Here is a 140,783-nt window from a genome sequence, read left to right as displayed (position 1 = left end):
CCTTTCCCCCCCAACATGAAGTTATAACTGAGGCTCGTCTTATGCTCTTGGATTTTGAGAAGGTAAAACCTCCACTGGGACCAACTGGTCCGTGTACCTGACCCAGACTCCATTACAGTTGGCCTGAATTTGGGACTTCGACCCAATCCAGCACGGTCAGATTATTGCAAATGGTAATTTGTGCTTCCAGGTGCTATTTTTACCTGAAACAAAAAATTCATAACTTCAGTTGAACAAAAAATTCATAACTTCAGTTTAGCCACTTTAGTGTCATTTTATATGAAAATTAATCTATTTTTCTAAATTGGTCTGGGATTTTTCTTCTGTTGTGTTTTCATTTAATTATTGTTTGAATGCTGCATACATACTTTACACATTGCTGCTAAATTAAGCCTGACTGCTTTTGTGCCTGGGTACCGGAGGGTTAAGCACACGTTTATTTAGTGACTCTTGTGGTTCACTGTGACAAGGATTGTGTTTATTACTTGAGTTGTGCTCTCTTCACTCTTAACTAATAACCCAATTTCTAACATCAAGCCAACCTGGCTGATTGATCACATTGAGTTTACTCAAACTCATTGAACCAGCCTTGGACACTGCCAAGACATGCTCCCATTTGAGTGAAAAGAGCTGCCAATCTTTTCAAAGTGCTAAAATAGCAAATGCTTTTGGGCCAAAAGTCAAAATACTTGTGAACTGATCTGACATTTGAACCTAGACTCATGAAAACCGACTAATCAATAAAATAAAAATGTTCACCTTTTCAATTGACTAATATATTTCAATGGTTCCTTTTAATAGTCCTTAATATACCGTTTCATAAATCAATTCTATAACAAGCTTACAATAATTTCTCACATGTTCACACTCAAATCATTCCATTTATTTTCTCTTGACTTTAGTTCATTGCTCGTTGTCAGGTTCTCTGAGGAGGTTGCTCCCTGACAGCATCTAAATTACCTGAATGATAGATCAAATGCATCCATTGGAACATTGAGGCACCTGGGACATAAACAGCTGAATTTATATTGTTGTGGAAGCTCTGAAGAGCTCCTTAGCTTCATAGATTATTCACCACCTCTACTCTTTCACTGAGGAACCTACTGTGGTGAGTTTGCAAGTAACGCTGTTGCAGGATGTCTGCTGCAGCACGGCTTAGCAATAAAAAAACATAAAGCTATGGTGGATTTTATTTTTTAGATTGTCAATTTATCAAACCTTCATACTCAAACCACAATGTTAAACTCTCAGAGAGATGTACAATGAGATAAGTAACACCAAAAACTCAAAGCAGAACAAAATCAGAGCAGAGGAAATGCTCACTAGTGTGTGAGAAAGCTTGAAGTAGAGTTTTGTTTCAGAACAATCTGGATAAAGCCTAGTCTTTGCCTTCCTTCACATCCCATTCTGGAGTCAAGGGGCAGCCTCTTACCAGAGCCATATCAGCCGTGAGGAGCTAATGCTGAGGGAAATTCAGACAGGAGAAATGAGGCTGACCATAAAATGGAAGATAGTGCTGATCTTAAAGTCCAATGAGACTTTGAGTTAAGGGTTTCCAAGAAGGAGGTGACCAAATGACATATACTGAATAAACAGCTAGTTGTGCTAGGGTAGTGACACTGGCCCATGATGAGACTACAGACCACAGGGCCTATGGGTACACCAGCAGTGGTACCAGTACCTCGGTAATCCCCAAAACTCATGTATGACGTTTTATGTATCTACCTGATTTTGAATAATGGCATTGAACGGCTAACTGTTCCAGATCTTTTTTTGCTCACTGTGTAGACAAAGACACAAGGCGCTCTAGTGATGTGGAGTGAACTCGCGCCATTTCTGAGTCTGAGAAAAGAACGGTGTATGCGCACATGAATTGGGCCATATCAGGAGGTTTAGGGAACACCCACTGCGGTGCTTGAGAGGTCTTATGCTGAAATATGTGTTTAGGCAACTTTGTGCTTGGCTTGAAGGCAATAAGATGGAAACATGCAGAGGTGTTTAATTTGAGTTCAGCAACTATTCTTATTAAATGTACCCGCACTTGGCGATTCTCAGATTGTCGGACTCTGAAGAGCTTGAGGTCGCAGATGACATTTGTGACAGCAGCAGAGTACAGTTAGCAGAAGGCCTCCGACAAGAATTCTGAAGAGAATCCTTAAAACGGTTCTTAATTTGAGCCAGTGGCAGCAGCTGGCGGTCTGATTTTTGGGGACCAGCACTTATTACTCAGCAGAAACTTCCTGAGCAAGAGGGAGAAAATACAAAAAGGAAAAAGACAGAGGAAAAGAAATAAGGAAAACGGTGACAAAGGGCGAAAGCAGGGATGAAAAAGAACCTGCATGTGGGAGGTAAAGCTGCAGGGACTGTCTAAAGATGGACGAAAGAGGCATGAGATGGAATCAAGACAAGGTAACCTTGATTCTCTGAACCCTTACCTTTCATAGCACCAGCCGCGGGCTTCTGGCAAAAACTGTGAACCCCGGCATCCATTCTTTTACAAAATAAGCACTGCTTAGGTGCCGACGTTTCGAAGGTTTTCACCCCCTTGCAAAGCCAACGCTGCACAATGTGGCAACATCTGCAGGGGGGGGGCCATCAATGCGTTACATAAGAATGACATTGTTGCTCACAAATGCATCTACGTTATGATTCCTTGTTAGTCACAATAAAAAGCAACAGTTTTCCCCTTCCATGAGTTTTTTTTTTTTAAGTGTATCAATGGACTCAGAACGTTCCGGATGCTTTTTTGTCAAAGCGCCGCATGCCCCAGTTTCACTTTAATGTCAGTCACGCCCCTTTGTTAGACGCGGCTAGTCAAAGGAAAGGGGCTAGGCCTCCATGAACGTGAAAGCCCTGCATGGGTGCTAGTAAACAAACACATATTTGCAATGCAACGGGTCTCCCATTTACAAGAGTTTTAAACTATTGCGTAAATGCGAGACCTATTGCATTGCAAATGCTTGTTTAAGCTAAGATTTGGAATTTTGAATGGCATATGTTAAAGGATGACGAAAGCTAATTGCCCTTGCATTATATCTAGCGAGATTTCAAGGACGTAATCACCTGGCGAGTAATCCTGCAAGCTTAATCGAGAAGGTAACAAGGGCAGTATCTTCTAGTCTGACAAATTGTATTCTCTCTCTAATCCCAAATCATCTTCTTTCCACTTTTCTTAAGACATCAAGCATGCACAATGTATTTGTAAAAGACACCGTCAGAGAGGAGAGGGCGAGGAGGAATCACATCATTTGGACTTGTGTCGTTTCCTCAGGCACTTGGAAGAAAGAAAACAAAAGGTTAGTGATTTTGACCCTTTGCATCTGCTACCTGCAGTTCTTTTGGCAACCAAACTAATTTCAGATATAGCCTAAGGCTCATTAGCCTTTCAGTAATAATGTTTCATTCCCCTGAAAAGACTGTATTAGCAAATTTAAGATGAAATCTTAAGAGTGTTATGAAAATGAGTCAGAAGATAAAGTTTGTGTTGGGGGTTGTTTGGTTTGTGAGTGATGAATATAAAAGGCATGCACAGCAAACTATTTCAAAGTAGGGACAGAGAAAGGAAATTCAGTAAATAGCAACAGGACCTAATGACAGCTTAAGGCATCCAAACGCACACTCTTCATAAACAAAAAATCATAAACCAGCAATTAAATGGTGTACTGTCAGCAAAGTAAATACATCGATGAACACACACTGGTTCTCAAATGCAAGCTACACTTCTGCAGTCTAACATAAGGACTATTTGAATAGTCATCAACAAAAGCAAGTAAAATACAATTGAGAAAAATGTGTCACTTTCAGAATGCCATGGCCTTGTTGGATAGCTCATTCGAGCAATTGCACACAATAAAAACCATATGAAAGCCAATAGATGCAGGGGCCAGATGTGCTTCCTCATGACATGTTATGTTATCTGCATTTATAGAGCGCATGGCTGCCCCAGCAATGGGGCGTCCCAGCGCTAGATCAAATAGAAGTGGACAGAGAGGTAGTTTGGCTAAAGGTTGGAGAAAAGCCACGTCTTAATCATTTTTCTGAAAGCCCAATGGTCTTGCATGCCATGGGCAGCAAGGGAAATGGAATTCCAGAGGGCAGGTGCCAATGCCCTGAATGAGCACCCCCCTACTCTTGTCCTGCGCACTCACTGTACACAGGCCAGATGGAGGTCCACGGAGCGCAAGAAACAGGCCGGAGCATATGCCGAGCACAGTTCGCTCAAAATTTGCGGGCCTAGGCCATGCAAGATCTTGAGTGTGGTGCAATGAGTCTTAAAGTGGACTCTGTTCTATAGGCAGCCAGTGAAACCGCTGTAGGAGGTCAGAGGCATGCCAATGTTTAGGTAGTGCAAAAAGCGTGCGGGCAGCCGCATTCTGTGCCCGTTGTAGTCTTTTAGTCACGGCTTTGTTGGCGCCAAGCGGTATCCCATTACAATAGTCTAGTCATGACAACACAGTGGCTTGGACAATCATAGGTCCGATGGGTGTGTCAAAGAATCCCAAAACGGGTTTCAGGCCACGTAAAAGACCAAAACAAGTGCATGCCACAGCCATAGCCTGTGCCTCGAATGAAAGGGTGCTGTCCATCAGTACTCCCAGATTCTTAACCACGCTTTTCGGCTGGGGAAGGGTACCAAGGGCCATAGGCCACTCTTGATTGCCACATAGATGGGTATCTCTGCCCATCAAAAGTACTTGGTGGAATTCAATTGCAAGTAGTTGTCGGCCATCCATTCAGAGATGACCGTGAGGTTGCCTTGGAATTTCGCCTGGTCTTGCTTAGAGTTGTTGGAGAATGTAAACACCAATTGGGTATCATCGACGTAAGATACCATTGCCGTATTCCGGGCTTTGACCAGAAGGGCCAGGGGGCGAACATAAATATTAAATAGAGTGGGGCTTAGGGCAGATCCCTGGGGAACACCACACCCAAGAGGATAGACATTGGAGGGGAAAGGAGGAGCAGAATCCTAAAAAGACCGATTGGTCAAAAAAGACGCGATTCAGGCCAGGGCCTTGCTGTTGACCCCGATCTCCTCTAGCTGATGTAGCAAAATCCTGTGTGAGCTACATGGACATAACAACCTCCATAGACCCTGAGCCCTGCATTTAGCCTTTGGTGGAGTGAGTCCTGACCCCCCCCCCCCCAACTGGTGCCCCTTCAGTCCTAGTCCTTGGTGGTGGTGCTGAAGGTGCTGCTTTTGACTAAACCTAAAAATTGGGACTTAGAGAAATTTTCCACCAAAAAAGTGACTGAGAACCAACAGAAGACCAGTACTTATCTGCTCACTGATCCTCCCAGGGTGCATCGCCGGTCGGTCTGACTCCCCGGTAGCTTCTGGTACATTCTTGTCCACAGCAGCAAATCCTGTATGGCAGAACATCTCTCCGAAGGTCTTCAGGCACGTAGAGCCCTCGTCTGCAACAGCCTGCAGTTTCATCACACTGGAGATTTTAGACTTCCTAAATAGTATTAAAGTCCGAATTTAGAAATCTTCCCCGCAACTCAGTTCAGCAGCTCCCAGATAACAACGCCAGCTCCTCAGACTTGCCCCGCTGAACTTTACCTTCTCAGAAACCTTTCTTGGAAATTTCTTTTAAGCCCGAAGGTAAGCCAACACAGGGACAAATCCACCTCGTAGCTGAACTGCGCTCCGTTGTGGTTTGCCATAACTTTTCAATGTGCCCCGTTCTTACGTGCCCAGAAACTCTAGGTTGGCACTATTTTTCACTTAAAACTTAAAAAATTCAAAACTCAGGTTCTACTGATTGGATTTAATTTGTTTTGGTGCAATTTTATTTATTACACTTTTCTCTGTTTGTCAATATTGGTGTGTTTTTTTTCTTGTGTTGTGTTTTCAATTTATTGCTGTTCTGGTGCTGCATACATACTTAACACCGTGCCTCTAAGTTAAGCCTGACTGCTTTTGTGCAAAGCTACCTAGAGGGTTCAGCACAGATTAATTTAGTGACTTTTGTGGTTCACCCTGACAGGGACTACGGTTGTTGCTTGTGAAGGGTCTTCAGCCCCCTCAATCAAAAAAAACAATTTCCTACTTACAGTTATGATGCATTTTCTTTTTTATCACACATTTGCAATCTGATGTGCAGCCCTTTTATGACAGTCAGGCAGGTGCCTTCCTTAAGTTAATTGTGGAGTTTTCCCTCTGCATCAAGGGAGCAGTTTGTGACTTTGGTTAGGTAATGTTATAAAGTGCATAATCATAGCGTGCAAAATTCACCCTAGAGGGGAGTCTTGGTGCTAGCACAAAAAAACACAAGTAACACACATTTAAATAGAGAATTTAGTGTAACTGCTTCAAAGCCTTTCTCAATTTGCCGATATCAGACTCTTGTAGAAGATGGCAGAGCATTCAGTTGTGGCCTGCTCTTTCTACAGTCATGGGATCATTTGAGTCCATCTATAATGTGGAGGGAGAGTGGGAGCTGGGGGCAGTTGGAATAAGCAGCTGTTCTGCCTGGAAAAAACATCTGACTACCAACATACCCTACTCATTGTCCTCTCCATGTTAGTAAATGTTGTAATGAACAAATTTGACACTTGACACATTGTGCAGGTATAATTTGCATTGACAGAGTACAGGTATCTGAGTCCCATGATAGTAGCGATGTACCAGTCTTACTCTGAATATTCCCAGAATATGGCTGCCACATAGGCATGACATTGTGATGCAGGCTTACACCACGCATATCCTACATGTTATAGCGGCCCATAATCGAACGCGTGATAGTGAAGATAGGCATGCTAGGGATGTTCGTCACAAATTCTGACCTCTGCAGTTCACGCACACAGAGAGCAAGTACAGTTTATATTCTTTAATCCACAGTGGCTTTGGCCATTGAACCTGTTTCTTCAATTGTCTTCCAAGGTACGGGGCACAAAGGAAATTTGTAATTGCGAATTCTCAGAAAGGTTACACAAAATATGTTCTTGCCAAAAATGAACACCATTCTCTCTACTTTACAATGAACTCTGTAGCTCACAACTGTTGAGTCTACAGTGAGTGTGCAGTGTATCTATATTTGCAATACACATTTGTTAGAAATTGGGTTTTCTGGGGGGCTTTGGTATGCACCTAAGCCAGGCAGAACCCACCAATCTAGTCAGAGTAAGGGAGTGACACACACAAGATAACCCCTGCAGTCAGGCTTATCCTAGAGACAATGTGTAAAGTGTTGACGTAAAACACACACGTACCAATGACACCACAAGAGAGACTCCACGCCAGGTTATATAAAAATATCTCATCTATTGTATATAACACACATAGACCGCAATCACATAAACCATAAATCACTTTGCCACTAGGCAATGCTCATAACATCATAGGTATTGCAATAAAGAAAAAACTTATAAGTTGCACACGTCATACAGACATCATGAAAACAACACCCTACACCATCACTGTACATACTATACAGTTCTTAACAGGATACTCGTTATCCTGGGCTGTATAAGGCATGAAAACATCATACATCACTGTCAGAGCATGAAATGCAGCATGTTATGAATACAACACATAATCATTCCCCTGTGATCCTCACACCTATGCAGCATGTAGTAAATAAAGCACATCACCACCAAATATGATTAAAACCACATATGTAGCATGTCTCGCTGGGGAGGGCTCCATTGAGGCTCCCCACACTGGAGTCTCACCGATCAACTGTCACCTGCAGCTGACCGTGAGCCTGAGATGCAGCTGCCGTCAATCTTGGGCAACTTGACCCTTGGTGAAGAGGGCGTTCCCTTGTCCGAGCCCTCACAGGACTCCTCGTATTACTTCAATGCTGGTGGGCCTCCATCAGCGCGGGACGACGTTCCATACACCCAGCCAATGCTTCCAAGCGAGGCAACTCGGGTCAGGACTGACTGCCCCAACACAGTAAGCCAATGAACAGCTAAGAGAGCTGTGCTCTCTCTCAGCTCTTTTCCCGGGGTGGGAGAAGGGGGCCAAATGCAGTTTTTCTCCTGATGCAGTGTGCAGCAGCAACGATTCCTGGAATGGCCTTGTTCTCTTTGCGGTCTCCACTCACTACGTCCTTCGTGGTGATGGGGCCCTGCTAGGGGTGTTTCTGACAGGTAGCTACCTGGCCCTAAGCGGGAATGCAGCCTCAGTTGACAGGGCAAGAGCGAGGTGCTCTGCCCGTGCTTTCAGACACAAGCGCTCTTCACAGTGTCTGGCGGCCCAAGGAAGGTGCTCCACACTCGCTTATGTTAGAGATCTCCGTCTCGCAAAGGGGGAGCACTCTCCACACTGGAGCCACAAATGAAGCACTCAACACGTGCTAGCTGTGGTTTGTTTTTTAGTACTTCCTCAGCTTGGAATGAAAAGCAAAGCGCTCCACACACACTTTGAGAGGAAGATGTTACCGTCCCATTTCTCTGATAGATGTATCAGCTAAAATATTGGGTAGAGTTATTCTGAATCGACTGACTGACTGGGCCGAGGACAATAATATTATCTCCGACGTGCAGTATGGCTTTCGGTCCGGCAGGTCCACTAGCGATCAATGCTTGAACCTATATATGTTGGTCACCAAATACACGAAAACCAGTAAAGAAGCTATTTACTTGGGATTCATGGATTTGGCTGAGGCATTTGACCACGTAAATAGGAACAAGCTTTGGGCAATGCTGAGTCACCTTGGAATTGACCCAGGTATAATTTGCACTCTGAGGGAATTGCATAGAGATACCTCCGCCAGAGTGCGTTATAACATGGAGGGGGGGCTTACTGATTCCTTTAAATGTACCAGCGGTGTCAGGCAGGGTTGCATACTGGCCCTTTTTTTATTCTCGCTATATATTAATAGCTTGGAGCAGTTTTTAATCAACCTAAAACAGATTGCCCGAAGGTAGGAACACGCAATATCCCGGTTCTGCTGTACGCCGATGACGCGGTTCTCTTGGCTCGCACCCCTAAAAGCCTACAGATTTTAATTGACGGATTTGTAAAATTTATGGGTGCGCTAGACCTGTCTGTCAACTTAAAAAAGTCATATGTGATGACAGTAGGTCACAAATCACGGAACAGCTTCGCTTACAGAATCGGGAATTACACGTTAGATAGGGTCCAATCCTTTTCATACTTAGGTGTGTTGTTTGACGAGTCCCTGAAATTTGCTCCACTGGTACAGGAAAGGTGTGGCAAATTGGTGGCATCAACTGGGGCAATAGCAGGCTATGGGAGGAGAGTTGGGCGTTGGTCCCCGGAACAATCAATGAACCTTTATGGCTCTATGTGTTGCCCTAAAGCAATGTATGGTTCAGAAGTATGGGGTTTTATAAATCTCGATTTACTGCAAAGGGAAGAAAATAAAATCCTCCGCTCAATCCTGAAAGTTCCCAACTGCACACCTGCACTCATAGCACATAGAGAATTAGGACGACCCTATATAGAGGATCTGATAAAATTTAGACCAATCCTGGCGTGGCTGAAAATTTGGCTTAACCCGGAAGCTGCACTAAGCAGGCAGATCCTAACAGATTGTTTAGGGAGGGATAAATGCCTGAATATACCATGGCTGAATTATGTTAAATCCAGTCTCGATAGCATGGGTCGTAAGGATCTGTATCTAAACCCTGCAGGGATCACTCCACAGGATAAGCAGACCCTCAAGAGGAATTTTTGGGACCAAAGATCTCTTGCTAGAGCCACAGTGGAAGGGGCCAAACCGTCAGTGAGTACCTATAGTAGACTTGAAACCAACGATGGGATTGAACCTTACCTTTGTGTTCTGTATAATGCCCAAGAAAGGTTTTTAATGTCACGTTTTAGGCTCAATTTTTTACCATTTCTGTTAGCTGAACCAGCGGGTTTTAACCACTCAATTGAGCAGAAGGGTGCCTGCGGCTGCGACAATAAGTCTCCGCAGGACACCCTTCATTTTGTACTTCTATGTCCTCTGTACGCTACCCCGAGACGTAGATTTTTAAAGGATATTTTTAAAAAAGCCAAGTTCACTCACGCTAAAGATGCATTGATCTTTTTACAGAGGGCCAGCGATCCGTTAACTTTGTGCTCTGTCATCAGTTTCCTGAAGTTTGCACTAAGACTTAGGGTAACCAGAGGCTAGTTTTATGCATGAACCTCATAGGCTCCCCACCTGTTATTATGATTACGTTTTTTTGTACAGCGAACAAGGAATTACCTCATGTATATACTCACAGTCATTGTTCTTGTATAATGATTTAATATTTTTTTAACCTGTATATATTTGTACTCTTTTATGATGGTTTTTAACCACCGAATAAAGAACTATTGATTGATTGATTGAGAGGAAGAAAACAATAAAGTGCTCTTGAAGGCTCTTTTTCTGAAAAGGACGAAGAATAGTCAAGTCATTCTCCTCCTTCAAGCAGGAGCAGCCACTGCAGGCCATCCTACATCACACACATATGGGGCAGCGCTCCTCATACAGGTTCTCCAGCTCTCCCCCCTGAGCCAGGATCTTATTAAATGCAGCATGGATCTTTCTATGAAGTATTTTATCTCCCTGAGACTTTCAACAGGAGGCAAGCACACCAGCCCCTGGAGACGCTTCACAAGCAGGAGGCCACAGCAGAGCAAAAAGTGTCAGTCCTTTTCCCCACCACAGACAGAAGCAGCAACTGCATGCCAACCCACTCCTCACACAGCTCTTCAGCTATTCTTCTTGCCAGGGTCCTCTTGTTTCCAGAAGTAATCTATAGTTCTGGTATTTTAGGTCTAATATTTATACCACATGCTAGCTTTGTAGTCTTTGTTTCAAGATACTCTGAGCTCAGTACACCCAGTTATGTCCTCCCTGGTCCAACTTGACCACAGGGGGTGGAGGCAGCATTGTGCAGAGGAGACACAGCTTATTCAGGTACTACTGAAAGCTCCTCCCACCTCTATAAATGCAAAACGGTCTATTCAGCCTGGCTATGAGTCACTCAGGAAAGGCAGGACACACCTCAACCTCCCTTGTGACTGTCTAGAGTCAATGCACATTGCCAGCTCTTGTCACTCCAAAGCCAGACGGTGAGTGCACAAACAGGCAGAGGCATACAGAACGGTAAGGCAAAAAAATGCACACTTTCTAAAAGTGGATTTTTCAAACACACAATTTAACAAGCATTTTTAATGCAATAGGTCTCACATTCACGTCAGTTTGAGCTAATGGCATTGTAAATGACAATGCCTTTTATTTTTTGTTTTGGGTTTTAAAACATAAATAAAAGGCATTGTCATTTACAATACTAATAGCTTAAACTCTCGCAAATGCGAGACCGATTGCATTGCAATAAAGGGCCTTCTCGACCATTTGTTAGATTGTAAATTTCAGAGGAAGAGACCGGCCTGCGATGTCATCAAAGTAGTGATAAATAGTGCAGTGAAGAAGATGTTTAAGGGTTATAAAAACACAGACACAAAGTGTGAAGTGAGAGTTACATATGATACAAGCTATAACCACTAACAAAGCACTCCAACACCTTTTGCTCTGTGATTACACTGTTGCGGCTCAGGAGGAAGAGCGAGAGGGGGGCTATCTCCTGCACTCTCTGTGATTTGAGTGTGCTGTGTGGCATTGTGTAATGTCATTGCTATCTTTGGCCTAATAAAAAACACTCCAACTGTAGCAGGCCCTTATTTCACCTCCTGGTGCAGGGCAGGCTGTGCTTTATGGCAGGCATGGAGGGGAGGAGGGATGGTGTCAGCTGCAGCTCCGGCCTGGTACAGTGCCCCTGATATTACTGGTGAGCGAGAGGCGCTGAGCTGGTATTGGTATTAGTGTTGGTGGTAGTGGTGTTATTGGTGGTGGTGGCATTGGTGGTGCTGGTTTTTGGTGGTGGTGGTATTGGTGGTGGTATTGGTATGTGGGGTGGTGGTACTGGTATTGTTAGTGGTGGTATTGGAGGTGGCAGTATTGGTGGTGGTGGTACTGGTATTGGTGGTGGCTGTGTTAATCGTGGTGGTAGTATTGGTATTGTGGTGGTGGTATTGGTATTAGTGGTGGTGGTGTTGGTGGCATTGGTGATGGTGGTGGTATTGGTATTGGTGTTGGTATTGGTGGGGGTGGTATTGGTATTGGTGGTGGTGGGATTGGTAGTGGGATTGGTGGTATTGGTGGTGGTGTTGGTGGTATTGGTGATGGTGGTGGTATTGGTATTGGTGGTATTGGTTGTGGTGGTATTGGTGATTGTATTGGTGGTAGTGGTGGCATTGGTGGTGGTGGTATTGATGGTGGTGGCCTTGGTGGTGGTGATATTGGTGGTGGTGGTGCCATTGGTGGTGGTATTGGTGGTAGTGGTGGTGGTGGTATTGGTAGGGGAGGTATTATTGGTGGTGGTGATATTGGTGGTGGTATTGGTGGTGGTGGTATTAGTGGTGGTATTGGTGGTGGTGGTATTAGTGGTGGCAATAGTGGTGGCATTGGTGGTGGTATTGGTGGTGTTGTTGGTATTGGTGATATTGGTGGTATTGGTATTGGTGGTGGTGGTATTGGTGGTGGTATTGGTGGTGGTGGTATTGGTGGTGGCATTGGTATTGGCAGTGGCATTGGTATTGGTGGTGGTGGTATTGGATTGGTGGTGTTGATATAGGTGGTGGTGGTGGTGGTGGTATTGGTGGTGGTGGTAGTGGTATTGGTGGTGGTGGTATTGGTGTGGGTATTGGTGGTGGTGGTATTGTTGGTGGTATTGGTGGTAGTGGAGGTGGTGGTATTGATGGTGGTATTGGTGGTGGTATTAGTGGTAGTGTTGGTGGTTGTATTGGTGGTGGTATTAGTGCTGTGGTGGTATTGATTGTGGTGGTGGTAATGGTAGTGGTATTCACTGGTGGTGGTATTGGTGGCAGTGGTATTGGTGGTGTGGTGGTGGTGGTGGTAGTGGTATTCAGTGGTGGTGGTATTGGTGGTGATGGTATTGGTGGTGGTGGTATTGGTATTAGTGGTGGTTTTGGTGGTGGTGGGGGTATTGGTGGTGGTGGGGGCATTGGTGGTAGTGGTATTGCTGGTTGTGGTGGTATTGTTGGTGGTGGTATTGGTGGTGGTGGTATTGGTGGTTGTGGTATTGGTGGTGGTATTCGTATTGGTGGTGGTAGTGGTGGTATTGTTGGTGGTAGTCAGCCACAGTCGGTAGTAGGAGTAACTGCAGGGCGGTGACGTGGGGAGGGGGAGGAGCAGGGTGGGGGGTAGTAAACTGTGGATTACGGAGGTTCACAGATAAGTTAACATATAAATTAATAAAATGAATTTCGTTGCGTGCACTGCATCCCCAAATGCGATGCAGTGCACGCAACGAAATTCGTTTTATTAATTTTTATGTTAACTTACCTGTAAACCTCCGTAATCCGTAGTTTACTACCCCCCACCCTGCCCCTCCCCCTCCCCACATCAATGCCCTGCAGTTACTCCTACTACCGACCACAGCTGGTGGTAGTATTGGTGGTGGTATTGGTGGTGGTGGTGTATTGGTGGTTTTGTGGTGGTATTGGTAGTGGTATTGGTGGTAGTGGTATTGGTAGTGGTGGTATTAGTGGTGCTGGTATTAGGGGTGGTATTGGTCGCTTTGGTGGTGGTGGTATTGTTGGTGGTGTTATTGGTGGTATTGGTGGTGGTGGTATTGGTGGTGGCAGTATTGGTTGTGGTGCTATTGGTGGTGGTATTAGTAGTGGTGGTCCTGGTGGTGGTGGTATTGATGGTGGTCTTGGTGGTATTGGTGGTAGTGGTACTGGTGGTAGTATTATTGGTGGTGGTGGTATTGGTGGTGGTGGTAGTGGTATTGGTGGTGTTGATGGTGGTAGTATTGGTGGTAGTGGTATTGGTGGTGGTGATAGTTTGGTGGTGGTGGTATTGGCAGTGGTGGTATTGGTGATGGTTTTGGTGTTGGTGGTATTGGTGGTGGTGGTATTGCTGGTATTGGTGCCAGTGATATTGGTGGTGTAAAACAGGCTTTTGAAAAAAAAAACATCAGCTGGCTTTTTAGTACAGATGACATGTAACACAGATGTGCTATTGTCAGCTTCAGCCCATTAGTACAGGATTATCTACTACCTGGAATTCACATGACTTAGTTTGCTAATCATTTCTAAATCCATTTTACTTGGGGGGTTGAAATAGACACAACATAATGCCGGATAAGGTGATTGAAAGCAGGCGACCGTGTTACGGGGGCAGCCGTGCTGCTTAAAAAAACACAAGCGGTTTCAATTGAAGAAGTGCATGTCTGAGCTGCAGTAAGAGAAACTCAATAAAGTAAATAGTGCTTACAAACTTAATAACAGGTCATGTGAAACATCTGAAGTAAAAGGGCCAGTCACCATGGGTGAGTACAATGGAATACAAGGCCGTACTAACGAGGGACTCATAAGCCTTTTAACGAATCCGAAGGCAGCATTTACGAAATACAATGACATAAGTCAATGAAAAATATGGGAGGCTTCTCTCCCATACTCTACTACAGCAGTCTCGTAGAACGTAGAACGAGCAGCGCATGCGTGCTGCCACTAGGTTTGACCTAAAAACCACCTTCACTAGATGGTGTGTTATTAAATTCTGAGTTCAGAGAGCCTAAACTCAATTTTTCTAAGTGGTCCCTTTAGGAGGTTACACTTGTAAGTTGTTACAAGGCAGCCCCATGTTAACTTATGGGACAGACAGCCTTGCTATAATGAAATACGAAATGCACAGTATTTCACTATCAGGATATGTAACACACACAGCACATGTCCTCATTTTCACATACACTGCACCCTGCCCATGGGGTACCCTGGGACTACCTGAAGGGTGCCTTAAATGTAAGAATAGGGAAGGTTAGGGTCTGGCGAGTGGGTGCACTTGCCACGTTGACATGGCAGGTAAAACTGCACGTGCAGACACTGCGGTGGCAGGTCTGAGATACATTTGAAGGGCTACTTGTGTGGGTGGCACAAGCAATGCTGTAGGCCCACAGGTAGCATTCGAGGCTCTGGGCAGTCAGTGCACTTTACTAGGGTTTTACCAGTAAATCAAATAGGCCAATCATGGATAACCAATCATAATCACAATTTACACATAGAGCACATGCACTTTAGCACTGATTAGCAGTGGTAAAAGTGCCCAGAGTCCTAAAGCCAACAAAAACAGGGTCGGGAAAATAGGAGGCAAAAGGCGCTAGCAAAAACAGGGTCGGAAAAATAGGAGGCAAAAGGCAAATGTTTGGGGATAAACCTGCAAAAAGGGTAAGGTCTACCAACATTGAATTTTTATATCTTCCTTCCACCTTAAGTACGCTTCAGACATAACCACATCCAGATATACTGTGGAATTTTAGTAACTTAGAACAAATGTCAATTCTTGCACACTCGTAGCCATGTATTTCAACATTGCATTGTGAAATCACCACCTTCAGCCAAAAATATTTATAGCTTAAAACATCACAAAAGATTGCCTGCCTAGTAGTAATCCTCATGGGTTTTATTGGGCTGTAAGCTTGTCCTCTACCAATGGGAGCTACTCATCGCCACTTGTTAAGTGTGTGCATGTCCCCTGGAAACAGACACTAAAACAACAGTGGTTAGAAATAAGTACATCTTTATTGGTACCAAGAAAAAACATCAAGGTTAAGGCAGAACAGCTGCTTCTTCCTCAGCTCCCAGCCTGCCCATATATTCTAGAAGACCTCATATGGTTCCATCAGTATGGAAAGCACAAGCCACAACAAATGTAATTTAGTCACTGCAGCCACAAAGACCGCACAGCAACACAACATTTACAGGTGAAACTTTAGAATCTAAGGAAGAAAGTTGCTTCTAGATATTAACAGGTGCTGAGTTATACCAGTTGAAATGCTTTTGCAGTGGAGGAAGACTGGAAGTTAACTACTTTACACACTAAGTGCAGAAATGTAAACATGATATATTCTTTCAGTTGGAATCAGGGCAAATATGATCCCTAAACTTCAGACCTAGGGCCAGTCTAGTGGCAAAATTCTGGGTAAACTGCAGCTTATGACTCAGAAAATCAGGCAGATCAAAGAAAACAATGCTACAGCAGTCCAAATATGATCAAATAAAACCATTCAAAGTTTGAGTCTTATGAAGAAATGGAAAGAGATTAGGGGTGGGTGGCACACTCTGCTCGGCTGGTGGAGTTCTCTGAGTTTTTGCCACGCCGCTCTCCTCTTGGAGCACTGAATTTGGCAAAAAAAATCCTGCCTACTGCCGGCGAACCAGAGTTTACCAGCACATAAGCACTAAGGCACATTGTCTTTTATTTATTTTGGAAAAAAAAATAAGTTGACATCATCGTTCAACAGCATCATCAAATTCATCTTTAACAGAAACGTAATTCATAATTCTGATTCATACTATATAAACCACATTTTCTTAATTAGCAAAACTACTCTCAAGTATCAAGAACATCACCTCGCTTAAAAATTCATTTTAATGTTTCTTCTAAATAAATAATAATATATTACTGTAGTTCATTCTAAAACATTCCCATCGAGAGATAATAAAAAAAAGAATAAAACAGCATTCATGTGAAAGTCCCAATACATCCCATTGGCCCAATAATATAACCTAAAATATTCGATTTCTGAAATCTTATCTACAACAAAACTTGATTACTAACTACTTCCATTGCCCTCTGCCAGCTTGACCAAATTGTGTTAAAACACCTGGTAGCCCCTATTCTCTTTGCATAGAGTAGCTCATGGCGATACACTTTATCCATCTTATTGCGCCAATGATTGATGGTAGGTATTTAGCTTGACTTCCGGTTTGCTAATACTAATGATTTCGCTACCAAGGATGCGATAAAATAAAGCTGCTTCAATTCAGTGGTCAAATTATGAGCAGCTAGGGAAACACCAAGGAGAGCTCCCATCACATCTGGTAAGATTGTTCAGCCTACCCAATTACTTCTTTCGGCAAAAATTCCTGTCCAAAATGAACTCAATACAATTGATTCAGAAAACTAACCGGGAACACTACCTCCTTGTAAGATTTGATTAAATAACTACATGAAAAAGGTGATAATTGTTGAGAAAATGTTTTATAAAATTCTGCCGGCAAACCGTCTCTACCGCAAGCCTTGCCATTAGGAAGGGATGTAATAATTGTTAGTTGTACCTCTGCTAGCGTAATGGCTGCATTAATTGATTCCGCCTGGGCTTCTGAAAGAGTCGGGACTTCTATACCTGCCAGCCACTGTTCTATCGCCTCCGGTGGACTCCCAATCCCTCCCTCCAGTATGAATTTTAAGATATTGCTGATAAAAGATCTGGGCTACTTCTGAAGGAAGAAATTTAGTATTCTGCATAGGATAATTTATTCCTTTAATAATATTCGAGTTATTTCTGGATTTTGCAGACCAAGCCAGAAACCTACCCACAACTTTCTTCGCATCTTTGCTGTAAATAATAAGCATGCCAGCTCTCTCTCCCCAACCCCCGGAGCCCAACCTGCCATAAACTCCTTTCTTCCCCACTCCCGCTCCCCATCTTTCATCCCCCCTCCCATCTTTCACCCTAATATGGCGCCTTGACATGGCACCTGGAAAACGACTGGGGCAACTCTAGGCATCGAGAGTATTAAATAAATTTGAACAAAACACACACAGATTTTAGCACTGTCCAGATCCGGCTCTTTGCTGTGCAAAAAAATCACGTGCCTGTTCAACTGAATGGAAGATATTAACTCAACCCTTAAAAAGAACCTTGAGTTTTGATTGTTGTATAATGCCAGCAGGAGCCCCGGCCTGCTGAAAATTGCTGATCAAACTCTTAAGCTCCCTTCTACAGCGAGCTGACATTGCTGAAATGTCGGAAAAGACTCTGAAAGTAAAGTCTCTAGGGACCTGGAAAGCTTTATTCTTAATGGCATTTGTGAGCAGTAGCAGCTCCTGGAGGGAGTGCTGCGGGGCGGTGGGACGTGGCTGGGCGGGGGAGGGGCACGGTGGTGATCCAGCGGTTCAACAACAACAGATACTCTACTACCATATACTCACCTGGGCCCATAAACACACACAATTGAGTAAACCGCTGGTTGTCAAGTTTATGAGTCTCTTTCAATGTTTAGGATCAGTCTAACTACTATTATTCTCCTTAAACTAACCTTTCACAGATCAAAAAGTTATTTCCTCTGGTCAATGGACCATTAGTTGAACTAGTTGATGGTGATATGACATAAATCTAACTTACTTATACATTAAAATGAAATAACCACAGACTCCTTTAGAGTTTTAAAACTTTATCTAAATTTTAAAGCATGTGAAACACTTCAAAAATACAGTACAGTCGTTTTCATGCATTCGAGAGGAAATTCAATTAATTAGACACCATTCATATACTGCGTACTTAATCAATGAAAAAACGCTCAACGATCATATTTCTCAAGAAAAAAAGTAGAGTACACACAGGATTGTCAGAAGTGGGATTTGAACCCACGCCTCCAGAGGAGACTGCGACCTGAACGCAGCGCCTTAGACCACACGGCCATCCTGACTTGCTTCCCCAGCGTCTTCCAGATGCCAGACAGCCATGCAGGTGAGGTACTGAAAAGGAATGCCCTCAATTTATTTATCCTATCATATGCACTTCCAACAGATCTTTGAACAATCTGTACAGAGCAGGACCTATGGAGAACTCTTTAGAACTTTGAGGCGAACAAAGAGAAAGTGCTATTCACCAGCCACTTGAACGGCTCAAAGTTACTTTGAAATTGAGACAATAGCCACCTCTTGGCTGGCTAAAGCAATTTCAACAAGGGATCTCAAAGTCACAACATAGGGTGGAGTATGCAAATTTAAGCAGCCCCTGATCAAAGCCCTGAGGAAATTGCTGTAAGTGTGCTGGAGTCCAGTTGTCTACCAGATGCATGGCATTCTTCCAAATTTGCAGGGCCCGTCTGGCCAGGGCATGCAAGAGCATGACTCTTCCAGATGACCTCTTACATGGGTCCTATGCTCATTTGGTAAGGATTGCGCTTTGTCAGCAAGACGTTATAGAACCTAAATATATGAGAAACCCCATCTCTCTTGACAAGAGGAGAACGGAATAACGTGCCAAGTGAAGACCAACAGATGCAACTTCCATCAGATGTTAACCTGATAAAGGAGATTAAATCTCCAAACGGCATGTCAGAAGTGGGATTCGAACCCACGCCTCCAAAGGAGACTGTGGCCTAAACACAGCGCCTTAGACCTCTCGGCCATAATGACAGTTTAGGCTTTTAAGAAATGAATAAAAGTTACTCAGAAATGTCTACCTCCATGCAAGCCTGAAATAATTTAATCCTTCAAACACAAGGTGCAACTTTATGCACAGGACAATAAACACAGAAGAACACATACGAAGGCACTTTTTTTCACAGGTATACAGTTTTCATGCTTTTAGAACACCACATACCTCTCACCAGCTATTTAGGGTCCTGTATCCGACTCACAACATTTCCTTGCCTGCGACCTCTCTCTCTACACAAACAACTACAGCACAGGAAGTAGGAAGTCAATAGGTGGGGCAGTGTATGCAAATTTATGCTGCCAATGTGCCTTGCAGATTCATGCAGGATTTCTAGATCCTTGCTGGATACAAGAGAGTAGGCCTTGTTCCAGATAAATTATCCCTAGCAGGGAAAGTCTGAGCACAGGCACTCTTTTGCTCTTTAGCCCCTGGCCTGGGACTCACCCTCACTTGCTGAGGCGTGAAATTCTGCATACCAACTTTGCACAGAAGGTATGTTTGTGGTTGTTTGGGGATGGGTGGGAGGTCAAGAGCAGGGAAAAGCAGGTCTTCTTCACTACTAGACTCCTCTTCTATGCCTCCCTGCCATTCACTCACTCTGTCTTTGTTTCATTCTCTCCTTCCACAACACTCCTTCTCACTCACTTGCTCTATCACTTGTATTTTTGCCCTTGCTCTGCATTCTGTAGTGAAAACATCTCTTGAATGAAGCATCTGAAAATGACGTGACATAAAATTTAAAACCTCCTTATTGGAAACCTAAAACATCACAAGACTTAATGTAACCCATTTCGTTCGTAAAAAAGATTTTTAAAGTACCCCACAAAACAAATATAAAACACCACGAGTGCTAGAAGAATATTACACTAACGTTAAAGATAGAATAGGGCAAATGCATTTGCAGTTGAAACTGAAGTTTGGTACTTATTCAGATATTATTTACATTGCCAATTTTTAGCTGAGATTCTAAAGGAACCGAGAGAGAAAATGGAATTCAAGTTTTGTCAGAAGTTGGATTCGAACCCATGCTTCCAGAAGAGACTGCAGCCTCAAGGCAGCGCCTTAGACCACTCGGCCATCCTGACCCCATGCTGTTTTTCATCTAAAGGGTGAGAAAGATATTAGGAACCAGAAAATGCACAGAGCTTAGGCCAATAGTGGCTAGAGCAAGAAAAAAACTCACTGCACTCTTCCAAGAAGACAATCCTGTAAGCCACTGCGAGGGAAATGATCATATTTCTCAAGAAAAAAAGTAGAGTAAACACAGGACTGTCAGAAGTGGGATTTGAACCCACGCCTCCAGAGGAGACTGCGACCTGAACGCAGCGCCTTAGACCACTCGGCCATCCTGACTTGCTTTCCCAGCATCTTCCAGAGGCCAGACAGCCATGCAGGTGAGGTACTGAAAAGGAATGCCCTCACTTTATTTATCCTATTATATGCACTTCCAACAGATCTTTGAACAATCTGTACAGAGCAGGACCTATGGAGAACTCTTTAGAACTTTGAGGCGAACAAAGAGAAAGTGCTATTCACCAGCCACTTGAACGGCTCAAAGCTGCTTTGAAATTGAGACAATAGCCACCTCTTGGCTGGCTAAAGCAATTTCAACAAGGGATCTCAAAGTCACAACATAGGGTGGAGTATGCAAATTTAAGCAGCCCCCGATCAAAGCCCTAAGGAAATTGCTGTAAGTGTGCTGGAGTCCAGTAGTCTACCAGATGCATGGCATTCTTCCAAATTTGCAGGGCCCGTCTGGCCAGGGCATACAAGAGCATGACTCTTCCAGATGACCTCTTACATGGGTCCTATGCTCATTTGGTAAGGATTGCGCTTTGTCAGCAAGACGTTATAGAACCTAAATATATGAGAAACCCCATCTCTCTTGACAAGAGGAGAACGGAATAACGTGCCAAGTGAAGACCAACAGATGCAACTTCCATCAGATGTTAACCTGATAAAGGAGATTAAATCTCCAAAAGGCATGTCAGAAGTGGGATTCGAACCCACGCCTCCAAAGGAGACTGTGGCCTAAACACAGCGCCTTAGACCTCTCGGCCATAATGACAGTTTAGGCTTTTAAGAAATGAATAAAAGTTACTCAGAAATGTCTACCTCCATGCAAGCCTGAAATAATGTAATCCTTCAAACACAAGGTGCAACTTTATGCACAGGACAATAAACACAGAAGAACACATACGAAGGCACTTTTTTTCACAGGTATACAGTTTTCATGCTTTTAGAACACCACATACCTCTCACCAGCTATTTAGGGTCCTGTATCCGACTCACAACATTTCCTTGCCTGCGACCTCTCTCTCTACACAAACAACTACAGCACAGGAAGTAGGAAGGCAATAGGTGGGGCAGTGTATGCAAATTTATGCTGCCAATGTGCCTTGCAGATTCATGCAGGATTTCTAGATCCTTGCTGGATGCAAGAGAGTAGGCCTTGTTCCAGATAAATTATCCCTAGCAGGGAAAGTCTGAGCACAGGCACTCTTTTGCTCTTTAGCCCCTGGCCTGGGACTCACCCTCACTTGCTGAGGCGTGAAATTCTGCATACCAACTTTGCACAGAAGGTATGTTTGTGGTTGTTTGGGGATGGGTGGGAGGTCAAGAGCAGGGAAAAGCAGGTCTTCTTCACTACTAGACTCCTCTTCTATGCCTCCCTGCCATTCACTCACTCTGTCTTTGTTTCATTCTCTCCTTCCACAACACTCCTTCTCACTCACTTGCTCTATCACTTGTATTTTTGCCCTTGCTCTGCATTCTGTAGTGAAAACATCTCTTGAATGAAGCATCTGAAAATGACGTGACATAAAATTTAAAACCTCCTTATTGGAAACCTAAAACATCACAAGACTTAATGTAACCCATTTCGTTCGTAAAAAAGATTTTTAAAGTACCCCACAAAACAAATATAAAACACCACGAGTGCTAGAAGAATATTACACTAACGTTAAAGATAGAATAGGGAAAATGCATTTGCAGTTGAAACTGAAGTTTGGTACTTATTCAGATATTATTTACATTGCCAATTTTTAGCTGAGATTCTAAAGGAACCGAGAGAGAAAATGGAATTCAAGTTTTGTCAGAAGTTGGATTCGAACCCATGCTTCCAGAAGGGACTGCAGCCTCAAGGCAGCGCCTTAGACCACTCGGCCATCCTGACCCCATGCTGTTTTTCATCTAAAGGGTGAGAAAGATATTAGGAACCAGAAAATGCACAGAGCTTAGGCCAATAGTGGCTAGAGCAAGAAAAAAACTCACTGCACTCTTCCAAGAAGACAATCCTATAAGCCACTGCGAGGGAAATGATCTTATTTCTCAAGAAAAAAAGTAGAGTAAACACAGGACTGTCAGAAGTGGGATTTGAACCCACGCCTCCAGAGGAGACTGCGACCTGAACGCAGCGCCTTAGACCACTCGGCCATCCTGACTTGCTTTCCCAGCATCTTCCAGAGGCCAGACAGCCATGCAGGTGAGGTACTGAAAAGGAATGCCCTCACTTTATTTATCCTATTATATGCACTTCCAACAGATCTTTGAACAATCTGTACAGAGCAGGACCTATGGAGAACTCTTTAGAACTTTGAGGCGAACAAAGAGAAAGTGCTATTCACCAGCCACTTGAACGGCTCAAAGCTGCTTTGAAATTGAGACAATAGCCACCTCTTGGCTGGCTAAAGCAATTTCAACAAGGGATCTCAAAGTCACAACATAGGGTGGAGTATGCAAATTTAAGCAGCCCCCGATCAAAGCCCTAAGGAAATTGCTGTAAGTGTGCTGGAGTCCAGTAGTCTACCAGATGCATGGCATTCTTCCAAATTTGCAGGGCCCGTCTGGCCAGGGCATACAAGAGCATGACTCTTCCAGATGACCTCTTACATGGGTCCTATGCTCATTTGGTAAGGATTGCGCTTTGTCAGCAAGACGTTATAGAACCTAAATATATGAGAAACCCCATCTCTCTTGACAAGAGGAGAACGGAATAACGTGTCAGGTGAAGACCAATAGATGCAACTTCCATCAGATGTTAACCTGATAAAGGAGATTAAATCTCCAAAAGGCATGTCAGAAGTGGGATTCGAACCCACAGCTCCGAAGGAGACTGTGGCCTAAACACAGCGTCTTAGAACTCTCGGCCATCCTGACAGTATAGGCTTTTAAGAAATGAATAAAAGTTACTCAGAAATGTCTACCTCCATGCAAGCCTGAAATAATTTAAACCTTCAAACACAAGGTGCAACTTTATGCACAGGACAATAAACACAGAAGAACACATACGAAGGCACTTTATTTCACAGGTATACAGTTTTCATGCTTTTAGAACACCACATACCTCTCACCAGCTATTTAGGGTCCTGTATCCGACTCACAACATTTCCTTGCCTGCGACCTCTCTCTCTACACAAACAACTACAGCACAGTAAATAGGAAGGCAATAGGTGGGGCAGTTTATGCAAATTTATGCTGCCAATGTGCCTTGCAGATTCATGCAGGATTTCTAGATCCTTGCTGGATACAAGAGAGTAGGCCTTGTTCCAGATAAACTATCCCTAGCAGGGAAAGTCTGAGCACAGGCACTCATTTGCTCTTTAGCCCCTGGCCTGGGACTCACCCTCACTTGCTGAGGCGTGAAATTCTGCATACCAACTTTGCACAGAAGGTATGTTTGTGGTTGTTTGGGGATGGGTGGGAGGTCAAGAGCAGGGAAAAGCAGGTCTCCTTCACTACTAGACTCCTCTTCTATGCCTCCCTGCCATTCACTCACTCTGTCTTTGTTTCATTCTCTCCTTCCACAACACTCCTTCTCACTCACTCGCTCTATCACTTGTATTTTTGCCCTTCCTCTGCATTCTATAGTGGAAACATCTCTTGAATGAAGCATCTGAAAATGACGTGACATAAAATTTAAAACCTCCTTATTGGAAACCTAAAACATCACAAGACTTAATGTAACCCATTTCGTTCGTAAAAAAGATTTTTAAAGTACCCCACAAAACAAATATAAAACACCACGAGTGCTAGAAGAATATTACACTAAAGTTAAAGATAGAATAGGGCAAATGCATTTGCAGTTGAAACTGAAGTTTGGTACTTATTCAGATATTATTTACATTGCCAATTTTTAGCTGAGATTCTAAAGGAACCGAGAGAGAAAATGGAATTCAAGTTTTGTCAGAAGTGGGATTCATACCCACGCCTCCAGAAGAGACTGTGATCTTAAGGCAGCGCCTTAGACCACTCGGCCATCCTGACCCCATGCTGTTTTTCATCTAAAGGGTGAGACAGATATTAGGAACCAAAAAATGCACAGAGCTTAGGCCAATAGTGGCTAGAGCAAGAAAAAAACTCACTGCACTCTTCCAAGAAGACAATCCTATAAGCCACTGCGAGGGAAATGATCATATTTCTCAAGAAAAAAAGTAGAGTAAACACTGGACTGTCAGAAGCGGGATTTGAACCCACGCCTCCAGAGGAGACTGCGACCTGAACGCAGCGCCTTAGACCACTCGGCCATCCTGACTTGCTTTCCCAGCATCTTCCAGAGGCCAGACAGCCATGCAGGTGAGGTACTGCAAAGGAATGCCCTCAATTTATTTATCCTATTATATGCACTTCCAACAGATCTTTGAACAATCTGTACAGAGCAGGACCTATGGAGAACTCTTTAGAACTTTGAGGCGAACAAAGAGAAAGTGCTATTCACCAGCCACTTGAACGGCTCAAAGCTGCTTTGAAATTGAGACAATAGCCACCTCTTGGCTGGCTAAAGCAATTTCAACAAGGGATCTCAAAGTCACAACATAGGGTGGAGTATGCAAATTTAAGCAGCCCCTGATCAAAGCCCTAAGGAAATTGCTGTAAGTGTGCTGGAGTCCAGTTGTCTACCAGATGCATGGCATTCTTCCAAATTTGCAGGGCCCGTCTGGCCAGGGCATACAAGAGCATGACTCTTCCAGATGACCTCTTACATGGGTCCTATGCTCATTTGGTAAGGATTGCGCTTTGTCAGCAAGACGTTATAGAACCTAAATATATGAGAAACCCCATCTCTCTTGACAAGAGGAGAACGGAATAACGTGCCAGGTGAAGACCAAGAGATGCAACTTCCATCAGATGTTAACCTGATAAAGGAGATTACATCTCCAAAAGGCATGTCAGAAGTGGGATTCGAACCCACGCCTCCAAAGGAGACTGTGGCCTAAACACAGCGCCTTAGACCTCTCGGCCATAATGACAGTTAAGGCTTTTAAGAAATGAATAAAAGTTACTCAGAAATGTCTACCTCCATGCAAGCCTGAAATAATTTAAACCTTCAAACACAAGGTGCAACTTTATGCACAGGACAATAAACACAGAAGAACACATACGAAGGCACTTTATTTCACAGGTATACAGTTTTCATGCTTTTAGAACACCACATACCTCTCACCAGCTATTTAGGGTCCTGTATCCGACTCACAACATTTCCTTGCCTGCGACCTCTCTCTCTACACAAACAACTACAGCACAGGAAGTAGGAAGGCAATAGGAGGGGCAGTTTATGCAAATTTATGCTGCCAATGTGCCTTGCAGATTCATGCAGGATTTCTAGATCCTTGCTGGATACAAGAGAGTAGGCCTTGTTCCAGATAAACTATCCCTAGCAGGGAAAGTCTGAGCACAGGCACTCTTTTGCTCTTTAGCCCCTGGCCTGGGACTCACCCTCACTTGCTGAGGCGTGAAATTCTGCATACCAACTTTGCACAGAAGGTATGTTTGTGGTTGTTTGGGGATGGGTGGGAGGGCAAGAGCAGGGAAAAGCAGGTCTTCTTCACTACTAGACTCCTCTTCTATGCCTGCCTGCCATTCACTCACTCTGTCTTTGTTTCATTCTCTCCTTCCACAACACTCCTTCTCACTCACTCGCTCTATCACTTGTATTTTTGCCCTTGCTCTGCATTCTATAGTGGAAACATCTCTTGAATGAAGCATCTGAAAATGACGTGACATAAAATTTAAAACCTCCTTATTGGAAACCTAAAACATCACAAGACTTAATGTAACCCATTTCGTTCGTAAAAAAGATTTTTAAAGTACCCCACAAAACAAATATAAAACACCACGAGTGCTAGAAGAATATTACACTAACGTTACAGATAGAATAGGGCAAATGCATTTGCAGTTGAAACTGAAGTTTGGTACTTATTCAGATATTATTTACATTGCCAATTTTTAGCTGATATTCTAAAGGAACTGAGAGAGAAAATGGAATTCAAGTTTTGTCAGAAGTGGGATTCAAACCCACGCCTCCAGGAGAGACTGTGGCCTTAACGCAGCGCCTTAGACCACTCGGCCATCCTGACCCCATGCTGCTTTTTCTTCTAAAGGGTGAGAAAGATATTAGGAACCATAAAATGCACAGAGCTTAGGCCAATAGTGGCTAGAGCAAGAAAAAAACTCACTGTACTCTTCCAAGAAGACAATCCTATAAGCCACTGCGAGGGAAATGATCATATTTCTCAAGAAAAAAAGTAGAGTAAACACAGGACTGTCAGAAGTGGGATTTGAACCCACGCCTCCAGAGGAGACTGCGACCTGAACGCAGCGCCTTAGACCACTCGGCCATCCTGAATTGCTTTCCCAGCATCTTCCAGAGGCCAGACAGCCATGCAGGTGAGGTACTGAAAAGGAATGCCCTCAATTTATTTATCCTATTATATGCACTTCCAACAGATCTTTGAACAATCTGTACAGAGCAGGACCTATGGAGAACTCTTTAGAACTTTGAGGCGAACAAAGAGAAAGTGCTATTCACCAGCCACTTGAACGGCTCAAAGCTGCTTTGAAATTGAGACAATAGCCACCTCTTGGCTGGCTAAAGCAATTTCAACAAGGGATCTCAAAGTCACAACATAGGGTGGAGTATGCAAATTTAAGCAGCCCCTGATCAAAGCCCTGAAGAAATTGCTGTAAGTGTGCTGGAGTCCAGTTGTCTACCAGATGCATGGCATTCTTCCAAATTTGCAGGGCCCGTCTGGCCAGGGCATACAAGAGCATGACTCTTCCAGATGACCTCTTACATGGGTCCTATGCTCATTTGGTAAGGATTGCGCTTTGTCAGCAAGACATTATAGAACCTAAATATATGAGAAACCCCATCTCTCTTGACAAGAGGAGAACGGAATAACGTGCCAGGTGAAGACCAATAGATGCAACTTCCATCAGATGTTAACCTGATAAAGGAGATTAAATCTCCAAAAAGCAATGTCAGAAGTTGGATTCGAACCCACGCCTCCAAAGGAGACTGTGGCCTAAACACAGCGCCTTAGACCTCTCGGCCATCCTGACAGTATAGGCTTTTAAGAAATGAATAAAAGTTACTCAGAAATGTCTACCTTCATGCAAGCCTGAAATAATTTAAACCTTCAAACACAAGGTGCAACGTTATGCACAGGACAATAAACACAGAAGAACACATACGAAAGCACTTTATTTCACAGGTATACAGTTTTCATGCTTTTAGAACACCACATACCTCTCACCAGCTATTTAGGGTCCTGTATCCGACTCACAACATTTCCTTGCCTGCGACCTCTCTCTCTACACAAACAACTACAGCACAGGAAATAGGAAGGCAATAGGTGGGGCAGTTTATGCAAATTTATGCTGCCAATGTGCCTTGCAGATTCATGCAGGATTTCTAGATCCTTGCTGGATACAAGAGAGTAGGCCTTGTTCCAGATAAACTATCCCTAGCAGGGAAAGTCTGAGCACAGGCACTCTTTTGCTCTTTAGCCCCTGGCCTGGGACTCATCCTCACTTGCTGAGGCGTGAAATTCTGCATACCAACTTTGCACAGAAGGTATGTTTGTGGTTGTTTGGGGATGGGTGGGAGGTCAAGAGCAGGGAAAAGCAGGTCTCCTTCACTACTAGACTCCTCTTCTATGCCTCCCTGCCATTCACTCACTCTGTCTTTGTTTCATTCTCTCCTTCCACAACACTCCTTCTCACTCACTCGCTCTATCACTTGTATTTTTGCCCTTGCTCTGCATTCTATAGTGGAAACATCTCTTGAATGAAGCATCTGAAAATGACGTGACATAAAATTTAAAACCTCCTTATTGGAAACCTAAAACATCACAAGACTTAATGTAACCCATTTCGTTCGTAAAAAAGATTTTTAAAGTACCCCACAAAACAAATATAAAACACCACGAGTGCTAGAAGAATATTACACTAACGTTAAAGATAGAATAGGGCAAATGCATTTGCAGTTGAAACTGAAGTTTGGTACTTATTCAGATATTATTTACATTGCCAATTTTTAGCTGAGATTCTAAAGGAACTGAGAGAGAAAATGGAATTCAAGTTTTGTCAGAAGTGGGATTCAAACCCACGACTCCTGGAGAGACTGTGGCCTTAACGCAGCGCCTTAGACCACTCGGCCATCCTGACCCCATGCTGCTTTTTCTTCTAAAGGGTGAGAAAGATATTAGGAACCATAAAATGCACAGAGCTTAGGCCAATAGTGGCTAGAGCAAGAAAAAAACTCACTGCACTCTTCCAAGAAGACAATCCTATAAGCCACTGCGAGGGAAATGATCATATTTCTCAAGAAAAAAAGTAGAGTAAACACAGGACTGTCAGAAGTGGGATTTGAACCCACGCCTCCAGAGGAGACTGCGACCTGAACGCAGCGCCTTAGACCACTCGGCCATCCTGAATTGCTTTCCCAGCATCTTCCAGAGGCCAGACAGCCATGCAGGTGAGGTACTGAAAAGGAATGCCCTCAATTTATTTATCCTATTATATGCACTTCCAACAGATCTTTGAACAATCTGTACAGAGCAGGACCTATGGAGAACTCTTTAGAACTTTGAGGCGAACAAAGAGAAAGTGCTATTCACCAGCCACTTGAACGGCTCAAAGCTGCTTTGAAATTGAGACAATAGCCACCTCTTGGCTGGCTAAAGCAATTTCAACAAGGGATCTCAAAGTCACAACATAGGGTGGAGTATGCAAATTTAAGCAGCCCCTGATCAAAGCCCTGAGGAAATTGCTGTAAGTGTGCTGGAGTCCAGTTGTCTACCAGATGCATGGCATTCTTCCAAATTTGCAGGGCCCGTCTGGCCAGGGCATACAAGAGCATGACTCTTCCAGATGACCTCTTACATGGGTCCTATGCTCATTTGGTAAGGATTGCGCTTTGTCAGCAAGACATTATAGAACCTAAATATATGAGAAACCCCATCTCTCTTGACAAGAGGAGAACGGAATAACGTGCCAGGTGAAGACCAATAGATGCAACTTCCATCAGATGTTAACCTGATAAAGGAGATTAAATCTCCAAAAAGCAATGTCAGAATTGGGATTCGAACCCACGCCTCCAAAGGAGACTGTGGCCTAAACACAGCGCCTTAGACCTCTCGGCCATCCTGACAGTATAGGCTTTTAAGAAATGAATAAAAGTTACTCAGAAATGTCTACCTTCATGCAAGCCTGAAATAATTTAAACCTTCAAACACAAGGTGCAACGTTATGCACAGGACAATAAACACAGAAGAACACATACGAAAGCACTTTATTTCACAGGTATACAGTTTTCATGCTTTTAGAACACCACATACCTCTCACCAGCTATTTAGGGTCCTGTATCCGACTCACAACATTTCCTTGCCTGCGACCTCTCTCTCTACACAAACAACTACAGCACAGGAAATAGGAAGGCAATAGGTGGGGCAGTTTATGCAAATTTATGCTGCCAATGTGCCTTGCAGATTCATGCAGGATTTCTAGATCCTTGCTGGATACAAGAGAGTAGGCCTTGTTCCAGATAAACTATCCCTAGCAGGGAAAGTCTGAGCACAGGCACTCTTTTGCTCTTTAGCCCCTGGCCTGGGACTCATCCTCACTTGCTGAGGCGTGAAATTCTGCATACCAACTTTGCACAGAAGGTATGTTTGTGGTTGTTTGGGGATGGGTGGGAGGTCAAGAGCAGGGAAAAGCAGGTCTCCTTCACTACTAGACTCCTCTTCTATGCCTCCCTGCCATTCACTCACTCTGTCTTTGTTTCATTCTCTCCTTCCACAACACTCCTTCTCACTCACTTGCTCTATCACTTGTATTTTGCCCTTGCTCTGCATTCTATAGTGGAAACATCTCTTGAATGAAGCATCTGAAAATGACGTGACATAAAATTTAAAACCTCCTTATTGGAAACCTAAAACATCACAAGACTTAATGTAACCCATTTCGTTCGTAAAAAAGATTTTTAAAGTACCCCACAAAACAAATATAAAACACCACGAGTGCTAGAAGAATATTGCATTAACGTTAAAGATAGAATAGGGCAAATGCATTTGCAGTTGAAACTGAAGTTTGGTACTTCTTCAGATATTATTTACATTGCCAATTTTTAGCTGAGATTCTAAAGGAACCGAGAGAGAAAATGGAATTCAAGTTTTGTCAGAAGTGGGATTCGAACCCACACCTCCAGAAGAGACTGTGACCTTAAGGCAGCGCCTTAGACCACTCGGCCATCCTGACCCCATGCTGTTTTTCATCTAAAGGGTGAGACAGATATTAGGAACCAAAAAATGCACAGAGCTTAGGCCAATAGTGGCTAGAGCAAGAAAAAAACTCACTGCACTCTTCCAAGAAGACAATCCTATAAGTCACTGCGAGGGAAATGATCATATTTCTCAAGAAAAAAAGTAGAGTAAACACAGGACTGTCAGAAGTGGGATTTGAACCCCACCTCCAGAGGAGACTGCGACCTGAACGCAGCGCCTTAGACCACTCGGCCATCCTGACTTGTTTTCCCAGCATCTTCCAGAGGCCAGACAGCCATGCAGTTGAGGTACTGAAAAGGAATGCCCTCAATTTATTTATCCTATTATATGCACTTCCAACAGATCTTTGAACAATCTGTACAGAGCAGGACCTATGGAGAACTCTTTAGAACTTTGAGGCGAACAAAGAGAAAGTGCTATTCACCAGCCACTTGAACGGCTCAAAGCTGCTTTGAAATTGAGACAATAGCCACCTCTTGGCTGCCTAAAGCAATTTCAACAAGGGATCTCAAAGTCACAACATAGGGTGGAGTATGCAAATTTAAGCAGCCCCTGATCAAAGCCCTAAGGAAATTGCTGTAAGTGTGCTGGAGTCCAGTTGTCTACCAGATGCATGGCATTCTTCCAAATTTGCAGGGCCCGTCTGGCCAGGGCATACAAGAGCATGACTCTTCCAGATGACCTCTTACATGGGTCCTATGCTCATTTGGTAAGGATTGCGCTTTGTCAGCAAGACGTTATAGAACCTAAATATATGAGAAACCCCATCTCTCTTGACAAGAGGAGAACGGAATAACGTGCCAGGTAAAGACCAAGAGATGCAACTTCCATCAGATGTTAACCTGATAAAGGAGACTAAATCTCCAAAAGGCATGTTAGAAGTGGGATTCGAACCCACGCCTCCAAAGGAGACTGTGGCCTAAACACAGCGCCTTAGACCTCTCGGCCATAATGACAGTTTAGGCTTTTAAGAAATGAATAAAAGTTACTCAGAAATGTCTACCTCCATGCAAGCCTGAAATAATTTAAACCTTCAAACACAAGGTGCAACTTTATGCACAGGACAATAAACACAGAAGAACACATACGAAAGCACTTTATTTCACAGGTATACAGTTTTCATGCTTTTAGAACACCACATACCTCTCACCAGCCAATTAGGGTCCTGTATCCGACTCACAACATTTCCTTGCCTGCGACCTCTCTCTCTACACAAACAACTACAGCACAGGAAGTAGGAAGGCAATAGGAGGGGCAGTTTATGCAAATTTATGCTGCCAATGTGCCTTGCAGATTCATGCAGGATTTCTAGATCCTTGCTGGATACAAGAGAGTAGGCCTTGTTCCAGATAAACTATCCCTAGCAGGGAAAGTCTGAGCACAGGCACTGTTTTGCTCTTTAGCCCCTGGCCTGGGACTCACCCTCACTTGCTGAGGCGTGAAATTCTGCATACCACCTTTGCACAGAAGGTATGTTTGTGGTTGTTTGGGGATGGGTGGGAGGGCAAGAGCAGGGAAAAGCAGGTCTTCTTCACTACTAGACTCCTCTTCTATGCCTCCCTGCCATTCACTCACTCTGTCTTTGTTTCATTCTCTCCTTCCACAACACTCCTTCTCACTCACTCGCTCTATCACTTGTATTTTTGCTCTTGCTCTGCATTCTATAGTGGAAACATCTCTTGAATGAAGCATCTGAAAATGACGTGACATAAAATTTAAAACCTCCTTATTGGAAACCTAAAACATCACAAGACTTAATGTAACCCATTTCGTTCGTAAAAAAGATTTTTAAAGTACCCCACAAAACAAATATAAAACACCACGAGTGCTAGAAGAATATTACACTAACGTTAAAGATAGAATAGGGAAAATGCATTTGCAGTTGAAACTGAAGTTTGGTACTTATTCAGATATTATTTACATTGCCAATTTTTAGCTGATATTCTAAAGGAACTGAGAGAGAAAATGGAATTCAAGTTTTGTCAAAAGTGTGATTCAAACCCACGCCTCCAGGAGAAACTGCGGCCTTACACAGCGCCTTAGACCACTCGGCCATCATGACCCCATGCTGCTTTTTCATCTAAAGGGTGAGAAAGATATTAGGAACCAAAAAATGCACAGAGCTTAGGCCAATAGTGGCTAGAGCAAGAAAAAAACTCACTGCACTCTTCCAAGAAGACAATCCTATAAGCCACTGCGAGGGAAATGATCATATTTCTCAAGAAAAAAAGTAGAGTAAACACAGGACTGTCTGAAGTGGGATATGAAGCCACGCCTCCAGAGGAGACTGCGACCTGAACGCAGCGTCTTAGACCCCTCGGCCATCCTGACTTGCTTTCCCAGCATCTTCCAGAGGCCAGACAGCCATGCAGGTGAGGTACTGAAAAGGAATGCCCTCAATTTATTTATCCTATTATATGCACTTCCAACAGATCTTTGAACAATCTGTACAGAGCAGGACCTATGGAGAACTCTTTAGAACTTTGAGGCGAACAAAGAGAAAGTGCTATTCACCAGCCACTTGAACGGCTCAAAGCTGCTTTGAAATTGAGACAATAGCCACCTCTTGGCTGGCTAAAGCAATTTCAACAAGGGATCTCAAAGTCACAACATAGGGTGGAGTATGCAAATTTAAGCAGCCCCTGATCAAAGCCCTGAGGAAATTGCTGTAAGTGTGCTGGAGTCCAGTTGTCTACCAGATGCATGGCATTCTTCCAAATTTGCAGGGCCCGTCTGGCCAGGGCATACAAGAGCATGACTCTTCCAGATGACCTCTTACATGGGTCCTATGCTCATTTGGTAAGGATTGCGCTTTGTCAGCAAGACGTTATAGAACCTAAATATATGAGAAACCCCATCTCTCTTGACAAGAGGAGAACGGAATAACGTGTCAGGTGAAGACCAATAGAAGCAACTTCCATCAGATGTTAACCTGATAAAGGAGATTAAATCTCCAAAAGGCATGTCAGAAGTGGGATTCGAACCCACAGCTCCAAAGGAGACTGTGGTCTAAACACAGCGCCTTAGACCTCTCGGCCATCCTGACAGTATAGGCTTTTAAGAAATTAATAAAAGTTACTCAGAAAGGTCTACCTCCATGCAAGCCTGAAATAATTTAAACCTTCAAACACAAGGTGCAACTTTATGCACAGGACAATAAACACAGAAGAACACATATGAAGGCACTTTATTTCACAGGTATACAGTTTTCATGCTTTTAGAACACCACATACCTCTCACCAGCTATTTAGGGTCCTGTATCCGGCTCACAACATTTCCTTGTACACAAACAACTACAGCACAGGAAGTAGGAAGGCAATAGGAGGGGCAGTTTATGCAAATTTATGCTGCCAATGTGCCTTGCAGATTCATGCAGGATTTCTAGATCCTTGCTGGATACAAGAGAGTAGGCCTTGTTCCAGATAAACTATCCCTAGCAGGGAAAGTCTGAGCACAGGCACTCTTTTGCTCTTTAGCCCCTGGCCTGGGACTCACCCTCACTTGCTGAGGCGTGAAATTCTGCATACCAACTTTGCACAGAAGGTATGTTTGTGGTTGTTTGGGGATGGGTGGGAGGTCAAGAGCAGGGAAAAGCAGGTCTCCTTCACTACTAGACTCCTCTTCTATGCCTCCCTGCCATTCACTCACTCTGTCTTTGTTTCATTCTCTCCTTCCACAACACTCCTTCTCACTCACTCGCTCTATCACTTGTATTTTTGCCCTTGCTCTGCATTCTATAGTGGAAACATCTCTTGAATGAAGCATCTGAAAATGACGTGACATAAAATTTAAAACCACCTTATTGGAAACCTAAAACATCACAAGACTTAATGTAACCCATTTCTTTCATAAAAAAGATTTTTAAAGTACCCCACAAAAGAAATATAAAACACCACGAGTGCTAGAAGAATATTACATTAACGTTAAAGATAGAATAGGGCAAATGCATTTGCAGTTGAAACTGAAGTTTGGTACTTATTCAGATATTATTTACATTGCCAATTTTTAGCTGAGATTCTAAAGGAACTGAGAGAGAAAATGGAATTCAAGTTTTGTCAGAAGTGGGATTCGATCCCACGCCTCCAGGAGAGACTGCGGCCTTAACGCAGCGCCTTAGACCACTCGGCCATCCTGACCCCATGCTGTTTTATCATCTAAAGGGTGAGAAAGATATTAGGAACCAAAAAATGCACAGAGCTTAGGCCAATAGTGGCTAGAGCAAGAAAAAAACTCACTGCACACTTCCAAGAAGACAATCCTATAAGCCACTGCGAGGGAAATGATCATATTTCTCAAGAAAAAAAGTAGAGTAAACACAGGACTGTCAGAAGTGGGATTTGAACCCACGCCTCCAGAGGAGACTGCGACCTGAACGCAGCGCCTTAGACCACTCGGCCATCCTGACTTGCTTTCCCAGCATCTGCCAGAGACCAAACAGCCATGCAGGTGAGGTACTGAAAAGGTATGCCCTCAATTTATTTATCCTATTATATGCACTTCCAACAGATCTTTGAACAATCTGTACAGAGCAGGACCTATGGAGAACTCTTGAGAACTTTGAGGCGAACAAAGAGAAAGTGCTATTCACCAGCCACTTGAACGGCTCAAAGCTGCTTTGAAATTGAGACAATAGCCACCTCTTGGCTGGCTAAAGCAATTTCAACAAAGGATCTCAAAGTCACAACATAGGGTGGAGTATGCAAATTTAAGCAGCCCCTGATCAAAGCCCTAAGGAAATTGCTGTAAGTGTGCTGGAGTCCAGTTGTCTACCAGATGCATGGCATTCTTCCAAATTTGCAGGGCCCGTCTGGCCAGGGCATACAAGAGCATGACTCTTCCAGATGACCTCTTACATGGGTCCTATGCTCATTTGGTAAGGATTGCGCTTTGTCAGCAAGACGTTATAGAACCTAAATATATGAGAAACCCCATCTCTCTTGACAAGAGGAGAACGGAATACCGTGCCAAGTGAAGACCAACAGATGCAACTTCCATCAGATGTTAACCTGATAAAGGAGATTAAATCTCCAAAAGGCATGTCAGAAGTGGGATTCAAACCCACACCTCCAAAGGAGACTGTGGCCTAAACACAGCGCCTTAGACCTCTCGGCCATCCTGACAGTATAGGCTTTTAAGAAATGAATAAAAGTTACTCAGAAACGTCTACCTCCATGCAAGCCTGAAATAATTTAAACCTTCAAACACAAGGTGCAACTTTATGCACAGGACAATAAACACAGAAGAACACATACGAAAGCACTTTATTTCACAGGTATACAGTTTTCATGCTTTTAGAGCACCACATACCTCTCACCAGCTATTTAGGGTCCTGTATCCGACTCACAACATTTCCTTGCCTGCGACCTCTCTCTCTACACAAACAACTACAGCACATGAAGTAGGAAGGCAATACGTGGGGCAGTTTATGCAAATTTATGCTGCCAATGTGCCTTGCAGATTCATGCAGGATTTTTAGATCCTTGCTGGATACAAGAGAGTAGGCCTTGTTCCAGATAAACTATCCCTAGCAGGGAAAGTCTGAGCACAGGCACTCTTTTGCTCTTTAGCCCCTGGCCTGGGACTCACCCTCACTTGCTGAGGCGTGAAATTCTGCATACCAACTTTGCACAGAAGGTATGTTTGTGGTTGTTTGGGGATGGGTGGGAGGTCAAGAGCAGGGAAAAGCAGGTCTCCTTCACTACTAGACTCCTCTTCTATGCCTCCCTGCCATTCACTCACTCTGTCTTTGTTTCATTCTCTCCTTCCACAACACTCCTTCTCACTCACTCGCTCTATCACTTGTATTTTTGCCCTTCCTCTGCATTCTATAGTGGAAACATCTCTTGAATGAAGCATCTGAAAATGACGTGACATAAAATTTAAAACCTCCTTATTGGAAACCTAAAACATCACAAGACTTAATGTAACCCATTTCGTTCGTAAAAAAGATTTTTAAAGTACCCCACAAAACAAATATAAAACACCACGAGTGCTAGAAGAATATTACACTAACGTTAAAGATAGAATAGGGCAAATGCATTTGCAGTTGAAACTGAAGTTTGGTACTTATTCAGATATTATTTACATTGCCAATTTTTAGCTGAGATTCTAAAGGAACCGAGAGAGAAAATGGAATTCAAGTTTTGTCAGAAGTGGGATTCATACCCACGCCTCCAGAAGAGACTGTGATCTTAAGGCAGCGCCTTAGACCACTCGGCCATCCTGACCCCATGCTGTTTTTCATCTAAAGGGTGAGACAGATATTAGGAACCAAAAAATGCACAGAGCTTAGGCCAATAGTGGCTAGAGCAAGAAAAAAACTCACTGCACTCTTCCAAGAAGACAATCCTATAAGCCACTGCGAGGGAAATGATCATATTTCTCAAGAAAAAAAGTAGAGTAAACACTGGACTGTCAGAAGCGGGATTTGAACCCACGCCTCCAGAGGAGACTGCGACCTGAACGCAGCGCCTTAGACCACTCGGCCATCCTGACTTGCTTTCCCAGCATCTTCCAGAGGCCAGACAGCCATGCAGGTGAGGTACTGCAAAGGAATGCCCTCAATTTATTTATCCTATTATATGCACTTCCAACAGATCTTTGAACAATCTGTACAGAGCAGGACCTATGGAGAACTCTTTAGAACTTTGAGGCGAACAAAGAGAAAGTGCTATTCACCAGCCACTTGAACGGCTCAAAGCTGCTTTGAAATTGAGACAATAGCCACCTCTTGGCTGGCTAAAGCAATTTCAACAAGGGATCTCAAAGTCACAACATAGGGTGGAGTATGCAAATTTAAGCAGCCCCTGATCAAAGCCCTAAGGAAATTGCTGTAAGTGTGCTGGAGTCCAGTTGTCTACCAGATGCATGGCATTCTTCCAAATTTGCAGGGCCCGTCTGGCCAGGGCATACAAGAGCATGACTCTTCCAGATGACCTCTTACATGGGTCCTATGCTCATTTGGTAAGGATTGCGCTTTGTCAGCAAGACGTTATAGAACCTAAATATATGAGAAACCCCATCTCTCTTGACAAGAGGAGAACGGAATAACGTGCCAGGTGAAGACCAAGAGATGCAACTTCCATCAGATGTTAACCTGATAAAGGAGATTACATCTCCAAAAGGCATGTCAGAAGTGGGATTCGAACCCACGCCTCCAAAGGAGACTGTGGCCTAAACACAGCGCCTTAGACCTCTCGGCCATAATGACAGTTAAGGCTTTTAAGAAATGAATAAAAGTTACTCAGAAATGTCTACCTCCATGCAAGCCTGAAATAATTTAAACCTTCAAACACAAGGTGCAACTTTATGCACAGGACAATAAACACAGAAGAACACATACGAAGGCACTTTATTTCACAGGTATACAGTTTTCATGCTTTTAGAACACCACATACCTCTCACCAGCTATTTAGGGTCCTGTATCCGACTCACAACATTTCCTTGCCTGCGACCTCTCTCTCTACACAAACAACTACAGCACAGGAAGTAGGAAGGCAATAGGAGGGGCAGTTTATGCAAATTTATGCTGCCAATGTGCCTTGCAGATTCATGCAGGATTTCTAGATCCTTGCTGGATACAAGAGAGTAGGCCTTGTTCCAGATAAACTATCCCTAGCAGGGAAAGTCTGAGCACAGGCACTCTTTTGCTCTTTAGCCCCTGGCCTGGGACTCACCCTCACTTGCTGAGGCGTGAAATTCTGCATACCAACTTTGCACAGAAGGTATGTTTGTGGTTGTTTGGGGATGGGTGGGAGGGCAAGAGCAGGGAAAAGCAGGTCTTCTTCACTACTAGACTCCTCTTCTATGCCTCCCTGCCATTCACTCACTCTGTCTTTGTTTCATTCTCTCCTTCCACAACACTCCTTCTCACTCACTCGCTCTATCACTTGTATTTTTGCCCTTGCTCTGCATTCTATAGTGGAAACATCTCTTGAATGAAGCATCTGAAAATGACGTGACATAAAATTTAAAACCTCCTTATTGGAAACCTAAAACATCACAAGACTTAATGTAACCCATTTCGTTCGTAAAAAAGATTTTTAAAGTACCCCACAAAACAAATATAAAACACCACGAGTGCTAGAAGAATATTACACTAACGTTACAGATAGAATAGGGCAAATGCATTTGCAGTTGAAACTGAAGTTTGGTACTTATTCAGATATTATTTACATTGCCAATTTTTAGCTGATATTCTAAAGGAACTGAGAGAGAAAATGGAATTCAAGTTTTGTCAGAAGTGGGATTCAAACCCACGCCTCCAGGAGAGACTGTGGCCTTAACGCAGCGCCTTAGACCACTCGGCCATCCTGACCCCATGCTGCTTTTTCTTCTAAAGGGTGAGAAAGATATTAGGAACCATAAAATGCACAGAGCTTAGGCCAATAGTGGCTAGAGCAAGAAAAAAACTCACTGCACTCTTCCAAGAAGACAATCCTATAAGCCACTGCGAGGGAAATGATCATATTTCTCAAGAAAAAAAGTAGAGTAAACACAGGACTGTCAGAAGTGGGATTTGAACCCACGCCTCCAGAGGAGACTGCGACCTGAACGCAGCGCCTTAGACCACTCGGCCATCCTGAATTGCTTTCCCAGCATCTTCCAGAGGCCAGACAGCCATGCAGGTGAGGTACTGAAAAGGAATGCCCTCAATTTATTTATCCTATTATATGCACTTCCAACAGATCTTTGAACAATCTGTACAGAGCAGGACCTATGGAGAACTCTTTAGAACTTTGAGGCGAACAAAGAGAAAGTGCTATTCACCAGCCACTTGAACGGCTCAAAGCTGCTTTGAAATTGAGACAATAGCCACCTCTTGGCTGGCTAAAGCAATTTCAACAAGGGATCTCAAAGTCACAACATAGGGTGGAGTATGCAAATTTAAGCAGCCCCTGATCAAAGCCCTGAAGAAATTGCTGTAAGTGTGCTGGAGTCCAGTTGTCTACCAGATGCATGGCATTCTTCCAAATTTGCAGGGCCCGTCTGGCCAGGGCATACAAGAGCATGACTCTTCCAGATGACCTCTTACATGGGTCCTATGCTCATTTGGTAAGGATTGCGCTTTGTCAGCAAGACATTATAGAACCTAAATATATGAGAAACCCCATCTCTCTTGACAAGAGGAGAACGGAATAACGTGCCAGGTGAAGACCAATAGATGCAACTTCCATCAGATGTTAACCTGATAAAGGAGATTAAATCTCCAAAAAGCAATGTCAGAAGTGGGATTCGAACCCACGCCTCCAAAGGAGACTGTGGCCTAAACACAGCGCCTTAGACCTCTCTGCCATCCTGACAGTATAGGCTTTTAAGAAATGAATAAAAGTTACTCAGAAATGTCTACCTTCATGCAAGCCTGAAATAATTTAAACCTTCAAACACAAGGTGCAACGTTATGCACAGGACAATAAACACAGAAGAACACATACGAAAGCACTTTATTTCACAGGTATACAGTTTTCATGCTTTTAGAACACCACATACCTCTCACCAGCTATTTAGGGTCCTGTATCCGACTCACAACATTTCCTTGCCTGCGACCTCTCTCTCTACACAAACAACTACAGCACAGGAAATAGGAAGGCAATAGGTGGGGCAGTTTATGCAAATTTATGCTGCCAATGTGCCTTGCAGATTCATGCAGGATTTCTAGATCCTTGCTGGATACAAGAGAGTAGGCCTTGTTCCAGATAAACTATCCCTAGCAGGGAAAGTCTGAGCACAGGCACTCTTTTGCTCTTTAGCCCCTGGCCTGGGACTCATCCTCACTTGCTGAGGCGTGAAATTCTGCATACCAACTTTGCACAGAAGGTATGTTTGTGGTTGTTTGGGGATGGGTGGGAGGTCAAGAGCAGGGAAAAGCAGGTCTCCTTCACTACTAGACTCCTCTTCTATGCCTCCCTGCCATTCACTCACTCTGTCTTTGTTTCATTCTCTCCTTCCACAACACTCCTTCTCACTCACTCGCTCTATCACTTGTATTTTTGCCCTTGCTCTGCATTCTATAGTGGAAACATCTCTTGAATGAAGCATCTGAAAATGACGTGACATAAAATTTAAAACCTCCTTATTGGAAACCTAAAACATCACAAGACTTAATGTAACCCATTTCGTTCGTAAAAAAGATTTTTAAAGTACCCCACAAAACAAATATAAAACACCACGAGTGCTAGAAGAATATTACACTAACGTTAAAGATAGAATAGGGCAAATGCATTTGCAGTTGAAACTGAAGTTTGGTACTTCTTCAGATATTATTTACATTGCCAATTTTTAGCTGAGATTCTAAAGGAACCGAGAGAGAAAATGGAATTCAAGTTTTGTCAGAAGTGGGATTCGAACCCACACCTCCAGAAGAGACTGTGACCTTAATGCACAGAGCTTAGGCCAATAGTGGCTAGAGCAAGAAAAAAACTCACTGCACTCTTCCAAGAAGACAATCCTATAAGCCACTGCGAGGGAAATGATCATATTTCTCAAGAAAAAAATTAGAGTAAACACAGGACTGTCAGAAGTGGGATTTGAACCCCACCTCCAGAGGAGACTGCGACCTGAACGCAGCGCCTTAGACCACTCGGCCATCCTGACTTGTTTTCCCAGCATCTTCCAGAGGCCAGACAGCCATGCAGTTGAGGTACTGAAAAGGAATGCCCTCAATTTATTTATCCTATTATATGCACTTCCAACAGATCTTTGAACAATCTGTACAGAGCAGGACCTATGGAGAACTCTTTAGAACTTTGAGGCGAACAAAGAGAAAGTGCTATTCACCAGCCACTTGAACGGCTCAAAGCTGCTTTGAAATTGAGAAAATAGCCACCTCTTGGCTGCCTAAAGCAATTTCAACAAGGGATCTCAAAGTCACAACATAGGGTGGAGTATGCAAATTTAAGCAGCCCCTGATCAAAGCCCTAAGGAAATTGCTGTAAGTGTGCTGGAGTCCAGTTGTCTACCAGATGCATGGCATTCTTCCAAATTTGCAGGGCCCGTCTGGCCAGGGCATACAAGAGCATGACTCTTCCAGATGACCTCTTACATGGGTCCTATGCTCATTTGGTAAGGATTGCGCTTTGTCAGCAAGACGTTATAGAACCTAAATATATGAGAAACCCCATCTCTCTTGACAAGAGGAGAACGGAATAACGTGCCAGGTAAAGACCAAGAGATGCAACTTCCATCAGATGTTAACCTGATAAAGGAGACTAAATCTCCAAAAGGCATGTCAGAAGTGGGATTCGAACCCACGCCTCCAAAGGAGACTGTGGCCTAAACACAGCGCCTTAGACCTCTCGGCCATAATGACAGTTTAGGCTTTTAAGAAATGAATAAAAGTTACTCAGAAATGTCTACCTCCATGCAAGCCTGAAATAATTTAAACCTTCAAACACAAGGTGCAACTTTATGCACAGGACAATAACCACAGAAGAACACATACGAAGGCACTTTATTTCACAGGTATACAGTTTTCATGCTTTTAGAACACCACATACCTCTCACCAGCCAATTAGGGTCCGGTATCCGACTCACAACATTTCCTTGCCTGCGACCTCTCTCTCTACACAAACAACTACAGCACAGGAAGTAGGAAGGCAATAGGAGGGGCAGTTTATGCAAATTTATGCTGCCAATGTGCCTTGCAGATTCATGCAGGATTTCTAGATCCTTGCTGGATACAAGAGAGTAGGCCTTGTTCCAGATAAACTATCCCTAGCAGGGAAAGTCTGAGCACAGGCACTCTTTTACTCTTTAGCCCCTGGCCTGGGACTCACCCTCACTTGCTGAGGCGTGAAATTCTGCATACCAACTTTGCACAGAAGGTATGTTTGTGGTTGTTTGGGGATGGGTGGGAGGGCAAGAGCAGGGAAAAGCAGGTCTTCTTCACTACTAGACTCCTCTTCTATGCCTCCCTGCCATTCACTCACTCTGTCTTTGTTTCATTCTCTCCTTCCACAACACTCCTTCTCACTCACTCGCTCTATCACTTGTATTTTTGCTCTTGCTCTGCATTCTATAGTGGAAACATCTCTTGAATGAAGCATCTGAAAATGACGTGACATAAAATTTAAAACCTCCTTATTGGAAACCTAAAACATCACAAGACTTAATGTAACCCATTTCGTTCGTAAAAAAGATTTTTAAAGTACCCCACAAAACAAATATAAAACACCACGAGTGCTAGAAGAATATTACACTAACGTTAAAGATAGAATAGGGCAAATGCATTTGCAGTTGAAACTGAAGTTTGGTACTTATTCAGATATTATTTACATTGCCAATTTTTAGCTGATATTCTAAAGGAACTGAGAGAGAAAATGGAATTCAAGTTTTGTCAGAAGTGGGATTCAAACCCACGCCTTCAGGAGAAACTGCGGCCTTACACAGCGCCTTAGACCACTCGGCCATCATGACCCCATGCTGCTTTTTCATCTAAAGGGTGAGAAAGATATTAGGAACCAAAAAATGCACAGAGCTTAGGCCAATAGTGGCTAGAGCAAGAAAAAAACTGACTGCACTCTTCCAAGAAGACAATCCTATAAGCCACTGCGAGGGAAATGATCATATTTCTCAAGAAAAAAAGTAGAGTAAACACAGGACTGTCTGAAGTGGGATATGAAGCCACGCCTCCAGAGGAGACTGCGACCTGAACGCAGCGTCTTAGACCCCTCGGCCATCCTGACTTGCTTTCCCAGCATCTTCCAGAGGCCAGACAGCCATGCAGGTGAGGTACTGAAAAGGAATGCCCTCAATTTATTTATCCTATTATATGCACTTCCAACAGATCTTTGAACAATCTGTACAGAGCAGGACCTATGGAGAACTCTTTAGAACTTTGAGGCGAACAAAGAGAAAGTGCTATTCACCAGCCACTTGAACGGCTCAAAGCTGCTTTGAAATTGAGACAATAGCCACCTCTTGGCTGGCTAAAGCAATTTCAACAAGGGATCTCAAAGTCACAACATAGGGTGGAGTATGCAAATTTAAGCAGCCCCTGATCAAAGCCCTGAGGAAATTGCTGTAAGTGTGCTGGAGTCCAGTTGTCTACCAGATGCATGGCATTCTTCCAAATTTGCAGGGCCCGTCTGGCCAGGGCATACAAGAGCATGACTCTTCCAGATGACCTCTTACATGGGTCCTATGCTCATTTGGTAAGGATTGCGCTTTGTCAGCAAGACGTTATAGAACCTAAATATATGAGAAACCCCATCTCTCTTGACAAGAGGAGAACGGAATAACGTGTCAGGTGAAGACCAATAGAAGCAACTTCCATCAGATGTTAACCTGATAAAGGAGATTAAATCTCCAAAAGGCATGTCAGAAGTGGGATTCGAACCCACAGCTCCAAAGGAGACTGTGGTCTAAACACAGCGCCTTAGACCTCTCGGCCATCCTGACAGTATAGGCTTTTAAGAAATTAATAAAAGTTACTCAGAAAGGTCTACCTCCATGCAAGCCTGAAATAATTTAAACCTTCAAACACAAGGTGCAACTTTATGCACAGGACAATAAACACAGAAGAACACATATGAAGGCACTTTATTTCACAGGTATACAGTTTTCATGCTTTTAGAACACCACATACCTCTCACCAGCTATTTAGGGTCCTGTATCCGGCTCACAACATTTCCTTGTACACAAACAACTACAGCACAGGAAGTAGGAAGGCAATAGGAGGGGCAGTTTATGCAAATGTATGCTGCCAATGTGCCTTGCAGATTCATGCAGGATTTCTAGATCCTTGCTGGATACAAGAGAGTAGGCCTTGTTCCAGATAAACTATCCCTAGCAGGGAAAGTCTGAGCACAGGCACTCTTTTGCTCTTTAGCCCCTGGCCTGGGACTCACCCTCACTTGCTGAGGCGTGAAATTCTGCATACCAACTTTGCACAGAAGGTATGTTTGTGGTTGTTTGGGGATGGGTGGGAGGTCAAGAGCAGGGAAAAGCAGGTCTCCTTCACTACTAGACTCCTCTTCTATGCCTCCCTGCCATTCACTCACTCTGTCTTTGTTTCATTCTCTCCTTCCACAACACTCCTTCTCACTCACTCGCTCTATCACTTGTATTTTTGCCCTTGCTCTGCATTCTATAGTGGAAACATCTCTTGAATGAAGCATCTGAAAATGACGTGACATAAAATTTAAAACCACCTTATTGGAAACCTAAAACATCACAAGACTTAATGTAACCCATCTCTTTCATAAAAAAGATTTTTAAAGTACCCCACAAAAGAAATATAAAACACCACGAGTGCTAGAAGAATATTACATTAACGTTAAAGATAGAATAGGGCAAATGCATTTGCAGTTGAAACTGAAGTTTGGTACTTATTCAGATATTATTTACATTGCCAATTTTTAGCTGAGATTCTAAAGGAACTGAGAGAGAAAATGGAATTTAAGTTTTGTCAGAAGTGGGATTCGATCCCACGCCTCCAGGAGAGACTGCGGCCTTAACGCAGCGCCTTAGACCACTCGGCCATCCTGACCCCATGCTGTTTTATCATCTAAAGGGTGAGAAAGATATTAGGAACCAAAAAATGCACAGAGCTTAGGCCAATAGTGGCTAGAGCAAGAAAAAAACTCACTGCACACTTCCAAGAAGACAATCCTATAAGCCACTGCGAGGGAAATGATCATATTTCTCAAGAAAAAAAGTAGAGTAAACACAGGACTGTCAGAAGTGGGATTTGAACCCACGCCTCCAGAGGAGACTGCGACCTGAACGCAGCGCCTTAGACCACTCGGCCATCCTGACTTGCTTTCCCAGCATCTGCCAGAGACCAAACAGCCATGCAGGTGAGGTACTGAAAAGGTATGCCCTCAATTTATTTATCCTATTATATGCACTTCCAACAGATCTTTGAACAATCTGTACAGAGCAGGACCTATGGAGAACTCTTGAGAACTTTGAGGCGAACAAAGAGAAAGTGCTATTCACCAGCCACTTGAACGGCTCAAAGCTGCTTTGAAATTGAGACAATAGCCACCTCTTGGCTGGCTAAAGCAATTTCAACAAAGGATCTCAAAGTCACAACATAGGGTGGAGTATACAAATTTAAGCAGCCCCTGATCAAAGCCCTAAGGAAATTGCTGTAAGTGTGCTGGAGTCCAGTTGTCTACCAGATGCATGGCATTCTTCCAAATTTGCAGGGCCCGTCTGGCCAGGGCATACAAGAGCATGACTCTTCCAGATGACCTCTTACATGGGTCCTATGCTCATTTGGTAAGGATTGCGCTTTGTCAGCAAGACGTTATAGAACCTAAATATATGAGAAACCCCATCTCTCTTGACAAGAGGAGAACGGAATACCGTGCCAAGTGAAGACCAACAGATGCAACTTCCATCAGATGTTAACCTGATAAAGGAGATTAAATCTCCAAAAGGCATGTCAGAAGTGGGATTCAAACCCACACCTCCAAAGGAGACTGTGGCCTAAACACAGCGCCTTAGACCTCTCGGCCATCCTGACAGTATAGGCTTTTAAGAAATGAATAAAAGTTACTCAGAAACGTCTACCTCCATGCAAGCCTGAAATAATTTAAACCTTCAAACACAAGGTGCAACTTTATGCACAGGACAATAAACACAGAAGAACACATACGAAAGCACTTTATTTCACAGGTATACAGTTTTCATGCTTTTAGAGCACCACATACCTCTCACCAGCTATTTAGGGTCCTGTATCCGACTCACAACATTTCCTTGCCTGCGACCTCTCTCTCTACACAAACAACTACAGCACATGAAGTAGGAAGGCAATACGTGGGGCAGTTTATGCAAATTTATGCTGCCAATGTGCCTTGCAGATTCATGCAGGATTTTTAGATCCTTGCTGGATACAAGAGAGTAGGCCTTGTTCCAGATAAACTATCCCTAGCAGGGAAAGTCTGAGCACAGGCACTCTTTTGCTCTTTAGCCCCTGGCCTGGGACTCACCCTCACTTGCTGAGGCGTGAAATTCTGCATACCAACTTTGCACAGAAGGTATGTTTGTGGTTGTTTGGGGATGGGTGGGAGGTCAAGAGCAGGGAAAAGCAGGTCTCCTTCACTACTAGACTCCTCTTCTATGCCTCCCTGCCGTTCACTCACTCTGTCTTTGTTTCATTCTCTCCTTCCACTCCACTCCTTCTCACTCACTCGCTCTATCACTTGTATTTTTGCCCTTGCTCTGCATTCTATAGTGGAAACATCTCTTGAATGAAGCATCTGAAAATGACGTGACATACAATTTAAAACCTCCTTATTGGAAACCTAAAACATCACAAGACTTAATGTAACCCATTTCTTTCATAAAAAAGATTTTTAAAGTACCCCACAAGAGAAATATAAAACACCACGAGTGCTAGAAGAATATTACATTAACGTTAAAGATAGAATAGGGCAAATGCATTTGCAGTTGAAACTGAAGTTTGGTACTTATTCAGATATTATTTACATTGCCAATTTTAAGCTGAGATTCTAAAGGAACTGAGAGAGAAAATGGAATTCAAGTTTTGTCAGAAGTGGGATTCGAACCCACGCCTCCAGGAGAGACTGCGGCCTTAACGCAGTGCCTTAGACCATTTGGCCATCCTGACCCCATGCTGCTTTTTCATTTAAAGGGTGAGAAAGATATTAGGAACCAAAAAATGCACAGAGCTTAGGCCAATAGTGGCTAGAGCAAGAAAAAATCTCACTGCACTCTTCCAAGAAGACAATCCTATAAGCCACTGCGAGGGAAATGATCATATTTCTCAAGAAAAAAATTAGAGTAAACACCGGACTGTCAGAAGTGGGATTTGAACCCACGCCTCCAGAGGAGACTGCGACCTGAACGAAGCGCCTTAGACCACTCCGCCATCCTGACTTGCTTTCCCAGCATCTTCCAGAGGCCAGACAGCCATGCAGGTGAGGTACTGAAAAGGAATGCCCTCAATTTATTTATCCTATTATATGCACTTCCAACAGATCTTTGAACAATCTGTACAGAGCAGGACCTATGGAGAACTCTTTAGAACTTTGAGGCGAACAAAGAGAAAGTGCTTTTCACCAGCCACTTGAACGGCTCAAAGCTGCTTTGAAATTGAGACAATAGCCACCTCTTGGCTGGCTAAAGCAATTTCAACAAGGGATCTCAAAGTCACAACATAGAGTGGAGTATGCAAATTTAAGCAGCCCCTGATCAAAGCCCTAAGGAAATTGCTGTAAGTGTGCTGGAGTCCAATTGTCTACCAGGTGCATGGCATTCTTCCAAATTTGCAGGGCCCGTCTGGCCAGGGCATACAAGAGCATGACTCTTCCAGATGACCTCTTACATGGGTCCTATGCTCATTTGGTAAGGATTGCGCTTTGTCAGCAAGACGTTATAGAACCTAAATATATGAGAAACCCCATCTCTCTTGACAAGAGGAGAACGGAATAACGTGCCAGGTGAAGACCAACAGATGCAACTTCCATCAGATGTTAACCTGATAAAGGAGATTAAATCTCCAAAAGGCATGTCAGAAGTGGGATTCGAACCCACACCTCCAAAGGAGACTGTGGCCTAAACACAGCACCTTAGACCTCTCGGCCATCCTGACAGTATAGGCTTTTAAGAAATGAATAAAAGTTACTCAGAAACGTCTACCTCCATGCAAGCCTGAAATAATTTAAACCTTCAAACACAAGGTGCAACTTTATGCACAGGACAATAAACACAGAAGAACACATACAAAAGCACTTTATTTCACAGGTATACAGTTTTCATGCTTTTAGAACACCACATACCTCTCACCAGCTATTTAGGGTCCTGTATCCGACTCACAACATTTCCTTGCCTGCGACCTCTCTCTCTACACAAACAACTACAGCACATGAAGTAGGAAGGCAATAGGTGGGGCAGTTTAAGCAAATTTATGCTGCCAATGTGCCTTGCAGATTCATGCAGGATTTTTAGATCCTTGCTGGATACAAGAGAGTAGGCCTTGTTCCAGATAAACTATCCCTAGCAGGGAAAGTCTGAGCACAGGCACTCTTTTGCTCTTTAGCCCCTGGCCTGGGACTCACCCTCACTTGCTGAGGCGTGAAATTCTGCATACCAACTTTGCACAGAAGGTATGTTTGTGGTTGTTTGGGGATGGGTGGGAGGTCAAGAGCAGGGAAAAGCAGGTCTCCTTCACTACTAGACTCCTCTTCTATGCCTCCCTGCCGTTCACTCACTCTGTCTTTGTTTCATTCTCTCCTTCCACAACACTCCTTCTCACTCACTCGCTCTATCACTTGTATTTTTGCCCTTGCTCTGCATTCTATAGTGGAAACATCTCTTGAATGAAGCATCTGAAAATGACGTGACATAAAATTTAAAACCTCCTTATTGGAAACCTAAAACATCACAAGACTTAATGTAACCCATTTCTTTCATAAAAAAGATTTTTAAAGTACCCCACAAAAGAAATATAAAACACCACGAGTGCTAGAAGAATATTACATTAACGTTAAAGATAGAATAGGGCAAATGCATTTGCAGTTGAAACTGAAGTTTGGTACTTATTCAGATATTATTTACATTGCCAATTTTTAGCTGAGATTCTAAAGGAACTGAGAGAGAAAATGGAATTCAAGTTTTGTCAGAAGTGGGATTCGAACCCACGCCTCCAGGAGAGACTGTGGCCTTAACGCAGTGCCTTAGACCACTCGGCCATCCTGACCCCATGCTGCTTTTTCATCTAAAGGGTGAGAAAGATATTAGGAACCAAAAAATGCACAGAGCTTAGGCCAATAGTGGCTAGAGCAAGAAAAAATCTCACTGCACTCTTCCAAGAAGACAATCCTATAAGCCACTGCGAGGGAAATGATCATATTTCTCAAGAAAAAAATTAGAGTAAACACCGGACTGTCAGAAGTGGGATTTGAACCCACGCCTCCAGAGGAGACTGCGACCTGAACAAAGCGCCTGAGACCACTCGGCCATCCTGACTTGCTTTCCCAGCATCTTCCAGAGGCCAGACAGCCATGCAGGTGAGGTACTGAAAAGGAATGCCATCAATTTATTTATCCTATTATATGCACTTCCAACAGATCTTTGAACAATCTGTACAGAGCAGGACCTATGGAGAACTCTTTAGAACTTTGAGGCGAACAAAGAGAAAGTGCTATTCACCAGCCACTTGAACGGCTCAAAGCTGCTTTGAAATTGAGACAATAGCCACCTCTTGGCTGGCTAAAGCAATTTCAACAAGGGATCTCAAAGTCACAACATAGGGTGGAGTATGCAAATTTAAGCAGCCCCTGATCAAAGCCCTGAGGAAATTGCTGTAAGTGTGCTGGAGTCCAGTTGTCTACCAGATGCATGGCATTCTTCCAAATTTGCAGGGCCCGTCTGGCCAGGGCATACAAGAGCATGACTCTTCCAGATGACCTCTTACATGGGTCCTATGCTCATTTGGTGAGGATTGCGCTTTGTCAGCAAGACGTTATAGAACCTAAATATATGAGAAACCCCATCTCTCTTGACAAGAGGAGAACGGAATAACGTGCCAGGTGAAGACCAATAGATGAAACTTCCATCAGATGTTAACCTGATAAAGGAGATTAAATCTCCAAAAGGCATGTCAGAAGTGGGATTCAAACCCACGCCTCCAAAGGAGACTGTGGCCTAAACACAGCGCCTTAGACCTCTCGGCCATCCTGACAGTATAGGCTTTTAAGAAATGAATAAAAGTTACTCAGAAACGTCTACCTCCATGCAAGCCTGAAAAAATTTAAACCTTCAAACACAAGGTGCAACTTTATGCACAGGACAATAAACACAGAAGAACACATACGAAAGCACTTTATTTCACAGGTATACAATTTTCATGCTTTTAGAACACCACATACCTCTCACCAGCTATTTAGGGTCCTGTATCCGACTCACAACATTTCCTTGCCTGCGACCTCTCTCTCTACACAAACAACTACAGCACAGGAAGCAGGAAGGCAATAGGAGGGGCAGTTTATGCAAATTTATGCTGCCAATGTGCCTTGCAGATTCATGCAGGATTTCTAGATCCTTGCTGGATGCAAGAGAGTAGGCCTTGTTCCAGATAAACTATCCCTAGTAGGGAAAGTCTGAGCACAGGCACTCTTTTGCTCTTTAGCCCCTGGCCTGGGACTCACCCTCACTTGCTGAGGCGTGAAATTCTGCATACCAACTTTGCACAGAAGGTATGTTTGTGGTTGTTTGGGGATGGGTGGGAGGTCAAGAGCAGGGAAAAGCAGGTCTCCTTCACTACTAGACTCCTCTTCTATGCCTCCCTGCCGTTCACTCACTCTGTCTTTGTTTCATTCTCTCCTTCCACAACATTCCTTCTCACTCACTCGCTCTATCACTTGTATTTTTGCCCTTGCTCTGCATTTTATAGTGGAAACATCTCTTGAATGAAGCATCTGAAAATGACGTGACATAAAATTTAAAACCTCCTTATTGGAAACCTAAAACATCACAAGACTTAATGTAACCCATTTCTTTCATAAAAAAGATTTTTAAAGTACCCCACAAAACAAATATAAAACACCACGAGTGCTAGAAGAATATTACATTAACGTTAAAGATAGAATAGGGCAAATGCATTTGCAGTTGAAACTGAAGTTTGGTACTTATTCAGATATTATTTACATTGCCAATTTTTAGCTGAGATTCTAAAGGAACTGAGAGAGAAAATGGAATTCAAGTTTTGTCAAAAGTGGGATTTGAACCCACGCCTCCAGGAGAGACTGCTGCCTTAACGCAGCGCCTTAGACCACTCGGCCATCCTGACCCCATGCTGCTTTTTCATCTAAAGGGTGAGAAAGATATTAGGAACCAAAAAATGCACAGAGCTTAGGCCAATAGTGGCTAGAGCAAGAAAAAAACTCACTGCACTCTTCCAAGAAGACAATCCTATAAGCCACTGCGAGGGAAATGATCATATTTCTCAAGAAAAAAATTAGAGTAAACACAGGACTGTCAGAAGTGGGATTTGAACCCACGCCTCCAGAGGAGACTGCGACCTGAACGCAGCGCCTTAGACCACTCGGCCATCCTGACTTGCTTTCCCAGCATCTTCCAGAGGCCAGACAGCCATGCAGGTGAGGTACTGAAAAGGAATGCCCTCAATTTATTTATCCTATTATATGCACTTCCAACAGATCTTTGAACAATCTGTACAGAGCAGGACCTATGGAGAACTCTTTAGAACTTTGAGGCGAACAAAGAGAAAGTGCTATTCACCAGCCACTTGAACGGCTCAAAGCTGCTTTGAAATTGAGACAATAGCCACCTCTTGGCTGGCTAAAGCAATTTCAACAAGGGATCTCAAAGTCACAACATAGGGTGGAGTATGCAAATTTAAGCAGCCCCTGATCAAAGCCCTAAGGAAATTGCTGTAAGTGTGCTGGAGTCCAGTTGTCTACCAGATGCATGGCATTCTTCCAAATTTGCAGGGCCCGTCTGGCCAGGTCATACAAGAGCATGACCCTTCCAGATGACCTCTTACATGGGTCCTATGCTCATTTGGTAAGGATTGCGCTTTGTCAGCAAGACGTTATAGAACCTAAATATATGAGAAACCCCATCTCTCTTGACAAGAGGAGAACGGAATAACGTGCCAGGTGAAGACCAACAGATGCAACTTCCATCAGATGTTAACCTGAAAAGGGGATTAAATCTCCAAAAGGCATGTCAGAAGTGGGATTCGAACCCACGCCTCCAAAGGAGACTGTGGCCTAAACACAGCGCCTTAGACCTCTCGGCCATCCTGACAGTATAGGCTTTTAAGAAATGAATAAAAGTTACTCAGAAACGTCTACCTCCATGCAAGCCTGAAATAATTTAAACCTTCAAACACAAGGTGCAACTTTATGCACAGGACAATAAACACAGAAGAACACATACGAAAGCACTTTATTTCACAGGTATACAGTTTTCATGCTTTTAGAACACCACATACCTCTCACCAGCTATTTAGGGTCCTGTATCCGACTCACAACATTTCCTTGCCTGCGACCTCTCTCTCTACACAAACAACTACAGCACATGAAGTAGGAAGGCAATAGGTGGGGCAGTTTATGCAAATTTATGCTGCCAATGTGCCTTGCAGATTCATGCAGGATTTCTAGATCCTTGCTGGATACAAGAGAGTAGGCCTTGTTCCAGATAAACTATCCCTAGCAGGGAAAGTCTGAGCACAGGCACTCTTTTGCTCTTTAGCCCCTGGCCTGGGACTCACCCTCACTTGCTGAGGCGTGAAATTCTGCATACCAACTTTGCACAGAAGGTATGTTTGTGGTTGTTTGGGGATGGGTGGGAGGTCAAGAGCAGGGAAAAGCAGGTCTCCTTCACTACTAGACTCCTCTTCTATGCCTCCCTGCCGTTCACTCACTCTGTCTTTGTTTCATTCTCTCCTTCCACAACACTCCTTCTCACTCACTCGCTCTATCACTTGTATTTTTGCCCTTGCTCTGCATTCTATAGTGGAAACATCTCTTGAATGAAGCATCTGAAAATGACGTGACATAAAATTTAAAACCTCCTTATTGGAAACCTAAAACATCACAAGACTTAATGTAACCCATTTCTTTCATAAAAAAGATTTTTAAAGTACCCCACAAAAGAAATATAAAACACCACGAGTGCTAGAAGAATATTACATTAACGTTAAAGATAGAATAGGGCAAATGCATTTGCAGTTGAAACTGAAGTTTGGTACTTATTCAGATATTATTTACATTGCCAATTTTTAGCTGAGATTCTAAAGGAACTGAGAGAGAAAATGGAATTCAAGTTTTGTCAGAAGTGGGATTTGAACCCACGCCTCCAGGAGAGACTGCGGCCTTAACGCAGCGCCTTAGACCACTCGGCCATCCTGACCCCATACAGCATTTTCATCTAAAGGGTGAGAAAGATATTAGGAACCAAAAAATGCACAGAGCTTAGGCCAATAGTGGCTAGAGCAAGAAAAAAACTCACTGCACTCTTCCAAGAAGACAATCCTATAAGCCACTGCGAGGGAAATGATCATATTTCTCAAGAAAAAAAGTAGAGTAAACACAGGACTGTCAGAAGTGGGATTTGAACCCACACCTCCAGAGGAGACTGCGACCTGAACGCAGCGCCTTAGACCACTCGGCCATCCTGACTTGCTTTCCCAGCATCTTCCAGAGGCCAGACAGCCATGCAGGTGAGGTACTGAAAAGGAATGCCCTCAATTTATTTATCCTATTATATGCACTTCCAACAGATCTTTGAACAATCTGTACAGAGCAGGACCTATGGAGAACTCTTTAGAACTTTGAGGCGAACAAAGAGAAAGTGCTATTCACCAGCCACTTGAACGGCTCAAAGCTGCTTTGAAATTGAGACAATAGCCACCTCTTGGCTGGCTAAAGCAATTTCCACAAGGGATCTCAAAGTCACAACATAGGGTGGAGTATGCAAATTTAAGCAGCCCCTGATCAAAGCCCTGAGGAAATTGCTGTAAGTGTGCTGGAGTCCAGTTGTCTACCAGATGAATGGCATTCTTCCAAATTTGCAGGGCCCGTCTGGCCAGGGCATACAAGAGCATGACTCTTCCAGATGACCTCTTACATGGGTCCTATACTCATTTGGTGAGGATTGCGCTTTGTCAGCAAGACGTTATAGAACCTAAATATATGAGAAACACCATCTCTCTTGACAAGAGGAGAATGGAATAACGTGCCAGGTGAAGACCAATAGATGCAACTTCCATCAGATGTTAACCTGATAAAGGACATTAAATCTCCAAAAGGCATGTGAGAAGTGGGATTCGAACCCACGCCTCCAAAGGAGACTGTGGCCTAAACACAGCGCCTTAGACCTCTCGGCCATCCTGACAGTATAGGCTTTTAAGAAATGAATAAAAGTTACTCAGAAACGACTACCTCCATGCAAGCCTGAAATAATTTAAACCTTCAAACACAAGGTGCAACTTTATGCACAGGACAATAAACACAGAAGAACACATACGAAAGCACTTTATTTCACAGGTATACAGTTTTCATGCTTTTAGAACACCACATACCTCTCACCAGCTATTTAGGGTCCTGTATCCGACTCACAACATGTCCTTGCCTGCGACCTCTCTCTCTACACAAACAACTACAGCACAGGAAGTAGGAAGGCAATAGGTGGGGCAGTTTATGCAAAATTATGCTGCCAATGTGCCTTGCAGATTCATGCAGGATTTCTAGATCCTTGCTGGATACAAGAGAGTAGGCCTTGTTCCGGATAAACTATCCCTAGCAGGGAAAGTCTGAGCACAGGCACTCTTTTACTCTTTAGCCCCTGGCCTGGGACTCACCCTCACTTGCTGAGGCGTGAAATTCTGCATACCAACTTTGCACAGAAGGTATGTTTGTGGTTGTTTGGGGATGGGTGGGAGGTCAAGAGCAGGGAAAAGCAGGTCTCCTTCACTACTAGACTCCTCTTCTATGCCTCCCTGCCATTCACTCACTCTGTCTTTGTTTCATTCTCTCCTTCCACAACACTCCTTCTCACTCACTCGCTCTATCCCTTGTATTTTTGCCCTTGCTCTGCATTCTATAGTGGAAACATCTCGTGAATGAAGCATCTGAAAATGACGTGACATAAAATTTAAAACCTCCTTATTGGAAACCTAAAACATCACAAGACTTAATGTAACCCATTTCTTTCATAAAAAAGATTTTTAAAGTACCCCACAAAAGAAATATAAAACACCACGAGTGCTAGAAGAATATTACATTAACGTTAAAGATAGAATAGGGCAAATGCATTTGCAGTTGAAACTGAAGTTTGGTACTTATTCAGATATTATGTACATTGCCAATTTTTAGCTGAGATTCTAAAGGAACTGAGAGAGAAAATTGAATTCAAGTTTTGTCAGAAGTGGGATTCGAACCCACGCCTCCAGGAGAGACTGCGGCCTTACACAGCGCCTTAGACCACTCGGCCATCCTGACCCCATACTACATTTTCATCTAAAGGGTGAGAAATATATTAGGAACCAAAAAATGCACAGAGCTTAGGACAATAGTGGCTAGAGCAAGAAAAAAACTCACTGCACTCTTCCAAGAAGACAATCCTATAAGCCACTGCGAGGGAAATGATCATATTTCTCAAGAAAAAAAGTAGAGTAAACACAGGACTGTCAGAAGTGGGATTTGAACCCACACCTCCAGAGGAGACTGCGACCTGAACGCAGCGCCTTAGACCACTCGGCCATCCTGACTTGCTTTCCCAGCATATTCCAGAGGCCAGACAGCCATGCAGGTGAGGTACTGAAAAGGAATGCCCTCAATTTATTTATCCTATTATATGCACTTCCAACAGATCTTTGAACAATCTGTACAGAGCAGGACCTATGGAGAACTCTTTAGAACTTTGAGGCGAACAAAGAGAAAGTGCTTTTCACCAGCCACTTGAACGGCTCAAAGCTGCTTTGAAATTGAGACAATAGCCACCTCTTGGCTGGCTAAAGCAATTTCAACAAGGGATCTCAAAGTCACAACATAGAGTGGAGTATGCAAATTTAAGCAGCCCCTGATCAAAGCCCTAAGGAAATTGCTGTAAGTGTGCTGGAGTCCAATTGTCTACCAGGTGCATGGCATTCTTCCAAATTTGCAGGGCCCGTCTGGCCAGGGCATACAAGAGCATGACTCTTCCAGATGACCTCTTACATGGGTCCTATGCTCATTTGGTAAGGATTGCGCTTTGTCAGCAAGACGTTATAGAACCTAAATATATGAGAAACCCCATCTCTCTTGACAAGAGGAGAACGGAATAACGTGCCAGGTGAAGACCAACAGATGCAACTTCCATCAGATGTTAACCTGATAAAGGAGATTAAATCTCCAAAAGGCATGTCAGAAGTGGGATTCGAACCCACGCCTCCAAAGGAGACTGTGGCCTAAACACAGCGCCTTAGACCTCTCGGCCATCCTGACAGTATAGGCTTTTAAGAAATGAATAAAAGTTACTCAGAAACGTCTACCTCCATGCAAGCCTGAAATAATTTAAACCTTCAAACACAAGGTGCAACTTTATGCACAGGACAATAAACACAGAAGAACACATACGAAAGCACTTTATTTCACAGGTATACAGTTTTCATGCTTTTAGAACACGACATACCTCTCACCAGCTATTTAGGGTCCTGTATCCGACTCACAACATTTCCTTGCCTGCGACCTCTCTCTCTACACAAACAACTACAGCACAGGAAGTAGGAAGGCAATAGGTGGGGCAGTTTATGCAAATTTATGCTGCCAATGTGCCTTGCAGATTCATGCAGGATTTCTAGATCCTTGCTGGATACAAGAGAGTAGGCCTTGTTCCAGATAAACTATCCCTAGCAGGGAAAGTCTGAGCACAGGCACTCTTTTGCTCTTTAGCCCCTGGCCTGGGACTCACCCTCACTTGCTGAGGCGTGAAATTCTGCATACCAACTTTGCACAGAAGGTATGTTTGTGGTTGTTTGGGGATGGGTGGGAGGTCAAGAGCAGGGAAAAGCAGGTCTCCTTCACTACTAGACTCCTCTTCTATGCCTCCCTGCCATTCACTCACTCTGTCTTTGTTTCATTCTCTCCTTCCACAACACTCCTTCTCACTCACTCGCTCTATCACTTGTATTTTTGCCCTTGCTCTGCATTCTATTGTGGTAAATATTTCGTTACCGGTACTATTTTTTATGCGGTAAAGTCTATTAAGAATAACTCAGTAAATATAAGAGGCAGAATCCGTGGTATTAGAGGTTTTAAAAGGCTTTATTCCTATACAAAGGAATACAATTCGAATTGTAGGCATTCTATTCCATCACCACGAAAGTTCAGGAAGGAAGAGCATATATTATTGACAGATAGGCAGTTTTATAGAAAATACATTACAGTGAAACAGATGCAAGAGGCGTAACAGCTGATAATACGGATAAACTGTGCATACGTAGCTAATAGAGGCGTATACATGGGCGTAATTTAATAAACATCATCATACATGATGTCGCAAGTGGGTGGATCCATAAGAGAATCCTGCAATGTCAGCAGAAATAGTTGGCAGAGATGCGCGCGCAGCCGCATGACGTGTGATTGACGTGCAACTAGAGGGTGAAGGGGACTTGACATTTAGCTCTACATGTGGAGACAGAAGTCTGGGGGTCGTGTCAACCTAATCCCAAATCATATCTAATATCCTATGTTTAAAGAACTGTGTTATCCAAAAGGAGAGGCCTCTAGGATAGAATCTATTCTATACTGACTGTTAGTGCGTGTACAAGCGTCTAAGTGTCTACACTAGATGCGAGGGGGTAGGAATATTCCATGGTAACGGGGCTATGAATTACTTGCATGAGGGCAGCGAGGCCTGGCCATGTGCACGGTAGCTGGAGGAATGTTTACCTAAACTACTAGACAGGAATGCATCGGATGAGGAGCGGAGGAGATAATCTTGAAGGTGAAATACAGTTTTTGGCAGGCGACTGGCTGGATCAGGCACCGTTAGCCGCGCAGGGAGTAGGACAAAGTTCATGGATACAGATGCAGGCTCAGACTGGAGCTTTCAGAGGCAGAAGGCAGGAAAAGGCTTGATGACAGAATTCGGGCCTACTCGCCTGAATCTGTAAAATGTGGAAAGTGAACCACATAAAGTCGGTGGCCTTTCATACTTAGGAATGGAATATCTGACCCATTCATGGCGGATCTGAAAGAGGACATGTTGACGGTGGACGCACATATATTTGTGTCTTCAAAACTGGAGCAGGAGGGAACATACATGTACTTATAGCATGCACATGGAGCCGTTGGGGTCTACGATAGGGGACATAACTGATCACAAAATTCATATTTCCTCATTCCCTCCTTGTCCCCTTCGGACCCTTAGGAGATATCGATCTTCATCAATCCATCAATCATCAATCCATCGATCTGTTCATATAGCATCATTTGTTCTTCTTTCTTCTTCCGGGATCTCGAACGAAAACTTGGATGTGGGATACACGAGGTGGCACACAGACCACAAATCGCTGGCCCACATTGTAGACATAAGCAGCAACTGAATAGTATGAGAAAGCCAATACCTAGGAAGGATAGGATTCTCCATCCCCAGGCTGACAACACGCTCCAGAACCAACCGGACCAAGTCCAGGTGCCTGGACTCTGGTGTATCTGGCTTACAATCTTATGAAGGCGAGTTATGGCTTTATATACTGACGGTGAATTTTCTGGTATGAAAATGCAGCAACTTGATCCGATGACCCTACAAGCTCCGCCCCTATCGGCCAGGATGACGTCAAGGACAAGACGATTTTGAAGCACAACAATCCGCATAGCAGACTGCTCTTCTGTTAAATTGCCTAAGGCGGAAATAGTTTCGTTCACTACTGCTTCAAGGGTTCTGGTTAATCTACGTATCAGCTTACTATTGGTAACTGTACCTATATAGGGAAAGAAACCTTTATTGAAATCTGTGTATTTTTCCCATGCTGTTTCAGTGTAATCGACAATTGGGAGATCTCTCTGCTGTCTATTGTGTACTAAATGGGTATTTCTATGATAATCAGGAGGAGCTAGGAAAACAGGTGGCAGAAGGAATGCTATGTAACAGGTACCATCCCAATCTAGAGGTAGACGTATATATGCGGTCTGGCCACATATAAAGTAGGAATGGCGAGAAGCTCTAAATGTAGACTTGCCTTGATCACTGAATTTTATTACAGTGGTGCATTTACTATGGCCCATGTGTATGGAACCATTCTTTCTTACACATAATTCCCCTTTTACTGGGAATACTGACATGGCAGGCAAGATTGGTGTAGCTTCAGATTCAACGTTCAGGATCATGAGGTTAAGTGTAAAATTACCTAATCCATATACTTCATTTTCTAGATCAGTTCCTGTTCTTTTGGGAAGTCCCTTCTTGTTAGGGTAGCAGACTTTAAGCAAAACTAAGTTCAGGTTTCCCCATACCCAGTTGTCTTGATAAACTGCGGAATTTGAATCTAGGGAATTAATCAAACTAAACCATGCTCCACAGGAGCCATTGTGTGTGAACGGATAGGGAAAGAGGGGCAAAACTCCCTTATAGTTCTGATAGGGAGGGAGTCGGCCACATATCCAACAATTTGTGGCATTGCTGGTTTGATGGGAATGATGTAACATGCTAATGAATGTGTTGTTGCGCAGCGCAAATCTATAGGACAGCTCATGCGGAGGTAATTCACTAAAAGAATGTTCTGCAGTTACATTGTAAGCACGTTTAGGAATAGGACAATACATGTGTAATAGCATGCTGACAATGATGATCAGAAGACTTAGAAAAAACAAAATTAATAATGTTACTGTGCAGTGACTACGAAATGATTTACAATACGCATGCTTCTTGAGCTGCATCTGATGATTTCTTTCTCTATTCCGGTCTAGAGGATACATGTCAGAGACAAATTCAACCGATTCACCTTGGAGAGGACTTAAACAATCAAATTGTCTGACTTACTAGACCTCAATTTTAGTTTGTAAAGTTCTGGTTTTGTTAATTCAGCCAAGGGGAGCTTTGAGTCTATCTGTGAGGGAATACAGGGTTGAGTATCTACACTGGATGGTAGTCCATAAAATTTCTTGATATGACTCGAGTGCAACCACCCTTTCCGTCCCTCGATTTTCACGGCTGTCCTTGTGGTGAGTAGAACCAACTTCGGTGACTTCCACCTAGGATCCAGTTGGGTCTTCCGGACCAGCACCAGGTCCCCAGGAACCACGTCATGGGGCTTCACCTCAGTATTGTCGGGAAAAGCTGCGGATACCTGTGAACGACAAGATTGTAGTGCAGACATCAAGGAAGCCAGGTAATCTGTCAGCATATTACAGTCAACATCAGTGATTTTGCGAGGTATAGGCGTCCCCCACATATTTGGTGGTCTACCGAAGATCACCTCGTACGGGGATAGCCCTGTTCGAGAATGTGCTACCATTCTCATGTAAAAGAGCGCAACTGGTAAGGCTACTATCCAATCGACTCCTTTTTCTCTACATATTTTGGACAATCTAATTTTCAGAGTTTGATTATGACGTTCCACGAGACCTGCCGCCTCGGGATGTCGGACACAGTGGAATTTCCATTGGTAGCCTAATAAAAGGGAAACGTGTTTCATTAGTTCGGATGAGAACGGCTGGCCGTTATCTGAGTAGACAACACGTGGTAAACCGTACCGTGGGAAGAATTCTCGAACTAACTGTTTGGCAGTAGTCGGGGCAGTGTAATCTGAAACCGGGTATGCTTCTGTCCAACGGGAAAGAGCACAGACAACTACGAGAACATATTTGAATCCTCGACATCGTTCCATCTGGATATAATCCATCTGGAGGACTTCAAAAGCATGATCGGGAGTTTGAAATCCACCCTGTTCTACGGGGATGCTTTTACCTGGATTAAACTGACAACATATCATACAGGTACGAACTTTTTGTTTAGCTGCGGCTCGTAAATGTTTGTTGAACCAAATGTGTTGAATGCTGTCTAGCATAGCTTTTTCTCCTAGGTGTGCTGGACTATGTATAGTGTTAATGATGACTTGGACCATTGAGTCGGGAAGAAACCATATAGATTTTTCCTTCGTCATCCATCCTTGATCTGTTTGGATCCCTCCTAATTCAGTCCATTTCTTTATTTCTTCTGGTGTAGCATGTGTCTGTATGTCAATTACATCAAGGGCGGGATCCTTAACTGTCATGCAATGTGTTGGTGTCGGAACTATTGTCTTTGTCGCGTCAGTTGTGTGAGTCTGATTCTGAGCAGTCTGTTTAGCTGTTCTGTCAGCTAGGTCATTACCCTGAGAAATGATATCGGTAACTTTTGTGTGGGCTTTGCATTTCATAATCGATATTGCAGTAGGTAGATGAATCGCGTCTAATAGGGCTTGAATGAGGGGTCCGTGTTGAATGTGGGCACCGTGAGAAGTTAAATAACCTCTCTCTCGCCACAGTACGCCGAAGTCATGGACGACTCCGAATGCATAACGTGAATCTGTGTATATGTTGACTTTTTTATTTGTGGCTTGAATACAGGCTTGTGTCAGAGCGGTGAGCTCTGCTGCTTGAGCTGACAAAGTGTTAATACAATTTGTTTCAATGACTTCAGTGTCTGTTGTGACTGCGTAAGCGGCCACTAACTCTCCTGTACTTGTTCTCATACATGACCCATCTACATACAATGTCAAGTCTGGATCTGACAAAGGGATATCTGTCAAGTCTTGTCTGGGTTTCGTCGTGATAGTAATGACTTCGACACAATCATGTGCCAATGGATCTGTTCCGCCTACTGGTAACAGTGTGGCAGGATTTAACGTATTACAACGTCTGATTTCTACGTGTGGCTGAAACAATGTCAATTCGTAACCGGTGAGTCTCGCTATAGTCAAGTGTTGTGTTTGTGTGCGGTTCAAGAGAACCTCTACTACGTGTGGTACTTGTACTGTCAATTGATGTCCTAGCACTATGGCATCGCTTTGTCTGATTGCTAAAGCTGTTGCTGCCACCGATTTCAGGCACGCTGGAAGTGCCTGAGCTACTGGATCTAATGTACTAGAGAAATAAGCACATGGTTTGTGTGATCCTGCTTGTTCCTGAGTGAGTACTGACAAGGCAGTACCTTCGCGTTCTGTAACAAAGAGTGTAAACTGTTTACTGTAACATGGTGTTGCTAAGACAGGTGCTTGGCATAAAGCTTTCTTTAAGCTTTCAAAAGCGTGTGTATGTTCTGGAGTCCAAGGGAGGACAGTCGATGTGGCTGCCTCCTGTGTTGTCAACTGGATGAGTGGTTTTGCTAGAAATGCATATTGAGGGATCCACTGCCTACAGTATGAAGTGAGGCCTATAAAAGCCCGCACCTCCTTTTGTGTCTTGGGTGCTGGCATGTTAGCAATTAACTGGATGCGGTCGGATGTAAGCTGTCTTCCCTCCTTGGACAGCGAGTGCCCAAGGTAAACAACTCGCTGGACACAGAATTGCAGCTTAGAAGGGGACACCTTGTGCCCCTTGTCAGCCAGAAATTTCAAAACCGTCAGTGACGCTGTCTCACATTCAGGTTCGCTTCGGGCGGTGATCAGCAGATCATCGACATATTGAAGCAAGGCAGTGTTAACTGGCATGTGGATACTGTCAAGTTCTCGTTTCAGTGCTTGGCTATAGATGCTGGGGCTTTCTGTAAATCCTTGAGGTGCGCGTGTGAATTTAAAGCTTCGTCCATTTAAACTAAAACCGAACAGATATTGACTTTCCGGATCGATTGGGACACTAAAGAAAGCATTCTTGAGATCAATTACAGTGAAGAACGTTGCTTCTGAGTCAATAGCTGTGAGTAATGAAGAGATATCTGGGACCACAGGGTATTGTGGTACAATACATTTATTTAATTCGCGCAGATCAATAACTAATCGATATACTGGTGGTGCTTTTGGATCCGTTCTTTTAAGAATCGGAATTATCGGGGAATTACATACATTGGAGTCGGTTTCGACAACCACTCCTTGTGTAATGAGCTCGTCAATGATTTGCAGTAAAGCCACTACAGCATCTGGTGGTAACTTGTATTGTCGCATTCGTGGTAGTACTATTCCTGTTTTCAATGTAACTCGGTATGGTGTAATGTTCATGCAACCAACATCAGTGGGGCCTTGTGCCCATAAATGTGTAGGTAAATTCTGCAGTCGGTGATCCATGTCTCTGGACACGTAGTGACCTTTAAAGTCACGTAAAAATAGTCGTACTCCTTCCGGAGAACAACATATTATGGCTCCTAGAGCTTTCAATGTTTTTATACCTAACAAGTTTTCTGGACATGATTTAGTAAGCAATAAATCTGTAGTACGTGTCAATGGACCGACTGTAAGTGGAAGAGGTTGTGTTACGTCATTGATTATAGGTTTTCCTGAGAATCCAAGGGAAATATTCTGTGAGCCTGAGAGGGGTGCCCCTGGAACTTCACTGCGTCTTATAGTTGTTCTGCTTGCCCCTGTATCAAGTAAAAACTTTCTGTCTTCCCCTAATAGTTCACTATGTACATAAGGTCCCTCTTGGTCTACAGGAACCTCAATAAGGGGTAAGCCAACTTCCCTCTCTAGGCTATCTCATGAGTATCGCTGATAATCGGGATAATCTGTTTGTGCATACTGATACATCTGTTGTGTTGTTGCTTGTGTTGCAGCAATAGGCTGCGCTTGTGGTGGTGCTACGATCTGTTGTGGAGCTGCCTGTTGCGGAGCTAGTTGTTGCGGAGCTAACCTAGGTTGTGCATTCTGAGGGATTTGTTGTTGATTCTGATCCTGTCTAGGTGGACGTGGTCTCTCATGCGTTCTACCTGTGGCAATATTATGTTTCAGGACTGGACAATCGTGTATATAATGACCTGGTTGTTTACAATAGTTGCATGTCCCTTTCGCAGGACCTGCGGAATCACCCTTTTGATGACTATCGGCTGGAACTGACTGTGCAACAAGCATTTTCATTTTTGTATCTTTCATACGTCTTTGTTCGTGTTCTTGTTCTTCTCTAATTCTATTGTGGTGATATTGTAACATCTGTAACATCTGTGATGGGGTATTACCTTGCCAGGTACTTTCACTACTAGACTCCTCTTCTATGCCTCCCTGCCATTCACTCACTCTGTCTTTGTTTCATTCTCTCCTTCCACAACACTCCTTCTCACTCGCTCGCTCTATCACTTGTATTTTTGCCCTTGCTCTGCATTCTATAGTGGAAACATCTCTTGAATGAAGCATCTGTAAATGACGTGACATAAAATTTAAAACCTCCTTATTGGAAACCTAAAACATCACAAGACTTAATGTAACCCATTTCTTTCATAAAAAAGATTTTTAAAGTACCCCACAAAAGAAATATAAAACACCACGAGTGCTAGAAGAATATTACATTAACGTTAAAGATAGAATAGGGCAAATGCATTTGCAGTTGAAACTGAAGTTTGGTACTTATTCAGATATTATTTACATTGCCAATTTTTAGCTGAGATTCTAAAGGAACTGAGAGAGAAAATGGAATTCAAGTTTTGTCAGAAGTGGGATTCGAACCCACGCCTCCAGAAGAGACTGCGGCCTTAACGCAGCGCCTTAGACCACTCGGCTATCCTGACCCAATGCTGCTTTTTCATCTAAAGGGTGAGAAAGATATGAGGAACCAAAAAATGCACATAGCTTAGGCCAATAGTGGCTAGAGCAAGAAAAAAACTCACTGCACTCTTCCAAGAAGACAATCCTATAAGGCACTGCGAGGGAAATGATCATATTTCTCAAGAAAAAAAGTAGAGTAAACACAGGACTATCAGAAGTGGGATTTGAACCCACGCCTCCAGAGGAGACTGCGAGCTGAACTCAGCGCCTTAGACCACTCAGCCATCCTGACTTGCTTTCCCAACATCTTCCAGAGGCCAGACAGCCATGCAGGTGAGGTAGTGAAAAGGAATGCCCTCAATTTATTTATCCTATTATATGCACTTCCAACAGATCTTTGAACAATCTGTACAGAGCAGGACCTATGGAGAATTCTTTAGAACTTTGAGGCGAACAAAGAGAAAGTGCTATTCACCAGCCACTTGAACGGCTCAAAGCTGCTTTGAAATTGAGACAATAGCCACCTCTTGGCTGGCTAAACCAATTTCAACAAGGGATCTCAAAGTCACAACATAGGGTGGAGTATGCAAATTTAAGCAGCCCCTGATCAAAGCCCTGAGGAAATTGCTGTAAGTGTGCTGGAGTCCAGTTGTCTACCAGATGAATGGCATTCTTCCAAATTTGCAGGACCCGTCTGGCCAGGGCATACAAGAGCATGACTCTTCCAGATGACCTCTTACATGGGTCCTATGCTCATTTGGTAAGGATTGCGCTTTGTCAGCAAGACGTTATAGAACCTAAATATATGAGAAACCCCATCTCTCTTGACAAGAGGAGAACGGAATAACGTGCCAGGTGAAGACCAACAGATGCAACTTCCATCAGATGTTAACCTGATAAAGGAGATTAAATCTCCAAAAGGCATGTCAGAAGTGGGATTCGAACCCACACCTCCAAAGGAGACTGTGGCCTAAACACAGCACCTTAGACCTCTCGGCCATCCTGACAGTATAGACTTTTAAGAAATTAATAAAAGTTACTCAGAAACGTCTACCTCCATGCAAGCCTGAAATAATTTAAACCTTCAAACACAAGGTGCAACTTTATGCACAGGACAATAAACACAGAAGAACACATACGAAAGCACTTTATTTCACAGGTATACAGTTTTCATGCTTTTAGAACACCACATACCTCTCACCAGCAATTTAGGGTCCTGTATCCGACTCACAACATTTCCTTGCCTGCGACCTCTCTCTCTACACAAACAACTACAGCACAGGAAGTAGGAAGGCAATAGGTGGGGCAGTTTATGCAAATTTATGCTGCCAATGTGCCTTGCAGATTCATGCAGGATTTCTAGATCCTTGCTGGATACAAGAGAGTAGGCCTTGTTCCAGATAAACTATCCCTAGCAGGGAAAGTCTGAGCACAGGCACTCTTTTGCTCTTTAGCCCCTGGCCTGGGACTCACCCTCACTTGCTGAGGCGTGAAATTCTGCATACCAACTTTACACAGAAGGTATGTTTGTGGTTGTTTGGGGATGGGTGGGAGGTCAAGAGCAGGGAAAAGCAGGTCTTCTTCACTACTAAACTCCTCTTCTATGCCTCCCTGCCATTCACTCACTCTGTCTTTGTTTCATTCTCTCCTTCCACAACACTCCTTCTCACTCACTCGCTCTATCACTTGTATTTTTCCCTTGCTCTGCATTCTATAGTGGAAACATCTCTTGAATGAAGCATCTGAAAATGACGTGACATAAAATTTAAAACCTCCTTATTGGAAACCTAAAACATCACAAGACTTAATGTAACCCATTTCTTTCATAAAAAAGATTTTTAAAGTACCCCACAAAAGAAATATAAAACACCACGAGTGCTAGAAGAATATTACATTAACGTTAAAGATAGAATAGGGCAAATGCATTTGCAGTTGAAACTGAAGTTTGGTACTTATTCAGATATTATTTACATTGCCAATTTTTAGCTGAGATTCTAAAGGAACTGAGAGAGAAAATGGAATTCAAGTTTTGTCAGAAGTGGGATTCGAACCCACGCCTCCAGGAGAGACTGCGGCCTTAACGCAGCGCCTTAGACCACTCGGCCATCCTGACCCCATGCTGCTTTTTCATCTAAAGGGTGAGAAAGATATTAGGAACCAAAAAATGCACACAGCTTAGGCCAATAGTGGCTAGAGCAAGAAAAAAACTCACTGCACTCTTCCAAGAAGACAATCCTATAAGCCACTGCGAGGGAAATGATCATATTTCTCAAGAAAAAAAGTAGAGTAAACACAGGACTGTCAGAAGTGGGATTTGAACCCATGCCTCCAGAGGAGACTGCGACCTGAAGGCAGCGCCTTAGACCACTCGGCCATCCTGACTTGCTTTCCGAGCATCTTCCAGAGGCCAGACAGCCATGCAGGTGAGGTACTGAAAAGGAATGCCCTCACTTTATTTATCCTATTATATGCACTTCCAACAGATCTTTGAACAATCTGTACAGAGCAGGACCTATGGAGAACTCTTTAGAACTTTGAGGCGAACAAAGAGAAAGTGCTATTCACCAGCCACTTGAACGGCTCAAAGCTGCTTTGAAATTGAGACAATAGCCACCTCTTGGCTGGCTAAAGCAATTTCAACAAGGGATCTCAAAGTCACAACATGGGGTGGAGTATGCAAATTTAAGCAGCCCCTGATCAAAGCCCTAAGGAAATTGCTGTAAGTGTGCTGGAGTCCAGTTGTCTACCAGATGCATGGCATTCTTCCAAATTTGCAGGGCCCGTCTGGCCAGGGCATACAAGAGCATGACTCTTCCAGATGACCTCTTACATGGGTCCTATGCTCATTTGGTGAGGATTGCGCTTTGTCAGCAAGACGTTATAGAACCTAAATATATGAGAAACCCCATCTCTCTTGACAAGAGGAGAACGGAATAACGTGCCAGGTGAAGACCAACAGATGCCACTTCCATCAGATGTTAACCTGATAAAGGAGATTAAATATCCAAAAGGCATGTCAGAAGTGGGATTCGAACCCACGCCTCCAAAGGAGACTGCGGCCTAAACACAGCGCCTTAGACCTCTCGGCCATAATGACAGTTTAGGCTTTTAAGAAATGAATAAAAGTTACTCAGAAATGTCTACCTCCATGCAAGCCTGAAATAATTTAAACCTTCAAACACAAGGTGCAACTTTATGCACAGGACAATAAACACAGAAGAACACATACGAAGGCACTTTATTTCACAGGTATACAGTTTTCATGCTTTTAGAACACCACATACCTCTCACCAGCTATTTAGGGTCCTGTATCCGACTCACAACATTTCCTTGCCTGCGACCTCTCTCTCTACACAAACAACTACAGCACAGGAAGTAGGAAGGCAATAGGTGGGGCAGTTTATGCAAATTTATGCTGCCAATGTGCCTTGCAGATTCATGCAGGATTTCTAGATCCTTGCTGGATACAAGAGAGTAGGCCTTGTTCCAGATAAACTATCCCTAGCAGGGAAAGTCTGAGCACAGGCACTCTTTTGCTCTTTAGCCCCTGGCCTGGGACTCACCCTCACTTGCTGAGGCGTGAAATTCTGCATACCAACTTTGCACAGAAGGTATGTTTGTGGTTGTTTGGGGATGGGTGGGAGGTCAAAAGCAGGGAAAAGCAGGTCTTCTTCACTACTAGACTCCTCTTCTATGCCTCCCTGCCATTCACTCACTCTGTCTTTGTTTCATTCTCTCCTTCCACAACACTCCTTCTCACTCACTCGCTCTATCACTTGTATTTTTGCACTTGCTCTGCATTCTATAGTGGAAATATCTCTTGAATGAAGCATCTGAAAATGACGTGACATAAAATTTAAAACCTCCTTATTGGAAACCTAAAACATCACAAGACTTAATGTAACCCATTTCGTTCGTAAAAAAGATTTTTAAAGTACCCCACAAAACAAATATAAAACACCACGAGTGCTAGAAGAATATTACACTAACGTTAAAGATAGAATAGGGCAAATGCATTTGCAGTTGAAACTGAAGTTTGGTACTTATTCAGATATTATTTACATTGCCAATTTTTAGCTGAGATTCTAAAGGAACTGAGAGAGAAAATGGAATTCAAGTTTTGTCAGAAGTGGGATTCGAACCCACGCCTCCAGAGGAGACTGTGGCCTTAAGGCAGCGCCTTAGACCATTCGGCCATCCTGACCCCATGCTGTTTTTCATCTAAAGGGTGAGAAAGATATTAGGAACCAAAAAATGCACAGAGCTTAGGCCAATAGTGGCTAGAGCAAGAAAAAAACTCACTGCACTCTTCCAAGAAGACAATCCTATAAGCCACTGCGAGGGAAATGATCATATTTCTCAAGAAAAAAAGTAGAGTAAACACAGGACTGTCAGAAGTGGGATTTGAACCCACGTCTCCAGAGGAGACTGCAACCTGAACGCAGCGCCTTAGACCACTCGGCCATCCTGACTTGCTTTCCCAGCATCTTCCAGAGGCCAGACAGCCATGCAGGTGAGGTACTGAAAAGGAATGCCCTCAATTTATTTATCCTATTATATGCACTTCCAACAGATCTTTGAACAATCTGTACAGAGCAGGACCTATGGAGAACTCTTTAGAACTTTGAGGCGAACAAAGAGAAAGTGCTATTCACCAGCCACTTGAACGGCTCAAAGCTGCTTTGAAATTGAGACAATAGCCACCTCTTGGCTGGCTAAAGCAATTTCAACAAGGGATCTCAAAGTCACAACATAGGGTGGAGTATGCAAATTTAAGCAGCCCCTGATCAAAGCCCTAAGGAAATTGCTGTAAGTGTGCTGGAGTCCAGTTGTCTACCAGATGCATGGCATTCTTCCAAATTTGCAGGGCCCGTCTGGCCAGGGCATACAAGAGCATGACTCTTCCAGATGACCTCTTACATGGGTCCTATGCTCATTTGGTAAGGATTGCGCTTTGTCAGCAAGACGTTATAGAACCTAAATATATGAGAAACCCCATCTCTCTTGACAAGAGGAGAACGGAATAACGTGCCAGGTGAAGACCAACAGATGCAACTTCCATCAGATGTTAACCTGATAAAGGAGATTAAATCTCCAAAAGGCATGTCAGAAGTGGGATTCGAACCCACACCTCCAAAGGAGACTGTGGCCTAAACACAGCACCTTAGACCTCTCGGCCATCCTGACAGTATAGACTTTTAAGAAATTAATAAAAGTTACTCAGAAACGTCTACCTCCATGCAAGCCTGAAATAATTTAAACCTTCAAACACAAGGTGCAACTTTATGCACAGGACAATAAACACAGAAGAACACATACGAAAGCACTTTATTTCACAGGTATACAGTTTTCATGCTTTTAGAACACCACATACCTCTCACCAGCAATTTAGGGTCCTGTATCCGACTCACAACATTTCCTTGCCTGCGACCTCTCTCTCTACACAAACAACTACAGCACAGGAAGTAGGAAGGCAATAGGTGGGGCAGTTCATGCAAATTTATGCTGCCAATGTGCCTTGCAGATTCATGCAGGATTTCTAGATCCTTGCTGGATACAAGAGAGTAGGCCTTGTTCCAGATAAACTATCCCTAGCAGGGAAAGTCTGAGCACAGGCACTCTTTTGCTCTTTAGCCCCTGGCCTGGGACTCACCCTCACTTGCTGAGGCGTGAAATTCTGCATACCAACTTTGCACAGAAGGTGTGTTTGTGGTTGTTTGGGGATGGGTGGGAGGTCAAGAGCAGGGAAAAGCAGGTCTTCTTCACTACTAAACTCCTCTTCTATGCCTCCCTGCCATTCACTCACTCTGTCTTTGTTTCATTCTCTCCTTCCACAACACTCCTTCTCACTCACTCGCTCTATCACTTGTATTTTTGCCCTTGCTCTGCATTCTATAGTGGAAACATCTCTTGAATGAAGCATCTGAAAATGACGTGACATAAAATTTAAAACCTCCTTATTGGAAACCTAAAACATCACAAGACTTAATGTAACCCATTTCTTTCATAAAAAAGATTTTTAAAGTACCCCACAAAAGAAATATAAAACACCACGAGTGCTAGAAGAATATTACATTAACGTTAAAGATAGAATAGGGCAAATGCATTTGCAGTTGAAACTGAAGTTTGGTACTTATTCAGATATTATTTACATTGCCAATTTTTAGCTGAGATTCTAAAGGAACTGAGAGAGAAAATGGAATTCAAGTTTTGTCAGAAGTGGGATTCGAACCCACGCCTCCAGGAGAGACTGCGGCCTTAACGCAGCGCCTTAGACCACTCGGCTATCCTGACCCCATGCTGCTTTTTTATCTAAAGGGTGAGAAAGATATGAGGAACCAAAAAATGCACATAGCTTAGGCCAATAGTGGCTAGAGCAAGAAAAAAACTCACTGCACTCTTCCAAGAAGACAATCCTATAAGGCACTGCGAGGGAAATGATCATATTTCTCAAGAAAAAAAGTAGAGTAAACACAGGACTATCAGAAGTGGGATTTGAACCCACGCCTCCAGAGGAGACTGCGAGCTGAACTCAGCGCCTTAGACCACTCGGCCATCCTGACTTGCTTTCCCAACATCTTCCAGAGGCCAGACAGCCATGCAGGTGAGGTAGTGAAAAGGAATGCCCTCAATTTATTTATCCTATTATATGCACTTCCAACAGATCTTTGAACAATCTGTACAGAGCAGGACCTATGGAGAACTCTTTAGAACTTTGAGGCGAACAAAGAGAAAGTGCTATTCACCAGCCACTTGAACGGCTCAAAGCTGCTTTGAAATTGAGACAATAGCCACCTCTTGGCTGGCTAAAGCAATTTCAACAAGGGATCTCAAAGTCACAACATAGGGTGGAGTATGCAAATTTAAGCAGCCCCTGATCAAAGCCCTGAGGAAATTGCTGTAAGTGTGCTGGAGTCCAGTTGTCTACCAGATGAATGGCATTCTTCCAAATTTGCAGGACCCGTCTGGCCAGGGCATACAAGAGCATGACTCTTCCAGATGACCTCTTACATGGGTCCTATGCTCATTTGGTAAGGATTGCGCTTTGTCAGCAAGACGTTATAGAACCTAAATATATGAGAAACCCCATCTCTCTTGACAAGAGGAGAACGGAATAACGTGCCAGGTGAAGACCAACAGATGCAACTTCCATCAGATGTTAACCTGATAAAGGAGATTAAATCTCCAAAAGGCATGTCAGAAGTGGGATTCGAACCCACACCTCCAAAGGAGACTGTGGCCTAAACACAGCACCTTAGACCTCTCGGCCATCCTGACAGTATAGGCTTTTAAGAAATTAATAAAAGTTACTCAGAAACGTCTACCTCCATGCAAGCCTGAAATAATTTAAACCTTCAAACACAAGGTGCAACTTTATGCACAGGACAATAAACACAGAAGAACACATACGAAGGCACTTTTTTTCACAGGTATACAGTTTTCATGCTTTTAGAACACCACATACCTCTCACCAGCAATTTAGGGTCCTGTATCCGACTCACAACATTTCCTTGCCTGCGACCTCTCTCTCTACACAAACAACTACAGCACAGGAAGTAGGAAGGCAATAGGTGGGGCAGTTCATGCAAATTTATGCTGCCAATGTGCCTTGCAGATTCATGCAGGATTTCTAGATCCTTGCTGGATACAAGAGAGTAGGCCTTGTTCCAGATAAACTATCCCTAGCAGGGAAAGTCTGAGCACAGGCACTCTTTTGCTCTTTAGCCCCTGGCCTGGGACTCACCCTCACTTGCTGAGGCGTGAAATTCTGCATACCAACTTTGCACAGAAGGTGTGTTTGTGGTTGTTTGGGGATGGGTGGGAGGTCAAGAGCAGGGAAAAGCAGGTCTTCTTCACTACTAAACTCCTCTTCTATGCCTCCCTGCCATTCACTCACTCTGTCTTTGTTTCATTCTCTCCTTCCACAACACTCCTTCTCACTCACTCGCTCTATCACTTGTATTTTTGCCCTTGCTCTGCATTCTATAGTGGAAACATCTCTTGAATGAAGCATCTGAAAATGACGTGACATAAAATTTAAAACCTCCTTATTGGAAACCTAAAACATCACAAGACTTAATGTAACCCATTTCTTTCATAAAAAAGATTTTTAAAGTACCCCACAAAAGAAATATAAAACACCACGAGTGCTAGAAGAATATTACATTAACGTTAAAGATAGAATAGGGCAAATGCATTTGCAGTTGAAACTGAAGTTTGGTACTTATTCAGATATTATTTACATTGCCAATTTTTAGCTGAGATTCTAAAGGAACTGAGAGAGAAAATGGAATTCAAGTTTTGTCAGAAGTGGGATTCGAACCCACGCCTCCAGGAGAGACTGCGGCCTTAACGCAGCGCCTTAGACCACTCGGCTATCCTGACCCCATGCTGCTTTTTTATCTAAAGGGTGAGAAAGATATGAGGAACCAAAAAATGCACATAGCTTAGGCCAATAGTGGCTAGAGCAAGAAAAAAACTCACTGCACTCTTCCAAGAAGACAATCCTATAAGGCACTGCGAGGGAAATGATCATATTTCTCAAGAAAAAAAGTAGAGTAAACACAGGACTATCAGAAGTGGGATTTGAACCCACGCCTCCAGAGGAGACTGCGAGCTGAACTCAGCGCCTTAGACCACTCGGCCATCCTGACTTGCTTTCCCAACATCTTCCAGAGGCCAGACAGCCATGCAGGTGAGGTAGTGAAAAGGAATGCCCTCAATTTATTTATCCTATTATATGCACTTCCAACAGATCTTTGAACAATCTGTACAGAGCAGGACCTATGGAGAACTCTTTAGAACTTTGAGGCGAACAAAGAGAAAGTGCTATTCACCAGCCACTTGAACGGCTCAAAGCTGCTTTGAAATTGAGACAATAGCCACCTCTTGGCTGGCTAAAGCAATTTCAACAAGGGATCTCAAAGTCACAACATAGGGTGGAGTATGCAAATTTAAGCAACCCCTGATCAAAGCCCTGAGGAAATTGCTGTAAGTGTGCTGGAGTCCAGTTGTCTACCAGATGAATGGCATTCTTCCAAATTTGCAGGACCCGTCTGGCCAGGGCATACAAGAGCATGACTCTTCCAGATGACCTCTTACATGGGTCCTATGCTCATTTGGTAAGGATTGCGCTTTGTCAGCAAGACGTTATAGAACCTAAATATATGAGAAACCCCATCTCTCTTGACAAGAGGAGAACGGAATAACGTGCCAGGTGAAGACCAACAGATGCAACTTCCATCAGATGTTAACCTGATAAAGGAGATTAAATCTCCAAAAGGCATGTCAGAAGTGGGATTCGAACCCACACCTCCAAAGGAGACTGTGGCCTAAACACAGCACCTTAGACCTCTCGGCCATCCTGACAGTATAGGCTTTTAAGAAATTAATAAAAGTTACTCAGAAACGTCTACCTCCATGCAAGCCTGAAATAATTTAAACCTTCAAACACAAGGTGCAACTTTATGCACAGGACAATAAACACAGAAGAACACATACGAAGGCACTTTTTTTCACAGGTATACAGTTTTCATGCTTTTAGAACACCACATACCTCTCACCAGCAATTTAGGGTCCTGTATCCGACTCACAACATTTCCTTGCCTGCGACCTCTCTCTCTACACAAACAACTACAGCACAGGAAGTAGGAAGGCAATAGGTGGGGCAGTTCATGCAAATTTATGCTGCCAATGTGCCTTGCAGATTCATGCAGGATTTCTAGATCCTTGCTGGATACAAGAGAGTAGGCCTTGTTCCAGATAAACTATCCCTAGCAGGGAAAGTCTGAGCACAGGCACTCTTTTGCTCTTTAGCCCCTGGCCTGGGACTCACCCTCACTTGCTGAGGCGTGAAATTCTGCATACCAACTTTGCACAGAAGGTGTGTTTGTGGTTGTTTGGGGATGGGTGGGAGGTCAAGAGCAGGGAAAAGCAGGTCTTCTTCACTACTAAACTCCTCTTCTATGCCTCCCTGCCATTCACTCACTCTGTCTTTGTTTCATTCTCTCCTTCCACAACACTCCTTCTCACTCACTCGCTCTATCACTTGTATTTTTCCCTTGCTCTGCATTCTATAGTGGAAACATCTCTTGAATGAAGCATCTGAAAATGACGTGACATAAAATTTAAAACCTCCTTATTGGAAACCTAAAACATCACAAGACTTAATGTAACCCATTTCTTTCATAAAAAAGATTTTTAAAGTACCCCACAAAAGAAATATAAAACACCACGAGTGCTAGAAGAATATTACATTAACGTTAAAGATAGAATAGGGCAAATGCATTTGCAGTTGAAACTGAAGTTTGGTACTTATTCAGATATTATTTACATTGCCAATTTTTAGCTGAGATTCTAAAGGAACTGAGAGAGAAAATGGAATTCAAGTTTTGTCAGAAGTGGGATTCGAACCCACGCCTCCAGGAGAGACTGCGGCATTAACGCAGCGCCTTAGACCACTCGGCCATCCTGACCCCATGCTGCTTTTTCATCTAAAGGGTGAGAAAGATATTAGGAACCAAAAAATGCACACAGCTTAGGCCAATAGTGGCTAGAGCAAGAAAAAAACTCACTGCACTCTTCCAAGAAGACAATCCTATAAGCCACTGCGAGGGAAATGATCATATTTCTCAAGAAAAAAATTAGAGTAAACACAGGACTGTCAGAAGTGGGATTTGAACCCACGCCTCCAGAGGAGACTGCGACCTGAACGCAGCGCCTTAGACCACTCGGCCATCCTGACTTGCTTTCCCAGCATCTTCCAGAGGCCAGACAGCCATGCAGGTGAGGTACTGAAAAGGAATGCCCTCAATTTATTTATCCTATTATATGCACTTCCAACAGATCTTTGAACAATCTGTACAGAGCAGGACCTATGGAGATCTCTTTAGAACTTTGAGGCGAACAAAGAGAAAGTGCTATTCACCAGCCACTTGAACGGCTCAAAGCTGCTTTGAAATTGAGACAATAGCCACCTCTTGGCTGGCTAAACCAATTTCAACAAGGGATCTCAAAGTCACAACATAGGGTGGAGTATGCAAATTTAAGCAGCCCCTGATCAAAGCCCTGAGGAAATTGCTGTAAGTGTGCTGGAGTCCAGTTGTCTACCAGATGAATGGCATTCTTCCAAATTTGCAGGACCCGTCTGGCCAGGGCATACAAGAGCATGACTCTTCCAGATGACCTCTTACATGGGTCCTATGCTCATTTGGTAAGGATTGCGCTTTGTCAGCAAGACGTTATAGAACCTAAATATATGAGAAACCCCATCTCTCTTGACAAGAGGAGAACGGAATAACGTGCCAGGTGAAGACCAACAGATGCAACTTCCATCAGATGTTAACCTGATAAAGGAGATTAAATCTCCAAAAGGCATGTCAGAAGTGGGATTCGAACCCACACCTCCAAAGGAGACTGTGGCCTAAACACAGCACCTTAGACCTCTCGGCCATCCTGACAGTATAGACTTTTAAGAAATTAATAAAAGTTACTCAGAAACGTCTACCTCCATGCAAGCCTGAAATAATTTAAACCTTCAAACACAAGGTGCAACTTTATGCACAGGACAATAAACACAGAAGAACACATACGAAAGCACTTTATTTCACAGGTATACAGTTTTCATGCTTTTAGAACACCACATACCTCTCACCAGCAATTTAGGGTCCTGTATCCGACTCACAACATTTCCTTGCCTGCGACCTCTCTCTCTACACAAACAACTACAGCACAGGAAGTAGGAAGGCAATAGGTGGGGCAGTTTATGCAAATTTATGCTGCCAATGTGCCTTGCAGATTCATGCAGGATTTCTAGATCCTTGCTGGATACAAGAGAGTAGGCTTGTTCCAGATAAACTATCCCTAGCAGGGAAAGTCTGAGCACAGGCACTCTTTTGCTCTTTAGCCCCTGGCCTGGGACTCACCCTCACTTGCTGAGGCGTGAAATTCTGCATACCAACTTTACACAGAAGGTATGTTTGTGGTTGTTTGGGGATGGGTGGGAGGTCAAGAGCAGGGAAAAGCAGGTCTTCTTCACTACTAAACTCCTCTTCTATGCCTCCCTGCCATTCACTCACTCTGTCTTTGTTTCATTCTCTCCTTCCACAACACTCCTTCTCACTCACTCGCTCTATCACTTGTATTTTTCCCTTGCTCTGCATTCTATAGTGGAAACATCTCTTGAATGAAGCATCTGAAAATGACGTGACATAAAATTTAAAACCTCCTTATTGGAAACCTAAAACATCACAAGACTTAATGTAACCCATTTCTTTCATAAAAAAGATTTTTAAAGTACCCCACAAAAGAAATATAAAACACCACGAGTGCTAGAAGAATATTACATTAACGTTAAAGATAGAATAGGGCAAATGCATTTGCAGTTGAAACTGAAGTTTGGTACTTATTCAGATATTATTTACATTGCCAATTTTTAGCTGAGATTCTAAAGGAACTGAGAGAGAAAATGGAATTCAAGTTTTGTCAGAAGTGGGATTCGAACCCACGCCTCCAGGAGAGACTGCGGCCTTAACGCAGCGCCTTAGACCACTCGGCCATCCTGACCCCATGCTTCTTTTTCATCTAAAGGGTGAGAAAGATATTAGGAACCAAAAAATGCACACAGCTTAGGCCAATAGTGGCTAGAGCAAGAAAAAAACTCACTGCACTCTTCCAAGAAGACAATCCTATAAGCCACTGCGAGGGAAATGATCATATTTCTCAAGAAAAAAAGTAGAGTAAACACAGGACTGTCAGAAGTGGGATTTGAACCCATGCCTCCAGAGGAGACTGCGACCTGAAGGCAGCGCCTTAGACCACTCGGCCATCCTGACTTGCTTTCCGAGCATCTTCCAGAGGCCAGACAGCCATGCAGGTGAGGTACTGAAAAGGAATGCCCTCACTTTATTTATCCTATTATATGCACTTCCAACAGATCTTTGAACAATCTGTACAGAGCAGGACCTATGGAGAACTCTTTAGAACTTTGAGGCGAACAAAGAGAAAGTGCTATTCACCAGCCACTTGAACGGCTCAAAGCTGCTTTGAAATTGAGACAATAGCCACCTCTTGGCTGGCTAAAGCAATTTCAACAAGGGATCTCAAAGTCACAACATGGGGTGGAGTATGCAAATTTAAGCAGCCCCTGATCAAAGCCCTAAGGAAATTGCTGTAAGTGTGCTGGAGTCCAGTTGTCTACCAGATGCATGGCATTCTTCCAAATTTGCAGGGCCCGTCTGGCCAGGGCATACAAGAGCATGACTCTTCCAGATGACCTCTTACATGGGTCCTATGCTCATTTGGTGAGGATTGCGCTTTGTCAGCAAGACGTTATAGAACCTAAATATATGAGAAACCCCATCTCTCTTGACAAGAGGAGAACGGAATAACGTGCCAGGTGAAGACCAACAGATGCCACTTCCATCAGATGTTAACCTGATAAAGGAGATTAAATATCCAAAAGGCATGTCAGAAGTGGGATTCGAACCCACGCCTCCAAAGGAGACTGCGGCCTAAACACAGCGCCTTAGACCTCTCGGCCATAATGACAGTTTAGGCTTTTAAGAAATGAATAAAAGTTACTCAGAAATGTCTACCTCCATGCAAGCCTGAAATAATTTAAACCTTCAAACACAAGGTGCAACTTTATGCACAGGACAATAAACACAGAAGAACACATACGAAGGCACTTTATTTCACAGGTATACAGTTTTCATGCTTTTAGAACACCACATACCTCTCACCAGCTATTTAGGGTCCTGTATCCGACTCACAACATTTCCTTGCCTGCGACCTCTCTCTCTACACAAACAACTACAGCACAGGAAATAGGAAGGCAATAGGTGGGGCAGTTTATGCAAATTTATGCTGCCAATGTGCCTTGCAGATTCATGCAGGATTTCTAGATCCTTGCTGGATACAAGAGAGTAGGCCTTGTTCCAGATAAACTATCCCTAGCAGGGAAAGTCTGAGCACAGGCACTCTTTTGCTCTTTAGCCCCTGGCCTGGGACTCACCCTCACTTGCTGAGGCATGAAATTCTGCATACCAACTTTGCACAGAAGGTATGTTTGTGGTTGTTTGGGGATGGGTGGGAGGTCAAAAGCAGGGAAAAGCAGGTCTTCTTCACTACTAGACTCCTCTTCTATGCCTCCCTGCCATTCACTCACTCTGTCTTTGTTTCATTCTCTCCTTCCACAACACTCCTTCTCACTCACTCGCTCTATCACTTGTATTTTTGCACTTGCTCTGCATTCTATAGTGGAAATATCTCTTGAATGAAGCATCTGAAAATGACGTGACATAAAATTTAAAACCTCCTTATTGGAAACCTAAAACATCACAAGACTTAATGTAACCCATTTCGTTCGTAAAAAAGATTTTTAAAGTACCCCACAAAACAAATATAAAACACCACGAGTGCTAGAAGAATATTACACTAACGTTAAAGATAGAATAGGGCAAATGCATTTGCAGTTGAAACTGAAGTTTGGTACTTATTCAGATATTATTTACATTGCCAATTTTTAGCTGAGATTCTAAAGGAACTGAGAGAGAAAATGGAATTCAAGTTTTGTCAGAAGTGGGATTCGAACCCACGCCTCCAGAGGAGACTGTGGCCTTAAGGCAGCGCCTTAGACCATTCAGCCATCCTGACCCCATGCTGTTTTTCATCTAAAGGGTGAGAAAGATATTAGGAACCAAAAAATGCACAGAGCTTAGGCCAATAGTGGCTAGAGCAAGAAAAAAACTCACTGCACTCTTCCAAGAAGACAATCCTATAAGCCACTGCGAGGGAAATGATCATATTTCTCAAGAAAAAAAGTAGAGTAAACACAGGACTGTCAGAAGTGGGATTTGAACCCACGTCTCCAGAGGAGACTGCAACCTGAACGCAGCGCCTTAGACCACTCGGCCATCCTGACTTGCTTTCCCAGCATCTTCCAGAGGCCAGACAGCCATGCAGGTGAGGTACTGAAAAGGAATGCCCTCAATTTATTTATCCTATTATATGCACTTCCAACAGATCTTTGAACAATCTGTACAGAGCAGGACCTATGGAGAACTCTTTAGAACTTTGAGGCGAACAAAGAGAAAGTGCTATTCACCAGCCACTTGAACGGCTCAAAGCTGCTTTGAAATTGAGACAATAGCCACCTCTTGGCTGGCTAAAGCAATTTCAACAAGGGATCTCAAAGTCACAACATAGGGTGGAGTATGCAAATTTAAGCAGCCCCTGATCAAAGCCCTAAGGAAATTGCTGTAAGTGTGCTGGAGTCCAGTTGTCTACCAGATGCATGGCATTCTTCCAAATTTGCAGGGCCCGTCTGGCCAGGGCATACAAGAGCATGACTCTTCCAGATGACCTCTTACATGGGTCCTATGCTCATTTGGTAAGGATTGCGCTTTGTCAGCAAGACGTTATAGAACCTAAATATATGAGAAACCCCATCTCTCTTGACAAGAGGAGAACGGAATAACGTGCCAGGTGAAGACCAACAGATGCAACTTCCATCAGATGTTAACCTGATAAAGGAGATTAAATCTCCAAAAGGCATGTCAGAAGTGGGATTCGAACCCACACCTCCAAAGGAGACTGTGGCCTAAACACAGCACCTTAGACCTCTCGGCCATCCTGACAGTATAGACTTTTAAGAAATTAATAAAAGTTACTCAGAAACGTCTACCTCCATGCAAGCCTGAAATAATTTAAACCTTCAAACACAAGGTGCAACTTTATGCACAGGACAATAAACACAGAAGAACACATACGAAAGCACTTTATTTCACAGGTATACAGTTTTCATGCTTTTAGAACACCACATACCTCTCACCAGCAATTTAGGGTCCTGTATCCGACTCACAACATTTCCTTGCCTGCGACCTCTCTCTCTACACAAACAACTACAGCACAGGAAGTAGGAAGGCAATAGGTGGGGCAGTTCATGCAAATTTATGCTGCCAATGTGCCTTGCAGATTCATGCAGGATTTCTAGATCCTTGCTGGATACAAGAGAGTAGGCCTTGTTCCAGATAAACTATCCCTAGCAGGGAAAGTCTGAGCACAGGCACTCTTTTGCTCTTTAGCCCCTGGCCTGGGACTCACCCTCACTTGCTGAGGCGTGAAATTCTGCATACCAACTTTGCACAGAAGGTGTGTTTGTGGTTGTTTGAGGATGGGTGGGAGGTCAAGAGCAGGGAAAAGCAGGTCTTCTTCACTACTAAACTCCTCTTCTATGCCTCCCTGCCATTCACTCACTCTGTCTTTGTTTCATTCTCTCCTTCCACAACACTCCTTCTCACTCACTCGCTCTATCACTTGTATTTTTGCCCTTGCTCTGCATTCTATAGTGGAAACATCTCTTGAATGAAGCATCTGAAAATGACGTGACATAAAATTTAAAACCTCCTTATTGGAAACCTAAAACATCACAAGACTTAATGTAACCCATTTCTTTCATAAAAAAGATTTTTAAAGTACCCCACAAAAGAAATATAAAACACCACGAGTGCTAGAAGAATATTACATTAACGTTAAAGATAGAATAGGGCAAATGCATTTGCAGTTGAAACTGAAGTTTGGTACTTATTCAGATATTATTTACATTGCCAATTTTTAGCTGAGATTCTAAAGGAACTGAGAGAGAAAATGGAATTCAAGTTTTGTCAGAAGTGGGATTCGAACCCACGCCTCCAGGAGAGACTGCGGCCTTAACGCAGCGCCTTAGACCACTCGGCTATCCTGACCCCATGCTGCTTTTTTATCTAAAGGGTGAGAAAGATATGAGGAACCAAAAAATGCACATAGCTTAGGCCAATAGTGGCTAGAGCAAGAAAAAAACTCACTGCACTCTTCCAAGAAGACAATCCTATAAGGCACTGCGAGGGAAATGATCATATTTCTCAAGAAAAAAAGTAGAGTAAACACAGGACTATCAGAAGTGGGATTTGAACCCACGCCTCCAGAGGAGACTGCGAGCTGAACTCAGCGCCTTAGACCACTCGGCCATCCTGACTTGCTTTCCCAACATCTTCCAGAGGCCAGACAGCCATGCAGGTGAGGTAGTGAAAAGGAATGCCCTCAATTTATTTATCCTATTATATGCACTTCCAACAGATCTTTGAACAATCTGTACAGAGCAGGACCTATGGAGAACTCTTTAGAACTTTGAGGCGAACAAAGAGAAAGTGCTATTCACCAGCCACTTGAACGGCTCAAAGCTGCTTTGAAATTGAGACAATAGCCACCTCTTGGCTGGCTAAAGCAATTTCAACAAGGGATCTCAAAGTCACAACATAGGGTGGAGTATGCAAATTTAAGCAGCCCCTGATCAAAGCCCTGAGGAAATTGCTGTAAGTGTGCTGGAGTCCAGTTGTCTACCAGATGAATGGCATTCTTCCAAATTTGCAGGACCCGTCTGGCCAGGGCATACAAGAGCATGACTCTTCCAGATGACCTCTTACATGGGTCCTATGCTCATTTGGTAAGGATTGCGCTTTGTCAGCAAGACGTTATAGAACCTAAATATATGAGAAACCCCATCTCTCTTGACAAGAGGAGAACGGAATAACGTGCCAGGTGAAGACCAACAGATGCAACTTCCATCAGATGTTAACCTGATAAAGGAGATTAAATCTCCAAAAGGCATGTCAGAAGTGGGATTCGAACCCACACCTCCAAAGGAGACTGTGGCCTAAACACAGCACCTTAGACCTCTCGGCCATCCTGACAGTATAGGCTTTTAAGAAATTAATAAAAGTTACTCAGAAACGTCTACCTCCATGCAAGCCTGAAATAATTTAAACCTTCAAACACAAGGTGCAACTTTATGCACAGGACAATAAACACAGAAGAACACATACGAAGGCACTTTTTTTCACAGGTATACAGTTTTCATGCTTTTAGAACACCACATACCTCTCACCAGCAATTTAGGGTCCTGTATCCGACTCACAACATTTCCTTGCCTGCGACCTCTCTCTCTACACAAACAACTACAGCACAGGAAGTAGGAAGGCAATAGGTGGGGCAGTTCATGCAAATTTATGCTGCCAATGTGCCTTGCAGATTCATGCAGGATTTCTAGATCCTTGCTGGATACAAGAGAGTAGGCCTTGTTCCAGATAAACTATCCCTAGCAGGGAAAGTCTGAGCACAGGCACTCTTTTGCTCTTTAGCCCCTGGCCTGGGACTCACCCTCACTTGCTGAGGCGTGAAATTCTGCATACCAACTTTGCACAGAAGGTGTGTTTGTGGTTGTTTGGGGATGGGTGGGAGGTCAAGAGCAGGGAAAAGCAGGTCTTCTTCACTACTAAACTCCTCTTCTATGCCTCCCTGCCATTCACTCACTCTGTCTTTGTTTCATTCTCTCCTTCCACAACACTCCTTCTCACTCACTCGCTCTATCACTTGTATTTTTGCCCTTGCTCTGCATTCTATAGTGGAAACATCTCTTGAATGAAGCATCTGAAAATGACGTGACATAAAATTTAAAACCTCCTTATTGGAAACCTAAAACATCACAAGACTTAATGTAACCCATTTCTTTCATAAAAAAGATTTTTAAAGTACCCCACAAAAGAAATATAAAACACCACGAGTGCTAGAAGAATATTACATTAACGTTAAAGATAGAATAGGGCAAATGCATTTGCAGTTGAAACTGAAGTTTGGTACTTATTCAGATATTATTTACATTGCCAATTTTTAGCTGAGATTCTAAAGGAACTGAGAGAGAAAATGGAATTCAAGTTTTGTCAGAAGTGGGATTCGAACCCACGCCTCCAGGAGAGACTGCGGCCTTAACGCAGCGCCTTAGACCACTCGGCTATCCTGACCCCATGCTGCTTTTTTATCTAAAGGGTGAGAAAGATATGAGGAACCAAAAAATGCACATAGCTTAGGCCAATAGTGGCTAGAGCAAGAAAAAAACTCACTGCACTCTTCCAAGAAGACAATCCTATAAGGCACTGCGAGGGAAATGATCATATTTCTCAAGAAAAAAAGTAGAGTAAACACAGGACTATCAGAAGTGGGATTTGAACCCACGCCTCCAGAGGAGACTGTGAGCTGAACTCAGCGCCTTAGACCACTCGGCCATCCTGACTTGCTTTCCCAACATCTTCCAGAGGCCAGACAGCCATGCAGGTGAGGTAGTGAAAAGGAATGCCCTCAATTTATTTATCCTATTATATGCACTTCCAACAGATCTTTGAACAATCTGTACAGAGCAGGACCTATGGAGAACTCTTTAGAACTTTGAGGCGAACAAAGAGAAAGTGCTATTCACCAGCCACTTGAACGGCTCAAAGCTGCTTTGAAATTGAGACAATAGCCACCTCTTGGCTGGCTAAAGCAATTTCAACAAGGGATCTCAAAGTCACAACATAGGGTGGAGTATGCAAATTTAAGCAACCCCTGATCAAAGCCCTGAGGAAATTGCTGTAAGTGTGCTGGAGTCCAGTTGTCTACCAGATGAATGGCATTCTTCCAAATTTGCAGGACCCGTCTGGCCAGGGCATACAAGAGCATGACTCTTCCAGATGACCTCTTACATGGGTCCTATGCTCATTTGGTAAGGATTGCGCTTTGTCAGCAAGACGTTATAGAACCTAAATATATGAGAAACCCCATCTCTCTTGACAAGAGGAGAACGGAATAACGTGCCAGGTGAAGACCAACAGATGCAACTTCCATCAGATGTTAACCTGATAAAGGAGATTAAATCTCCAAAAGGCATGTCAGAAGTGGGATTCGAACCCACACCTCCAAAGGAGACTGTGGCCTAAACACAGCACCTTAGACCTCTCGGCCATCCTGACAGTATAGGCTTTTAAGAAATTAATAAAAGTTACTCAGAAACGTCTACCTCCATGCAAGCCTGAAATAATTTAAACCTTCAAACACAAGGTGCAACTTTATGCACAGGACAATAAACACAGAAGAACACATACGAAGGCACTTTTTTTCACAGGTATACCGTTTTCATGCTTTTAGAACACCACATACCTCTCACCAGCAATTTAGGGTCCTGTATCCGACTCACAACATTTCCTTGCCTGCGACCTCTCTCTCTACACAAACAACTACAGCACAGGAAGTAGGAAGGCAATAGGTGGGGCAGTTCATGCAAATTTATGCTGCCAATGTGCCTTGCAGATTCATGCAGGATTTCTAGATCCTTGCTGGATACAAGAGAGTAGGCCTTGTTCCAGATAAACTATCCCTAGCAGGGAAAGTCTGAGCACAGGCACTCTTTTGCTCTTTAGCCCCTGGCCTGGGACTCACCCTCACTTGCTGAGGCGTGAAATTCTGCATACCAACTTTGCACAGAAGGTGTGTTTGTGGTTGTTTGGGGATGGGTGGGAGGTCAAGAGCAGGGAAAAGCAGGTCTTCTTCACTACTAAACTCCTCTTCTATGCCTCCCTGCCATTCACTCACTCTGTCTTTGTTTCATTCTCTCCTTCCACAACACTCCTTCTCACTCACTCGCTCTATCACTTGTATTTTTCCCTTGCTCTGCATTCTATAGTGGAAACATCTCTTGAATGAAGCATCTGAAAATGACGTGACATAAAATTTAAAACCTCCTTATTGGAAACCTAAAACATCACAAGACTTAATGTAACCCATTTCTTTCATAAAAAAGATTTTTAAAGTACCCCACAAAAGAAATATAAAACACCACGAGTGCTAGAAGAATATTACATTAACGTTAAAGATTGAATAGGGCAAATGCATTTGCAGTTGAAACTGAAGTTTGGTACTTATTCAGATATTATTTACATTGCCAATTTTTAGCTGAGATTCTAAAGGAACTGAGAGAGAAAATGGAATTCAAGTTTTGTCAGAAGTGGGATTCGAACCCACGCCTCCAGGAGAGACTGCGGCATTAACGCAGCGCCTTAGACCACTCGGCCATCCTGACCCCATGCTGCTTTTTCATCTAAAGGGTGAGAAAGATATTAGGAACCAAAAAATGCACACAGCTTAGGCCAATAGTGGCTAGAGCAAGAAAAAAACTCACTGCACTCTTCCAAGAAGACAATCCTATAAGCCACTGCGAGGGAAATGATCATATTTCTGAAGAAAAAAATTAGAGTAAACACAGGACTGTCAGAAGTGGGATTTGAACCCACGCCTCCAGAGGAGACTGCGACCTGAACGCAGCGCCTTAGACCACTCGGCCATCCTGACTTGCTTTCCCAGCATCTTCCAGAGGCCAGACAGCCATGCAGGTGAGGTACTGAAAAGGAATGCCCTCAATTTATTTATCCTATTATATGCACTTCCAACAGATCTTTGAACAATCTGTACAGAGCAGGACCTATGGAGATCTCTTTAGAACTTTGAGGCGAACAAAGAGAAAGTGCTATTCACCAGCCACTTGAACGGCTCAAAGCTGCTTTGAAATTGAGACAATAGCCACCTCTTGGCTGGCTAAAGCAATTTCAACAAGGGATCTCAAAGTCACAACATAGGGTGGAGTATGCAAATTTAAGCAGCACCTGATCAAAGCCCTAAGGAAATTGCTGTAAGTGTGCTGGAGTCCAGTTGTCTACCAGATGCATGGCATTCTTCCAAATTTGCAGGGCCCGTCTGGCCAGGGCATACAAGAGCATGACTCTTCCAGATGACCTCTTACATGGGTCCTATGCTCATTTGGTAAGGATTGCACTTTGTCAGCAAGACGTTATAGAACCTAAATATATGAGAAACCCCATCTCTCTTGACAAGAGGAGAACGGAATAACGTGCCAGGTGAAGACCAATAGATGCAATTTCCATCAGATGTTAACCTGATAAAGGAGATTAAATCTCCAAAAGGCATGTCAGAAGTGGGATTCGAACCAACACCTCCAAAGGAGACTGTGGCCTAAACACAGCACCTTAGACCTCTCGGCCATCCTGACAGTATAGGCTTTTAAGAAATTAATAAAAGTTACTCAGAAACGTCTGCCTCCATGCAAGCCTGAAATAATTTAAACCTTCAAACACAAGGTGCAACTTTATGCACAGGACAATAAACACAGAAGAACACATACGAAAGCACTTTATTTCACAGGTATACAGTTTTCATGCTTTTAGAACACCACATACCTCTCACCAGCAATTTAGGGTCCTGTATCCGACTCACAACATTTCCTTGCCTGCGACCTCTCTCTCTACACAAACAACTACAGCACAGGAAGTAGGAAGGCAATAGGTGGGGCAGTTCATGCAAATTTATGCTGCCAATGTGCCTTGCAGATTCATGCAGGATTTCTAGATCCTTGCTGGATACAAGAGAGTAGGCCTTGTTCCAGATAAACTATCCCTAGCAGGGAAAGTCTGAGCACAGGCACTCTTTTGCTCTTTAGCCCCTGGCCTGGGACTCACCCTCACTTGCTGCGGCGTGAAATTCTGCATACCAACTTTGCACAGAAGGTGTGTTTGTGGTTGTTTGGGGATGGGTGGGAGGTCAAGAGCAGGGAAAAGCAGGTCTTCTTCACTACTAAACTCCTCTTCTATGCCTCCCTGCCATTCACTCACTCTGTCTTTGTTTCATTCTCTCCTTCCACAACACTCCTTCTCACTCACTCGCTCTATCACTTGTATTTTTCCCTTGCTCTGCATTCTATAGTGGAAACATCTCTTGAATGAAGCATCTGAAAATGACGTGACATAAAATTTAAAACCTCCTTATTGGAAACCTAAAACATCACAAGACTTAATGTAACCCATTTCTTTCATAAAAAAGATTTTTAAAGTACCCCACAAAAGAAATATAAAACACCACGAGTGCTAGAAGAATATTACATTAACGTTAAAGATAGAATAGGGCAAATGCATTTGCAGTTGAAACTGAAGTTTGGTACTTATTCAGATATTATTTACATTGCCAATTTTTAGCTGAGATTCTAAAGGAACTGAGAGAGAAAATGGAATTCAAGTTTTGTCAGAAGTGGGATTCGAACCCACGCCTCCAGGAGAGACTGCGGCCTTAACGCAGCGCCTTAGACCACTCGGCCATCCTGACCCCATGCTGCTTTTTCATCTAAAGGGTGAGAAAGATATTAGGAACCAAAAAATGCACACAGCTTAGGCCAATAGTGGCTAGAGCAAGAAAAAAACTCACTGCACTCTTCCAAGAAGACAATCCTATAAGCCACTGCGAGGGAAATGATCATATTTCTCAAGAAAAAAATTAGAGTAAACACAGGACTGTCAGAAGTGGGATTTGAACCCACGCCTCCAGAGGAGACTGCGACCTGAACGCAGCGCCTTAGACCACTCGGCCATCCTGACTTGCTTTCCCAGCATCTTCCAGAGGCCAGACAGCCATGCAGGTGAGGTACTGAAAAGGAATGCCCTCAATTTATTTATCCTATTATATGCACTTCCAACAGATCTTTGAACAATCTGTACAGAGCAGGACCTATGGAGATCTCTTTAGAACTTTGAGGCGAACAAAGAGAAAGTGCTAATCACCAGCCACTTGAACGGCTCAAAGCTGCTTTGAAATTGAGACAATAGCCACCTCTTGGCTGGCTAAAGCAATTTCAACAAGGGATCTCAAAGTCACAACATAGGGTGGAGTATGCAAATTTAAGCAGCACCTGATCAAAGCCCTAAGGAAATTGCTGTAAGTGTGCTGGAGTCCAGTTGTCTACCAGATGCATGGCATTCTTCCAAATTTGCAGGGCCCGTCTGGCCAGGGCATACAAGAGCATGACTCTTCCAGATGACCTCTTACATGGGTCCTATGCTCATTTGGTAAGGATTGCACTTTGTCAGCAAGACGTTATAGAACCTAAATATATGAGAAACCCCATCTCTCTTGACAAGAGGAGAACGGAATAACGTGCCAGGTGAAGACCAATAGATGCAACTTCCATCAGATGTTAACCTGATAAAGGAGATTAAATCTCCAAAAGGCATGTCAGAAGTGGGATTCGAACCCACAGCTCCAAAGGAGACTGTGGTCTAAACACAGCGCCTTAGACCTCTCGGCCATCCTGACAGTATAGGCTTTTAAGAAATTAATAAAAGTTACTCAGAAAGGTCTACCTCCATGCAAGCCTGAAATAATTTAAACCTTCAAACACAAGGTGCAACTTTATGCACAGGACAATAAACACAGAAGAACACATACGAAAGCACTTTATTTCACAGGTATACAGTTTTCATGCTTTTAGAACACCACATACCTCTCACCAGCTATTTAGTGTCCTGTATCCGACTCACAACATTTCCTTGCCTGCGACCTCTCTCTCTACACAAACAACTACAGCACAGGAAGTAGGAATCAATAGGTGGGGCAGTTTATGCAAATTTATGCTGCCAATGTGCCTTGCAGATTCATGCAGGATTTCTAGATCCTTGCTGGATACAAGAGAGTAGGCCTTGTTCCAGATAAACTATCCCTAGCAGGGAAAGTCTGAGCACAGGCACTCTTTTGCTCTTTAGCCCCTGGCCTGGGACTCACCCTCACTTGCTGAGGCGTGAAATTCTGCATACCAACTTTGCACAGAAGGTATGTTTGTGGTTGTTTGGGGATGGGTGGGAGGTCAAGAGTAGGGAAAAGCAGGTCTTCTTCACTACTAGACTCCTCTTCTATGCCTCCCTGCCATTCACTCACTCTGTCTTTGTTTCATTCTCTCCTTCCACAACACTCCTTCTCACTCGCTCGCTCTATCACTTGTATTTTTGCCCTTGCTCTGCATTCTATAGTGGAAACATCTCTTGAATGAAGCATCTGTAAATGACGTGACATAAAATTTAAAACCTCCTTATTGGAAACCTAAAACATCACAAGACTTAATGTAACCCATTTCTTTCATAAAAAAGATTTTTAAAGTACCCCACAAAAGAAATATAAAACACCACGAGTGCTAGAAGAATATTACATTAACGTTAAAGATAGAATAGGGCAAATGCATTTGCAGTTGAAACTGAAGTTTGGTACTTATTCAGATATTATTTACATTGCCAATTTTTAGCTGAGATTCTAAAGGAACTGAGAGAGAAAATGGAATTCAAGTTTTGTCAGAAGTGGGATTCGAACCCACGCCTCCAGAAGAGACTGCGGCCTTAACGCAGCGCCTTAGACCACTCGGCTATCCTGACCCAATGCTGCTTTTTCATCTAAAGGGTGAGAAAGATATGAGGAACCAAAAAATGCACATAGCTTAGGCCAATAGTGGCTAGAGCAAGAAAAAAACTCACTGCACTCTTCCAAGAAGACAATCCTATAAGGCACTGCGAGGGAAATGATCATATTTCTCAAGAAAAAAAGTAGAGTAAACACAGGACTATCAGAAGTGGGATTTGAACCCACGCCTCCAGAGGAGACTGCGAGCTGAACTCAGCGCCTTAGACCACTCAGCCATCCTGACTTGCTTTCCCAACATCTTCCAGAGGCCAGACAGCCATGCAGGTGAGGTAGTGAAAAGGAATGCCCTCAATTTATTTATCCTATTATATGCACTTCCAACAGATCTTTGAACAATCTGTACAGAGCAGGACCTATGGAGAATTCTTTAGAACTTTGAGGCGAACAAAGAGAAAGTGCTATTCACCAGCCACTTGAACGGCTCAAAGCTGCTTTGAAATTGAGACAATAGCCACCTCTTGGCTGGCTAAACCAATTTCAACAAGGGATCTCAAAGTCACAACATAGGGTGGAGTATGCAAATTTAAGCAGCCCCTGATCAAAGCCCTGAGGAAATTGCTGTAAGTGTGCTGGAGTCCAGTTGTCTACCAGATGAATGGCATTCTTCCAAATTTGCAGGACCCGTCTGGCCAGGGCATACAAGAGCATGACTCTTCCAGATGACCTCTTACATGGGTCCTATGCTCATTTGGTAAGGATTGCGCTTTGTCAGCAAGACGTTATAGAACCTAAATATATGAGAAACCCCATCTCTCTTGACAAGAGGAGAACGGAATAACGTGCCAGGTGAAGACCAACAGATGCAACTTCCATCAGATGTTAACCTGATAAAGGAGATTAAATCTCCAAAAGGCATGTCAGAAGTGGGATTTGAACCCACACCTCCAAAGGAGACTGTGGCCTAAACACAGCACCTTAGACCTCTCGGCCATCCTGACAGTATAGACTTTTAAGAAATTAATAAAAGTTACTCAGAAACGTCTACCTCCATGCAAGCCTGAAATACTTTAAACCTTCAAACACAAGGTGCAACTTTATGCACAGGACAATAAACACAGAAGAACACATACGAAAGCACTTTATTTCACAGGTATACAGTTTTCATGCTTTTAGAACACCACATACCTCTCACCAGCAATTTAGGGTCCTGTATCCGACTCACAACATTTCCTTGCCTGCGACCTCTCTCTCTACACAAACAACTACAGCACAGGAAGTAGGAAGGCAATAGGTGGGGCAGTTTATGCAAATTTATGCTGCCAATGTGCCTTGCAGATTCATGCAGGATTTCTAGATCCTTGCTGGATACAAGAGAGTAGGCCTTGTTCCAGATAAACTATCCCTAGCAGGGAAAGTCTGAGCACAGGCACTCTTTTGCTCTTTAGCCCCTGGCCTGGGACTCACCCTCACTTGCTGAGGCGTGAAATTCTGCATACCAACTTTACACAGAAGGTATGTTTGTGGTTGTTTGGGGATGGGTGGGAGGTCAAGAGCAGGGAAAAGCAGGTCTCCTTCACTACTAGACTCCTCTTCTATGCCTCCCTGCCATTCACTCACTCTGTCTTTGTTTCATTCTCTCCTTCCACAACACTCCTTCTCACTCACTCGCTCTATCACTTGTATTTTTCCCTTGCTCTGCATTCTATAGTGGAAACATCTCTTGAATGAAGCATCTGAAAATGACGTGACATAAAATTTAAAACCTCCTTATTGGAAACCTAAAACATCACAAGACTTAATGTAACCCATTTCTTTCATAAAAAAGATTTTTAAAGTACCCCACAAAAGAAATATAAAACACCACGAGTGCTAGAAGAATATTACATTAACGTTAAAGATAGAATAGGGCAAATGCATTTGCAGTTGAAACTGAAGTTTGGTACTTATTCAGATATTATTTACATTGCCAATTTTTAGCTGAGATTCTAAAGGAACTGAGAGAGAAAATGGAATTCAAGTTTTGTCAGAAGTGGGATTCGAACCCACGCCTCCAGGAGAGACTGCGGCCTTAACGCAGCGCCTTAGACCACTCGGCCATCCTGACCCCATGCTGCTTTTTCATCTAAAGGGTGAGAAAGATATTAGGAACCAAAAAATGCACACAGCTTAGGCCAATAGTGGCTAGAGCAAGAAAAAAACTCACTGCACTCTTCCAAGAAGACAATCCTATAAGCCACTGCGAGGGAAATGATCATATTTCTCAAGAAAAAAATTAGAGTAAACACAGGACTGTCAGAAGTGGGATTTGAACCCACGCCTCCAGAGGAGACTGCGACATGAACGCAGCGCCTTAGACCACTCGGCCATCCTGACTTGCTTTCCCAGCATCTTCCAGAGGCCAGACAGCCATGCAGGTGAGGTACTGAAAAGGAATGCCCTCAATTTATTTATCCTATTATATGCACTTCCAACAGATCTTTGAACAATCTGTACAGAGCAGGACCTATGGAGATCTCTTTAGAACTTTGAGGCGAACAAAGAGAAAGTGCTATTCACCAGCCACTTGAACGGCTCAAAGCTGCTTTGAAATTGAGACAATAGCCACCTCTTGGCTGGCTAAAGCAATTTCAACAAGGGATCTCAAAGTCACAACATAGGGTGGAGTATGCAAATTTAAGCAGCACCTGATCAAAGCCCTAAGGAAATTGCTGTAAGTGTGCTGGAGTCCAGTTGTCTACCAGATGCATGGCATTCTTCCAAATTTGCAGGGCCCGTCTGGCCAGGGCATACAAGAGCATGACTCTTCCAGATGACCTCTTACATGGGTCCTATGCTCATTTGGTAAGGATTGCACTTTGTCAGCAAGACGTTATAGAACCTAAATATATGAGAAACCCCATCTCTCTTGACAAGAGGAGAACGGAATAACGTGCCAGGTGAAGACCAATAGATGCAACTTCCATCAGATGTTAACCTGATAAAGGAGATTAAATCTCCAAAAGGCATGTCAGAAGTGGGATTCGAACCCACAGCTCCAAAGGAAACTGTGGTCTAAACACAGCGCCTTAGACCTCTCGGCCATCCTGACAGTATAGGCTTTTAAGAAATTAATAAAAGTTACTCAGAAAGGTCTACCTCCATGCAAGCCTGAAATAATTTAAACCTTCAAACACAAGGTGCAACTTTATGCACAGGACAATAAACACAGAAGAACACATACGAAAGCACTTTATTTCACAGGTATACAGTTTTCATGCTTTTAGAACACCACATACCTCTCACCAGCTATTTAGTGTCCTGTATCCGACTCACAACATTTCCTTGCCTGCGACCTCTCTCTCTACACAAACAACTACAGCACAGGAAGTAGGAATCAATAGGTGGGGCAGTTTATGCAAATTTATGCTGCCAATGTGCCTTGCAGATTCATGCAGGATTTCTAGATCCTTGCTGGATACAAGAGAGTAGGCCTTGTTCCAGATAAACTATCCCTAGCAGGGAAAGTCTGAGCACAGGCACTCTTTTGCTCTTTAGCCAATGGCCTGGGACTCACCCTCACTTGCTGAGGCGTGAAATTCTGCATACCAACTTTGCACAGAAGGTATGTTTGTGGTTGTTTGGGGGATGGGTGGGAGGTCAAGAGCAGGGAAAAGCAGGTCTCCTTCACTACTAGACTCCTCTTCTATGCCTCCCTGCCATTCACTCACTCCGTCTTTGTTTCATTCTCTCCTTCCACAACACTCCTTCTCACTCACTCGCTCTATCACTTGTATTTTTGCCCTTGCTCTGCATTCTATAGTTGAAACATCTCTTGAATGAAGCATCTGAAAATGACGTGACATAAAATTTAAAACCTCCTTATTGGAAACCTAAAATATCACAAGACTTAATGTAACCCATTTCTTTCATAAAAAAGATTTTTAAAGTAACCCACAAAACAAATATAAAACACCACGAGTGCTAGAAGAATATTACACTAACGTTAAAGATAGAATAGGGCAAATGCATTTGCAGTTGAAACTGAAGTTTGGTACTTATTCAGATATTATTTACATTGCCAATTTTTAGCTGAGATTCTAAAGGAACTGAGAGAGAAAAAGGAATTCAAGTTTTGTCAGAAGTGGGATTTGAACCCACGCCTCCAGGAGAGACTGTGGCCTTAACGCAGCACCTTAGACCACTCGGCCATCCTGACCCCATGCTGCTTTTTCATCTAAAGGGTGAGAAAGATATTAGGAACCAAAAAATGCACAGAGCTTAGGCCAATAGTGGCTAGAGCAAGAAAAAAACTCACTGCACTCTTCCAAGAAGACAATCCTATAAGCCACTGCGAGGGAAATGATCATATTTCTCAAGAAAAAAAGTAGAGTAAACACAGGACTGTCAGAAGTGGGATTTGAACCCATTCCTCCAGAGGAGACTGCGACCTGAAGGCAGCGCCTTAGACCACTCGGCCATCCTGACTTGCTTTCCGAGCATCTTCCAGAGGCCAGACAGCCATGCAGGTGAGGTAGTGAAAAGGAATGCCCTCAATTTATTTATCCTATTATATGCACTTCCAACAGATCTTTGAACAATCTGTACAGAGCAGGACCTATGGAGAATTCTTTAGAACTTTGAGGCGAACAAAGAGAAAGTGCTATTCACCAGCCACTTGAACGGCTCAAAGCTGCTTTGAAATTGAGACAATAGCCACCTCTTGGCTGGCTAAAGCAATTTCAACAAGGGATCTCAAAGTCACAACATAGGGTGGAGTATGCAAATTTAAGCAGCACCTGATCAAAGCCCTAAGGAAATTGCTGTAAGTGTGCTGGAGTCCAGTTGTCTACCAGATGCATGGCATTCTTCCAAATTTGCAGGGCCCGTCTGGCCAGGGCATACAAGAGCATGACTCTTCCAGATGACCTCTTACATGGGTCCTATGCTCATTTGGTAAGGATTGCACTTTGTCAGCAAGACGTTATAGAACCTAAATATATGAGAAACCCCATCTCTCTTGACAAGAGGAGAACGGAATAACGTGCCAGGTGAAGACCAATAGATGCAATTTCCATCAGATGTTAACCTGATAAAGGAGATTAAATCTCCAAAAGGCATGTCAGAAGTGGGATTCGAACCCACACCTCCAAAGGAGACTGTGGCCTAAACACAGCACCTTAGACCTCTCGGCCATCCTGACAGTATAGGCTTTTAAGAAATTAATAAAAGTTACTCAGAAACGTCTACCTCCATGCAAGCCTGAAATAATTTAAACCTTCAAACACAAGGTGCAACTTTATGCACAGGACAATAAACACAGAAGAACACATACGAAAGCACTTTATTTCACAGGTATACAGTTTTCATGCTTTTAGAACACCACATACCTCTCACCAGCAATTTAGGGTCCTGTATCCGACTCACAACATTTCCTTGCCTGCGACCTCTCTCTCTACACAAACAACTACAGCACAGGAAGTAGGAAGGCAATAGGTGGGGCAGTTCATGCAAATTTATGCTGCCAATGTGCCTTGCAGATTCATGCAGGATTTCTAGATCCTTGCTGGATACAAGAGAGTAGGCCTTGTTCCAGATAAACTATCCCTAGCAGGGAAAGTCTGAGCACAGGCACTCTTTTGCTCTTTAGCCCCTGGCCTGGGACTCACCCTCACTTGCTGCGGCGTGAAATTCTGCATACCAACTTTGCACAGAAGGTGTGTTTGTGGTTGTTTGGGGATGGGTGGGAGGTCAAGAGCAGGGAAAAGCAGGTCTTCTTCACTACTAAACTCCTCTTCTATGCCTCCCTGCCATTCACTCACTCTGTCTTTGTTTCATTCTCTCCTTCCACAACACTCCTTCTCACTCACTCGCTCTATCACTTGTATTTTTCCCTTGCTCTGCATTCTATAGTGGAAACATCTCTTGAATGAAGCATCTGAAAATGACGTGACATAAAATTTAAAACCTCCTTATTGGAAACCTAAAACATCACAAGACTTAATGTAACCCATTTCTTTCATAAAAAAGATTTTTAAAGTACCCCACAAAAGAAATATAAAACACCACGAGTGCTAGAAGAATATTACATTAACGTTAAAGATAGAATAGGGCAAATGCATTTGCAGTTGAAACTGAAGTTTGGTACTTATTCAGATATTATTTACATTGCCAATTTTTAGCTGAGATTCTAAAGGAACTGAGAGAGAAAATGGAATTCAAGTTTTGTCAGAAGTGGGATTCGAACCCACGCCTCCAGGAGAGACTGCGGCCTTAACGCAGCGCCTTAGACCACTCGGCCATCCTGACCCCATGCTGCTTTTTCATCTAAAGGGTGAGAAAGATATTAGGAACCAAAAAATGCACACAGCTTAGGCCAATAGTGGCTAGAGCAAGAAAAAAACTCACTGCACTCTTCCAAGAAGACAATCCTATAAGCCACTGCGAGGGAAATGATCATATTTCTCAAGAAAAAAATTAGAGTAAACACAGGACTGTCAGAAGTGGGATTTGAACCCACGCCTCCAGAGGAGACTGCGACCTGAACGCAGCGCCTTAGACCACTCGGCCATCCTGACTTGCTTTCCCAGCATCTTCCAGAGGCCAGACAGCCATGCAGGTGAGGTACTGAAAAGGAATGCCCTCAATTTATTTATCCTATTATATGCACTTCCAACAGATCTTTGAACAATCTGTACAGAGCAGGACCTATGGAGATCTCTTTAGAACTTTGAGGCGAACAAAGAGAAAGTGCTAATCACCAGCCACTTGAACGGCTCAAAGCTGCTTTGAAATTGAGACAATAGCCACCTCTTGGCTGGCTAAAGCAATTTCAACAAGGGATCTCAAAGTCACAACAGAGGGTGGAGTATGCAAATTTAAGCAGCACCTGATCAAAGCCCTAAGGAAATTGCTGTAAGTGTGCTGGAGTCCAGTTGTCTACCAGATGCATGGCATTCTTCCAAATTTGCAGGGCCCGTCTGGCCAGGGCATACAAGAGCATGACTCTTCCAGATGACCTCTTACATGGGTCCTATGCTCATTTGGTAAGGATTGCACTTTGTCAGCAAGACGTTATAGAACCTAAATATATGAGAAACCCCATCTCTCTTGACAAGAGGAGAACGGAATAACGTGCCAGGTGAAGACCAATAGATGCAACTTCCATCAGATGTTAACCTGATAAAGGAGATTAAATCTCCAAAAGGCATGTCAGAAGTGGGATTCGAACCCACAGCTCCAAAGGAGACTGTGGTCTAAACACAGCGCCTTAGACCTCTCGGCCATCCTGACAGTATAGGCTTTTAAGAAATTAATAAAAGTTACTCAGAAAGGTCTACCTCCATGCAAGCCTGAAATAATTTAAACCTTCAAACACAAGGTGCAACTTTATGCACAGGACAATAAACACAGAAGAACACATACGAAAGCACTTTATTTCACAGGTATACAGTTTTCATGCTTTTAGAACACCACATACCTCTCACCAGCTATTTAGTGTCCTGTATCCGACTCACAACATTTCCTTGCCTGCGACCTCTCTCTCTACACAAACAACTACAGCACAGGAAGTAGGAATCAATAGGTGGGGCAGTTTATGCAAATTTATGCTGCCAATGTGCCTTGCAGATTCATGCAGGATTTCTAGATCCTTGCTGGATACAAGAGAGTAGGCCTTGTTCCAGATAAACTATCCCTAGCAGGGAAAGTCTGAGCACAGGCACTCTTTTGCTCTTTAGCCCCTGGCCTGGGACTCACCCTCACTTGCTGAGGCGTGAAATTCTGCATACCAACTTTGCACAGAAGGTATGTTTGTGGTTGTTTGGGGATGGGTGGGAGGTCAAGAGTAGGGAAAAGCAGGTCTTCTTCACTACTAGACTCCTCTTCTATGCCTCCCTGCCATTCACTCACTCTGTCTTTGTTTCATTCTCTCCTTCCACAACACTCCTTCTCACTCGCTCGCTCTATCACTTGTATTTTTGCCCTTGCTCTGCATTCTATAGTGGAAACATCTCTTGAATGAAGCATCTGAAAATGACGTGACATAAAATTTAAAACCTCCTTATTGGAAACCTAAAACATCACAAGACTTAATGTAACCCATTTCTTTCATAAAAAAGATTTTTAAAGTACCCCACAAAACAAATATAAAACACCACGAGTGCTAGAAGAATATTACATTAACGTTAAAGATAGAATAGGGCAAATGCATTTGCAGTTGAAACTGAAGTTTGGTACTTATTCAGATATTATGTACATTGCCAATTTTTAGCTGAGATTCTAAAGGAACTGAGAGAGAAAATGGAATTCAAGTTTTGTCAGAAGTGGGATTCGAACCCACGCCTCCAGAAGAGACTGCGGCCTTAACGCAGCGCCTTAGACCACTCGGCTATCCTGACCCAATGCTGCTTTTTTATCTAAAGGGTGAGAAAGATATGAGGAACCAAAAAATGCACATAGCTTAGGCCAATAGTGGCTAGAGCAAGAAAAAAACTCACTGCACTCTTCCAAGAAGACAATCCTATAAGGCACTGCGAGGGAAATGATCATATTTCTCAAGAAAAAAAGTAGAGTAAACACAGGACTATCAGAAGTGGGATTTGAACCCACGCCTCCAGAGGAGACTGCGAGCTGAACTCAGCGCCTTAGACCACTCAGCCATCCTGACTTGCTTTCCCAACATCTTCCAGAGGCCAGACAGCCATGCAGGTGAGGTAGTGAAAAGGAATGCCCTCAATTTATTTATCCTATTATATGCACTTCCAACAGATCTTTGAACAATCTGTACAGAGCAGGACCTATGGAGAATTCTTTAGAACTTTGAGGCGAACAAAGAGAAAGTGCTATTCACCAGCCACTTGAACGGCTCAAAGCTGCTTTGAAATTGAGACAATAGCCACCTCTTGGCTGGCTAAACCAATTTCAACAAGGGATCTCAAAGTCACAACATAGGGTGGAGTATGCAAATTTAAGCAGCCCCTGATCAAAGCCCTGAGGAAATTGCTGTAAGTGTGCTGGAGTCCAGTTGTCTACCAGATGAATGGCATTCTTCCAAATTTGCAGGACCCGTCTGGCCAGGGCATACAAGAGCATGACTCTTCCAGATGACCTCTTACATGGGTCCTATGCTCATTTGGTAAGGATTGCGCTTTGTCAGCAAGACGTTATAGAACCTAAATATATGAGAAACCCCATCTCTCTTGACAAGAGGAGAACGGAATAACGTGCCAGGTGAAGACCAACAGATGCAACTTCCATCAGATGTTAACCTGATAAAGGAGATTAAATCTCCAAAAGGCATGTCAGAAGTGGGATTCGAACCCACACCTCCAAAGGAGACTGTGGCCTAAACACAGCACCTTAGACCTCTCGGCCATCCTGACAGTATAGACTTTTAAGAAATTAATAAAAGTTACTCAGAAACGTCTACCTCCATGCAAGCCTGAAATAATTTAAACCTTCAAACACAAGGTGCAACTTTATGCACAGGACAATAAACACAGAAGAACACATACGAAAGCACTTTATTTCACAGGTATACAGTTTTCATGCTTTTAGAACACCACATACCTCTCACCAGCAATTTAGGGTCCTGTATCCGACTCACAACATTTCCTTGCCTGCGACCTCTCTCTCTACACAAACAACTACAGCACAGGAAGTAGGAAGGCAATAGGTGGGGCAGTTTATGCAAATTTATGCTGCCAATGTGCCTTGCAGATTCATGCAGGATTTCTAGATCCTTGCTGGATACAAGAGAGTAGGCCTTGTTCCAGATAAACTATCCCTAGCAGGGAAAGTCTGAGCACAGGCACTCTTTTGCTCTTTAGCCCCTGGCCTGGGACTCACCCTCACTTGCTGAGGCGTGAAATTCTGCATACCAACTTTACACAGAAGGTATGTTTGTGGTTGTTTGGGGATGGGTGGGAGGTCAAGAGCAGGGAAAAGCAGGTCTTCTTCACTACTAAACTCCTCTTCTATGCCTCCCTGCCATTCACTCACTCTGTCTTTGTTTCATTCTCTCCTTCCACAACACTCCTTCTCACTCACTCGCTCTATCACTTGTATTTTTCCCTTGCTCTGCATTCTATAGTGGAAACATCTCTTGAATGAAGCATCTGAAAATGACGTGACATAAAATTTAAAACCTCCTTATTGGAAACCTAAAACATCACAAGACTTAATGTAACCCATTTCTTTCATAAAAAAGATTTTTAAAGTACCCCACAAAAGAAATATAAAACACCACGAGTGCTAGAAGAATATTACATTAACGTTAAAGATAGAATAGGGCAAATGCATTTGCAGTTGAAACTGAAGTTTGGTACTTATTCAGATATTATTTACATTGCCAATTTTTAGCTGAGATTCTAAAGGAACTGAGAGAGAAAATGGAATTCAAGTTTTGTCAGAAGTGGGATTCGAACCCACGCCTCCAGGAGAGACTGCGGCCTTAACGCAGCGCCTTAGACCACTCGGCCATCCTGACCCCATGCTGCTTTTTCATCTAAAGGGTGAGAAAGATATTAGGAACCAAAAAATGCACACAGCTTAGGCCAATAGTGGCTAGAGCAAGAAAAAAACTCACTGCACTCTTCCAAGAAGACAATCCTATAAGCCACTGCGAGGGAAATGATCATATTTCTCAAGAAAAAAAGTAGAGTAAACACAGGACTGTCAGAAGTGGGATTTGAACCCATGCCTCCAGAGGAGACTGCGACCTGAAGGCAGCGCCTTAGACCACTCGGCCATCCTGACTTGCTTTCCGAGCATCTTCCAGAGGCCAGACAGCCATGCAGGTGAGGTACTGAAAAGGAATGCCCTCACTTTATTTATCCTATTATATGCACTTCCAACAGATCTTTGAACAATCTGTACAGAGCAGGACCTATGGAGAACTCTTTAGAACTTTGAGGCGAACAAAGAGAAAGTGCTATTCACCAGCCACTTGAACGGCTCAAAGCTGCTTTGAAATTGAGACAATAGCCACCTCTTGGCTGGCTAAAGCAATTTCAACAAGGGATCTCAAAGTCACAACATGGGGTGGAGTATGCAAATTTAAGCAGCCCCTGATCAAAGCCCTAAGGAAATTGCTGTAAGTGTGCTGGAGTCCAGTTGTCTACCAGATGCATGGCATTCTTCCAAATTTGCAGGGCCCGTCTGGCCAGGGCATACAAGAGCATGACTCTTCCAGATGACCTCTTACATGGGTCCTATGCTCATTTGGTGAGGATTGCGCTTTGTCAGCAAGACGTTATAGAACCTAAATATATGAGAAACCCCATCTCTCTTGACAAGAGGAGAACGGAATAACGTGCCAGGTGAAGACCAACAGATGCCACTTCCATCAGATGTTAACCTGATAAAGGAGATTAAATATCCAAAAGGCATGTCAGAAGTGGGATTCGAACCCACGCCTCCAAAGGAGACTGCGGCCTAAACACAGCGCCTTAGACCTCTCGGCCATAATGACAGTTTAGGCTTTTAAGAAATGAATAAAAGTTACTCAGAAATGTCTACCTCCATGCAAGCCTGAAATAATTTAAACCTTCAAACACAAGGTGCAACTTTATGCACAGGACAATAAACACAGAAGAACACATACGAAGGCACTTTATTTCACAGGTATACAGTTTTCATGCTTTTAGAACACCACATACCTCTCACCAGCTATTTAGGGTCCTGTATCCGACTCACAACATTTCCTTGCCTGCGACCTCTCTCTCTACACAAACAACTACAGCACAGGAAATAGGAAGGCAATAGGTGGGGCAGTTTATGCAAATTTATGCTGCCAATGTGCCTTGCAGATTCATGCAGGATTTCTAGATCCTTGCTGGATACAAGAGAGTAGGCCTTGTTCCAGATAAACTATCCCTAGCAGGGAAAGTCTGAGCACAGGCACTCTTTTGCTCTTTAGCCCCTGGCCTGGGACTCACCCTCACTTGCTGAGGCGTGAAATTCTGCATACCAACTTTGCACAGAAGGTATGTTTGTGGTTGTTTGGGGATGGGTGGGAGGTCAAAAGCAGGGAAAAGCAGGTCTTCTTCACTACTAGACTCCTCTTCTATGCCTCCCTGCCATTCACTCACTCTGTCTTTGTTTCATTCTCTCCTTCCACAACACTCCTTCTCACTCACTCGCTCTATCACTTGTATTTTTGCACTTGCTCTGCATTCTATAGTGGAAATATCTCTTGAATGAAGCATCTGAAAATGACGTGACATAAAATTTAAAACCTCCTTATTGGAAACCTAAAACATCACAAGACTTAATGTAACCCATTTCGTTCGTAAAAAAGATTTTTAAAGTACCCCACAAAACAAATATAAAACACCACGAGTGCTAGAAGAATATTACACTAACGTTAAAGATAGAATAGGGCAAATGCATTTGCAGTTGAAACTGAAGTTTGGTACTTATTCAGATATTATTTACATTGCCAATTTTTAGCTGAGATTCTAAAGGAACTGAGAGAGAAAATGGAATTCAAGTTTTGTCAGAAGTGGGATTCGAACCCACGCCTCCAGAGGAGACTGTGGCCTTAAGGCAGCGCCTTAGACCATTCGGCCATCCTGACCCCATGCTGTTTTTCATCTAAAGGGTGAGAAAGATATTAGGAACCAAAAAATGCACAGAGCTTAGGCCAATAGTGGCTAGAGCAAGAAAAAAACTCACTGCACTCTTCCAAGAAGACAATCCTATAAGCCACTGCGAGGGAAATGATCATATTTCTCAAGAAAAAAAGTAGAGTAAACACAGGACTGTCAGAAGTGGGATTTGAACCCACGTCTCCAGAGGAGACTGCAACCTGAACGCAGCGCCTTAGACCACTCGGCCATCCTGACTTGCTTTCCCAGCATCTTCCAGAGGCCAGACAGCCATGCAGGTGAGGTACTGAAAAGGAATGCCCTCAATTTATTTATCCTATTATATGCACTTCCAACAGATCTTTGAACAATCTGTACAGAGCAGGACCTATGGAGAACTCTTTAGAACTTTGAGGCGAACAAAGAGAAAGTGCTATTCACCAGCCACTTGAACGGCTCAAAGCTGCTTTGAAATTGAGACAATAGCCACCTCTTGGCTGGCTAAAGCAATTTCAACAAGGGATCTCAAAGTCACAACATAGGGTGGAGTATGCAAATTTAAGCAGCCCCTGATCAAAGCCCTAAGGAAATTGCTGTAAGTGTGCTGGAGTCCAGTTGTCTACCAGATGCATGGCATTCTTCCAAATTTGCAGGGCCCGTCTGGCCAGGGCATACAAGAGCATGACTCTTCCAGATGACCTCTTACATGGGTCCTATGCTCATTTGGTAAGGATTGCGCTTTGTCAGCAAGACGTTATAGAACCTAAATATATGAGAAACCCCATCTCTCTTGACAAGAGGAGAACGGAATAACGTGCCAGGTGAAGACCAACAGATGCAACTTCCATCAGATGTTAACCTGATAAAGGAGATTAAATCTCCAAAAGGCATGTCAGAAGTGGGATTCGAACCCACGCCTCCAAAGGAGACTGTGGCCTAAACACAGCGCCTTAGACCTCTCGGCCATAATGACAGTTTAGGCTTTTAAGAAATGAATAAAAGTTACTCAGAAATGTCTACCTCCATGCAAGCCTGAAATAATTTAAACCTTCAAACACAAGGTGCAACTTTATGCACAGGACAATAAACACAGAAGAACACATACGAAGGCACTTTATTTCACAGGTATACAGTTTTCATGCTTTTAGAACACCACATACCTCTCACCAGCTATTTAGGGTCCTGTATCCGACTCACAACATTTCCTTGCCTGCGACCTCTCTCTCTACACAAACAACTACAGCACAGGAAATAGGAAGGCAATAGGTGGGGCAGTTTATGCAAATTTATGCTGCCAATGTGCCTTGCAGATTCATGCAGGATTTCTAGATCCTTGCTGGATACAAGAGAGTAGGCCTTGTTCCAGATAAACTATCCCTAGCAGGGAAAGTCTGAGCACATGCACTCTTTTGCTCTTTAGCCCCTGGCCTGGGACTCACCCTCACTTGCTGAGGCGTGAAATTCTGCATACCAACTTTGCACAGAAGGTATGTTTGTGGTTGTTTGGGGATGGGTGGGAGGTCAAGAGCAGGGAAAAGCAGGTCTCCTTCACTACTAGACTCCTCTTCTATGCCTCCCTGCCATTCACTCACTCTGTCTTTGTTTCATTCTCTCCTTCCACAACACTCCTTCTCACTCACTCGCTCTATCACTTGTATTTTTGCCCTTGCTCTGCATTCTATAGTGGAAACATCTCTTGAATGAAGCATCTGAAAATGACGTGACATAAAATTTAAAACCTCCTTATTGGAAACCTAAAACATCACAAGACTTAATGTAACCCATTTCGTTCGTAAAAAAGATTTTTAAAGTACCCCACAAAACAAATATAAAACACCACGAGTGCTAGAAGAATATTACACTAACGTTAAATATAGAATAGGGCAAATGCATTTGCAGTTGAAACTGAAGTTTGGTACTTATTCAGATATTATTTACATTGCCAATTTTTAGCTGAGATTCTAAAGGAACCGAGAGAGAAAATGGAATACAAGTTTTTTCAGAAGTGGGATTCGAACCCACGCCTCCAGAAGAGACTGTGGCCTTAAGGCAGTGCCTTAGACCACTCGGCCATCCTGACCCCATGCTGTTTTTCATCTAAAGGGTGAGAAAGATATTAGGAACCAAAAAATGCACAGAGCTTAGGCCAATAGTGGCTAGAGCAAGAAAAAAACTCACTGCACTCTTCCAAGAAGACAATCCTATAAGCCACTGCGAGGGAAATGATCATATTTCTCAAGAAAAAAAGTAGAGTAAACACAGGACTGTCAGAAGTGGGATTTGAACCCACGCCTCCAGAGGAGACTGCGACCTGAACGCAGCGCCTTAGACCACTCGGCCATCCTGACTTGTTTTCCCAGCATCTTCCAGAGGCCAGTCAGCCATGCAGGTGAGGTACTGAAAAGGAATGCCCTCAATGTATTTATCCTGTTATATGCACTTCCAACAGATCTTTGAACAATCTGTACAGAGCAGGACCTATGGAAAACTCTTTAGAACTTAGAGGCGAACAAAGAGAAAGTGCTATTCACCAGCCACTTGAACGGCTCTAAGCTGGTTTGAAATTGAGACAATAGCCACCTCTTGGCTGGCTAAAGCAATTTCAACAAGGGATCTCAAAGTCACAACATAGGGTGGAGTATGCAAATGTAAGCAGCCCCTGATCAAAGCCCTGAGGAAATTGCTGTAAGTGTGCTGGAGTCCAGTTGTCTACCAGATGCATGGCATTCTTCCAAATTTGCAGGGCCCGTCTGGCCAGGGCATACAAGAGCATGACTCTTCCAGATGACCTCTTACATGGGTCCTATGCTCATTTGGTAAGGATTGCGCTTGGTCAGCAAGACGTTATAGAACCTAAATATATGAGAAACCCCATCTCTCTTGACAAGAGGAGAACGGAATAACGTGCCAGGTGAAGACCAACAGATGCAACTTCCATCAGATGTTAACCTGATAAAGGAGATTAAATCTCCAAAAGGCATGTCAGAAGTGGTATTCGAACCCACGCCTCCAAAGGAGACTGTGGCCTAAACACAGCGCCTTAGACCTCTCGGCCATGCTGACAGTATAAGCTTTTAAGAAATGAATAAAAGTTACTCAGAAATGTCTACCTCCATGCAAGCCTGAAATAATTTAAACCTTCAAACACAAGGTGCAACTTTATGCACAGGACAATAAACACAGAAGAACACATACGAAGGCACTTTTTTTCACAGGTATACAGTTTTCATGCTTTTAGAACACCACATACCTCTCACCAGCTATTTAGGGTCCTGTATCCGACTCACAACATTTCCTTGCCTGCGACCTCTCTCTCTACACAAACAACTACAGCACAGGAAATAGGAAGGCAATAGGTGGGGCAGTTTATGCAAATTTATGCTGCCAATGTTCCTTGCAGATTCATGCAGGATTTCTAGATCCTTTCTGGATACAAGAGAGTAGGCCTTGTTCCAGATAAACTATCCCTAGCAGGGAAAGTCTGAGCACAGGCACTCTTTTGCTCTTTAGCCCCTGGCCTGGGACTCACCCTCACTTGCTGAGGCGTGAAATTCTGCATACCAACTTTGCACAGAAGGTATGTTTGTGGTTGTTTGGGGATGGGTGGGAGGTCAAGAGCAGGGAAAAGCAGGTCTCCTTCACTACTAGACTCCTCTTCTATGCCTTCCTGCCATTCACTCACTGTGTCTTTGTTTCATTCTCTCCTTCCACAACACTCCTTCTCACTCACTCGCTCTATCACTTGTATTTTTGCCCTTGCTCTGCATTCTATAGTGGAAACATCTCTTGAATGAAGCATCTGAAAATGACGTGACATAAAATTTAAAACCTCCTTATTGGAAACCTAAAACATCACAAGACTTAATGTAACCCATTTCTTTCGTACAAAAGATTTTTAAAGTACCCCACAAAACAAATATAAAACACCACGAGTGCTAGAAGAATATTACACTAACGTTAAAGATAGAATAGGGCAAATGCATTTGCAGTTGAAACTGAAGTTTGGTACTTATTCAGATATTATTTACATTGCCAATTTTTAGCTGAGATTCTAAAGGAACGGAGAAAGAAAATGGAATTCAAGTTTTGTCAGAAGTGGGTTTTGAACCCACGCCTCCAGAAGAGACTGCGGCCTTAACGCAGCGCCTTAGACCACTCGGCCATCCTGACCCCATGCTGTTTTTCATCTAAAGGGTGAGAAAGATATTAGGAACCAAAAAATGCACAGAGCTTAGGCCAATAGTGGCTAGAGCAAGAAAAAAACTCACTGCACTCTTCCAAGAAGACAATCCTATAAGCCACTGCGAGGGAAATCATCATATTTCTCAAGAAAAAAAGCAGAGTAAACACAGGACTGTCAGAAGAGGGATTTGAACCCACGCCTCCAGAGGAGACTGCGACCTGAACGCAGCGCCTTAGACCACTCGGCCATCCTGACTTGCTTTCCCAGCATCTTCCAGAGGCCAGACAGCCATGCAGGTGAGGTACTGAAAAGGAATGCCCTCAATTTATTTATCCTATTATATGCACTTCCAACAGATCTTTGAACAATCTGTACAGAGCAGGACCTATGGAGAACTCTTTAGAACTTTGAGGCGAACAAAGAGAAAGTGCTATTCACCAGCCACTTGAACGGCTCAAAGCTGCTTTGAAATTGAGACAATAGCCACCTCTTGGCTGGCTAAACCAATTTCAACAAGGGATCTCAAAGTCATAACATAGGGTGGAGTATGCAAATCTAAGCAGCCCCTGATCAAAGCCCTGAGGAAATTGCTGTAAGTGTGCTGGAGTCCAGTTGTCTACCAGATGCATGGCATTCTTCCAAATTTGCAGGGCCCGTCTGGCCAGGGCATACAAGAGCATGACTCTTCCAGATGACCTCTTACATGGGTCCTATGCTCATTTGGTAAGGATTGCGCTTTGTCAGCAAGATGTTATAGAACCTAAATATATGAGAAACCCCATCTCTCTTGACAAGAGGAGAACGGAATAACGTGCCAGGTGAAGACCAATAGATGCAACTTCCATCAGATGTTAACCTGATAAAGGAGATTAAATCTCCAAAAGGCATGTCAGAAGTGGGATTCGAACCCACAGCTCCAAAGGAGACTGTGGCCTAAACACAGCGCCTTAGACCTCTCAGCCATCCTGACAGTATAGGCTTTTGCGAAATGAATAAAAGTTACTCAGAAATGTCTACCTCCATGCAAGCCTCAAATAATTTAAACCTTCAAACACAAGGTGCAACTTTATGCAGAGGACAATAAACACAGAAGAACACATACGAAAGCACTTTATTTCACAGGTATACAGTTTTCATGCTTTTAGAACACCACATACCTCTCACCAGCTATTTAGGGTCCTGTATCCGACTCACAACATTTCCTTGCCTGCGACCTCTCTCAACACAAACAACTACAGCACAGGAAGTAGGAAGGCAATAGGTGGGGCAGTTTATGCAAATTTATGCTGCCACTGTGCCTTGCAGATTCATGCAGGATTTCTAGATCCTTGCTGGATACAAGAGAGTAGGCCTTGTTCCAGATAGACTATCCCTAGCAGGGAAAGTCTGAGCACAGGCACTCTTTTGCTCTTTAGCCCCTGGCCTGGGACTCACCCTCACTTGCTGAGGCATGAAATTCTGCATACCAACTTTGCACAGAAGGTATGTTTGTGGTTGTTTGGGGATGGGTGGGAGGTCAAGAGCAGGGAAAAGCAGGTCTTCTTCACTACTAGACTCCTCTTCTATGCATCCCTGCCATTCACTCACTCTGTCTTTGTTTCATTCTCTCCTTCCACAACACTCCTTCTCACTCACTCGCTCTATCACTTGTATTTTTGCCCTTGCTCTGCATTCTATAGTGGAAACATCTCTTGAATGAAGCATCTGAAAATGACGTGACATAAAATTTAAAACCTCCTTATTGGAAACCTAAAACATCACAAGACTTAATGTAACCCATTTCTTTCATAAAAAAGATTTTTAAAGTACCCTACAAAACAAATATAAAACAACACGAGTGCTAGAAGAATATTACACTAACGTTAAAGATAGAATAGGGCAAATGCATTTGCAGTTGAAACTGAAGTTTGTTACTTATTCAGATATTATTTACATTGCCAATTTTTAGCTGAGATTCTAAAGGAACTGAGAGAGAAAATGGAATTCAGGTTTTGTCAGAAGTGGGATTCGAACCCATGCCTCCAGGAGAGACTGCGGCCTTAACGCAGCGCCTTAGACCACTCGGCCATCCTGACCCCATGCTACTTTTTCATCTAAAGGGTGAGAAAGATATTAGGAACCAAAAAATGCACAGAGCTTAGGCCAATAGTGGCTAGAGCAAGAAAAAAACTCACTGCACTCTTCCAAGAAGACAATCCTATAAGCCACTGCGAGGGAAATCATCATATTTCTCAAGAAAAAAAGTAGAGTAAACACAGGACTGTCAGAAGTGGGATTTGAACCCACGCCTCCAGAGGAGACTGCGACCTGAACGCAGTGCCTTAGACCACTGGGCCATCCTGACTTGCTTTCCCAGCATCTTCCAGAGGCCAGACAGCCATGCAGGTGAGGTACTGAAAAGGAATGCCCTCAATTTATTTATCCTATTATATGCACTTCCAACAGATCTTTGAACAATCTGTACAGAGCAGGACCTATGGAGAACTCTTTAGAACTTTGAGGCGAACAAAGAGAAAGTGCTATTCACCAGCCACTTGAACGGCTCAAAGCTGCTTTGAAATTGAGACAATAGCCACCTCTTGGCTGGCTAAAGCAATTTCAACAAGGGGTCTCAAAGTCACAACATAGGCTGGAGTATGCAAATCTAAGCAGCCCCTGATCAAAGCCCTGAGGAAATTGCTGTAAGTGTGCTGGAGTCCAGTGGTCTACCAGATGCATGGCATTCTTCCAAATTTGCAGGGCCCGTCTGGCCGGGGCATACAAGACCATGACTCTTCCAAATGACCTCTTACATGGGTCCTATGCTCATTTGGTAAGGATTGCGCTTTGTCAGCAAGACGTTATAGAACCTGAATATATATGAGAAACCCCATCTCTCTTGACAAGATGAGAACGGAATAACGTGCCAGGTGAAGACCAACAGATGCAACTTCCGTCAGATGTTAACCTGATAAAGGAGATTAAATCTCCAAAAGGAATTCCAGAAGTGGGATTCGAACCCACGCCTCCAAAGGAGACTGTGGCCTAAACACAGCACCTTAGACCTCTCGGCCATCCTGACAGTATAGGCTTTTAAGAAATGAATAAAAGTTACTCAGAAATGTCTACCTCCATGCAAGCCTGAAATAATTTAAACCTTCAAACACAAGGTGCAACTTTATGCACAGGACAATAAACACAGAAGAACACATACGAAAGCACTTTATTTCACAGGTATACAGTTTTCATGCTTTTAGAACACCACATACCTCTCACCAGCTATTTAGGGTCCTGTATCCGACTCACAACATTTCCTTGCCTGCGACCTCACTCTCTACACAAACAACTACAGCACAGGAAGTAGGAAGGCAATAGGTGGGGCAGTTTATGCAAATTTATGCTGCCAATGTGCCTTGCAGATTCATGCAGGATTTCTAGATCCTTGCTGGATACAAGAGAGTAGGCCTTGTTCCAGATAAACTATCCCTAGCAGGGAAAGTCTGAGAACAGGCACTCTTTTGCTCTTTAGCCCCTGGCCTGGGACTCACCCTCACTTGCTGAGGCGTGAAATTCGGCATACCAACTTTGCACAGAAGGTATGTTTGGGGATGGGTGGGAGGTCAAGAGCAGGGAAAAGCAGGGAAAAGCAGGTCTCCTTCACTACTAGACTCCTCTTCTATGCCTCCCTGCCATTCACTCACTCTGTCTTTGTTTCATTCTCTTCTTCCACAACACTCCTTCTCACTCACTCGCTCTATCACTTGTATTTTTGCCCTTGCTCTGCATTCTATAGTGGAAACATCTCTTGAATGAAGCATCTGAAAATGACGTGACATAAAATTTAAAACCTCCTTATTGGAAACCTAAAACATCACAAGACTTAATGTAACCCATTTCTTTCATAAAAAAGATTTTTAAAGTACCCCACAAAAGAAATATAAAACACCACGAGTGCTAGAAGAATATTACATTAACGTTAAAGATAGAATAGGGCAAATGCATTTGCAGTTGAAACTGAAGTTTGGTACTTATTCAGATATTATTTACATTGCCAATTTTTCGCTGAGATTCTAAAGGAACTGAGAGAGAAAATGGAATTCAAGTTTTGTCAGAAGTGGGATTTGAACCAACGCCTCCAGGAGAGACTGCGGCCTTAACGCAGCGCCTTAGACCACTTGGCCATACTGACCCCATGCTGCTTTTTCATCTAAAGGGTGAGAAAGATATTAGGAACCAAAAAATGCACAGAGCTTAGGCCAATAGTGGCTAGAGCAAGGAAAAAACTCACTGCACTCTTCCAAGAAGACAATCCTATAAGCCACTGCGAGGGAAATGATCATATTTCTCAAGAAAAAAAGTAGAGTAAACACAGGACTGTCAGAAGTGGGATTTGAACCCACGCCTCCAGAGGAGACTGCGACCTGAACGCAGCGCCTTAGACCACTCGGCCATCCTGACTTGCTTTCCCAGCATCTTCCAGAGGCCAGACAGCCATGCAGGTGAGGTACTGAAAAGGAATGCCCTCAATTTATTTATCCTATTATATGCACTTCCAACAGATCTTTGAACAATCTGTACAGAGCAGGACCTATGGAGAACTCTTTAGAACTTTGAGGCGAACAAAGAGAAAGTGCTATTCACCAGCCACTTGAACGGCTCAAAGCTGCTTTGAAATTGAGACAATAGCCACCTCTTGGCTGGCTAAAGTAATTTCAACAAGGGGTCTCAAAGTCACAACATAGGCTGGAGTATGCAAATCTAAGCAGCCCCTGATCAAAGCCCTGAGGAAATTGCTGTAAGTGTGCTGGAGTCCAGTGGTCTACCAGATGCATGGCATTCTTTCAAATTTGCAGGGCCCGTCTGGCCGGGGCATACAAGAGCATGACTCTTCCAGATGACCTCTTACATGGGTCCTATGCTCATTTGGTAAGGATTGCGCTTTGTCAGCAAGACGTTATAGAACCTAAATATATGAGAAACCCCATCTCTCTTGACAAGATGAGAACGGAATAACGTGCCAGGTGAAGACCAACAGATGCAACTTCCGTCAGATGTTAACCTGATAAAGGAGATTAAATCTCCAAAAGGAATTCCAGAAGTGGAATTCGAACCCACGCCTCCAAAGGAGACTGTGGCCTAAACACAGCACCTTAGACCTCTCGGCCATCCTGACAGTATAGGCTTTTAAGAAATGAATAAAAGTTACTCAGAAATGTCTACCTCCATGCAAGCCTGAAATAATTTAAACCTTCAAACACAAGGTGCAACTTTATGCACAGGACAATAAACACAGAAGAACACATACGAAAGCACTTTATTTCACAGGTATACAGTTTTCATGCTTTTAGAACACCACATACCTCTCACCAGCTATTTAGGGTCCTGTATCCGACTCACAACATTTCCTTGCCTGCCACCTCTCTCTCTACACAAACAACTACAGCACAGGAAGTAGGAAGGCAATAGGTGGGGCAGTTTATGCAAATTTATGCTGCCAATGTGCCTTGCAGATTCATGCAGGATTTCTAGATCCTTGCTGGATACAAGAGAGTAGGCCTTGTTCCAGATAAACTATCCCTAGCAGGGAAAGTCTGAGCACAGGCACTCTTTTGCTCTTTAGCCCCTGGCCTGGGACTCACCCTCACTTGCTGAGGCGTGAAATTCGGCATACCAACTTTGCACAGAAGGTATGTTTGGGGATGGGTGGGAGGTCAAGAGCAGGGAAAAGCAGGGAAAAGCAGGTCTCCTTCACAACTAGACTCCTCTTCTATGCCTCCCTGCCATTCACTCACTCTGTCTTTGTTTCATTCTCTCCTTCCACAACGCTCCTTCTCACTCACTCGCTCTATCACTTCTATTTTTGCCCTTGCTCTGCATTCTATAGTGGAAACATCTCTTGAATGAAGCATCTGAAAATGACGTGACATAAAATTTAAAACCTCCTTATTGGAAACCTAAAACATCACAAGACTTAATGTAACCCATTTCTTTCGTAAAAAAGATTTTTAAAGTACCCCACAAAACAAATATAAAACGCTCAAAAAGGAGAGGACAGAGAGAAAAGATCATTTGCAAATAACGGGAAAAATACTTTACCAAGGATGGTGTGAAAGACCAACCCCCTGGCCAAAGGGCTGGTGAGGGTCCCATGAGATGGATCAGGAAACAAAGACTTCAGGACAGGTTTCAGGACAGGATAGTTACCTCTCTTTCTCCTCGAGATTCTTCCGCAAGTCTTCTTCTAACCCAATTAAATTAGGAAGGAAAGTTCTGCTTCAGGCTCTGCATTCGATTCTTCATCAGCATCTCACAGCATCTCTCCCAGCATTCAGCATCTCCGCATACAGCAAATATTCATCTCACGTGCTTGTTCTTGAGCTCGTGCTAACTAACTAACTAAAGCTTTCGTTCTGGATGTTCCAACCATTAATGTTTCAATATCTTAAACTACTAACTGTGATTAATCAGGCAAAGGGGGAAGCTCTATCACACCATGCTTACATGACATCAATATCTATTAAACTATTGTTCGCAAACCCATCCCCTTAATTTTTATTCAAAACTTTTATTTCACACACATCTCTACTTATTACTTGAAACATTTATTATACATGAAGCGAGACTTGTTCTTTGTTGAACTTTTTACCGTCCCGTTCCCAGGGCAAAGACATTGCGACCTTGGCTTATGTTCAAGCTTTATGTCATCCTTCTGAGTTAACTGTCAGCAGGCATGCGCTGGGGTCACATGATTCAGCTTACTTCAGTATACATGGAAGGCCCAATTGCGCACTAGTGATAAAGTCAAAAGACAAATATTAGTTTAAAAAATAATGTGGTCACTCTGTATACCATCCACCTGTACTCTATTTCCCTTTACTTATTAATACTTTTACCTCATTAGTGTTAGTATAATAGCTTGTTTTCTTTTCAGCAAAGCAGAAGCCACGTGAGCCTACCATTCGAGCAGTTTCTCAGGATCCGCAGTAATTGTACCTATAAGGAAGATTACATGAGAGAAGCGGATATACTCAGAGGTAAATTAGTCAACAGAGGCTATCCCAATAGATTGGTTAAAAGATCACTCAAACGAGCTTGGTACTGTCCGAGGGAGGAACTTTTGAAAACCAAGGAAAAACCCAAGATGGAAAAAATTGTGTGTGTCACCACTTTTGGTACACATACCAATCAGGTACGCAACCTCATCAGTAAAAACTGGAGCATTATCAGAAGCATAGACTCATCCTTCGAGTTACCACTTTTCGCCTACAAAAGGGGCAAAAATATAAAAGATCATCTGGTTAGGTCAGCCACGGACAAGAAGGTGAAATCACCCAACACTCTCACAAACGCGTGGGGCCTACCAAAAATTAAAGGACACCACAAATGTGGTAACTGTGTCTCGTGTGAGTTTACATTCAACACCTCTACCTTTGAACATGGCACACTCAAATACACCCTAGAAAACTTCTCAAATTGCAACACACGCAATGTTGTGTACTGCATTTGGTGCCCCTGTAACCTGCCTTATATAGGTCAGACCCAACAACCTGTGAAAACTAGAATCTGCCAGCATCGCAGCCGTATTCGCAGATCTGTTCCTAATGCCCCTATGGTCTCCCATTACAATGAAAAAAACCATACGGCCGATCAATTGAAATGGCAAGTGATTGATATCGCCTCCTTACCAGAACGAGGTGGCGATATAACCAGCATACTACAACGTATAGAATGTAGATGGATAGATAGGGTCAATTCGATAGCAGAAGGCCTAAATTCCGCTGAAGAATGGAGAGGGTACGTCACCACCTTACAGTAAAGACACAAGCTCCATCCATCCAATACATGCATAAAGGACAAGGCACCTGCGTGCTGCTCTCCCATGAGGCAGCACACCATACGGTCATAAGTGGCACATCTGGCACATACCTGTTCTAAGTATCAGAGTGTTCCTGCTCTCAATTGGGGTTAGGATAATATCTTTTATAATTTTTTCCCCCTCATCTTGTTTAAGTTGTTTTAGATTTGAATATTGAGATTGTGAGCATTATTTCCTCGATTGAGGACATATGACAGAAAATGTGTCCTTTATGCATAGTCTACCTGGGTCTATATCATCTTAAGTGTTTTTCAGCATAACCATTATCACATTGTCACTATCATCTTCATTGCACTCCATCTATTACTAGATCCTACCCGGGAGGTCTCATATTCTGACACGAAGAACGGGAGGACACTCCCTCTTATGAGACTATACGACACATATTGCGTCCATGCTATAGTTCTAACTGGCCTCATTTAATTTAATTCAATTTATTTTTCACAATAACAACAGACGCTATCCACTACACAATCAGTTGTAATGTCTTGCGGGATTCTACATCACGGGGCACAGTCTTTCCTCGGTTTCCACCCATCCACGCTCCGATCCCCGATAGAACGACTTTTCCGCGTTCTGCACGCTACGTGACAAACGGCAAGCAGGGTTGGCGCCAACTTCTGTATATTACACAGCGGACGACTCATGCTCGCCGTTATTAGACCAAGAGCGCATTGCACGCCCATTCATCTGCAGCTCATCCAGACCGCTGCATAGATTAGAAGATTGAACTCTAATTGTAAGTACATATGTGCACTCCCCAGCATTGGGTTTTTACTTACTCACTTGCCGCCTAATTAGCCCTTACCTATCTGCCCTTGTTCTTAACATCTCCGTAGCCATTCACTATCGTATGTCAGATCCCTAAACGCCAAGAAGAGATAAGGGGATCCTAATTGCTACGGCTGTAGCAACGTTTCAGAGGAGCTGTTTTTGTGCCCTGTCTTCCCTATCCAAAGAGCCGGCCACCGCGTGAGGTAAACTGTCTTTTTGGTTTCTTCTGGCATTGTTCGCATCGTTCACAATTTACCTTTATATCTCGTTACGATTACAACCATGTCTGATAATACATAACAACTTTTTTGTCCCCCATTATGACTGTAGAACCCGGCTGGGTCCTCACGTGAGTTTTTTAGTTCACCTCTCACGATAGCACTTCACTTCAGCTGTGCCCTTTACATTCAGGTACTTTCCCTCAACTTGGCCTTTTCATTTTAGTCTCTCGCATCTGTGCCGGTACACGGGCCTCATGCTCATTTTCATTCATTTATTGTAGATGTCCCAGTATCCTTAGTCCTGAAGAGACCCCGCATTCACAGGAGGGTCGAAACGCCGTCGACAAACACACAGAACAGACTACAATTCAGCCTGTATCATTGCATACATAAACTGTTCAAGAATTTGTATTGATATGGTCGTTCTGTTTCTTTTTCTTATTTATGGAAACCTATTTTTCTAAAAAACATTATTATCTTGTACAGTCACTTTTGGGTTCCAATTTTCACTTGGGGACACTGAGCACCAAAAAACCTTTTTACGGTTAAAACATTTTGTATGTTTATGATTCAAAAGAAATGTATATACCATTTATTGCTGTGTATAAAATACAGTATTGATTCAACTGTGTAGAGATTTCTTTCTGTCCTCTGACAGTACGGAGTCCTTTACAAATTCACTGCCATTGTGCACATATATATTGCCTAAATCATTTTTTATTACCCACTGGAACCATTGTTCTTCCATATCTAATCATTACCCTGGTTCCGTTGTGAGTAGGGTTCCCCTGTTGTTACAAGTGACGTGAGCCTTTAAGCCACCTTGTTAGTGCCTACTGCTCATGCGCAAGAATTTCCTTCCAAGTGACAGCTCGTCATACTACGTAGATGCAGTTGACCCAAGCGCAGTAAAGAATCCCCGTTTAAAGCGTATTTAGTCCTTCATTCATGTTATCTATGTTAGTAAACACATAAGCAAGCAAGCTTCACTAACCCGCGTGTTTGTGTGGTGTGCATTAGTTTTACAAAAAACAAATTTAATAACTGGTTATTATGGTAAAGGAGCGGATTGTTTACGAGCAAGTCTCTTTTCTATGAGTCCTTGCTCCATCAATCCCCTCTCTGATGGCATTTTAAAGCCATCACAAATTACCCATCCCAAACCAGGGGACATATTATCAAGGTCCGGCGTTAAAATTATCGCCGCTTTATCGGCAGAAAACTGCCGCTAAAGCGGCGATAATGGGCTTGATAATATGTCGTTGTGAATTCCCATAGAAGCCCATGTTCACACCAGAGCATGGGCTTCTATTGGAATTCTCTGCATCATATTATCAAGCCCATTATTGCCGCTTTAGCTGCAGTTTTCTGCCGATAAAGAGGCGATAATTTTAACGCCGGACCTTGATAATATGCCCCCAGATGTCAACTTTTAGCATTTCTCATTCTAATTGTCTTCTTTTGCTTTCTCATTTTCATCTTCTAAATCTTTCATCTTTTTATATATCCTTCCTTTCATTTCCTCTATTTGAATTTCACCGTATTCCCTCTTTCTTTTCCTTCCTTTCCCATTCACTTCATTTTTTCTTACTCTTCCTTTGTTCCTGCAACATTTACATCAAATCATTATTGTCAAAACTATTATCGTTATTCCAACTTCTGGAATAATTATTTGACCTAAAATACCTTTCCTTAGATCAGAAAACCAAGTCCCTATTGAAATAATACCTTTTATTAGTCCCTCCCATACACTATCAACTTCCAGTAGTGTCACATTTTCATGAAGTTTTGTAATATTCTTAATATACCCTCTAATTTCTTTACTCTTATCAGGAATGTAAATACAACAATGTTGCACTTTCAACATTCTACAGACTCTGCCCTCTTTTGCTAATAGGATATCAAGTTCAAGTCGATTTTGCAAAACCATAGACCTAATCGCAACCATCTCTGTATTAATCATCAAGACACCCCCCGCAGTATCAGTCAAGAGACGATCAACAACTATTGACAATTTACAGATTCTGTTTGAATTCAGAATGACTCCCACTGAAGGTATCAATGCACCAAATATATCACCTACTATTTCTGAAAAAGTAGCTCTCTTTGTTCGTGTTAGTCCATTAGTGTTTTCATTGCTTCCAGTGATTCTTTTCACATGATAAATTTCCGGAAATACTATCCCAAAGTAGCAGCTTCCATACCACCATGTAGGTAACTTATAGTAAGCATTATTGCCACACATGTAGTAAACCCCAGGAAATGCTAGATCAGTTTCCCCAGCCTCTCAAAATCAGGAAGTTATGTTCACATTCACTGGAACCAATAAATACGTTATTATAATCTGTCTTTAACCTATGGACGCAGGTTTTCCCTTTCTTCACAAAGTCTAGGGACATCGCAGCATGAGCCTTGCCAGCTGTATAAATTGCCTCTTTCTCGGCCCATGATTGTACATGAGTTTTCTGTTCAGCAGCTTTCTTTTGGAAATCCTGTCTCCTTTGTTCAACTACATTAAAAAATACCTTCTCTTCTTCACGTAATATACATGTTAGATTATTTTTGTGTGCTTTTACTATATCTAGCAATTTCATTGTTAGGAAAAATTCACCCTGGAACTGTGCATCTTGACTACTAAGTGCTGGATTCATATTCTTTCAAATAGAAAGTTCTGATAATACTACATCTAAGTTTGAATAATAATGCTGAATTTTGCCTGTTTTATAGAACAGATCTGCTAGAACACTACATGATATAACATATGTTAAAGGTAAATGGTGATATGTAACTCCCTCACTGATGCTGGTAATTTCATACAAACATAACAATCACTAATCTCCATTGTATCTATATACTGAAATAACAATTTTGTGAAAGCATTTAAAGACGTATCATTATCTAATACTGTGTGATGTAAATATGTCTCATCTGGTGCTTCTAATTCTACACTATCTCCTTTAATGGTAGCTGTTTTCTCATTAGTAACTGTTTCATTTTTCTTACTTGTTATCATAAAATGAGGCACTGCTACTGTTAGTAATAGCCATATTGAAATCACTAATAGAATATTACATATGCAAGCTCTACAGCATCTTTGCTTTAAACTTTGTTTCGATTGCTCAGTGACTTCATTTTTCACCATTTTGATCTAAGAAGATTTCTCTTCTTTCCTTTCTTCACTTGAAATTTCAAACTCTTATTTTCAAGGTGGCCTCACTTTCCCTTCATCATTCTGTGCAGCATATACTTCTTCTCACTCCTCATTCAAGTCTAGATTTTCAAACTCTTCTAAAATTACATAGGTTTACTCAGGGCCCTTGTATTTATTGTTCTGAATTTTTAGTATTGGACTTCTCCGTTTGTTTCTTACAATTCACTTTTTAGACTGAGTTTGACTAGTAACCTCATTCATTTGCTCTGGTCTTTCTCTTGTGTTTCTTAGATAGTATCTTACTCTTTTAACTCCACCTGGCCAGTTGTCCCCTTTTCTGACCCTTTTAACCTGAACTGCAGTTTCACCCTCTCTGTCTTTTCCTAAATTTCTTTTATTTTTAGAGTGTCTAGGCACAATCTGTTCTTGATCTGTTTCATTCTCTAACTGTTCCTGTTCAGGTCTTACTGTTGATATTTAATCCGCCTGAACCTGTTCTTCTTCCTCTATCTGGTCCTGTTCAGGTCTTATTTCAATTTGATTTTCTTCTGCCCAAACTTGTTCTTCTCCTAACTGGTCCTGTTCAGGTCTTACTACAATTTGTTCTTCTGTCGCCTGAACGTGTTCTTCTTTTCCTGTCTGTCCCTGCTCAGGTCTTCGAACAGATCTGTTCACCTCTGCCTGAGTATGTTCTTCTCTCCCTGTCTGGTCCTGCTCAGGGTTTCGGGTAGCTTTGTTCTCTTCTGCCTGAGTGTGTTCTTCTACACCTATCTAGTCCTCACTACTTTCCTGTCTTTGTAATCTGGTTCTTCTTCTTGGTTGAATATCAACTTCAGGTGTGTAAATCACTGGTATCCATTCCCCCTGACTTGTGCTCGGTTGTTCTTTGTCTATAACTTCAGAATCTATCACACTAGATTCTCTGACTTCACAACCTTCAGCAGTCACAACTGTCGTAAGTGTCGAACCACTCACCTGAAATCCAGGTAGTTGACAGGGGCGATGTTGAAGAACTTTCCCAAACCCGTCTCGACTATCTCTTAACCTCACTGATTCTAACAATGACGTTGGCAAATACTCCAAAAGGGAAGGGGATTGGGACAACGAACAACACACAAAGATAAGAGACACTGCAACTCTTCTCCTGGACCAGCCGGGTTCTTACTTATAGAAGGTTGCTCACGTTCTTTTTTGGGCTAGAGGAAAATGCAACAGCACAAATCTTAAAAGTCTATCAAGCGACTGGCTCAAGACAAATAACTCTTTGTTTTCCACTAGGATCACCTTTTTTAAGTGTACTACTTCTGCCCACAAAGATGCACCTCTTTTTCTATTCGTTGGTACAATTGGCGAAACACTGTAGGAAAAGAAACAAGACTGTCATAAAGACTTTTAGCACATTCAACGGTTCTGAAATGGAACTCTCTACACCTTTTGCTCACCTTTCTGTCTTTCAGCTGAACTATCCCTCTAAGCTTCTTTAAACTTTTGTTTTAATTCTTTTCTGTAAAGGTAAAGCTCTTTGGGAGAAAACCAACATATTCCCTACAAGCATTGACCTGTAATTGCATTTAACATCTTTGATTAAACAGTTCTACAATGGTTTTTCATAATATTCCTATTCCCTGATTAACTCTCCATTATGTTCACATAACATTCAAGACTTAAAATAGTCGTGATACACCCTTCAGAAAATGTAAACAGAAATCTTTTTGCATGAATGCCAAGCGTTTAACAGAAGAAATAACACTTCCCCAATTTGTCCGATTCAGATAAGCCTCAAGTCAAATGCTCAGAAAAAGCGAGCGCTTTCTCAATGTCACGTTATTGCAGGTTAATGCCTAGATTGTTCAAGCGTGAGGTGCGCGTCCAATAATGAAATAACAAAAACCCGAAGGAACTCGGGACTTAGCTTGGAGCGGATCTCGGTTGCTGCCTTGAATCTCGGAGGTTGACCTTTAACCGATTCTGTTCCTTGAAGGCGCCTTCCGTTCTTGTAGAATCCCTGAAGTCTTCTTCCTCGGCTTGCTCGGAATGCAGCGATGAAGTCAAGTAACGGGAAAACAGCGTGCGGTTTATTTATAGCAGCAACCGGGCGTTCCCTTCATACGCACGTGTAGCTACAGTATCTAAGCAACCAGGGAAGCGTCTCTTACGCGTGCTGGGCAAACACGTGTCAACAAACGTTTACAAAACGTGTAGTTAACCCCTTCGCTGCGGCGGGAATTCCGCCGCAGCGCTGAGGGGTGCGGGGGGGCAGCGCGGTGGCGCTGTGCTCATGACGGAGCCACTCCGTCATGAGCCACGGTTGAGCTGTGCTCATGACGGAGCGGTTCCGTCATGACTCCGCCCAGTTGTGTTGTCCCCCCGCACAGGCGGGGAAACAGCGCCGCGTAGGCGGAGCGGCCGCCAACGGCCGTGACATGACGGAACCGCTCTGTCATGAGCACACGGCAACCGTGGCTCATGACGGAGCGGCTCCGTCATGATCGGGGAAGGGGTTAAACAAACAAGCATTGCTCAGTAAAAATAAATGAAGATGCCAAAAACGATGACCTCAGTCTTTTCTTGGCACACAAGGGAGACATACATTATTACAATGATTGCTTACGTTAGAAGCACAAATCAAAAAATTTGAAAATCCCCAAAGACCACAAGCTTGCAGTTTCCTGACAGTCCTCCCCCTCAAAGCCCCTGATACAGGACGTTGCTTCGTGGGATGTTGCAGATGAAATAATTTAAGCAATCGGGGAGCATGTATAGAAGAAGCTGGCTCCCATGAATTTTCTTCTGAGCCGTAACCTTTCCAACTTATCAGATAATACAAAATACCATTCTTTCTTTTTGCATCCAATATTTAATCAATCTCGTATTCCCATTGACCATTTATCTTAACGGGGGGGAGGTGGACCAGATCTGGTTTGTGTTACATAAGGTTGTAAAAGGGAAACATGGAATTCAGGAGGAATTTGGTAGTCAGTGGGCAAACACAATTCCATAGTGACTGGGTTGATGATTTTTTTAATCGGAAATGGTCCTAAGAACCGTGGTTGAAGTTTTCGAGAACCACTTAACCTAAGATTCTTGGATGATAACCAAACTAAGTCTCCTTCAGAATATTGTGGGGCTTTTCTTCTATGTTTATCTGCCTGTGTTTTTACCTGCTGTTGGTAGAGAGACATATGATCAATGACTTTTTTCTGAATAGTATGTAAATTAGAATGATGGACAGAAACAGCAGGAACTGGAATGTCAAGATCTAGTTGTGGAATGGGTAACATACGTGGATGATGACCTAATAAACAATAGAACGGGGAAACCCCTGTTGCTGTGTGAACAGAATTGTTATAAACAAATTCAACCAAGGGTAAGGCTTTATCCCATTCTGTGGACCACATAGAGGAAAAACAACGCAAAAACTGTTCCATGGTGTGATTTAGTCTTTCAGTTTGTCCGTCTGTCTGTGGATGGTAAGCAGAAGACAGACGAACATCAATTTGCATGGCCGAACAGAAGGTTCTCCGAAACCTAGAAATAAATTGAGGGCCCCGGTCGGAAACAATGGCAGATGGCAAACCATGTAACTTAAAAATATGTTGAATGAATAGATCAGTTTACAGATCTTAATTAACGGTTTTGTGAAGTTTATGGGAACTTTAGACCTCTCTGTAAATCTTGGCAAATCATTTGTAATGATGGCAGGTAATAAATCCCGGTCTAAGTTTATACACAGAATTGGGACTCACACACTGGAAAAAGTGCAGACCTTCTCCTATCTAGGGATACTGTTTGACGAGAGGTTAAAATTCACCCCCCTGGTAGAAGAGAGATGCGGAAAATTAATATCATCAAATGGTGCAGTAACTAGTTATGGGCGAAGGTTAGGGCGATGGTCTCCAGAACAAGTAATGAATTTGTACAGCTCCATTTGTTGTTCTAAAGCTCTGTATGGTGCGGAAGTTTGGGGATTTGTAGACATAAAACAACTGCAGCGGGAGGAAAACAAAACTTTTCGGTCCGTACTAAAAATCCCCCACAGTACCCCAGCTGTTATTGCCCATAGAGAGCTAGGGAGGCCATATATTGAAGACTTGGCCAAGTATAGACCCATTTTAGCGTGGCTCAATATTTGGGCAAATCCGGAAGCCGAGATAAGTAGGCAAATATTGAGTGACTGCTTAGGGAGAGAAAGATGTATGAATATACCTTGGCTCAAGTATGTCAAGACTATTCTGGAGAGCCTGGGCCTTATAGAATTCTTCATTAATCCGTCAGTAATTAGAGCTCAGGATAAACCCAAGTTAAAAAGACTGTTCCTGGCCCAAAGAAATACAAGCAGAATGATGGAAGAAGGGGCTAAGGGGACAGTGAATGCACATAGCCTCATCAAGACCACTGAGGGAATGGAACCTTATCTCTACCTCATGTACAACGCACAGGACAGATTTTTTATATCCCGTTTAGGCTCAATCTTTTACCATATTTATTAGCTGATCCATTAGGCTATACTGTTTCGATTGAGCAGAAGGGGGCCTGCGGCTGCGACAATTTGTCTCCACAGGACACCCTTCATTTTGTATTTCTTTGCACTTTTTATTCCACTCCAAGGCGAAGATTTTTAATTGATATTATGAAAAGGGCCAATTTGACTCAGGTCAAACCAGCGCTACTTTTTTTACAAAGGGCAGCTGACCCATTGACTTTGTGTTGTATACTGAATTTTATTAAAGTCGCACTGAGACTAAGATCAACTAGAGGACAGGCTTAAACTGTGATTGCCAAGAGTCTATGCACTTCCGATGTGAATACGTACTCCTTTTTCTTATCAAGAGTTCTTACGATGTTGATTTAATTGTTTTTTTAAAAAAAAATCATGTATTGTGTATATATGTCCTTTTATGGTGTTTTTAACAACCGAATAAAGAACTATTGAATTGAATTGAATAGATCAGTGAGTTCTTTGGCAGTAGGCATTTTTTTAAGAGGAACAAAATGAGCCATTTTGGTCAAATAATCTACCACCACCCAAATTACATGACAACCATTTGAAACAGGAAGATCTGTGACAAAATCCATACTTATCGTGTGCCAAGGAGCTGAGGGGATAGGCAATGGATGAAGGTACCCTGCTGGGGCTGCATGGGGGCTTTTAGATTGTATGCAAATAGGACATGTTTGAACATATTGTTTAACATCTTCTAAGAGAGTTGGCCACCAAAATTGTCGCTCTACAAGCTCAACATTTTTTCTACACCCAGGATGACTAGAAAAAACGGAATCATGTGTCCAGGACAAAATTGTTTGTTGAAGTTCTTTTGTTGGAACATAAATCTGATCGCCATGAAACCACAAATCCTTATGTTTTCTTAATCTGGGTAAAATCTTGTTTTCTTTTTGATCTTTTTCAATTTGTAACCAAAACTCCCATGGGCCACAAAGAGCAACAATTTTATTGTCAGGAATAACCGATTTACACTCATCCTGATCTACCTCAGTACCTTGGAAACTAAGGCGTGACAAGGTATCAGCCTTCTGTTGTTCTTTCCCAGGCTTATAGGTGATGACAAAATCATACTCACTAAAAAACAGAAGCCAGCGCAGCTGCCTGGGAGTTAAGGCTTTGACATTTTGATAGAATTGTAGATTACGGTGATCTGAGTAAATAGTGACAGTATGACGTGCCCATAACAAATGATGATGCCATTCTTGAAAGGCTAACTTGATGGCAAGTAATTCTCGTTGTGCCATGGTTTAATTTTGTTCGGCTGGTAACAACTTTTTGGAAAAATAAGCAACCGGGTGAAGATGACCGGTAGTTGGATATCTTTGTGATAGAATGGCTCCCACCGCTACTTGAGAAGCATCCGCTTCCACATAAAATGGTTGAGTGGGATCAGGATGTTGTAAAATGGGTGCTTCAGTAAAGGCCTTTTTTAGACTCTGAAAGGCTCTCTCAGCCACAACTGAACAACTAAAGCGAACCCCTTTTTTTAGTAACTGCTTGATAGGGGTCACCAAAGAAGAAAATCCTGGAATGAAGCGTCGGTAAAAGTTGGCAAACCCCAAAAATCGTTGGATATCTTTCACCGACTTAGGGGATTCCCAACGCAAGATAGCCTGAACCTTGGAATGATCCATGCCTATACCTTGAGGAGAGAGCACATAGCCAAGGAACTCAACAGTGGAAACGTGAAACATACATTTCTCTAGTTTAATGAACAGCTGATGTTCTCGTAAGCGTTGTAACACTGTTCTGACGTGATGTACGTGTTCCTCAGTAGACGTAGAATAAATCAGAATGTCATCTATATAACAAATGACACAGACATCCAAAAAATCCTGTAACACCTCATTAATGAAAAACTGAAATGCAGCAGGTGCATTACAAAGCCCAAAGGGCATCACAGTATATTCAAACAATCCGAACTTAGTTCGGAAAGCCGTCTTCCACTCATCACCTTCTTTTACACGAATAAGATGGTAAGCACCCCTAAGATCAAGCTTGGTAAAGATGGTGGAATTCCTAACCTGATCTAAGAGGACAGGAATGAGTGGAAGAGGATATCGGTTTTTAACTGTGACCTTGTTAAGAGCGTGATAGTCTATGCAGGAGCGAAGTTCCTTGTTTTTCTTCGGTACGAAGAATAGAGGAGAACTTACTGGGGAGGTTGAATGACGTATAAACCCCTTCAAGAGTAAATCATCTAGATACTCCCATAAGTATTGTGTCTCTGGATCTGAAAGAGCATAGATTCTACTACAAGGTAAGGTAGCACCTGGAATGAGGTCTATTCGACAATCAAATGACCGATGTGGTGGAAGTTGGGTGGCCTCTACCTCCGAAAAGACATCGGAAAAATCTTTGTAATGGTGAGGTACTGAAGAGCCTTGTTCTTCACAAGGAAATCTAACAGAGGCACAATGTAAAGGTGTAATGGGCATCCTCTTATTCGGATAACAAGAGTGAGCACAAAAAGAAGAATCTAAGGTTATTGTTCTTTTAACCCAATCAATCTTGGGGTTGTGTGTCTGAAGCCAAGTTATTCCTAAAATAGCACCAAAACCAGGAGTGTCAATTAAATCAAATTGAATCTCCTCCGAGTGTCCATCAGCACAAACCATAGTTAATGGTTGAGTCTGGAATTGGATCAGACCTGAGGTTAGTTCAGATCCATTGACAGCTCGAACTGGTTCTGGCACCGTCTTTTTGGACGTTGCGATATCCAAGGTCTTAGCCAATCCGATGTCTAAAAAGTTTCCGGTAGCTCCTGAATCTAAGAGGATAGGAATAACTTTCCTAACTTCATTTCACAAAAGCAAGGTGACAATGAGTGTTAAATGTCGAGAGACAGTAGTCATAGTATTAGCCAAATGTTGTGGGGAGACCCGGGAATCAGAAATGCTCGATAGGGGGGTCTCATCATTTATCGGGCCAGGACGTTTCACTAAAGGTCATCTGTAACCAAAGGAGACTCACTGCAACCGATCACTTTTCTTGGCGTGGTTGGTTTTGAAGAGCATTCTCGAGCAAAATGCCCAGACTTCCCACAGTACAAACAGAGTTTCAATCTACGCCTACGGTCTTTTTCCTCTTTTGACAATGGCCCCCTGACTCCACCTATTTGCATGGGCTCAACACTGTCCAAGTTGGTATGATTGAACTCCTTTCTTTCTTGTTTAAAAACTAAAACTCTCGGAGCATCAGGTCGCGATTTCTCCCCTTTACGTTCTCCTAACCGATGGTCTAATCGGACCACTAAGTCCATAAAATCTGAACAATCAGTAGGGAGGTCAAGAATTTGAGCCAGAACATCCTTTAGTTCATCCCGAAGCCCACGATAGAACAACAATGTTCTTTTCTCTTCAGGCCATTCAGTTTCGGCGATTAGACGATTGAAGGAAGTCATATAAGTCAATAAATCCTTTGATCCCTGTCGCAAACTCAGGAGTTCATTATCACTGGCCTGAATGAATTGATGCCTAGCAAACAATTTACGCAATTTACGCAATTCAGCTCTAAAGCGCGAAAAGTCATGTAAAATTGGATCATCCCTATCCACAAAAGGAATAGACCAATTTGCTGCGACTCCGCCCAAATAAGACAACACAAAGACAACCTTAGCTTCATCAGTTGGGAAGGCCGCTGGATGACACAAAAAATGTAACTGCCACTGATTAAGGAAAATATCAAATTTTGAATGATCCCCAAGGAAATGCTCCGGGGGGGCTAAAGGAACGGAAGTTGGGGTAGTGACTGAAACGTTAATAGGCGGAACTGAAGGAGTCTCAGAATTTGTAGACTGTAAAGTGAAACGAGGTGGCTGTAGCACCACTTTGGGTCGAACTGTAGGATCCCAAGGATTGTCTCGGGGCTTATAGCGCTGTAAGTCATCTCTTAACTGGGAGCCCAGGTCAACTGTAAATGTTATGGCTTGACTTTCTGTCGTAAGTGTCGAACCACTCACCTGAAATCCAGGTAGTTGACAGGGGCGATGTTGAAGAACTTTCCCAAATCCGTCTGGACTATCTCTCAACCTCACTGATTCTAACAATGACGTTGGCAAATACTCCAAAAGGGAAGGGGATTGGGACAACAAACAACACACAAAGATAAGAGACACTGCAACTCTTCTCCTGGCTCAGCCGGGTTCTTACTTATAGAAGGTTGCTCACGTTCTTTTTTGGGCTAAAGGAAAATGCAACAGCACAAATCTTAAAAGTCTATATCAAGCGACTGGCTCAAGACAAATCACTCTTTGTTTTCCACTAGGATCACCTTTTTTAAGTGTACTACTTCTGCCCACAAAGATGCACCTCTTTTTCTATGCGTTGGTGCAATTGGCGAAACACTGTAGTAAAAGAAACAAGACTGTCATAAAGACTTTTAGCACATTCAACGGTTCTGAAATGGAACTCTCTACACCTTTTGCTCACCTTTCTGTCTTTCAGCTGAACTATCCCTCTAAGCTTCTTTAAACTTTTGTTTTAATTCTTTTCTGTAAAGGTAAAACTCTTTGGGAGAAAACCAACATATTCCCTACAAGCATTGACCTGTAATTGCATTTAACATCTTTGATTAAACAGTTCTACAATGGTTTTTCATAATATTCCTATTCCCTGATTAACTCTCCATTATGTTCACATAACATTCAAGACTTAAAATAGTTGTGATACACACTTCAGAAAATGTAAACAGAAATCTTTTTGCATGAACGCCAAGCGTTTAACAGAAGAAATAACACTTCCCCAATTTGTCAGATTCAGATAAGCCTCAAGTCAAATGCTCAGAAAAAGCGAGCGCTTTTCGCAATGTCACGTTATTGCAGGTTAATGCCTAAATTGTTCAAGCGCGAGGTGCGCGTCCAATAATGAAATAACAAAAACCCGAAGAAACTCGGGACTTATCTTGGAGCCGATCTCGGTTGCTGCCTTGAATCTCGGAGGTTGACCTTTAACCAATTCTATTCCTTGAAGGCGCCTTCCGTTCTTGTAGAATCCCTGAAGTCTTCTTCCTCGGCTTGCTCGGAATGCAGCGACGAAGTCAAGCAACGGGAAAACAGCGTGCAGTTTATTTATAGCAGCAACCGGGCGTTCCCTTCATACGCACGTGTAGCTACAGTATCTAAGCAACCAGGGAAGCATCTCTTACGCGTGCTGGGCAAACACGTGTCAACAAACGTTTACAAAACGTGTAGTTAAACAAACAAGCATTGCTCAGTAAAAATAAATGAAGATGCCAAAATTTATTACCTCAGTCTTTTCTTGGCACACAAGGGAGAAATACATGATTACAATGATTGCTTACGTTAGAAGCACAAATCAAACAATTTGAAAATCCCCAAAGACCATAAGCTTGCAGTTTCCTGACAACAACTGGTTCAATCACTTGCTGTTCTTCTTCAGTGGGGCCTGAAACTCTTTTGGTATGGCTCGCATGAATCCAATTGGGTAAACCTGCACACTTCACTGCTTCAGTAGTGACCAGTATGACTTGACGTGGTTTATCCCACCTGGGTGCTAAGCACGACTTTCTGGCGTGTTTCTTCACTACCACCCAGTCTCCAGGATTGAAATTATGCACCTGCCTTGGTTGCCTGGCAACTGCGTCTTCCCCGACCTGGTGAGAGACAGAACACACTAGGTCAACCAATCCTTTGCAATAGTACAATACCAAATCATCAGTTATATTAATCAATTTATGTCCAGGAATGAATGATTGTCTCATTGCCCTTCCATTGAGTATTTCATGTGGACTCAATCCTGATTTTCTGTCAGAAATACTTTGGAGTCCCATCAACACAAGAGGCAATGCATTTGGCCATTTCAGTTATGTGGATGCACACACCTTTCCTAACCTGGATTTGATTGTGCTGTTTAATTGCTCAATCACTCCAGAAGCCTCTGGGTGGTGTGCACAGTGCAGTTTTTGTTTAATTTTGAGTGCTTCACCGATCAATCAAATTATTTCATTATTAAAATGAGGTCTTCTATCTGATTCCAAAGTCACTGGAAAACCGAAGCGAGGTATTATCTCCCTCAACAGTATTTTAGCAACTGTAAGGCTATCATTTCTTCTTGTGGGGTATGCCTCTACCCATCTCGAGAACAGGCACACTATGACAAGTACATATTTCAATCCATTGCTCGGAGGTAACTCAATGAAATTTAGTTGCAATCTTGTGAATGGTCCTTCTGCCTTTCCAATTCTTCGCCAACTAACCACTGTCTTTCTGCCTGGGTTTAGCTGCTGACAAATTAAGCATCTCTGGCATAAGCTCTCTGCGACTAACCTAAACTTTGGATTGTACCAACTCTGTCTGAATAGTCTAATCATGGCATCCCTACCAACATGTATGTCCCCATGATATATTCTTGCCATTTGAGAGAGCAGGCAATCTGGCATGACTGGTCTGTAGCCTGCCATCGGTGTACACCCATACATCATCTTCTGTCCTTCTTTCACAACCTGACTTTACCCAGATTTCCTTTTCTTTTGCCTCAACTTCATCTTGCAACTGTATAACCTCATCCCATGTTTCTAGAGGTGTGAAATGCATAAGTTGGCAGCCTATTTCACTTGTTTTAATCTTTCGGTTAAGTGCCATATTATTTCTTGCACAATATTGAGCAATTTGGTCTGCATATCTGTTACCTGCCTCCACATGGTCATTTCCTGACTGGTGAGCAGCGCACTTAACCACTGCTATTTCTTTTGGCAACTGTATTGCTTCCAACAACTGTTTTACATTTTTGCCATTCCTGATGGGAGATCATGAAGAAGTCAGTAATCCCCACTGCATCCAGAGCTGGCCGAAGTCATGCACAACCCCAAAACCATATTGACTATCAGTAAATATGGTTATTCTCCAATTGTTCCCAATTTTGCATGCCTTTGTTAAGGCCACTAATTCGGCTACTTGTGCAGACTTGACTCCCAGTAAACAGGATGCTTCAATAACTTCAGAAATTTTACATACACTATAGGCTGTACTAAGTCCTCCTTCTTCGATTCTCATGCATGACCCATCTACAAATAGTTCATGGTCTGGATCTTTTAAGGGTGTTTCCTTTACATCGGGTCGGGCTTAGTACACATCTCAGTCACATTCAAACAATCATGATCCACTTCATCCTTCACTTCCTGACAACATGGGTCTGGTAATAATATAGCAGGATTCATTATGGTACATCTTATTACTGTCACATTTTCTGCTCCCAGAATCACTCTTTCATACTTAGTCATCCAACTAGGAGTAAGGTGCTGTGTTCGAGTTCTTGTCAAAAGAATCTCAACTGAATGTGAAACATAAACTTTGACTGGTTGTCCCATCACAATCGACTCACTTTGCTCCGAGACTCGGAGTAGCAGCTACTGCTTTTAAGCAGCCGGGTAAAGCTGAAGCCACAGGATCCAAAGTAGTAGAAAAATATGCTACTGGACGTAGGCTTTGTCCTTGTCTTTGAGTCAAAACTAAAAGTGCACAACTTTCTCTCTCACAACAGAACAGTACACATTATTTCGTATAATCAGGCATGTCTAAAGCAAGGGCCTCAGACAGACTATTTTGCAATTTCACTAATGCTTCCACGCACTCATTATTCCAAACAATCAGATCTTTTTAGAGTCAGCTGAATCAAAGGTTTTGCCAGCAGGGAAAATCCTATAATCCACTGCCTACAGTACCCAACTACTCCGAGAAACATTCTCATCTCCTTTTGTGTCTGGGGTAACTGCATTTGCTTTATTATCTTTATTCTCTCTGGAGTCACTTTTCTAACTGCTCTTTCTATTTTATGCCCTAAATATTTTACTTCTTGTTTACAGAACTGCAATTTCTCTGGAGACACTTTGTGTCCTCGTTCGGCCAAATGGTTCAGCAATGCAATTGTGTCAGTGACATAATCTTCTCGTGATTTTGATGCCACTAGTAGGTGATCAATGTACTGAACCAGAGTTTCTGGGCATGACCAATGTTTCTAGACACTTTTTTAAGATTTGATGAAAACTTGAGGGACTTTCTGTATACCCTTGAGGAACTCGGCACCATGCCAAGACACGGTCTTCGAACTTAAATGCAAACAAATACTGTCTACCTGGGTGCAAAGGAATAAAGAAAAAGTCTTGGCACAAATCAATTACTGTATACCAACCTGCATTCCAGGGTATCTGATAAAGGATCACTGCTGGATTTGGCACTAATGGACAACAATGCACTACAATTTTGTTTATTTTTCTTAAATACTGCACTATTCTTTATTTTCCGCTAGGCTTTGTAAGTCCAATTATTGGCGAAATACAGGGACTACTCATTATTTCTTTCAAAAAGCCTTCTTTAATCATTCGCTCAATTTCTGGAACAACTTCTGCTTTTACTTCTTGACTCATTTTGTACGGTTGTGTGTTTGGATAAACTTGCTCCTTCTTTCACCGTTAATTTCACTGGGTCTACATTTGACATGAGCCCAATATCTTTTCCTCTAAAATCCCATACACCAGGATTCACTGTGGCTCTCAATTCTTCAGGGAATTCACTTTCAGTCATCAATGAAAACATTCCATCTACTTCTTAACCTTGCTTGGCTAATAACATCGTGTATACAATATCTTCATCAGGGGTTTGAAAAGCGACACCATCTGGTATACAGTAGGTTGTGCAGTTCATCTTGCACAACAGGTCTTGTCCTAACAGATTTACTGGACTAGAATCACACACTACAAATGGATGCATGTCTTCAAAATTTCCAATATGTACTTCAATTGGCTTAGTGATTGGGGTTCTAACCTGTCGATTCGGAACTCCTACAACTTGGATCGATTGTCCCGAGAGGGGTAGGGTTGGGAAGTCTGCTGTTCTCACAGTAGACCGGGTAGCACAATATCCAGTAGAAAAGTAATAGAAAAGTAATATCATTACTTTCCACTTTCCCATCAATAAATGGACCTGACTGATCTACCGGCAAGGATGCGCCAAGCACGCACTCCTCTTCCTCCCCACTTAGTCATTGCTCATAATCCGCTTCATCATTACTATTCTGTAAAAGATATTGTGAAACCACAGAATTTTTTCTTACCACTTGCTCTGTGAAATCTGGCGTCCGTACTGTACTTTTGATGGTTCACAAAGTTTGGCATAGGAGCTGGTGGCACCTGATACTGTAGATCAACTACCTGCTGCAGTTGATTCACAATCACTTCATTCTACGTCTGTGGATTGAAATTTTGATTTGGCCTGAATACTCGTTCTTCCAATGTCCAAGCTTTCTGCACGCATGACAAGGAAACTTCTCTATTCATTCGTCCTCTTATTTTACCACCATTCGCCACTTGATCATTCTGATTCTGCTCTTTTACCTGAAAAAATATCCTGTCTGCTCCACGGAACATGAACATATCCACCTCTAGGAATTTCACTCATGGGGCACAATCTCTCAGCTTTTTTCTGATTCTTTTAGTAAGAATGCAGATGATGCTTCCTTTGCTTGTGCTTCCTCCTTTTTCCTTGTCCACCTAGTTCTACACTTGTCAATGTCTCCCCACTTCTGCAAAATGGTCATTAACTCTTTTATCTGTAGTTTTCTACCTGACACATTCATATTCTCCAAATCCTTATCAGTACATTCTACTCTGTATGGTTTCTGCAATAATTTGGATCTCCCTATTTCCACTCCAATCTCGGAAGCAATCTCTGTCAATTTCTCATGAAACAACTTTGCATTTCTGGTTATCCATTTGGCGATGCAGCGCGAGCAATGAAATTCATTTTATTTATTTATTTGTTTACTTACCTACGTTCGGCTGTATGCCATAGTTTACTACCCCCCGCCCTGCCCCTCCCCCGCCCCTCCGCCCCGCAGCACTCCCACCAGTGTGAAATAAAGGAAAAGCGGGGGAAGGGAACAAAAGTAAGTAATATAGAGCAGCTAAAACATCATACAATTTGTACAAATGGTGTAACACTGTAAGCATAACAATAAATGAGAAGTCAGAAAAGTATTGTAATAAACATTCGGTAATGAAGAACCAACTAAATAGCCATGCGAAAAAAGGCAAAGGGAGAAAATTAAGGTGGTTTCCGTACATCATCTGATACATTTTTAAAGGCGACAAAGGAAGAGACGGATTGAGATACATAAGTTGTTAATGAAAGATCCCTCTTGATTGCTAGAGATATGGGAGAAACATAGCTAGTGTCCAGTCGGTGGTAAAAACAAACAGCATTCCACCATGCCCTGAAGGTGACCTTCTCAGCTTATTTCCAATTTGAAGTTATTAAGTGAAATGCAATAGCTAATAATAAGTATAAAAGTTTAAAACTCAACGGTGTTTGAGGCCAATGGGGTGATAGAGGTGCCTAAAAATATATTATGGTTTGTGTGGTATTTGCAGCCCGAGAGGTCTTATGAAGCTTAGACCAAATTTTATCCCATATAGCAATTGGCCACTCGAGAAAAATCCTTTTCCCATGTCCTCTCAGTTTTTGATTAATGCCTTTCTGAAGAGAATAGTAAAGATTTGGTAATGTTAGTTGCTGAAGGAGAACCTTCTAGAGTTGAAAGTAAAGAATCATGAGCTACAGGAAGATCAACAGAAGCTGATAGATTCTGAAGAAACTGAGTGAGGGAAAGATGAAGAAGATTATATTGTGATTTGGAAGATGACGGTAAAGAAAATTTAGCTTGGAGATCAGGGAAAGTAAGGGGTTTGTCATCAGATATGATTTGGGAAAGCCAGCGTAAGCCCCTAGAATGCCATGTTTTCCAGTATATTGGACGATCACGAATTTGTACTGATCTATTATGCCAGATAGGCTGTTTATAAAGGGATTTAATGGAAGGATGTGATGAATGTAGTAGGGGAGATAAGAGTTTACGAGAATGAGAAATGACCGGTGAACCTCAAAGAAGCAATATTGGCATTAAAAGTTAAAATCTCTTGAAAGTTAAAAGGGGCAATAAGAGATTCTTCTACTTGTAACCAAAGAGGTGGATGTAAGGGAAGATCTGTAGAGTTCCACTTAGCAGCTTGTTTTAGTGAGGAAGCAGAATGATACATTTTAAAGTCAGGGAACTTGGGGCCTCCGTTAGGCTAATCCTTCTTGAAAGACAATAAGGCTATACGTGATGGTTTATCCTTCCACAAGAATTTTATCAATGTAGAATCAATTTGTTTGAAATAATATTGAGGGATATGAATAGGAATCATAGAAATAATATATAGCACAAGAGGGGAGAGCATCATCTTAATAGAGTCTAACAAGCCCCACCAGGAGGCTTTTAGTGTGTCAAATAATAAAGGTGCAAACCATAATCCTAGATATTTTATTTTAATGGGTTGCCAAGTGAAACCAGAGGAATTAAAGAGATGTTTTTGACAAAGAAAATGTAAAGGCAACATTTCGCATTTATCAGCGTTTAGACGATAACCCGAGAGTTTAGAAAACGAGGATACTTGCTGAAGAAAAGGAGTTAGAGGGGCTTCAGGATTGGAGCAATATGAAAGAATATCATCAGCATAAACTGACATCTTAACTTGATGGGGGCCAAATTGAAAGCCTGTAATACAATCATCTAGTCTAATTTTAGTTAGGAAAAGTTCCAGGGTTATGATAAATAATAAAGGAGACAAAGGGCATCCTATGCAATTAGAAGTAATCGGAAGCCTTACCGTTAGCAAATATTGAAGCCCGGGGGTCTGAGTATAATAAATAAATTAAAGCTATTACTTTATGGAAAAAAACAGCCCATTTCAGAGCTTGAAACATAAAGTTCCAACCAATCCTGCCAAAAGCTTTCTCAGCATCTAGGGTAATCGCTGCAATCGGATGATCCAGGGAAGAGGCTTTGCTTAGGATATTAAAAAAGACTCGAGAGTTGTCAGATGCAAGTCGTCATTAACAAAACTTGCTTGTTCAGGACCAATGAGATCAGGCATCAATACAGAGAGCCGGAATTTTCACAAAGATTGGATAATCTATGTTAACTAACGAAACAGGCTGATAGTTCTTGCAAAGAGAATGATCCTTATCATCTTTGGAAATTAAGCAGATCAGTGCTTCTTGAAAAGTACCACTGGAAGCACCAGTGCCCCCAAAAGATTGGAATAAAAGTAAAAGCTTAGGTACAAGAATAGTTGCAAAGTAAGAGTAGAATTCAACGGTAAATCCATCTGGCCCAAGAGCCTTCCCACGGCGTAGTACTGAAACCACATGAGATATATCTGCTAGGGAAATATCAGCTCCCAAAGGTTTGAAATCAATGTGATTAGATATAGGAGAGGCAATGGATCGAAAATAGGAAAGAAGGTCAGACTTATCGAGTAAACATTCAGGAGTTTAAAGATTTTTATAGAAGAAAACAAATTCATTTAAAATATCCTTATCTTTATAGATCAGAGTGCCAGCAGAGCCTTGCAAAGAATCTATTTTAGCTCTATCTTTTCTTACTTTTAAATAGTTAGCCAACAATTTACCCATTTTGTTTTGGCTACCATAATAACGAGAACTTCCAAATGATTGCAATGATAATACGTGTATTCCAATTGTCTAATTTTATTAAGTAACTGAGAGGACTGGGATTCTAAAGACTTCTTCTTTTGTGACACAAAATTCATAATAAAACCTTTGGCCGCTGTTTTAAAGGAATCCCATACCATCAGAAAAGGAGATTCTGGGGTGTTGTTAATGCTGAAAAATTCTAAAGCAAAGGAGTTAAACTTCTGACAAAAATTGGGGTCAAGTAATAGGGAATTATTAAAACGCCATCTTGCAGGGTGAGAGGAAAAGGAGACCAAGTCAATGTCAACGAAAACAGGAGCGTGATCTGATATGATGATTGAACCAATTTCAGAATGAATGGCATGTTGGGACAGGGGTTTACATAAGAAAAGGTAGTCAATATGGGATTGGGAGTGGTGAGCAGCCGAATAGAAACTGTAGTCTCTAAGGTCAGGGTTGCAAAGTCTCCAAATATCAACTAGCGCTTTACGCCCGACTTTGGAGACACATTGAGCTTGCATTTTAGAAGGGGTGAACTTAACATTAGAGTGTCTGTCAAGAATGGGATCAAGAATTTGATGACAATCACCACCAAATATAATGTAATCATCATCAAATGGTAGTAATTTATTAGATAAAATAGACCAGAGGTGTCTTTCAATCGATGTAGGTCCATATACATTAAAAATAACTACAGGAATCTTATCTATAAGAAGCTTAACAATAACCCAATGTCCTTCAATATCAGCTTCCTGATGAACAACAAAAACATTTAATTTTTTGTGACATAAAATCAAAACACAATTTTTCTTACCTAAGGCCGAAGAGTTAAAAACATGCCCCACCCAGCATCTTTTTAGCTTGGAAGCTTCATTTTCAGAAATGTGAGATTCTTGAAGTAAAGCAATGTCAGTTTTCAACTTTGCCAGGTGGGATAACACCCGTTGCCTTTTAATAGGATTATTTTATCCTTTAATATTCCAGGTAGTGACCTAAAATGTAATTTAATGGAAAAAGTATGAACAAATAGTATGCTTACAAGAAACAGAGCTAAATTTACTTTGGATATGTAGAAGGAGATAAAATGAAGGAAAAAGAGCAGTTGTAATAGGAAGAAGAATTTACAAGTATGTAAGTTGTAAGAGAAATAAGAGGGATATATTTTAGAAAAAAGAAGAGGGGAAATGGAAGAGGTAGGTAAAAGGGATAAAGAAGAAGCGAAAGAAAAAATATTCCTGGTAGTGACTCGAAATGTAACTTAACAGGAAAAGTATGAACAATCCGTATGCTTACAAAAACAAAAAAACAAATTGATTGAAATGTGCAGAAAAAGAAAAGGTGAGAAAAATAAAGCAGTTGAATTAGGAAAAAAGACTTCAGAGAGGAGGGGACAGAAAAGTAAGGATATAAAAGGGAAAAAATAAGTAAAGAGGGCATCATAGAGATCAATACCGATAGAAAAGAAAGAAGATAAAAAACAAGGAGACAGTACAGGTCAAACGTATGACGACTGAAAGACATACCTACAAATACAAGACGAATTGGGGAGTGACCACTCCGGAAGAATGATGACGACAGCACCAGAGCTCCATCGAACTCCCGGGGGTACACAATCAGAATTCTGACAGAGAAGGGAGACCAAACGAATAATGGAACGGTTGAGACACCTGGATAAGGAGGAAGAAAAGACATTAAATATAAAACAAAATACACCAGAATAAGAGATATAAGATGAGTGATTTATAACATCTAAAAACTAGCACATTACAAAACTACAATCAAAACAATCTTCAAGATAAACCAAGACAAAGAAATATCAACATAGGAAACAACAATCAAGCAGGCTTAGATGTGTCCATGACGTCAGCTCCATGATGAGTAAGGAAGTCTTGTAATGCCGCTGGATCCTCAAAAGTGGTAGTCTTTTCTTTATAGGTGACCTTGAAAATGCAAGGATGGAGAAGTCCAAATCTGGCATTTATAGCACGCAACTGAGGACATACGTCAAGAAACTTTTTCTGACGGTCCGCTGTAGTTTTTGCCACATCCTGAGAGAAAAATAGGCGATGACCTTCCCAAGAAATTTGTTTCTTAGACTTGACAGTAGGTAGGACTTGTAAAACGTCAGTGTATTGCAAGAAAAGCATGATGACACCACATGGTTCGTAGAAGACTGAGGAACGAGTCTATGGGCTCTTTGAATGTTAAGAGGAGGGTTAGCAGGTAAGTCCAGTAGCTTAACTAAAAATTACTGAAAAAAGCTGGTTGGGTTGGAGCCTTCAATATTTTCAGGGAGACCGTAAAGATTATTCCTGCGGTTTCGATTTTCCAAATCCTCAGCTTGTTTCTTAAGTAAAGATACTTCGGACTCTAAAGAGGAAATACAAGAGCATGAAGCTTCAAGAGATTCAGTTCGCTGTTCCACAATAAGTACTCGTGAGTCCAAAGAAGACCATTTGTCATTCAAAAATTGAAGAGTTCTATTAGTTTCCTCTGTAAACGATTTTAAAGCACGGATTTTTTCAAAGATTAACTCCATGGAAGATGAGGAAGGATTGACTGGAGATCCTTTTTCGGCCGTTTAGTGGAAGTCGCAGGCAATTTGCTTGAGAAATGAGACTTGGGAATTGTGCCCGTCGGATGATCATGTTTCTGAGGAGAGGGGTCATCAATTTAGTTGAAATTAAAGTCTGAGTCTGAGCACGCAGGAACCTTAGAAGATGCTGCAAGCTTGAGATTTTTCATTCTCCCCATAGAAGGACAACAAAGGCACAGAAGAAACGACTTCCAAGCTCTTTAAAGTGAGAGGATATGCAGAATAGGCTCAAAAACAGTCAAAAATAGAGAAAACCTCCTTTAAAGGATTGCAGAGTGAATTAAGAATAGCCCAATATAAGTAGCATCCATAGAAGCCAAAAACGATGGTCAACAACTCCAAGTAGTAAAAAAAATAGGTTGAAGGAATAGAGTCCAAGCAAGTGCAAAAAGAATTAGTTGGTCATTACAGCAATGTAGATGTTAAATGCAGCAGGAAAGGAAAAATGCAGGCAATTGAGCAATGAGAATAGCGATGTGTTTAGCTTGCTGAGGAGAAATTCAAAATGGCGGCAGTTGACATAAGAAACGAGTCACGTCTCTTAAATGAATGAAAAACGACAAAAAACGGCAGCCAAAACACTACAGAGCTCACCGCAGCATTTAAAAGCAGACTTTTCTGTAGACGAAGGAGTGCAAATAAAGTCCAGAAATCAAAGACTCAACAAGAACAGTATAATGTTGTCAGCCAGGAATGACCGAATATTCGCCACATGAAGCAAGATGAGTATTAAAAGATGATTGCTGCTTTCTGAGAGGGCAGATTGCAGTGCTTACATAACAAAAAAAACAAAAAAAGAAAGCAGAAACAGCAAGGCTTTAGCGGATACAAAGACTCACTTGCCCATCATAAAATGAGATCCTTCAGCTGTACCTACGTGCAGGAAATAAAGCATTGTAAAGACTTCAGTTTTTCTCACTCTCTCTCGAGCATGGTAATTGCGGTGAAAAGAGAAACAAGATGGCGGCCGCTGACAGAAAATAACGAGCCGCGGCATCAAAATTGCCGAAACTCGCATGAAAACGGCATTTGAAGTACTCCGAGGCTCACCGCTGAGATGTAGAAACAGGCTTTGGCATAATTAGGCTGATATATTCGGCTGGCCATCCCGATAACAAATCCCCTCGGGAACAAAATTGCGGAGCTACGCCACTACGCAGCCATCCTGGTCAGCGTCGAAGCCACGCCCTCCAACGCGGCTTGTTTGTTGAATCCCTGGAAATACGTTTCATTATCCATATTTCGCTATCAATCTGCCCCGGGATGAGATTTCAAATGGCCGAAAGCCGCACCACAGCTACGTGGCTGCTTCCGCAGCCTCAGCCACTTTCTCAAAAAGAAAACAGAAAGCATTTTTTTATCAAAGGACCAGAGCTGTCCTTATGTCATACAGTTGTCATTGGAAAATATACTCGCATACAGTTCATGAACTTATACCGTTCAGCCACTGCAAAAAAAAAAAGATCAACCCCTTCAGATGTTGCTCACTCACCGCTGTCTGGCGTGGGGGAATAACTACAGAGCAGGAAAATCCTTATGGAGATAACAACAATCCAGCCAACGACCGGTCCCACCCGCTCAGCTGCTCCTCCAAGGTAAGCCAGCTACATGGATCAAACCTCTGTATGCAAGTGAAACTCGTCTGCCGGTCTCAATGGGACAGCGAAAGGAGTAGGCAACTCAGTTCAGTTGTTGTGTTCGTTGTGCGGGATTGCACTTTCCCGATTACGCAGATCCTAGTCTCCCAAGCACACATCTCCCGGCAAACATCCAATACTGCTAAAACTGCAGGACTTCTCTGCTTGAATGCCTAACGGGTGCCGCCAACCATATCAGCTGGGAGCATGACGGGAGCTCCAAACGCGGCTTCCTCCATCCGGCCATGAAGTCCTGGTTGTACAGTGTTGTCGGTTATCTATCCCATATCCTACTAAGGCACAAACGCATTAAGCACATTGTCAACCACAAAAGATGCTGTTACTGCTGCAAGACTACAATTCTCAGTATTCTGCACTTGAGAAGCCGGCGTTGGTACTTCCAGCATGCATTTCTGGTAGCTTGGCTGTTGGGAGGCTAGTGTTTACTGTTGAGCTGACTCTCTTGAATGAAACATGGTAGCCCCTGCAATAGTGGAGTTTCATCTGGTGCATACCCTGCTCAGAGTCAGCATGGACTGAGATGTGAGCATCAACATTGCGCATTTTAGGTGAGAAGCTATTGTTGGCTCATACCGGCCCCCCTCTCAGTGGTGCACGCTCGAGGCTAGGTATTGGCGGGAACAACAAGGGGTGTTTGTGCGGGGATACCGCATTTCCTAGTCCACCTGGCTATAGGTTTCTCAGTTCAAAAGCCATAGGCGGTAATCGTTTCCTCTGTTGCTTTTTATGTGAAGTCGTATGGACTACAAAAGCAGTTTGGGTTAAGTGACGTGTAACTTGTTTATACCTGCATTATGAAACAGGGAATGTGTGAGGCAACATATTTC

The 140,783-nt window shown here is 42.9% G+C and overlaps 56 non-coding genes across 56 annotated transcripts; all 56 read right to left on the bottom strand.

The window, feature by feature from the left end:
• Positions 1-20,482: 20,482 nt before the first annotated feature.
• Positions 20,483-20,565, bottom strand: TRNAL-CAG (transfer RNA leucine (anticodon CAG)). Its single transcript has one exon. It is a non-coding gene; the product is annotated as a tRNA-Leu (tRNA).
• Positions 20,566-22,572: 2,007 nt separating this feature from the next.
• TRNAL-CAG (transfer RNA leucine (anticodon CAG)) lies at positions 22,573-22,655 on the bottom strand. The gene has a single exon. It is a non-coding gene; the product is annotated as a tRNA-Leu (tRNA).
• A 2,007-nt stretch (positions 22,656-24,662) lies between these two features.
• TRNAL-CAG (transfer RNA leucine (anticodon CAG)) lies at positions 24,663-24,745 on the bottom strand. The gene has a single exon. It is a non-coding gene; the product is annotated as a tRNA-Leu (tRNA).
• A 10,084-nt stretch (positions 24,746-34,829) lies between these two features.
• Positions 34,830-34,912, bottom strand: TRNAL-AAG (transfer RNA leucine (anticodon AAG)). The gene has a single exon. It is a non-coding gene; the product is annotated as a tRNA-Leu (tRNA).
• Positions 34,913-35,098: 186 nt separating this feature from the next.
• Positions 35,099-35,181, bottom strand: TRNAL-CAG (transfer RNA leucine (anticodon CAG)). The gene has a single exon. It is a non-coding gene; the product is annotated as a tRNA-Leu (tRNA).
• A 2,007-nt stretch (positions 35,182-37,188) lies between these two features.
• TRNAL-CAG (transfer RNA leucine (anticodon CAG)) lies at positions 37,189-37,271 on the bottom strand. The gene has a single exon. It is a non-coding gene; the product is annotated as a tRNA-Leu (tRNA).
• A 2,724-nt stretch (positions 37,272-39,995) lies between these two features.
• On the bottom strand, positions 39,996-40,078 carry TRNAL-UAG (transfer RNA leucine (anticodon UAG)). The gene has a single exon. It is a non-coding gene; the product is annotated as a tRNA-Leu (tRNA).
• Positions 40,079-45,181: 5,103 nt separating this feature from the next.
• Positions 45,182-45,264, bottom strand: TRNAL-AAG (transfer RNA leucine (anticodon AAG)). The gene has a single exon. It is a non-coding gene; the product is annotated as a tRNA-Leu (tRNA).
• Positions 45,265-45,450: 186 nt separating this feature from the next.
• On the bottom strand, positions 45,451-45,533 carry TRNAL-CAG (transfer RNA leucine (anticodon CAG)). Its single transcript has one exon. It is a non-coding gene; the product is annotated as a tRNA-Leu (tRNA).
• Positions 45,534-47,272: 1,739 nt separating this feature from the next.
• Positions 47,273-47,355, bottom strand: TRNAL-AAG (transfer RNA leucine (anticodon AAG)). Its single transcript has one exon. It is a non-coding gene; the product is annotated as a tRNA-Leu (tRNA).
• Positions 47,356-48,256: 901 nt separating this feature from the next.
• Positions 48,257-48,339, bottom strand: TRNAL-UAG (transfer RNA leucine (anticodon UAG)). Its single transcript has one exon. It is a non-coding gene; the product is annotated as a tRNA-Leu (tRNA).
• A 1,024-nt stretch (positions 48,340-49,363) lies between these two features.
• Positions 49,364-49,446, bottom strand: TRNAL-AAG (transfer RNA leucine (anticodon AAG)). The gene has a single exon. It is a non-coding gene; the product is annotated as a tRNA-Leu (tRNA).
• Positions 49,447-50,347: 901 nt separating this feature from the next.
• Positions 50,348-50,430, bottom strand: TRNAL-UAG (transfer RNA leucine (anticodon UAG)). Its single transcript has one exon. It is a non-coding gene; the product is annotated as a tRNA-Leu (tRNA).
• Positions 50,431-51,723: 1,293 nt separating this feature from the next.
• Positions 51,724-51,806, bottom strand: TRNAL-CAG (transfer RNA leucine (anticodon CAG)). The gene has a single exon. It is a non-coding gene; the product is annotated as a tRNA-Leu (tRNA).
• Positions 51,807-52,437: 631 nt separating this feature from the next.
• Positions 52,438-52,520, bottom strand: TRNAL-UAG (transfer RNA leucine (anticodon UAG)). Its single transcript has one exon. It is a non-coding gene; the product is annotated as a tRNA-Leu (tRNA).
• Positions 52,521-53,544: 1,024 nt separating this feature from the next.
• Positions 53,545-53,627, bottom strand: TRNAL-AAG (transfer RNA leucine (anticodon AAG)). Its single transcript has one exon. It is a non-coding gene; the product is annotated as a tRNA-Leu (tRNA).
• A 186-nt stretch (positions 53,628-53,813) lies between these two features.
• Positions 53,814-53,896, bottom strand: TRNAL-CAG (transfer RNA leucine (anticodon CAG)). Its single transcript has one exon. It is a non-coding gene; the product is annotated as a tRNA-Leu (tRNA).
• Positions 53,897-55,903: 2,007 nt separating this feature from the next.
• On the bottom strand, positions 55,904-55,986 carry TRNAL-CAG (transfer RNA leucine (anticodon CAG)). Its single transcript has one exon. It is a non-coding gene; the product is annotated as a tRNA-Leu (tRNA).
• A 632-nt stretch (positions 55,987-56,618) lies between these two features.
• Positions 56,619-56,701, bottom strand: TRNAL-UAG (transfer RNA leucine (anticodon UAG)). Its single transcript has one exon. It is a non-coding gene; the product is annotated as a tRNA-Leu (tRNA).
• Positions 56,702-64,806: 8,105 nt separating this feature from the next.
• On the bottom strand, positions 64,807-64,889 carry TRNAL-AAG (transfer RNA leucine (anticodon AAG)). Its single transcript has one exon. It is a non-coding gene; the product is annotated as a tRNA-Leu (tRNA).
• Positions 64,890-65,790: 901 nt separating this feature from the next.
• Positions 65,791-65,873, bottom strand: TRNAL-UAG (transfer RNA leucine (anticodon UAG)). The gene has a single exon. It is a non-coding gene; the product is annotated as a tRNA-Leu (tRNA).
• Positions 65,874-66,896: 1,023 nt separating this feature from the next.
• TRNAL-AAG (transfer RNA leucine (anticodon AAG)) lies at positions 66,897-66,979 on the bottom strand. Its single transcript has one exon. It is a non-coding gene; the product is annotated as a tRNA-Leu (tRNA).
• Positions 66,980-67,880: 901 nt separating this feature from the next.
• Positions 67,881-67,963, bottom strand: TRNAL-UAG (transfer RNA leucine (anticodon UAG)). The gene has a single exon. It is a non-coding gene; the product is annotated as a tRNA-Leu (tRNA).
• A 2,007-nt stretch (positions 67,964-69,970) lies between these two features.
• TRNAL-UAG (transfer RNA leucine (anticodon UAG)) lies at positions 69,971-70,053 on the bottom strand. The gene has a single exon. It is a non-coding gene; the product is annotated as a tRNA-Leu (tRNA).
• A 1,024-nt stretch (positions 70,054-71,077) lies between these two features.
• TRNAL-AAG (transfer RNA leucine (anticodon AAG)) lies at positions 71,078-71,160 on the bottom strand. The gene has a single exon. It is a non-coding gene; the product is annotated as a tRNA-Leu (tRNA).
• A 901-nt stretch (positions 71,161-72,061) lies between these two features.
• TRNAL-UAG (transfer RNA leucine (anticodon UAG)) lies at positions 72,062-72,144 on the bottom strand. The gene has a single exon. It is a non-coding gene; the product is annotated as a tRNA-Leu (tRNA).
• A 1,024-nt stretch (positions 72,145-73,168) lies between these two features.
• On the bottom strand, positions 73,169-73,251 carry TRNAL-AAG (transfer RNA leucine (anticodon AAG)). Its single transcript has one exon. It is a non-coding gene; the product is annotated as a tRNA-Leu (tRNA).
• A 901-nt stretch (positions 73,252-74,152) lies between these two features.
• TRNAL-UAG (transfer RNA leucine (anticodon UAG)) lies at positions 74,153-74,235 on the bottom strand. Its single transcript has one exon. It is a non-coding gene; the product is annotated as a tRNA-Leu (tRNA).
• Positions 74,236-75,527: 1,292 nt separating this feature from the next.
• TRNAL-CAG (transfer RNA leucine (anticodon CAG)) lies at positions 75,528-75,610 on the bottom strand. Its single transcript has one exon. It is a non-coding gene; the product is annotated as a tRNA-Leu (tRNA).
• Positions 75,611-76,242: 632 nt separating this feature from the next.
• Positions 76,243-76,325, bottom strand: TRNAL-UAG (transfer RNA leucine (anticodon UAG)). Its single transcript has one exon. It is a non-coding gene; the product is annotated as a tRNA-Leu (tRNA).
• A 1,022-nt stretch (positions 76,326-77,347) lies between these two features.
• Positions 77,348-77,430, bottom strand: TRNAL-AAG (transfer RNA leucine (anticodon AAG)). The gene has a single exon. It is a non-coding gene; the product is annotated as a tRNA-Leu (tRNA).
• A 901-nt stretch (positions 77,431-78,331) lies between these two features.
• Positions 78,332-78,414, bottom strand: TRNAL-UAG (transfer RNA leucine (anticodon UAG)). The gene has a single exon. It is a non-coding gene; the product is annotated as a tRNA-Leu (tRNA).
• A 2,007-nt stretch (positions 78,415-80,421) lies between these two features.
• On the bottom strand, positions 80,422-80,504 carry TRNAL-UAG (transfer RNA leucine (anticodon UAG)). Its single transcript has one exon. It is a non-coding gene; the product is annotated as a tRNA-Leu (tRNA).
• Positions 80,505-81,528: 1,024 nt separating this feature from the next.
• TRNAL-AAG (transfer RNA leucine (anticodon AAG)) lies at positions 81,529-81,611 on the bottom strand. The gene has a single exon. It is a non-coding gene; the product is annotated as a tRNA-Leu (tRNA).
• A 901-nt stretch (positions 81,612-82,512) lies between these two features.
• On the bottom strand, positions 82,513-82,595 carry TRNAL-UAG (transfer RNA leucine (anticodon UAG)). The gene has a single exon. It is a non-coding gene; the product is annotated as a tRNA-Leu (tRNA).
• A 1,024-nt stretch (positions 82,596-83,619) lies between these two features.
• TRNAL-AAG (transfer RNA leucine (anticodon AAG)) lies at positions 83,620-83,702 on the bottom strand. Its single transcript has one exon. It is a non-coding gene; the product is annotated as a tRNA-Leu (tRNA).
• A 901-nt stretch (positions 83,703-84,603) lies between these two features.
• On the bottom strand, positions 84,604-84,686 carry TRNAL-UAG (transfer RNA leucine (anticodon UAG)). The gene has a single exon. It is a non-coding gene; the product is annotated as a tRNA-Leu (tRNA).
• Positions 84,687-85,978: 1,292 nt separating this feature from the next.
• TRNAL-CAG (transfer RNA leucine (anticodon CAG)) lies at positions 85,979-86,061 on the bottom strand. The gene has a single exon. It is a non-coding gene; the product is annotated as a tRNA-Leu (tRNA).
• A 1,738-nt stretch (positions 86,062-87,799) lies between these two features.
• TRNAL-AAG (transfer RNA leucine (anticodon AAG)) lies at positions 87,800-87,882 on the bottom strand. The gene has a single exon. It is a non-coding gene; the product is annotated as a tRNA-Leu (tRNA).
• Positions 87,883-88,068: 186 nt separating this feature from the next.
• On the bottom strand, positions 88,069-88,151 carry TRNAL-CAG (transfer RNA leucine (anticodon CAG)). The gene has a single exon. It is a non-coding gene; the product is annotated as a tRNA-Leu (tRNA).
• Positions 88,152-89,889: 1,738 nt separating this feature from the next.
• On the bottom strand, positions 89,890-89,972 carry TRNAL-AAG (transfer RNA leucine (anticodon AAG)). The gene has a single exon. It is a non-coding gene; the product is annotated as a tRNA-Leu (tRNA).
• Positions 89,973-90,873: 901 nt separating this feature from the next.
• Positions 90,874-90,956, bottom strand: TRNAL-UAG (transfer RNA leucine (anticodon UAG)). Its single transcript has one exon. It is a non-coding gene; the product is annotated as a tRNA-Leu (tRNA).
• Positions 90,957-91,979: 1,023 nt separating this feature from the next.
• Positions 91,980-92,062, bottom strand: TRNAL-AAG (transfer RNA leucine (anticodon AAG)). The gene has a single exon. It is a non-coding gene; the product is annotated as a tRNA-Leu (tRNA).
• Positions 92,063-92,248: 186 nt separating this feature from the next.
• Positions 92,249-92,331, bottom strand: TRNAM-CAU (transfer RNA methionine (anticodon CAU)). The gene has a single exon. It is a non-coding gene; the product is annotated as a tRNA-Met (tRNA).
• Positions 92,332-95,054: 2,723 nt separating this feature from the next.
• On the bottom strand, positions 95,055-95,137 carry TRNAL-UAG (transfer RNA leucine (anticodon UAG)). The gene has a single exon. It is a non-coding gene; the product is annotated as a tRNA-Leu (tRNA).
• A 1,023-nt stretch (positions 95,138-96,160) lies between these two features.
• Positions 96,161-96,243, bottom strand: TRNAL-AAG (transfer RNA leucine (anticodon AAG)). The gene has a single exon. It is a non-coding gene; the product is annotated as a tRNA-Leu (tRNA).
• Positions 96,244-96,429: 186 nt separating this feature from the next.
• Positions 96,430-96,512, bottom strand: TRNAL-CAG (transfer RNA leucine (anticodon CAG)). The gene has a single exon. It is a non-coding gene; the product is annotated as a tRNA-Leu (tRNA).
• Positions 96,513-98,250: 1,738 nt separating this feature from the next.
• On the bottom strand, positions 98,251-98,333 carry TRNAL-AAG (transfer RNA leucine (anticodon AAG)). The gene has a single exon. It is a non-coding gene; the product is annotated as a tRNA-Leu (tRNA).
• Positions 98,334-99,234: 901 nt separating this feature from the next.
• On the bottom strand, positions 99,235-99,317 carry TRNAL-UAG (transfer RNA leucine (anticodon UAG)). Its single transcript has one exon. It is a non-coding gene; the product is annotated as a tRNA-Leu (tRNA).
• A 1,023-nt stretch (positions 99,318-100,340) lies between these two features.
• On the bottom strand, positions 100,341-100,423 carry TRNAL-AAG (transfer RNA leucine (anticodon AAG)). The gene has a single exon. It is a non-coding gene; the product is annotated as a tRNA-Leu (tRNA).
• Positions 100,424-101,324: 901 nt separating this feature from the next.
• On the bottom strand, positions 101,325-101,407 carry TRNAL-UAG (transfer RNA leucine (anticodon UAG)). The gene has a single exon. It is a non-coding gene; the product is annotated as a tRNA-Leu (tRNA).
• A 3,382-nt stretch (positions 101,408-104,789) lies between these two features.
• On the bottom strand, positions 104,790-104,872 carry TRNAL-CAG (transfer RNA leucine (anticodon CAG)). The gene has a single exon. It is a non-coding gene; the product is annotated as a tRNA-Leu (tRNA).
• A 1,739-nt stretch (positions 104,873-106,611) lies between these two features.
• Positions 106,612-106,694, bottom strand: TRNAL-AAG (transfer RNA leucine (anticodon AAG)). The gene has a single exon. It is a non-coding gene; the product is annotated as a tRNA-Leu (tRNA).
• Positions 106,695-108,699: 2,005 nt separating this feature from the next.
• On the bottom strand, positions 108,700-108,782 carry TRNAL-AAG (transfer RNA leucine (anticodon AAG)). The gene has a single exon. It is a non-coding gene; the product is annotated as a tRNA-Leu (tRNA).
• Positions 108,783-108,968: 186 nt separating this feature from the next.
• TRNAL-CAG (transfer RNA leucine (anticodon CAG)) lies at positions 108,969-109,051 on the bottom strand. Its single transcript has one exon. It is a non-coding gene; the product is annotated as a tRNA-Leu (tRNA).
• Positions 109,052-111,061: 2,010 nt separating this feature from the next.
• Positions 111,062-111,144, bottom strand: TRNAL-CAG (transfer RNA leucine (anticodon CAG)). Its single transcript has one exon. It is a non-coding gene; the product is annotated as a tRNA-Leu (tRNA).
• Positions 111,145-140,783: the final 29,639 nt, after the last annotated feature.

The sequence above is a fragment of the Triturus cristatus genome, chromosome 5_1 (genome assembly GCF_964204655.1).
Source record: "Triturus cristatus chromosome 5_1, aTriCri1.1, whole genome shotgun sequence".
In the NCBI taxonomy this organism is placed as follows: Eukaryota; Metazoa; Chordata; class Amphibia; order Caudata; family Salamandridae; genus Triturus; species Triturus cristatus.
Note: the sequence above shows the minus strand (reverse complement) of the source record. Positions and strands in the feature narration are given on the sequence as shown.